Raw genomic sequence first — 144,179 nt, 5'->3', positions numbered from 1 at the left:
TGGCCATCATTAAGTCTACAAATAATAAATGCTGGAGAGGGTGTGGAGAAAAGGGATCTCTTTTATACACTGTTGGTGGGAATATAAATTGGTGTAGCCACAGTATGGAAGCTCCTTAAAAAACTAAACCTAGAATTACCGTATGATCCAGCAATCCCACTCCTGGGATTCAGAGAAAACTCTGATTTATTATTAAAAAAACTCTCATATATTCAGAGAAAACTCTAATTCAAAACGATATATGCACCCCAGTGTTCATAGCAGCACTGTTTACCACAGCCAAGAAATGGAAGCAGCCTAAATGTAAAAGAGCTGTGGTACATATATACTATAGAATATTACTCTGCCATAAAAAGAATGAAATGATGCCATTTGCAGCAACATGGATGAACCTAGAGACTATCATATTAAGTGAAGTAAGTCAGAGAAAAACAAATATCATATGATGTTACTTTTATATGAAGTCTTAAAAAATGATGCAAATGAGCTTATTTGCAAAACACAGACAGATAGACATAGAAAACAAACTTATGGTTACCAAAGAGCATACTGGGAGTGGGGTGATAAATTAGGTGTTTGAGATTTACATATACACCCTACTATACATAAAATAGATAACCAATGAAGATACCTTGTAATTTTCAATATCTTATAATAATCTATAATGGAAAAGAATCTGGAAAAGAATATACATATATATTTATAACTGAATCACTTTGCTATACTCCTGAAGCTAATACAACATTGTAAATTATACTTCAATTTTTAAAAAATTATTTGAAAAAAAAGAAAAAAGTTATAATTTTAAATTTAAAAAATACAAGTCTAGCACACAAGGTCTAAAGTTCAACAATTTCTGTGCCCTTTCAGTTTCTCTTTGGAAGGATTTAGAGAAGAGTGGTCTCTTGAATCTTATTCTTTGGCCAGTCTGTTCTCTACTCTATTTAAGGCAGTAAGGTAACCTTGGCCAGAGAAAAGAGGTACAGATGGGTGGTTAGCAGTGGTCTAGAGGAGGGGGAGAAAAATGATAAAACTAGTTTACTTTGGGGATGATAAAGAGCATTCAAGGGTATGACAAGCATTCATGGTTTACAAAGTGTTTTCCCAGGTCAGAGTCCTGGGAGCAGGATTGACCATGATAATAGCAACCAAACAGTATTTCTCTGGCTTAAATTCAGTCTGCAGCATTGCAGGACCCCTAACACTCACCCCCAGCCCCACAAGAACCTTCTGGTTCCAGCCAAGACCCAGGGCAACATACCCTTGCTGCAGATGGGTTCCTAATTGCTGCTCCCCAGCAGTGGACCCCATCTGCGCTCCCCAGCACATGGAACCTTCCTTCCCCCTCTGCTGATGTGCTGGCAGCCTCAGAGAAGCCTGGGACACTAGAGCCAAGTCCAGAGCCAGGCCACTGTCAGGCCCATGCACACCTAAACTCCTCCAGTCTCCACGTCTATCTGCTCTGGGTCTCAGGACTGGATTTATGCTTTTACTGCCACCACCCACATGCCAGTTCCGCAGGACTGTGTGGCTTTGTTTTCCACTGAAGTTCGCCACGCCTCACTATGGTCCCTTCCTCCACTTCCTCCCACCACACTGTGAGCAGCTCAAGGACACCTCTGGTCCTTGTTTACGTGCACGTCTATTGCAACAGCATTCCAGCAGATGGCAGTCTAGAGACTGGAGGAAGGGGTGCCTTTAGTAATTCACAAAAAGCTGCCCTAAAGACTAGCATTGAGGTTCAAGAGGGAGGGGACATATGTACACCTATGGCTAATTCATGTTGATATATGGCAGAAATCAAACCAATATTGTAAAGCAATCATCAGCCAATTAAAAAAAAAAATTTATATATATATATATATATATATATATATATATATATAAAAGACCAGCAGCAGCGTCCTTGCCATGGTGGGACTTTGAGACTTTAGTATCCCTCTCCTGGTACATGTGAGGTGGATTCAGCCCTGTGCTCTCAACTTCTGACACCATCCACAGCACAAAGGAAAAAGAGAGTAAGTGCTAGCCTCGATCAGCACAGAGACGCTCAGTATGACCCGCGCCCAGGCAAAAGCAGAGAAGTGCCCCTGTTGAGCTGCCTGGCGGGGGTGGAGAGATGGGGGGCTTGGGTAGTACCATCCCATCCCTCCTTTCGATCCCTGGCACCTTTCCTGGAGAAAGTCTCTCTCCCTGGAATGCAGGAAGGATGAAGACGCCCACTCTCCCTTTCTGCCCCACCCCCAGCTGCTAAAGGTACTACGCTTCAGAAGGTCCCAGGTTGGTTTCATTTTCCCAGGTAGTGGATGTTTCTCCTTTTCTGGCTCCATGACTCCTTGAGGCATTGCAAACAAGGGGGTGCCTATACCGTCCTTGATGAGTGACATACCAGTTTCCACTGGTGGCCTTGAACGCGCTCAAACTAGAACGGTAAGGCATGAGCAAGCTCAGGCTGCCTGTTCTTATAAAATGAGTCACATTGAGAAGAGAGTGTGAAATATTCAACAGCACAGCCTGGAACACTCTGAAGGTTTACATACAAATCCCTCCCTGCCCTGGGAAGCAGGGGATGTGCTGTATGGTATGGCTGGAAGTCACAGACCCTCGGGCATTGAGGGAAGGGCCAGAGTGTCGCCACAGAGAACAAGCTGTCAGTCACCTATTACATTAATTAGTGGCTTTCTGGATCAGTGGAAGGGGTGACACCAGAGAAAGAGATGATTTCTGTGAAGGACCAGTCTGTGTAGGGAATGAGCTAGTTAGTGACTGACAAAGAAGTTAATGGTGAAATTAGTGGTAAACGAATGAGGAACTGGCCATGAGCGGGAACTCCGCAGCATCAGCAAAGGGATCCTTGCAATGGGAAATCCTTCCAGACCTTCTTTGACCTTTCTTCCCAGGGCTGTAAGGAGATGACTTGTGCACTTGTGCACACACGGGCATGCATACACACACTCAGTGGAAGGGGGATCTTAGGAGATTCTTCAGTCTTAGGTCATGTACATCATTGTCAGAGAGCAGTTTCAGGAAGATGCCTGTATTCTCTATTTCTTAACTTTTTCTCTGAAATGGAGCAAGTCTCGGCTATCCCATTGCTTTCCAACCTCTGATTTCTGGAAAGATGAACAACTATAACAGTGTTATAGAGAAGAATCTGTTTGTCATTAAGTCACGTCCAACTCTTGCAACCCCATGGATGGTAGCCTGCCAGGCTCCTCTGTCCATGGGATTCTCCAGGCAAGAATACTGGAGTGAGCTGCCATTTCCTTCTTCAGGGGATCTTCCCAACCCAGAATCGAAGCCGGGTCTCCTGCGTTGCTGGCAGATACTTTACCAACTGAGATACGAGGGAAGCCCACAGGAGAGCTCTTTGCCATCACTTTCATTTGTTTTGAGTTTAAAGTAAGAAAGTCAGAGGATATTATTGTATCAATGATATAATTTATATAATAATTAATATATTAATATAAATCTATATTAATATATTATATAAATATATTGATACAATATATTATTATTAACATATAATATAATAAGTAATATATTTATATAAATATATAATTATTGATAATATATAATAATCAATGATATAATAATAACCTCTGACTTTCTGTACTTTAAACTCTTTCCTATACATTATCCCATCTGAAGCCATCAATACTAGGGTGCTGTGGAGAAAAACAAATGAAAGTGATGGCAAAGAGCTCTGTAAATAATTAAATACCAATCATTCATCCTGGCAGTGTGCTAAAGGAAAATAGCCTTGGGCGATTTTCAGGGCTTTCTCCATAAATAAGCCACTATAAAATCTGTTAACATCAGTCCTGTTTTTAAATTGTTGTTCTGTCTTTTAAAAATGTTGCTGTGCTAAACTGTAAGGAGCAGAGCCAAGGTTTCAAAACAAGTGGCTAGAGAGGGCTTAGAACAGTCTCCTTAGGCAGAAACAAAGAGTACAGCAATCACATTTAATTGCACCAACCCCTCACAAAGTCATTGTATGACACTGGCTTTTTCTCTGACCTTTTAGTCAGTATGCAGAGTCATGCTGCTCCCGGGGAGACCTTCCTCCCGCCCCCGCCGACCTCATGCCATCTCACACTCCCTGGCAGGAAACTTTACCCAAGAGATTTTTCCCCTATCCTTTTTAACAACAGGGATAATTAGCACATAATCTAAAACATAAAAAGGCACCTACATTTTGACTTGTTTTCCAAAAGAAAGAAGCTAGGTATAGTAGTTAATTTTGTTGCTTGCCTTCTGTCTATGAGCTAATAGTGCCTTACAAATTTGCAGGTTAGTGGTAGTAGATTGCACTTTTTGTCACTTTGATGTCTAGCTTATTTGATCATGTTTTAAAGAAAACAACTAATGGTTCTGTCTCCACTCCCAAGAAATGTCAATTCTTTTGATAGGAAATGGGCGAAGTCTTGAGTCTGAGCTGAAAGAAAAGGATTCCCTCTATGCCAACTCCAAAACCCATGGATCAGGGTGGAGGGATGAGTCCTCAAGACATCTGGGGATAAAGCCACCTTGGCTCTAAGGGGTGTCTTGGGGGAAATTACTTCCTTTCTGCATGCTTACACCCAAAGAGCTATGCCACCAAAGCGTTATAGTGCTGGCCCAGGACCCCCAGAGTGAGCCAAGGGACAGAGATTTCCTTCTTGGAATAACCCAGGACCCAAGGCATGATGGCAAACCAGTGATGGAGAGTATATCACTGACTTCAGGTCATCAAAGCCTCTTACTTGGGTGGCCAGAGGTCCTGTCAGATGGGTGAGGGGTGCTATAAAGAGAATTAAAGCAGGGGGTGGATACGGGGAAATGCCATCTTAAATAACAGGATCAGAGAAGGTCTCTCTAATGAGGCCATATATGAGCCAGGCCATGAAGGGAGAGAGAATTCTAAGCAGAAGGAGTGACCAGTGATGGTTCCTGGAACTGTTAGGAAACCACTTTGACTAGAGTGAAGTGAGTGGATTAAAGAGTTGTAGAAGGATAAAGTAGGAGAAATAACCAGGAGCCAGCAGGTAGGATCTAGACTGGCCATGGTAAGACATTTGGATGTCATTTTCAGTGAAATAGATGCCACTGAAGTGTTTTGAGCAGGGGAGCAACCTGATCTGATTAATTTTGTTAAAAGTTCCCTCTGCCAGCCACGGATTGTATGTGAAGAATGGATTATATGTGGAGTTGAGAGAGTCAATTCCTAGGCAAGTTGAAAAGAAGTCTGGGATCCTCAAGGAGGAGAAAGGGGTCTGGGGCTCTCGAAGCAGAGATAGGGGTCTGGAATTCTCAAGGAGCAGGAAAGGACAAATAACTTTTTTTTTTTTTCCTCTACATTCCTTAGTCTTAGTCACATAAAATGTTTTTTTCTCTAAGCTCGGAACTGATGATTACACAACAAGCAACTCAGTTTAAACTCTGTACTAAGGATTATATATCAGCAATGTATCTTGCTTAAGGACAGTTTCTCCTTCCTGAAAACCTTCTGGCTAATCCTATTATCTTAAAATGTAATTTATGGGAGTGGGTTTAGTAAGATCTTCACAACCTTGAGATATTCTTTTGATTCATTGTAATAACTAATTTAAAAAGTATATATCTCCCTTGCTTAGACTAGCGAGGGGGCACTCTCCACCCCCCTTCTGATGTCTATGTCAGAAACTTTCTGTCCCTTTTCATACTTTAATAAAATTCTGCTACACAAAAGCTCTTGAGCGATCAAGCATGGTCCCTGGTCCCTGGTCCTGAAGCTAAATCTTCTTCTTTGGAGATCACGAATCCGACACCATTCACCGTAAGCTATTGGTGTGCTGGGCAAGGTCAGAGTAGGGGGGCCAGTATCATCAATGAAATGGTAGTGATGTGAATTGTAGAAGTGTGATAGTGAAGATGGTGAGAAAGGATCTGTTCAAGATACATTTTGAAGGTAAAGCCAAAAGAAGTTGTTGGATTGGATTTGATGATGAAATCTGGGTGAGGAGAGTCTAGGATATTCTCTAGTATTTGGCTTGAGTGACTGGCCAACAAAGACACTATGGATGAAATGGGTAAGACTGGAGAAACAGGTTTTGGAGGGAAAGTAAAAGTTAGGTTGTTGGTATGTCAAGCTTGAGACACTTGTCAGATGATGAAGAGGAGGTGTCAAACAGGAGCTGGACAGGGAGGCTGGAGTTGAGGGGAGAGGTCAGGGAGTCGATGTTAATCTGAGAGTCATAGTGTAGAGATGGTATCCAAAGCCACAGGGCTGGAATGAGGTCACCAAGGGAGTGGGCATGACCAAAGAAGACGTCCAAACCCAGCCCTGGAGAATAATCCCGTGACAGACCATGGAGGTGAGGATTCAGCTGAGACCAAGAAGGAGAAGGCAGGGAGGTGGAAGGTAAGTCAGAAGAGAGCACCGAAACGAGAGGGTTTCAGCTGAACTAGGTTGAATCAACCATGGCAATGACAGTCAAGGTGGATGAAGACAGTGAATCAACTGGCCATTAAAACTGGTGACATGGAAAAAAGAATGTTTGTCAGGGGACAGGGTGGGAATAAAAGACTGATTAGAAAGAAAACAGGAGAAGTAGAGACAGTGAGTACAGTCAACTCATGAATTTTTCTGTGAATGGAAATAGAGAAATCAGGCAGAAACTGGAGGTGATGTGGGGTCCAAGGAGGATTTTTTTTAAATGGGAGCTATTGAAGCATGTTTATTTGCTAATGGCAATGGTTCAGTAGAAAAGAAAAGAAAAACTCACAGAGGTCCAAACTAATCCCCCCCAAAATAGTCCAGTTTCTCAAAGCTCTTATATTCCAGAATGTGTGCTCCCCATTCTTGCCCACCCGCTTCGCCAAAGTCTGTAATATAAATTGGTAAGGATCCCAGCTTTACAGCACGTAGATGACAACAGCAAGCAATATATGTACTCACATATCCCAGTTTCTCTTGTAAATTATTACCTTATTGTATCATGATGTTTTGCAACAGTATTTTACATTTAAGTTTTGTGTACGTTCTTCAACCCATTCATTAAAAAACGAAAACATGGCTAAAACAACAGGAAAATGACAAAGCCATGGGATCTCAAGAGTAGGACACAACTGAGTGACGAACTAGTCGGTGACTTGGATTTCAATAGCGACACCTAGTGGCGATAAGTAGCACTAGCCGAAAAGAATTTAATTCCTGACTGAGCCAATTTTCCATTTTTTCCTTCCTCAGGTGACAGCAGCTAGATTGAAATTTTCTATTGAATAAACATCCCTAAAAGGCCTTAGAGTCATCTGAGGGTGGAAGTTCCCAGAGAAGGCAAAAAGTCACTTTCCTGTTGGGCAGGATGGGGGCTCAGAGTCATAATTTAATTTTAGTAAAAAGGATAAATTATTTATTCATCCTCTGAGCATAAATCCTCTTTGGGTAATTTAGGGTGCTGGGTTCTCCTCTGACCTGAATTTTCTGAAGAGCAGCTTGAGCAGTTACAAACAATTCTCTTGCTTTATAAACTGGGAGGAGGACCAGAAGGAGCTCTGGCCAACAGAGGGTCTCACCTTATGACTTTGAACTATAGAATAAAGGCCATAGTAGGTGTTCACATCCAATGAATGTTGGTTAATTCTTAATGTGTAACTTCTCCCACGACCCCTAATGGAGCACAACACTCAATTTTAAATATATCTTTAAATTTCATCTTTTCTGCCAATAGCTGATACTACAAAAGCTCCTCAAGAATCTGCAATTCTCCAGATGGGACAACTCACACAGTCCCATCAATGTCACAATACATCATATTCTCAGTTCTTATTTTAAATAATGAAAAGAATAAACCGTGCAAATAGATGGAAACAAAATGATAAAGGGAGAAGGGCATGCAGCAGAAAAAAAATGTTTCTACGCTGAAGTATTAACCATAATAATATCATGAAAGGTCATCACACATATGGAAATATTACAGGGATTAGAAGACAACTAAAATTCATGGGTTGGGCTTGCTAATCAACATCCCAGTTGCATTCTGAGGCAAATAAAACACGAAGCACAGTGCTGGTAACCCTCTAAAGTTGCAGTACTTTGGTTTTCAAGTTCTTTGTGAAAACAGAATTCTTCCCATCTTATTCTAAGCTGGTACCTATTTTTGTATTACCTTTACTCTTGGCTTTGTTTAGTGTGTAGGGAAAATTTTACGCTTGGCTGGAAACTGCATTGTTTATACTCTAGAGGATGCCCCTCTGGGGGTTACCAGATTCTGATTCTATGGGAGTCGTTTTGTAACTTTGTAAATTGTAGGTTATTGATGGGAACGTAAGATAATTCTTGTCTGAAAGAAAGTGAAAGCATTAGTTGCTCAATCATGTTCCACTCTTTGCAACTCCATGGACTGTAACCTGCCAGGCTCCTCTGTCCATGGAATTCTCCAGGCAAGAATATTAGAGTGGGTAGCCATTCCTGTCTCCAGGGAATCTTCCCAACCAAGAGATAGAAACTGTCTCCTGCATTGCAGGTGTATTCTTTACCATCTGAGCCATCAGGGAAGCCCAATTATTGTCTATAGACATGTGAATTCTGTCCTGTCTGGTAGAGGTTTAACTGACCACCTTCTCCCTCCATGAAAGGGGCCAATTTTGCCTCTGTTTTGTACATTTCAACATTCCTGATCTAGAAATATATTTTCAACTTCTCCCTTAAACTGTCAGCTCCTTACCAGTTTCCTCATTAGTAAAATCTTTGGCACATTTTCACTTTTATTTTTGTATTTACATCATACTTTGATCATGACTCTTGCTCATGAATTATACTCCACAAATATATAGTAGGGATTGCAAGATCTATAAAGGCTATGTCATAGTATAGGAAAATGTTTATGAAAATGAAATAAGAGGATGGGTGCTTTTCTTTTCAAAATGTTCTTTCCCAGTTAAACCCCCCAAAAATGAGAAAAATTAAAATTTGCAACAAGGAAGTGAGTGCTTCATAACATCTTTTCAGCTTAAGTTCTTTAGAAGACTTCTTTTCTCTGTGAGATATTATATAGCAAAGAACAAACTTAAAAATTAAGGAGTATGCACTTACTCTATGCCCCACATTGTCCCTAGTGCTATGATGAATGCATAAGTATAAGATGGGGTCCTTGGCCCAAATAAGTTTAATATGGAAACCTATTAGCTCAAAGGTGGCTTCTGCAAGTTTGAGTAACAAGGAATGATTTCCATGTGGAGAAAAGGTGTCAGAAGTTCAGAGCCCCTATTTTGCCCATCTACTCCCTGATTCATGTTCCCCTACCAGAGATTCCCAGCTTCACCCCACACTGACTTGAGGAAGGGGACCTCCCTGATCTGTCTCTAATGCTCTGTCACAATCATGCATGTGACTTGTTCCTTAATTCCTGATAAGCCTAGTGAGATCTAGCTGTAACAAACACAGAAACAAATATACAACTAGATTGGACATAAAAGTGTAAAGTTAACAAAGAGTACACTGCTGTTATCTCTTATACCAATTGCAAGTTTGGGGGCTCCCAAGACTACCAGCAGTTCCACCAGGATTTATAGAACTCACCGAACACTGCGATAGTCACTGTGATAGTTGTTTGTTTGTTTAAATGAAAAAAGGATAGAGATTTAAATCAGCAAAGAAAAGAGACTGGAGGCAGAGTCCAGAAAAATTGTCCTCTCTCAGTGGAGCTATGGACAGTGCTAACTTTCCTGGCAACAATGTGTGACAGTATGCATGGACGGTTGACAATATGCCAACCAGGGACGCTCACGGAGCCTTGATGTCCACAGTTATTACTGGAACTCAGTCACATGAATGTACTTGACTGCCCAAGTGGCTGACCTTTAGTCTCCAGCCCCTCTGGAGGTGTAACAGACACTGCATGGCCTAGAGCCCTCACCAGAAATCACGGTGTTAGACTATCTGATGTGATCCAAGACTCTCAGGGAAACAGAAACCCTCTCAACAAGCAGCATATTCCCAGAACCTAGAAATCAGGAGCTAAGGGCAAAGGCCAGACCTCTGTGGGTCAGGTTAGTTCTCTTCATATACACAAGCAGAAGCTCATTGTCCTTCACTGAGCAAGAACTCCTCTGAGCTGTTAATAGGAAAATGAGTCCAGACAGAGACACAAATCCCCTTTTATCAGCACTAAAGCTTGACTTGTGATTCTAGGTAGGAGCCTAGAGTTCTACCTCTTCCCAAGAAGGCCCATCCCCTGTAGTGGAGACTTAATTCACTGCCTTGAATTCACTGCTCTAAGAATTCAGCAGGACCGTGCATATGACACTGCTCCCATGTTCAAGGAAAGAATTCACGCACATGAGAAGAAAGCACATTTTGTTCAGCATACGATGGGAACCGAGAATAACTGGGACTGTGGGTCCGTGACCGTGCCACCCCTACAGAAACCCTTCCTCTGCTTCTGCTCAGTCCACCTCATCGTAGCTCCCATCCCTCTCTTTGTTGGGCTTACAAATGTTCAGACTGTTGAACGGTATTTCCACAGATAATGAATGGCCTGAGCTGAGTCACTGCAGAGGACTCAGTGCCCAGGGTGACTCTGGCATGGAAAATACAGGCCAAGAAATGACCAGCGTTTTCTTTGGTGTGAGGCCTGAGGCCCTGCACTTGTGACCCCAAGAACTGCTGTAACCTTTCTGATGTTACCAGGATCTTAGAGAATCTGCCTACTATCTCTTTATTATTCATCACCTTTATCATGGGGGCCTTGCTTGTATAGCACATCAAGACTTAAATTTTTTTAATATTAAAAAAATTACTAGATAGTAATTATAATTAAAGGTAACTGCTAATTAATAATTTATAGTTAAATATAAAATTTTAAGGTTAAATTGATTATAAAAGGTAAGATTTGTTCATTTTAAGTGAAACAACCCAAATATATAAAAACATATATTAATCTCCAGTTTTTCTCCATTTTTACACCTGAGGTAATCAAAGGTAATAGTTGATATATAGCCTTATGAATATGTGCAAATATGTATAGGTTATTTTGTGGTTTATGTTTACAAATGTAGGCCCATAGCATACATGCTGCTCAGCAATTTGCTTTTTTCACATAATAATATATATCTCCAGATCAATGGATGTATTTGTTAGGATATAAGCTTGGCTGCTATATCAAAGATTTATAAAATACTGAAACTTAAGTGAGACAGAAGTTTCCATATCAGGGATGGTTATTTTTATGTTTCAGATTGACTGGGCTAAGGGATACCCAGATAGCTGGTAAAACATTATTTCTAGATATGTCTCTGAGAGTATTTCCAAGAAAGATGAGCACCACCAAAGGGTGAACTGAGTAAAACAGATGGCCATCCCCAGTGTGGGTGGGCATCACCCTGTCTGTTGGAGCCCAAGTACTCACAGTCCCCGCTCCTGCTGGACTGCCTTCCCTCTCCCAGCCTGCACCTACAGCCCCATGGGGAGTTCTCTAGGATAAATTGACAGGGAAGGAGAAAACTTAGGCCTGGCTTACAGCTCTCTGCATGATATGCAGGTACCACCCCAAAGTGAATGGCGTTTCTGGAGCGTCCCTGAGGGACAGTGATGAAGGAAAGTGCTCTCAGTGTGCAGAATTTCAGACAGGGCACCTAGCTGTTCACTTTGCTTAGAAGGAAAAATGGCCAGACGTGTGATCATACACCAATTTATGGGCTGTGGCCAACGGCTCGGCAGGATGGTCAGGGACTAGTCAACTTGAAGATACAGCAATTGGTATTATCTAGAGCAGAGGAAAAGGACTGAAAAAAAACACCCACACCCCAAAACAGAGACTCAGGAACCTGTGAGGCACCATCAAAAGGTTGGATCTACATTTCTCTTGGATTGGATTTCTCTTGGAAATCCAAGAGAAGAGGAGGAGAAAATGGCACAGAAAAAAAAAATTTGAAAAATAAATGGCTAAAAACTTCTTAGACTTGGTGAAAGACATAAATTTAGAGATTCATTCAATAAGCTTAGCCAACCCAAAACAGGATAAAAATTTTAAAGCTGCCTAAACACTTCATAATCAAATTTCCAAAAAGAGGAAGGAGAAAGTGAAGAAGAGGGAGGGGGCAGGGGATGAGAAGAGGAAGAAGGAGGAGGAGAAAGGGAGGGAAATAAAGAGAAATTTTTAAAGCAGTAATAGATAAATGGCGCATGACATTGTGGGAATCATCATGAAATTCTCGTTAGAAACCACAAAGATATTCTCATCAGAAAACATAGACAATGAAACAATATACTTAAAATGATGAAAGAAAAAAAAAAAAAACTGACAACCTAGAATTTTATATCCTGAAAAAAAGTCCAGAGTGAAAGTGAAATAAAAAACATTCTCAGAGGAAAAAAACTAATGGAATTTGTCTCCTGCAAGCCTGCTCTGAAAGAAATGTCAAAGGAAGTCCTTCAGGCTGAAGGGGAAATATACCAGAAGGAAATCTGTGTCTGTGAAGTGAAGGAAAAGCAATAGGTGGTAACTGTTAATATAAAATATATGTAAATATGAAATATTTTTCCCTCCAGAGTTCTTTAAAACACTAAATAAACTAATAAATCCATTTTAAATATGAATACATTCACAGGTTAAAAGCAAAGGATGGATGAAGATATACCATGAAAAGCACTGTAGATTTCAGAACAAGGAATACTACCAAGAATAGAAATGATATTACATAATGCTGAAAGGTTAATTGACAGAATCGTAATTGTGTATGTACCTAATAAAAGAGCTTCAAATTGTGTGAAGCAAAGACTGCTGGAATTGCAAGAAGAAAGAGACAAATCCACAACTATAATTGATTTCAACGCTTCTTTCAATAATTGTTAGAATAAGTAGACAGAAACTGATAAAAAAAATGGAAGACCTAAAAGACACTATCAACCAGCTGAACCTAATTTTCATTTGTAGAGCTCTACCCCAACCCTAGCAGTACACACGTTCTTTCCAAGTGCACTGAAACATTCACCAAGGTAAACACTTTCTGAGCCCTCAAACAAATATTAACACATTTAAAAGAACTGAAATCATACAAAGTGTGCTCCTGAACCATAATGGAACTAAACTAAAAAAATCAATAACAGAAAGCTAGGTTGAAATCCTAGCTTTCTGTTGATAGGTTGATTAAGCCAAAGCCTTTGACTATGTAGATCACAACAAACTGTGGAAAATTCTTCAAGAGGTGGGAATACCAGACCACCTGACCTGCCTCCTGAGAAATCTGTATTCAGGTCAAGAAGCAATAGTTAGAACCAGACATGGAACAACAGACTGGTTCCAAATCAGGAAAGGAGTTCGTCAAGGCTGTATATTGTCACCCTGCTTATTTAACTTATATGCAGAGTATACCATGTTAAATCCTGGGCTGGATGAAGCACAAGCTGGAATCAAGATTGCCAGGAGAACTAACAATAACCTCAGATATGCAGATGATACCACCCTTATGGCAGACAGTGAAGAAGAAATAAAGAGCCTTTTGTTGAAAGTGAAAGAGGAGAGTGAAAAAGTTGGCTTAAAGCTCAACATTCAGAAAACGAAGATCATGGCATCTGGTTCCATCACTTCATGGCAAATAGATGGGGAAACAGCAGAAACAGTGACAGACTTTATTTTGAGGGGCTCCAAAATCACTGCAGATGGTGACTGCAGCCATGAAATTAAAAGATGCTTACTCCTTGGAAGAAAAGCTATGACCAATCTGCTGCTGCTGCTAAGTCACTTCAGTCGTGTCCGACTCTGTGAGACCCCATAGATGGCAGCCCACCAGGCTTCCCTGTCCCTGGGATTCTCCAGGCAAGAACACTGGAGTGGGTTGCCATTTCCATCTCCAATGCATGAAAGTGAAAAGTGAAAGTGAAGTCGCTCAGTCGTGTCCAACTCTAGCGACCCCTAGACAGCATATTAAAAAGCAGAGACATTACTTTGCTAACAAAGGTCCATCTAGTCAAAGCTATGATTTTTCCAGTAGTCATGTGTGAGATGGACCATAAAGAAAGTTGAGTGCCAAAGAATTGATGCTTTTGAACTGTGGTGTTGGAGAAGACTCTTGAGAGTCCCTTGGACAGCAAGGAGATCCAACCAGTCCATCCTAAAGGAGATCAGTCCTGAATATTCATCGAAAGGACTGACGCTGAAGTTGAAACTCCAATACTTTGGCCACCTGAAGTGAAGAACTGACTCCTTGGAAAAGACCCTGATGCTGAGAAAGATTGAAGGCAGGAGGAGAAGGGGATGACAGAGGATGAGATGGTTGGATGGCATCATCGACTCAATGGACATGAGTTTGAGCAAGCTCCAGGAGCTGGTGATGAACAGGAAAGCCTGGCGTGCTGCAGTCCATGGAGTTGCAAAGAGTCAGACACAACTGAGTGACTAAACTGAACTGAAGTTGAAATCCAAATATTTGTTAATCCAAATTTAATAAATATTGCCTGAGTGTTTCCCAAAAGGTTTTAGCAAAGCAAAGTCCCATGTGTAAGAGTGTTTCCTGGAGACAACTTCTTTCTTCAGAGGGGGTCTGGAGGACAAATGAGATTCATGAATGATCTCTTTTGTACAAAGACCTTAGAAAGGCAGTATTAATATATATACACAATAGAAACAGCATGGGATTTGGAGCTAACCAGTTGTGTGACATTAAGGAAAACACTCACCCTCTGTAAGTTTCACTACCCCTTATCTGTAGCCAAGAGTCACTTTTAAAGTCTGTGGAGTCTGACTGTTGGGCTTCTAATCTAGCCACCATCACTGACTAATAGGTGATCTTGGGCAAATTAACTAACCTCCTTGTGCTTCAGTTTCATCACCTGTATAGTAATAGCAACAATGATTCCGGTCCTGGTTTTCCTGGGACAGCCCTAGCTCATGTTTGTTGTTCTGCTATAATTATTAACAGTGTCCTGGTTTGGGTGATAAATTAAGTGCCCACCCTGATAAATAGTGCTAATATCTTTGAAGGTTGTTGAGAGGATTAAGTCAGTTCGTATGTATAAAGTTCTAGAACAGAGCTAGGCAGTCAGGCTCATATCTATCCTTTCAGTACATCTGAGTGCTTGCTACAGTCCAGATGTTTTCCTAGGTGCTAGGGTCTCATAGGGAACAGAACAAAAACACACTCAGAGTCTGACATACTGGTTAAGAGCACGGGCTCCCATGCTAGACTCCTAGAACATGAACCCTGGCTCTCTTCTCTATTAGCTATGTGATCTTGAGCAAGCAATTTTAGTCCACACCTGTCAAATGAGTTGTTAGGAAGAGTGAATGGGTTAATGTTTGCAGAACACTGTAGACCAGTAGCATTCATAGTAAATGCTATATGAATATTTGTTAGATAAATAAAGACAACTTACATTCCAAATGTTAGGAAGGTTAAGTACTTTGGTATATGAGATATGTATATGCACTTATACTGGAACTTATCTTTTTGAACTAAAGTTGTTCATTCACTGGTTTTCCAAAAAAAAAAAAAAAAGCAAGACTCCTCCAAGGGTGAATCAATGGTTCCTTCATTTCTAGAGACAGAGACTTCCAGGAACTTTTAGGTTACAATTTTTTCCAACTTAAGAAAATACATATATAGTCCCATCACATTCTCACAACAATCACAGAAAGTAGATATTATTAATAGGATTTGTATAGGGAAACTGAGATTCAAAGACTTGCCAAGGACCCAAAGCTTTGTGTCTTTTTGATCAAGTCTCTAGCAAAGTTTTAAGGGGAATTTAAGTGTTTGCTCAAGGATAGTGAGCATGCTTCATTTGGCAGATCAGGCCAGAACCAGTTCAAATAACACATTGTCAAAGCCAATATTCCATTATCAGAGACGGAACAACTATAGTAGTAAAACCCTGATGTGAACACAGGCAGTTGAGCTCCAGAGACCAGTGACAGGAAGAGAAGAGACCCTGAAATCAGTGGATGTTGTGCCTACAACAGTCAGCTCTTACCTTCCCTGGGATGGGATGATGCACCCTCCTTAGGGCATCACCTGCAGCCTGGCTGTATCTAATCCTGTGTTTAAAGACCCTCCCACCCACAACTCCCAGGCTTCAACACATTTGATTTCACCCATCACTGTTTCCAATATTTGTAAACACAGCAGCTCTTTGTTTTCTATCAAGAGACTCCAAACATTTCCAACATGTGGGTCTAATCCAGGCTTTGCCAAACAAAACCGGATGATCATGACATTATATGGCATAATATAGTGCACTGATGCACTTCCCAGTGCTTCTTGCCTTGCCCTCAACCTCTTGGAGTGTGCAAAGTGTGCCTGTTAAAGATCATAATATGAGCGCCTTTTACTCTGAGTGCCTTTTTCCCTGGAGCCTTGAAAGTGCTCTCCACTAATGGCCTATATAAGGATCTTCTTGAGGCTGGAGATGGTCACTTGGGCTTTAAATCTAACGGCATCAGTTTTAAACATTTTTGTCCCTGTTTTAAACATCCCTAATATCTTCAGAAGGAGACCCTGAAAAGTATGGAAGCAGCACTGTGCAGGAAACCACCCTCAGTAGGAAACCCCTTTACTTGTTACCTTAGCAACTAAATTAACTAACTTGTAAACAAGGCACCGCCAGGCTCTTCTCATCTCCGGTCCAAGCACACCTTTCAGATCTTTTAATCACACAATGCCTTGCCTAACTTTTGGTTCTTTCCATAGATCAAAGAAGTAGAGATGAAGAATAAGTAACTAACAGATGACCAGACCTCTTCTCTCGCTTCCCCTTCAGTAATCTCATGAACAAACGGTGTGACCAAACTGTGAACAAGATAGAACGTAGAGCAAGGTCACAAAAAGCCGATGAGCCTGCATGCAGTGGAGGATGGCAGCGACACTGAGCCCCATTTCGATGATTAACTTGAGTTACTTCCCTTCCTCCCTTTAAAGCTTTCACGACCGAGAAGAATCTTAGAAGGAGGTTTTGGGGGAACATTGAGTGCCCCATCTCCCCAGATTGCCGGCATTCTGTTTAAAGGCACCTTTCCTTTCTGTCAACATCTGTGAATATTGATTTTGTAAGTGGTGAGTTGATTCATTCTATAGCAAGTGGACCACTTTTACCCTTTCTTATGTGCCCTAGGGAAGTCCTGATTTAGAAGATGCCCCTCTAACTCCGGCTTAAGCTGCAATTGTTGATGACATAACTGACTGTGGGCTGATGTTTAATATCCCTGAAGCAGGCCACAAGACTTTGACCCATCTCAGTCTCCTCTGGAAGAATGTGTTCTTTCACAGACCCAAGAGGAAAAGAGTAAAGAGAGGAGATTGAAGACCTCAGAATTGTAAAGGGGAGGAAGAATCATGGATTCTTTTCTCTTTAAACATTAGTCATTTAAAATGTGCAATTTTAAGGCTGCATTGATCTTCTTGACAGTCCTAGGAAAACTTTCTTTCCATTCTTAATTCTGTTTCTGGACTTCCTTCCAGCTATCAGCAAAAGCCAGAGCTGAAATCCCACTGAGAATTTTGTGCACTGCTAGAAATCTTATGTTTCACTCAGTGGACAGTTCTGAATTAATTGTTAATCTGCTGGTGGGTGTTACTTTTTTTTTTTTTTTTTTGAACAGATTGTGACTTTATAACTCTTGAGAAGCCAGGCAAAACCACTTATGAGAGAAGGAAAAGAATAAGAAAACAAAAAATCTTAGAAAATGTGATTTCTCCCTGGAAGCCTTTCTGTCTTTATGCCATGGAGAATAGTTGAACCATCAAAAAATCCATTTATAATTAGTGAAACCAGGAGCTTGGGGGAATAAACTGAACAAAGGCAAGAATGGCAAATCTTGATACATTTTGCAAAAGGTAAGACTCAGGATTTTTAAAAGTTTAAATACAACATGTCATTTATATGCTGCTGTACTTATACGGCTCTATCTAAGGTAATTTTTAAAACAAATATTATAAGGATAAAGTCCTTTAAAAAAAGAAATATAGTGCTCGCTTCGGCAGCACATATACTAAAAAAATAAAATAAAAAGAAATATATATATATATATTTGTAGGAACGCCCTTTTTCTCTGGAAATTGACTACATGTCACTAGTCTTTATCATGCTGATTAATGTGTGATCAGTCAGAGAAATTCAAGGGTGAGATATTCAGTGTTGTCAGTCAACTGACCACAGTAGTATTTTCCAGGAGATTCAGTTCTTACTGTCCCCTGCTGTTGCTGCCAAGGAGAAAATCCTACTATCTCTGTGCTTTGCCAGGGGCAGAGAGAGCCCACTAAGAGTATTAGCAGAGCAGAGACTGGAGTTATATGCATGCAAGGGGTTTGATGGAGAGGTAATAGCTCCTAACCTCACAGAAACCTCCTCTGACTAGAGTTGTCTTTCTCGTTTAGCTTCAGAGCACCCAGAGATGCAATTTGGTTTTCCCTTTTGCAGTGCTGCTGCTGCTGCTAAGTCACTTCAGTTGTGTCTGACTCTGTGTACCCCATAGACGGCAGCCCACCAGGCTGCCCCATCCCTGGGATTCTCCAGGCAAGAACACTGGAGTGGGTTGCCATTTCCTTCTCCAATGCAGGAAAGTGAAAAGTGAAAGGGAAGTCGCTCAGTCGTGTCTGACTCTTCGCGACCCCGTGGAGTGCAGCCTACCAGGCTCCTCCGTCCATGGGATTTGCCAGGCAAGAATACTGGAGTGGGGTGCCATCGCCTTTTCTGCTTTTGCAGTGAGACCCATCCAATTGGCCACAAGGTACTTATCCTGCCTTTACTGGTCAAATGCAGGGCAATTAGTCCATTTAGCGGTTCTAAAAATACTGTCATCTAAGGTTGTGTTAATAGAACATGTAAGAAAGCGAGATACATAGGACAGTGTAAGCTTCTAGGGCTTCTTGGCATTTAGGAGCAGAGGAATAAGTCAGGTAATCCTTAATGACCAGGTTTTCATTGTATCGCTCTGTACTGTTTACAACATTATTTGTGTGTGTGTGTGTGCTTGCTTGCTGTGGCAGTACATGTATGAAATAACTTACCAAAATCATATTAATTGGGAGGCAGGCTTGTCTGGTGGAGAAAACATAGCTTTGGAGTAAAGCAGTGCTGTATTTTAACTCTGGTGCTTCTACTCAGCAACTCTGGGATCTAGGGAGCTGAATGAACACTCTGCCCCTGTAACCCTCATCCTGGATTGGTAAGTAGGAATGATGATATCCAGCTATGAACAGTGAAAGAGATACCATATTCAAGTTCTTAATAGAATAGGTCATGTGAGGAACATACTTTGAGAACCAGAGACCTATTGACTATTACCATCTTTCTATAGTTATTCTTAATACAATCTTCTTTTGACATAAACTTTCCATGCATACTGATGTGTTTTGGTCTTATTTATCTATCTTTACTAGGATTTTAAAATCACTTCCTAGACAAAAATCTCCTGTCTTGAGTTATTAATGCTTTTTTTCTGAGTCTAATTTTTAGTCATTATAAAGTTAACTTGGTGTAGCAATGCAATTGATCTTTGTAGATTTCTCTTATATTCTGCAGTCAACTGGCAGATTACTTTTTTTTTTTTTTGGATTACTTTATTTTGCCATTTTATTTGTTGACTTTCCTGAATATATGAGTAATAGTGTAACAAGTACGTTAGCCAAAAAGCAAGTACAATCAGAATACAACTCTATTCTTCCCCCCACTACTTGAAAAAATTCCTTACCCCTGAACAAAATCTTATGGTATGTCTCATAACTTCTCTGGTCAGTCTTAGGTGGGTGTTTATTGAAAATCCTTAACAACTGTTCTGATTGGGCCCAAAACCGATCAGATCTCATTCTGACCCAATAACTGAAGCGGGCTCCTGGAAAAGACCTGCCGGGATAAGTGTTACCTCTTCCATTTCTGCTTCTTGGACCATAGAGCTCAGAAGTAGGGTCATGGCAGCTGAGTGTGTGTGTGTGTTTGTGTGTGAGAGAGAGAGATGGCTCAGGCTGGGGCATTTATCATCTGCTACAGAGAAGAAGGCGGTGCTAGTGGTAGAGAATGCCCCTGCCAATGCAGGAGACGTAAGAGATGAGGGTTTGATCCCTGGGTTGGGAAGATCCCCTGGAGGAGGGCATGGCAACCCACTTTAGTATTCTTGCCTGGAGAATCCCATGGCCAGAGGAATCTTGTGGGCTATAGTCCATGGCTCAGAGTAGGACATGACTTAAGCGACTTAGGATGCACCCACGCACAGAAGTAATACTCATGTATAGGACGCATCCACGCACAGAAGTAGTACTGTGTATTTGGATGATTGCACTGGCTCAGGATCAACCTTGTTCTTAGGCAAAAAAAAAAAAAAAAAATCTTGTCATGTCTAGTGCCAAGTCACTCATTAAAATTTTATGTCATATATTATTCAAAATGTTAAAGCTTATTTAATATTAACGTCTTTTCTCTACCCCAGACTGAGGAAGGAAGGCAGATCAGCTTCTCTTTGCTTGTCTGTACCTTCTGTCCCTCCCTCCCTGTCACCAGGATGGCCCTGGCAACTTCATAGTTCACAGGGTAGGGGGTCAGGGAGGTGACGATGAGAACCAGGATAGGTGGGACTTCACAGGCACAGATATAACCCGGAACAGGTATCTTTGATGGTGGCGGTATGTCATAAATGTAGACAGCTACTGCCTTACACTTTTAAGACTATGTTAATCAGCGTGTATGTTAACTGGGGCGCTGGTTGTAGGCTGGATCAAATGTCGATACTGTCACCACGTGGCCACAGAATGTAATGCAACTCTCGGGCAAGCTGGGTAATAGTCTCCTAAATTCTTTTTTTTTTTTTTTAAGCCCTTGAAAAAGATGGTTAAGGCAGCACACATACACCTTTTAAAAATAGTTTGGTTAAAAAAAATAAAGAGAGAAATAGGAGTAGCTAAAATGTGTGTGTGTATTTAAAATGATTTTCAATTATCAAACCACATCACCAAGAAATGTAAAGCATTATAGTAAAAAAGAAGAAAACAGAATCCCTCCACCCAAAAACAAATATGGTTAAAACATGGATTAAAAGTTTTCTTCTAGCCTTTCTCCCATAACAACCATAATAATCACTAGGTGCCATTTAGTTAGCTCATACGCCAAACTCTTTTCTAAATGCTTTAAAAAATTTTCTTTCAATAGATGAATGAATAAAGAAAATGTGGCATATACTACATGCAATGGAATATTATTCAGCCTCAACAAGGTAAGAAATTCTGACATGTGTGACAACTATATGAATTTTGAAAACATTGTGCTAGGTGAAATCAACCAGACAAAATAGTACAAATATTGAATGATTCCACTTACATGAGGTCCCTAGAACAGGCAAATTCACAGAAACAGAAAGTAGAACAGAGAGGCTGTTGCCAGGGGCCAGGAAAGGGGAGAATGGGGTATTATTGCTTAATAAGGTTTTTGTTTGGAATGATTTAAAACTTTAGGAAATGGATGGTAGTGATGACTACACAATATTGGGAATGTACATAAAGCCACTCATTTAAAAACGGTTAAAGTAGTACATTTTGTGTTATGTGTATTTTACCACAAGAACCTATTCTCATTCAAATCTGCTTTGATTCTGTAAGATGAGTTACACAAACAGTAGATGAATTTGAACCCAGGCAATCTGATTTTAGGACCTAAGTTCTTTGCCCATATTCTTAAAAAGAAAGAGAAATATATAATGAACTTTCACATTTGAACCCTGTTTCAACAGTTATCTGCTTATGGCCAACCTCATTTCATCTGTTCCCCCACCTCCTCCCTGCCCTAGGCTCAAGGATATTTTGATGCTACTCTTAGATATCATGTCATTTAATCTGTAAATACTTAAGTATATAGCTCTAAAGGGAAAGGAAGAGTAGTTCAGTTGTGTTCAACTCTTTGCGACCCCATACAGTCCATGGAATTCTCCAGGCCAAAATACTAGAGTGGGAAGCCTTTCCCTTCTCCAGGGGATCTTTCCAACCCACGGATCGAACCCAGGTCTCCCGCAGAGCTCTAAAAGGATAATTTTTAAAAATACTGTAACACTTAAAATAATCTAATGTTTTCTTAATATCATCAAGTATTCTGTTACTAATCACATTTCCCCAGTTGTCTTATAAATTATGTTTGTTTGAATTAGGACCCAAATAAAAAACCTACATGCTGCAAGTGGTTGATGTTTCTGTCTTCCAACAAAAAGCTCCCCCTCCATCTTTAGCTGTTGTTCTCAGAGGTTTTTTTGTTTTGTTTTATGATGTGTATCATATGTTCTGCAGACTTCTGCAAAGCTCAGATTTTGCTCATTGCCTCTTTTGGAATGTTTCTTTGTTCTGTGCATTTCCTATAGACTGGGGAACCCGGAGGCTTCACCAGTTTCAGGATCTGCTGTTTTGGTAAGAAGTCAAAGGTGGCGCTCTGTCCTCTCCTTAGGAGGCACAGATACCCAGATGTCTGTGGCATTTTCTGTGATGTTAACCATCATCGGTAATTCTTGATGGATCTCCCAGGTCCATTAATTCAGCAAGGATTGGGAAATGATGACACTCCCTCTTCATGTATTAGCTGGAATGTTTGTACAAAGAAAAGCTTGCCTTCAATTTTTTTTTTTTTTTTGGTTATCAAGGTACATACAGTGTATACAGGAAGGGCTGGATAGAATATTTGGTAATTTCTCTTTATTTACCATTTTTCAAAATACTGTGACATTTTCCTAATAGTGTGGCTTCCTTGGTGGCTCAGATGGTAAAGAATCTGCCTGCTATGTGGGAGGCCTGGGTTCAATCCCTGGGTTGGGAAGATCCCCTGGAGGAGGGCATGGCAACCCACACCAGTATTCTTGCCTGGAGAATTCCATGTTCAGAGGAACCTGGCTGGGTACAATCCATGGGGTCACAAAGAGTTGGACACGACTTTCATATTTCATATTTCCTTGCAGTGAGCATTGTTTGTCTTAATATCATTTTGAACTCATGATTTAAGCAAATTATTGTGTTTCAGGGAATTCCCTGGTGGTCCAGTGGCTGAGAATCCACTCTCCCGATGCAGGGGGCTGGGGTTCGATCCCTGGTCAGGGAACTAGATCCCACATGGGACAACTAAAGATCCCGCATGCTGCAACTAAGACTCAGCACAGCCAAATAAATAAACATTAAAAAAAAAAAAACATATTTGATATGTTCCAACTGTTCTAGTTACTGTAATAAGCAGAATAATGCTTCCCAAAGTTGCTCACGTCCTAATGCCAGGAATCTGTGAGTATTTTACATACATGGCAAAGAGGAATTAAGGTAGCAAATGGAATCAAGTTCACTAACCCATTGACCTTAAAATAGGGAGATATCCTGGATGACCTGGGTGGCCCCAAGTCCTCCCCTGGGTCCCTACAATGAGAAGAAGGAGGCAAAAAGAAGAGGTCAGAGTGATGAGATGTGAAAACTCTACCATTGCTGGATCTGAAGACAGAGGGAAAAGGTCATGAGCCCAGGAAGGCAGGCAGTCTCCAGAAACTGGAAAGGCAAGGAAACAGATTTTTCCTTAGAACTTCCAGAAAGGAATGCCGTCCTGCTGACATCTCGGTTTTGGCTCAGAGAGCCCAGTGTGGGTTTTTAACCTACATAACTGCATCTTTCATTGGTGCTAAGCTGCTCACTCGTGGTAATTTGTTACAGCAACAGCAGAGAGCTAACACAGTTCTTATCCTTATTGAAACCCATATTGATCCATCTGTGGCTGGTGTTATCCTTTGCAAACTGGCTTCCGACTCCTTGAATTTTCTTGCTTTCTGGTATGATAAGATGTCACAGGCCCCCCTACTGGTAAACTCGTAGAATTTGGCTTCTACCTCAACATCTCTTGTTCTCTTTACTGTAATTTGTGAGTGTAAATAGGAAAATCCAGCACTTAACATTTTTTTCTTCTCTGCACACTTTACTCCTTTCTCTTCAAAAATGCATTCCCTATGAGATACTACAGAATCCTGTTCCATTTCCCTCTGGAGTCTTCCTTCCTAACCCCCTAAAGCTGTCCTCGGGCCTCATTTCTTCTTTCTCCACAGTCCTCCACAGTATTCTACCTATGCAATAATTCCCCCATGCCAAGAGCTCCTAAAGATGTATTTCTCTCCCTTATATCTGCTGGTACCAGTACAGGACCGCATCTCTAATTGCTTGTTAACTTTTATTCCCACTGTCTCGAAACTCTTACTGATAATGACTATTTCTGTTAAATAGTCTACTCAGATTCAAACTCTGGGGGCTATTTAAAAATCTTCCCTGTCCTGTGACCCTCCTAAAATAAGAAATATAACCAATATTGTATTGGTGGCAGTATAATATTTTAACTTTTGTTTTGCTATAATAAATTTTTAAAGTCGGTTTTGCCCTTAAGTGTCCCTCCATGGACACAGAGCCCTGTGAGAAGCCAAGTAATCATCAGAGGTTACTTGTGAGCACAGAACTAGAGCTCGGGGGTAACATGATTTGAAGAGTTAATGTCCCCAGCTAAGATGCTGTGATGTATGGGCCTTCTCATGGGACTGCAATTCCTGAAGTCTTTGTTAAGGCTCCCTCTTCCCTGCGGTCCCTGCCAGCCTTATTTCTATGCCCTGTGCCTGACAACATTCTTTTGATTTCTTTAAAAATATTGCTATCTTCAAACTGATGGCAGATAATCTTAAAGGTACATAAGTCACAAAATTAAATGAGATGGGTATCTCTATCTATCTAGAGTTAGAGTTACCCAGGAGAGTAGCTATGTCTCTGCTTTAACATTTTGTATGAGTAATATTTAAGAAATTTTAAGAAATATTACTTGAGAACAACAATTTGTGTGTATGCTGTGATGCCGGATGTGGGCCTGAGAGGCCTGTGTGTCATTGCGGAGCTTAGCGCCCTCTTGTGTTCACAACAAAGCCAAGTATAGCTGGCTCTATGGTTTTTCAAGTTTATTTTTAACTGCATCTTGATGTCTGAATTTGGCTCCCAGTTTTAAAAAGGATCTGGCATCCTGAGAATCATATTACAGAGAGCCAGCTCTAGGAAAAACCAAGAACATAAAATTCTTTATATCCCTTACTTTCTTTTCATCTCTTTTATTTTCTCTTTCATTAGATTCCCTACTCTATCCAACACTTTCTTTTCCCCCATTTTTTTTCTCTCCAGAGCTCTTTGATCATATCTGAGACTATAGCTTACTATTAAATAATCTAAATTTAAATTTGTGTAATTTTTATGATTCCAAGAAATATTTCAATACATTAGACATCAAAATATGTTGCTTAGATGGATAGATGGAACCAAACAGAACTCGATTACACCAGAGAAATGAAAATCAAAACCACAATGAGGTATCACTTCACAGGAGTCCAAATGGCTATCAACAAAAAATATACAAAAAAAAAAAAAAATGCTGGAGAGGGTATGGAGAAAAGGGAAGAGTAAATTGGTGCAGCCACTATGGAAAACAATATGGGGACTCCTCAGAAAACTAAAAATAGAGTTGCCATATGATCCAGCAAGCCCACTCCTGTGTATATATTCACACAGGATTATAATCTGAAAAGATAGCAGCACTGTTTATAATAGCCAAGACATGGTTGTCCATTGACAGATGAATGGATAAAGAAGATGTATACACACACACACACAATGGAATATTACTCAGGCACAAGAAAACAAGGAAATAATGCTATTTGTAGCAACATGGATGGACCTAGAGATTATCATATTAACTAAAGTAACTGAAGACAGAGAAAAGACAAATATTACATTATAAGACTTATTAGTGGAATTTTAAAAAAGGATATGAATGAACTTATTTACAAAACAGAAATAGACTTACAGACATAGAAAATAATCTTACGGTTACCAAGGGAAAGAGGGAGAGGATAAATTTGGAGTTTGGCATTAAAAGATACACACTACTATGTATAAAATAGATAAACAAGTAATAGATAAAAAAAAAATAGACAAACGACAAACAACAATATATACACTATAGCACAAGTCAATATCTTGTAATAACCTCTAATGGAAAAGAATCTGAAAAAAGAGTATATTATATATATTACAGAATATATTATGCATGATCACATTGCTGTATACCTGAAACTAACACAACATTGTAAGTCAACTGTACTTCAATTAAAACATTCTTTTAAGGTGTCATAGCTCTAGACTTCACTGGGAAAAATGTTTTCCCTCAGAAATGAGTTAGGTTTTTAATAAGAGGCATGATACTGATTGTGAAGAGAGAGAGAGACTCAAACTCTTCCAGAATCTCAAAATGGCAATGACAGCTACAAATCAAAGAATAGGACATATATAGCCTAGCTCAATGTTAAGACCCTAACAGTTATCCAGGATACACTAAACAAGGTGATCATTTGTTAAGGCCCTTTACAGACATGCCAGTCACAGGGCCTGTCAGGCCAATTAACTATTTCCAAGGCAAAGTACCTTCCTGAGATACCCAAGCTGAATGAAATGGGCCATCCCTTGGTTGTTTTTGTACTAAGAGAAGGCCTCTGATTAGGACAGAGGTGGGCACCCGGAAATCTCTGAAGTGGCTTGGTTTACAAAGCTCTATCTGTCAGGGACAAGTAATAGAGCCAGTTGGATTTTCTCCCTCAGGTAGTTGAATGGGAAAGAGTCAGTTGGCTGATGACAGGTGTAGACAAGACATAAAAGAGAAGCAAAGTCCAAAAGAGGAGTTCTATGAATAGCAGCATATTAGCTAAAGGTCCATCAGCTTCTGCTGAAAAAGCAAATGTTAATCTGGTCCCTAAACTCCAGTACTTTGGCCACCTCATGCGAAGAGTTGACTCATTGGAAAAGACTCTGATGCTGGGAGGGATTGGGGGCAGGAGGAGAAGGGGACGACAGAGGATGAGATGGCTGGATGGCATCACTGACTCGATGGACGTGAGTCTGAGTGAACTCTGGGGCTTGGTGATGGACAGGGAGGCCTGGTGTGCTGTGATTCATGGGGACGCAAAGAGTCGGACACGACTGAGCGACTGAACTGAACTGAACTGAACTGAAAGTTGGTTTAGATTGTGAAAGGAGCTACTCTCGGAAGCGAAAGTAATACCAGCCTCCCTCTTTGCAATAAATTTTTTTCCAGTAAACCCCCATTATCTGATAGGGTATGAGATGTCTGGTTCACACAATACAAGGAAATTAGCAGCAGTGTGGGGAATAAGTTAAAGGAGAAAGTCTCTGCTATTGTAGAACCTGAATGGTAGTTGGGAAGATCATGTATATTAATACATAGACTATTGATTAGTTTTTTACTAATGTGCTCAGTCACTCAGTTGTGTCCGACTCTTTGCAAGCCCATGGACTCTAGCCTGCCAGGTTCCTCTGTCCATGGGATTTCCCAGGCAAGAATACTGGAGTGGGTTGCCATTTCCTATCTTACTGCTGAGTAGTGTAGTCAGGTACCAGGGATACAAAGATAAATAAAACATAGACCCTGTCCTCCAGGGGCTCAGAGACTCCAATGGGAAATGGACTGTGCAAAGGGGATGTCCAACATGCAAAGGGAAGGGGGAAGGAGTTGAAGATGCTTCTAAAGTCCAATTACTGCTTTCTATTAGAAAAGAATATTGTACAATGTTTCTGTTTATGTAGAGGGAGCTCAGTTAATATAACTCATGGCCTCTCTCCATTCCCTTACCCTTTCTTCTGGGTAAGTTTAATCTTAGGAAGAATTAAAATGGGCATGTGTGGGATAAATCTTCTCTTCTTCCCTTTGGGATCTAGAAGCCCCAAAACAGACACTCTAACTCTGCCTACAAGTGGTACTTACATGCCTAAATTTGAGGTTCAGTGAATAGGTCTACTTGGCTCTTGGTCTAAGCTTCCCAATTTCATTTTATCAGCAAATACAGTGATATTTGAGTTCCCATCCACCTTGTTCTTTTGTGTTTCATTTTGTTCAGTTCCTGTGTGGGGAAGAGAAATTATTATTTGAAGCCTCCTGGAGGCAACAATACTCCCATGGAGGTCTTTAGGACCGCATAAACTCCTGCAATCACTGTTACTTAGAGCATTGGTGGAACTAGACTGAGGTCAAAACTGGTCAGAAGTGTGACTGAAGGTCTGGAATGAAAAAATGAGCTGGGCCAATTGTATTATGTAATGAAAGCAAAAAAAAAAAAAAAAAAAAAATTCCAGGTGGTAGCAGGACAGAAGGACATGCGGAGGAGAGCTGAAGCCCAATATTGGTAGTACTTTAGCATCAAGAATCCCAAAGCTCAAACATCTTTTAGCTCAAGTCACAGTGAATCTCAGCCTCATTCTTAGACTTTTCTGAAATTCTTTGGGGATTTTGGAAGACAGTTCTCCATGGGTCTCTCATGTTTCTACTTATTCTGTGATCAGAAGCAATGTTCTAGGGGACAGACAGCCTTGGAAGATAGTGTGCCCCTCTGAAGCAAAGGGCAGGTTTGTTTACTGACCAGTAAAATAAAGACAGTATCTCCCAAGGGGGCAAAGGTTAGGCAGCTTTGGCTGATAATAAAAGATTTGGGTTCCCTATGTCCTGGCTCCTCCATGCAATGTAACCCACCGCAAGTGAAGGTATTATCCAACCGTCTTGCGGATGCCCTGTGGGAACTGGGGATTCCGCAACTGACACAGCAATGCTGACACTCCAGCTTCTGCTACTGCAATTAATGAACTATGTTTTGCCTCTACTCTGGAAGTCTAATGTCTTTTTCCAGTGTCCATGAAATAGCAGCAGGCTGACTTGTTAGCTTGCAAGTAGGGTAAAATCTCTGACTCTTCACTATTGACAGTATACCTTATAAAAAGAAAACAAGCCTTTGAAATTTCCCTTTTCTGATATATCTTGATCAAGTCTCCTTTCTTTGCCAGGAGCCCTGACTAGAACATGTTTAAAGCAAATCATTCTAGCAAACTGAATGGGAAAAATACTTTCAGTCATATCTCCGTAAGGAGCTAATATTCAAAATATATTAAAAAAAAAAAAACCCACACAACTCAATAGCTAAAAAATACACAATCCATATACAGTTGACCCTTGCATATTATGGATTTGAACTACAGGGATCCACTGATATGTATTTTTTAATAGCAAATACTACAGTACTACTTAATCCATAGTAGGTTGACTCCAGGATTGCAAAACTGTGGATACAGAAGAACTATGACTAAGAGAGCAAACTAGAAGCTACATGCAGATTTTGAGAAGCTTGGAGGATCAGCGCCCCTAACTGCTACTCTGTTCAAAGGTTAACTGTAGTTTTCTTTTTAGAGACCACAAGGTATGTAAGAGCCTCCAAGCTTCATTGGGTGTTCTCAGTCACTAACTAGTTCTCAGGTATAGTATTCTTATATTATCAGCCTCTAAAAATCTCTTGTGTGTCATTGCATTTTAACTGCTCAGTCAAGGTGATGGCCTATTCAGAACTGTCCACACTTTAACCAGGGGCCCACAGGTGCTTACAATGATTAGGTGGGATTGAGGTTAGAAATTGGAAAAAGACATACAGATGGCCAAGAGGCACAGGAAAAGATGGATGACTGAGTGAGTGAGAAAACCAAACAAGCAGTGAAGCTGCGTGAGAGTAAAGAAATCATAAGATAGATGGTGGAGAAAAGTCATGAATACTGTGATCACAATACCAGTCACAGAAATGAGGACTTGGTATCTTCATATAGTTTCTTCCTCTATGTGTCCTGTGTTTATTTGTATATTTGACTAATTTTCTTCTTTCATCTCCTTGCCGCCGCCCCCCCCCCACCCCGCCCCCGTTATATACTGGATGTGTTCATGATGACACATTTTTCACATTAGTCCACAGGTTACAGAATAACCAGGGAGGATTTTCACTTTCTAGGGAAGGAATAGGGTCCATCCAGGAATTCTGTCTTATAGATGGATGAGTTTTTTGACAACACTGGAGAAGTCAGTTAGTGTATTTGAGTTGTGCATTGTGGTAGAGAGCTTTTTAAAGGGGAGGAGTTGTTAAGGTTGGAAAATGGAAATATGTTTTTTAACCCACATCTGAGTATTCCCTCTCTGTTTGGGTATCCTTTTCCATCAGAGGCTAGAATGTCCTCAGCATTGCTTGCAGCAGAGGCACAGGCTTGTGACCAAGCTCTGTCATTTAGATGCTTTCGTGCCAGAATTTGGCACAAGGACCAGTGACAGCAGCGGGAGGAATCACCCTAAATAAGTGTGATAAGGCTGGTACTAGACGAAGTAGCAAGTCTAGTTTCTAGACTCAGTAGTGGCAACTGCCCAAGGAGTGTATGCAGCACACTTTACACTGCCCAGGCTCAGGAATGACTTCCGGGTGGTGTACTCATGGAACCAGGTCTGCAGAAAAATTTTTTACCATTTTGCATGACACTGGTCAACTCCCAGCCTGATTCTCAGAGACTTCGTAAGCTATTTTGCACCCCTTAATAAATGTATTTTCTGCTTAAAAAAAGAAAGAAAGAAAGAAACTTGTTTGTGGCATCAGACACTGAGAGTTACAGGTGAGGAGGTAGAGCTGTATTACAAACAGTAAGGGCTTTGGAGTCAGAGATCTGTTTTTGAATCTTAGTTCTATTGCTCACTGATGAGGAATTCAATGTCCCTCAACTTCTTTCCTAATAAACACAATGTAGTCAACAATTACCACCCTCCCCTCCAGCTGCCCATCCCCCACCCTCCCTTGCACAAGATTGTTGTGTTAATTAAATGAGATAAAAGACGCTTACTCCTTGGAAGGAAAGTTATGACCAATCTAGATAGCATATTCAAAAGCAGAGACGTTACTTTGCCAACAAAGGTCCGTCTAGTCAAGGCTATGGTTTTTCCAGTGGTCATGTATGGATGTGAGAGTTGGACTGTGAAGAAGGCTGAGCGCCGAAGAATTGATGCTTTTGAACTGTGGTGTTGGAGAAGACTCTTGAGAGTCCCTTGGACTGCAAGGAGATCCAACCAGTCCATTCTGAAGGAGATCAGCCCTGGGATTTCTTTGGAAGGAATGATGCTAAAGCTGAAACTCCAGTACTTTGGCCACCTCATGCGAAGAGTTGACCTATTGGAAAAGACTCTGATGCTGGGATGGATTGGGGGCAGGAGGAGAAGGGGAAGACAGAGAATGAGATGGCTGGATGGCATCACTGACTCGATGGACGTGAGTCTGAGTGAACTCCGGGAGTTGGTGATGGACAGGGAGGCCTGGCGTGCTGCGATTCATTGGGTCGCAAAGAGTCGGACACGACTGAGCGACTGAACTGAACTGAGGCATAGAAAATATGTGATCAGGCGTTTTTCCTGAGCTTTAGAGCTATAAAAACTTCAGAGCTATAAAAAGCTACCATTATTGTTTTTTTAATAAGGATCTTTGACCCTGCTTATCAAAATTGTCACAAAATAACTCATTTAAAATTCAGAGGAGAGAATACAACCTACAAGAGTGCTTTCCAGGCTTGTATTTGGGGGATAAATTGAAAAACAGAACACAATATACCTGGGAATGTAAAAATGAGCCTTCTTTCACGACTGACTTGGAGCTGACATAACACTTACTCCAGAATTATCAACAAGGAGAAAGGAGCTAGCCACAAAATAGAATCATAGAATTTAGAAAACTTTCAGAAAAACTAACTGACTTTCAGAAAAACTAAAAAAGGCCAAGTATTATTCACTCTGGCCTGGGATGCAGAATGAGGCTAGTTTGAGGGTTGGGACATAAACAGGACCAAGATGCTGTTTAGATTGTGAGGAAAGAAAGAAGGTCATCCCTCTAGTATTAAAGCAGAGCTCAGATACCAGGCAGGGCTTCCCAGGTGGCATTAGTGGTAAAAAATCTGCCTGCCCAGGCAGGAGGCATAAGAGATGTGTATTCAATCCCTGGGTCAGGAAGATCCCCTGAAAGAGGAAATGGCTATCCACCCTGGTATTCTTGCCTGTAGAATCCCAGAGGAGTCTGGCGGATTACAGTCCATAGGGTCACAAAGAGTCAGACATGACTGAAGCCACTTAGCATGCATGCAGACACCAAGCAAATGCTTTGCTTGCAGGTCCAGGGTAAAAAGGGTGAGGGGAGCAGTTCAGGAGCCCTGATATCCACCTGTCTCTTGGGTGGGGGCCTAAGATGAAGTTGCCTGCAACTCCTCTTGGAAGATAATGTAGAAGCAATTAGAAGTTGATAAGATAAAATCCTGGAGAAGAGGGAACTGCAGGGAGAGGTGACCAGAGGTGACCAGCTCTGTTAGCTGCACAGAGCTAACAGTGTGCAGCTGCGTTTCCCTTGGAGCAATTAACCACTCTGGGTGTGGGGCAAAAGCCTAAGAACCAAAAGGGCTCGGAGGACCTCGGCTAAAAGGCAGAGAAAAGTCTCAGGGAGGAAGAAGTGAAAAGTAGAAGCTTGAAAGGTGAAGGTCTCAGTTAGGAGGAAGGGGCAAAGTTTGTGCCCAACACCTAGCCCTTAAGGCATCTACCACGTTTTCAACAAGGCAGGAGTCTAGGAAAGCCAAGCAGAAAGACTCTGAAGAACAGACTCAAGTTTGCATTTGTCTTGCACTGCTGAGGAGACAAGGGTAGAAGTCGAGATTCACCTTGGGATGAATCCAGTCAACTCCCCAGGCACTGCTGAGAGGTATGATTTTACATATGTTAGGTTTGAAGGGCCTGTATTGGTTTCCCATTGCCATTGCCACAAACTTGATTGTCTTACAGTTCTGGGCCATCAGAAGTCTGAAATGGGTCTCAGTGGGCTAAAATCAAGGTGTTGGAAGGGCTAGTTCCTTCTAGAGATTCAAAAGGAGAATCCTATCCTTGTCTCTTCTATCTTCCAGAGGCTACCAGCAGTCTTGGTTGTGCCCACATCACTCCAATCTCTGCTTCTATTGCCACACTGCCTTCTTTGATTAATCAAGTCTACCTGAATAATCCAGGATAAACTCTCCATTTCAACATCCTTAACTTCATCATATTTTAAAACTCGCTTTTATTGTAAATATGAGGGATCGGCTCATGGACATGTTAGGTAGTTAGAATAGGGAAAAGGAGTCCAAAATGGCGGTGGCTAAAAGACAAGGAAGGGTCAAAGGAAGGTCCGAGGACGGGAGTGAGGACTTCAGGTAGAACAGCACTCCTGACTAAGCCCAGTTTGCATGGGGCAGGCCCAGGCGGGAAGAAAAAAACATATAAAAAGAGGAGCCAAAGGGCTCTCTCCCCCTCCCCCAACATCCCCCTACCCAATGCGCACTGGGGCGCTCTTCTCTTCTGGGGCACGTCTTTGGATCGACATGCTGTCACGCCTCGAAGATGGATTTTCCTGCTATCTTCTAAATAAAATAGAGCTGTAGCACTGATTTGTCTAAGAGCTATAACTCGGTCCGTTCGAGACCTGAGAGCTATAACACGGTCTGTCCAAGACCCGAGAGCTGTGACACGCCGAGGGGGCTTTAATGTCCATCATTCCAAATCTTTGTTGTGACGAGACAAAAACTGAGGAGCATACACTCGCCTGACATCTATGGTGCGGTGACTCAGATTTAACTTGGCTGAAACAACCTCGTGGGGCAGAGGCCAAGCACAGCAGGAGCCCAACTCAGCGAAGCTCTCTCGGTAGAAGCAGAACGCAAAGAAAATGCTCAGGGGAAGGCCCATCGTGCTGGAAACCGGGACAGCAACAAACGAACTCAGCAGAAAGCTCAGGCGGCTCAGCCTCAGTTTCCAGAAGACCTCCGGTTAAGGTAGGAGGTCCTCGCTCCTATGGCTGGAGGGACATGCCTAACAAAACCTTAATTTGTTTACAATCTCTCGTTTCTTGTTTCCTTGAACCACCCCACTGCGAACAGGCGGGTGGCAGTGGGCGCAATTGAGAGACTCTGGAGAGTCCCAAAGGAACTATCTGCTGGGCCCCAGTAGCTGTTACCCAAGCTGGTGGGGGTTCTTCTGTCCTTACTCTTCTCTGCCAAGAATCAGGCCAATGAAAACTATGAGCACAGGTCAGAAATTTAGCAGATTTTCTGGCAGGCTATGAAGGGGGTTCCTTGGCACGTTTTTCCCACTGCTTTTCTTCCTGTCCTTCCACTCTATCCCGGGCCTGGAGCCCAGCCAAAAAGTAAGAGGTGGATTTGTTAGGATTCAGAGAGAAACCAAGCTTCAGGGTGTGGGCCATTGCCAAGGGCAAGAGTTGGAGCCATGGAATTAGGCCTGGCTAGGCTTTGCCAGTGGGGAGAATTCATATGCTAGTGAGTGGGAGGACCATCCCAGCCATCGGGGAACCACCCACTACTGTCTCTTTTGACAGTGCCCTAGAGCTGCTGCCACCTCTGGGTGTGTCTGCTGGCTTTTAGATTGGGGATTAAGGTTTACTTGAATTTGACTTCTCATCCAGTTGATTTTAATTGGTTTACGTTATGCCCTTGTGCTGTGTCATTCTGTCAAAGGTTGTGCTCTGCCCCCTTCCCTCCTGTTTCATGCTCCTTTCCTCAGCCCCATCCTGGCCCACAATGTTGCCTCTACAATCTTCCTGAGAGACAACCAGAAAATAGCTGGCCTTGGGAGGGAAATACTGTATAATATCCAACCCCCTAATCCTACCCAGCACTGGTCATGCTGGAGATTTTGGGGATGCCCAACTCCAGTCCGGGGGTCCCAGGAGGTCATCACGCCTTGACCTGCCTAGGGATCTGGTCCTCGAAAGGTTGTCACGCCTCAACCTGCTAGGGGATCTGCTAGTCCCAGGGGTCCCAGGAGGTCGTCATGCCTTGACCTGCTCAGGGACCCAATTCTCGGGAGGCTGTCACGCCTCGACCTGCCCGGGGATTTGATCTCCAGAAGGCTGTCACGCCTCAGCCTGCCTGGGGATCTGCACCCTGACCCGGGGACGCCTGGCTCTAAGGTTGCAACAGGTCTGGGTAGGATAAGCTTCAGAAAGACTCACCCCTAAGGAAGTCCACCCATGGAAACATAAAGAAGCCTATTACTTGTGGGACTGTGCCCAGTCTCAACAATAACTCAGGAGCCCAATGAGAACCCCATTGCCTTTCTGGAAAGGCTAAAAGAGGCCCTCCAAAAGTTTACTAATCTGGACTTAGACTCTTAAGAGGGACAGGTGATTTTAAAGGACAAAGTCCTGTCCCAATGTGCATCAGCTATCAGAATTAAGTTACAACAGCTACAGCAGCAGGACTCTGCTGCCTCTTTATATGAGATGATCCAGATAGCCACCAATACCTTTTAAACAGAACAGGAGAAGGAGGTTAAGGCCCAGGAGAAGGAGAGAAGGAAAGAGACAAGGCATGCCCAGATGCTGGCCACCCTCCAGAGAAGCCCTATGGCAAACCCTGAGTCCTTGAAGGACAAGGCACGAGGCAAATGCCTAATCTGTAGACAGGCGGGGCATTGGGCCAAAGAGTGTCCAAACTGTGACAAGTCTCCTAGAACAGCTTGCCACAAATGTCATCAACTGGGACATTGGGCGGCACTCTGCCCTGGGGACTCAAGAGCCTCAAGGTCAAGCACCAAGCCTACCCTCATGATGGTTCAAGAGGACTGAAGCGGCCCGCTCCAGCCAGCCCGCCTGTCACAGATAACCATCATGGGGCTGGAGCCAAGGGTGCAACTGGATGTGGCAGGTAGGTCTGAGAATTTCTTGGTTGACACAAGGGCTACCTACTCTGTCTTGATCTCCTACTCCGGAGCCTTCTCCTCCCAAACCTGTACCATTTTGGGTGCTACAGGAAAAGCAACTACTAAAAGATTCACCCGAGCACTTACTTGTTGTTGGGATGGACAAATATTTTCCCACCAGTTTCTGGTGGTCCCTGAGTGTCCTACCCCCTTATTGGAAAGAGATATACTCACTAAATTGGGGACCACCCTTATGATAGGAAGTTTTTCAGCCCCTAGAGCTCTACAGCTCCTGATTAGTACTGAAGAACCCATTATACCTTCAATAGAGAGGGACCAAAAACTATGGGAAGACAAAATTAACAGGTGTGGGACCAGGGAATTCCTGGACGAGCCCACCAAGCTGAACCAGTCATCATTGTCCTCCAAGATCCTACTTGGTTTCCTAACCGGAAACAATATCCCCTCAAAAGAGAGGCTCAGGAGGTACTACAGCCTTTAATAAATAAATTCCTTGCTTGTGGGCTATTGGTCCACATCAATTCGCCATGTAACACCCCAAGCCTCTCAGTAAAGAAAAAGGATGGAACCTGGCGAATGGTTCAAGATCTCCGGATCCTAAATGAAGCTGTGATCCCCCTCTATCCCACAGTACCCAATCCCTATGTAATCTTGGGAGAAATCCCACCCAGTGCCAAGTGGTTTATAGTCTTGGATCTCAAAGATGCATTTTTTTACATACTATTGGCTAAAGAATCCCAATATCTTTTTGCCTTTGAGTGGGAGGCCCCAGGAGAAAAACAGATGACTTGAACAGTATTATCTCAGGGGTTCAGAGATAGCCCCCACTTGTTTGGACAGGACCTTAGCTGGGATCTCCTAGATCTGGACCTGGGACCTAATGGGAAAATATTACAATACGTAAAGTTATGACCAACCTAGATAGCATATTCAAAAGCAGAGACATTACTTTGCCAACAAAGGTCCGTCTAGTCAAGGCTATGGTTTTTCCTGTGGTCATGTATAGATGTGAGGGTTGGATTGTGAAGAAGGCTGAGTGCCGAAGAATTGATGCTTTTGAACTGTGTTGTTGGAGAAGACTCTTGAGAGTCCCTTGGACTGCAAGGAGATCCAACCAGTCCATTCTGAAGGAGATCAGCCCTGGGACTTCTTTGGAAGGACTAATGTTGGAGCTGAAACTCCAGTACTTTGGCCACCTCATGCGAAGAGTTGACTCATTGGAAAAGACTCTGATGCTGGGATGGATTGGGGGCGGGAGGAGAAGGGGACGACAGAGGATGAGATGGCTGGATGGCATCACTGATTCGATGGACGTGAGTCTGGGTGAACTCTGGGAGCTGGTGATGGACAGGGAGGCCTGGCGTGCTGCGATTCATGGGATCGCAAAGAGTCGGACATGACTGAGCGACTGAATTGAACTGAACTGAACTGAGATGACCTACTAATCTGCTCTCCAGATGAGGAAAATGCCCAACAATATGCAATTCAGGTTCTAAAATTTTTGGCAGAAAGAGGATATAAAGTCTCCCGTGCTAAGGCACAGGACAAAAGTCACTTACCTTGGAGTTCAGATTACACATGGGTCTAGGAGGTTGTTCTCTGATCGGTACAAGGAATCCTCCAGTTGCCCTCCCCCATGGTTTGAAAACAATTGCGAGCTTTCCTGGGGCTAACTGGGTATTGTAGAATCTGGATACCCAACTATGGTCTAATTGCCCAGCCCTTATATGAAAGCTTAAAGGGACGAGATGATTTAATCCCACTGATGTGGGGAACTCCTCAAAAGAAGGCAGTGGCTACACTAAAACAGGCCTTAACTCAGGCACCTGCCTTGGGTTGCCAGACCCAGAAAAAGCATTCCAACTTTATGTCCATGAAAGACAGGGAATAGCCTTGGGAGTGTTAACTCAAAGGCTGAGATCTGAGCCCCAACCTGTAGCTTACTTATCCAAGAGTACGATCCAACCACCCAAGGCTGGCCCCCCACATTTGAAATCTTGCAGCTATTGCAATCATGATAGAAGATGCTTTAAAACTCTCCTTTGGGGGCAAACTAACTATTTTTACCAGCCACCAAGTAAAACAACTCCTAAATGGGAGAGGCCATTTATGGATGTCTGATCAAAGAATCCTCAGATATCAAATAATGCTGATGGAAAATCCAGGCCTCACTATATTCCCCTGTGAGGTCTTAACCCAGCCACCCTCCTGCCTACCCCCAAGGGTGTTCACCATTTTCATTCTTGTCTAGAAACCTTGGACCACTGGACAAAACCTCGAGAGGGATTGTCAAAAGATCCTCTGACCAGTCCTGAGGAAATCTGGTACACTGATGGAAGCAGCATTGTCTTAGATGGAAAAAGAAGAACCAGGTATGCAGTAGTCTCCAATTTTGAGATCATAAAGGCTAAGCCTCTGCCACCAGGTACTTCAGCCCAATTAGCTGAGCTCATAGCCCTGACTCGAGCTTTGGAGATGGGAAAAGGAAAAAGAATAGCCATTTACATTGACTCCAAGTATGCCTTTCTGTTGCTACATGCGCATCCAGCTATTTGGAAAGAAAGGGGCCACTTGACCACCCAGGGGTCCCCAATCAAATATGGTGATCAAATTCTTAGACTCTTGGAGGCAGTCCATCTGCCTACTGAGGTTTCAGTCTCCCGCTGTAAAGGACACCAAAAAGGGAGCATGGAAGTGGCACGAGGGAACCAAGCAGCTGATCAGGCAGCTAAGACAGCATCATTACAGAACAATGACCTATGGGGTTGCCACCTTAGTTCCACAGACTAATTTGCCAGAAACTCCTTCATATACTGAAGGTGAGACTCTTAAAGCTAAGAGTGAGGGCTTTCAAGAAGATCATGTGGGGTGGTTCCAAAAGGAGGGACTCCTTTTTCTGCCTGGCAACCTCCAATGGAAGTTGGTTAACTCCTTATATGCCACCACTCATTTGGGGGAAAAGGCCCTCCAAAAATTACTAGAAAGGTCCTTCAGAGGAACAGGCCTCCAAACAACTATAAAGCAAGTGGTCTCCTCTTGTCCCACTTGCCAATTAAACAACCCCCAAGGAGCTTGAAGACCCCAGCTGGCCCAGCCTGTCCAATGACGTGGGACCTATCCAGGAGACGACTGGCAGATGGACTTCACCCAGATGCCAGTTTCTCAAGGGTATAAATACATATTAGTCATGATAGATACATTCACAGGATAGATTGAAGGCTTTCCCACCTGGAATGAGAAGGCTGAGGAGGTGGTAAAAAGCTGCTCCATGAAATCATTCCAAGATTTGGTCTGCCCAGGTCATTACAAAGTGACAATGGGACATCATTTACTTCTAAGGTCACCCAAGGGGTCTCGAAAGCATTGGGCATTACTTATTATCTCCATTGTGCCTTGAGGCCTCTATCTTCAGAAAAAGTAGAAAGAGCCAACTAATTCTTAAAATCAGCAATAAAAAAGATAATCCAGGAGACCTCCCTGGGATGGAAGGAGGCTTTACCAATAGCTCTCCTCCGCACCCATATTGCCTCTAAGGAACAGGTTGGTCTTGGTCCTTATGAGATGCTATATGGGAGACCTTTTGTTTATGTCAATGACCTCTTCCTAGATCCAGAGGTTCAGACCCTCCAGTCTTATGCCATGGCCATTGGGCACTTCTAACAGGATATACGCTTGTGGGTTATGAACCAGGACCCAAAAGATTCTAAGGAGTCACCACTATATGCTCCAGGGATTCAAGTCCTAATTAAAGTCTGGAAAGATGGGTCCCCAAAGGCTCAACTCCAGCCCACATGGAAGGGCCCCTCCCCTGTAATATTTTCTACCCCCACAGTAGTCAAGGTACCAGGACATGACTTCTGGATTCACTACTCATGAGTCAAGCCGTGGAAGAAAACAGAAGAGGACAGTCAATACACATGGGAGATCTTATATACCTATTCAGGACTACCAATGAGTGCCATTATAATGAACACCCCCAAAATCTGGTTTCTGGGGATAACATTTCTCAGGATAGCTCTAAAGAGCCAACAGCTTGGCAGAGATTGTACTCCAAAACAGACAGGAGATAGATACTCTGATCCCTGAACAAGGAGGAACTTGAGCCATCCTGGCAATGTGAATTTGGAATTGGCTAATGTCCCTACTAGTTCTTGTTATGCCACATTGATGCTGCTTATGATTGTTCCATGTATTATCAATTGTCTAACCTGTTTTGTCTCTGACCAGGTCAACAATTATAACATGCAGCACCAGTTCAACAAAGATATAAAACTACAGCCAACCACAGAAAATATCACTCACCTTTAGATAGACACCACTATAAGGACTCTGATGCTTGAGACTAGCAAGAGGGGGAGGCCCAATACCCCTCGCTGTCCCAGTTCAGCAGAAAGTAGCCAGAAAGACCTTGCGCCCATATTCCCAAAGAATTGGGCCTCCCATCTCTTGAGGGAGGAATGTTAGGTAGTTAGAATAGGGAAAAGGAGTCCAAAATAGCGGTGGCTAAAAGATAAGGAAGGGAAAAGCCCGCGAAAATAGAACAGAGGAAGGTCAAAGGAAGGTCCGAGGACTCGAGTGAGGACTTCAGGTAGAACAGCACTCATGACTAAGCCCGATTTGCATAGGGCAAGCCCAGGGGGAAGAAAAAAAAATAGGAACCAGAGGGCCACCACCCCCACCACCCCCCGCCCCGCATGCTGGGGCGCTCTTCTGTTCGTGTCCTCACGTGCCTTCATGCCTTGAAGATGGATTTTCCTGCTATCTTCTAAATAAAATAGAGCTGTAACACTGATTTGTCTAAGAGCTATAACATGGTCTGTCAGAGATTTGAGAGCTGTGACACACCAAGGGGGCTTTAATGTCCGTCACTCCAAATCTTTGTTGTGATGAGACAAAAACCGAGGAGCATACACTCGCATGACAGAAATATTTGGAGGAGGCCCTTATTCACGATGTTTGGGGGCAGAGGGACAGAACCCAAATAAAGATGTCTAAAAAGCAGTTGAGTATATGACTTTGAGCTCAAGAGGTATTTGGACTATAGTTATAGTTGTGAAGTCACTGGCATAATTGTGCTAAATTAAGTCACCTCCTATAGATACATCTGATATATGTGTCCCTATAGTAACAATTGCTCTAATTGTTTTTCAGGAACATGGAGCTGGTCATACCCAAATTAAACCAGTCAAGACCATGGATTGGGTGACTGTTCATAGATGACCATTTGACATCAGAGGGCCAAAAACTTCACCCTCAGATCATGTTAATGACACCATTTTCTGAACATACATCCCATGAAGAAGCATGTAACCCAGATACATCTGTGCAGAACCCCAATTACTTTAAGTTTTTCTTCAGTCATCTTTCCCCACACCTCAGACCACCCTGCTTCCTTATCCCATGAGTATCTTGAGGCCCTCACCTTCATGAAATTGGATTAAAGACTTGTTCTCTTGTCTCCGTGCTTGGCTGCCTTGTGTATAAAGCCTTTCTCTGCTGCATACCTTGGCGTCTCAGGATTTGGCTTGATGTGAGTCAGGCAAATGAACCTGGTATGGTTCATAATATAAGGGATGGAAATATCAGCTAGGATTAGAATCAGATGCATGTAACAGAAGCTGAAACAACAGTGGCTTAAATAAGAAGTTTGTTAAATTGTTCAAGAAGTCTGAATTAGTATGACAGCTTCAGCAGACCACCAGTACTCTAGTCCTTCCACCTGTCTTTCTGCTCTGCCATCCTCAGGTGCATGGCTCCATCCTCAGTGATGTAAGCCTGAGATGGCTGCCAGCAGTTTTGCAATCCCATCCAGGTTCCAGGCAGGAAGAAGGGACAAAAGGGAAGTCCTCCTAGCTGAGTCAGCTCTTCCCAGAAGTCCCACCCAACTCACTTTTACTTGACCATTGACCACACCCAGGCAAGTGGGACAGTGTAGCCTTTTATAGGTCCATTACCACTCTAAAAAATAAGGTTCTGCTACTAAATGTGAAGAGGAAAAGGTGTATCAAGTAGGCAAACAGTAGTTTCTTCCAGAGTGGACAAAAAGAAACCTACAAACGAAGTTAAGAAAGAATGGTCAGTGTAATAGGAGAGGAACCAAAAGTAGGGAGTCTGTGGCTGTGGCCTGACTCAATTTCATTACTGGTAATTGGTCTGTTCATATTTTCTATCAATATTTTCTCTTGACTCAGTCTTGGGAATTTGTATGTTTCTAGGAGTTTGTCCATTTTTTCTCCATTGTCCATTTTTTGGTGTATAGTTCACAGTAATTTCTTAACGATCCTTTGTATTTCTGTGCTGTCAGTTGAAAGAGGCTTCATCTTTCATTCTTGATGTTATTTGGGGCCTCTCTTTTGCTTGATGAGTCTGGCTACAGGTTTATTAAGTTTGTTTATCTTTTCAAAGGACCAACTCTTAGTTTCATTTCTTTCTTTTTAAAAAAATTTTGACTGCACTGGGTCTCGGTTGTTGCATGTGGGCTTTCTCTAGTTGCAGCCAGCCAGGCTGCTTTTTGTTGCAGCGCTTGGGCTTCTTATTGCAGTGACTTCTCTCATTGTGGCACACAGGCTTAGTTGCTCCGTCGCATGTGGAATCTTCTAGGACCAGGTAATCAAACCTGTGTCTCCTGCATTGGCAGGTGGATTCTTATCCACTGTACTACCAGGGAAGTCCTCTTTTCTTTCTTTTAGTCTCTATTTCATTATTTCTGCTCTGATCTTAGTATTCTTTCCTTCTATTAACTTTGTGTGTGCTTAGTCATGTCTCTTTGCAACTCTTTAGACTGTAGCCCGCGAGGCTCTTCTGTCCATGGGGTTTTTCAGGCAAGAATACTGCAGTGGGTTGCCATTTCCTTCTCCAGGGGATCTTCCCCACCCAGGGATTGAACCTGTGTCTCCTGCATTGCAGGCAGATTTTTTACCTGATGAGCCATGAGAGAAGCCCAATTTTGGGTCTTGTTTGTTCTCCTTTTTCTAGTTCCTTTTGGTGTAAATTTAGGTTATTTGTAAGCATTGGTTCTTTATTTTTCCTCCCTTAATGTTATTATGTGCATACGGAAAAATTTAGTTTCTTAACCTAGTCTGATTTAGAAAGTTAAAAATCTATCTCATAGATCCCTTCTCAGTCTCTAACCTGTGTACATAGCACAGTGTTTGACTAGCATGGTGATATTAAAATATATATATATTTATGTACTTTATTCATTTATTTTTGGCTACATTGGGTCTTTTTTGCCACACATGGACCTTTCTTTAGTTGTGCCGCTGGGGGCTACTCTGAAGTTGCTGGCTTAGTGCAGTGGTTTCTCTTGTTGCAGAGCAGGGCTCTAGGGTGCACAGGCTTCAGCAGTTATGTTATGTGGGCTCACTATTTGCAGAGCACAGGCTCAGCAGTTGTGATGCATGGGCCCAGCCGCCCCATGGCATGTGGAATCCTCATGGACCAGGGATCAAACCTGTGTCCTCTGCATTGGCAGATGGACTCTCAACTACTGGATCACCAGGGAAGTCCATGTTTTCTGATATCACACATGCTCCATCAAAGAATTATATGAGGTGCTGGTTTCCAGAACCGACATTCTCTAGCCATGTACCTACTGAATATTGCTCAAGACAAGTTGGCAACCATTGTGAGGCAAGAATCTTACAGATGGACCCTGCTGTCACCTGGATTAAATCTCCAGATAAATCTTTCTGGGACAGGGAACAGTGGTGGGCTGGTGCCAGCCTCCTACACATTTCCTACTCTAATGGCCTCTAATGCATACTATTTCCATATTGATTTGTCTCCTTTTTTGTTGAGATTACCCTCAAAGGTTCAGGAGAAGTTGGCGAGGGTTGGCATAATCCTTGTATTAACAACTGTCTTTGTTAGGTTACTGTAAAAGTTAGACATACTTAGACAATGAATGTATGAAAATTAGGTGCCCATTTAACCTTGTGACCAAATGTCTCACACCCCCTCAAAATAGCTCCCAAAGTAAATAGCTCTCCATTTACTTTGGGGTTGTACTTCATTGATTCTTGGTCCTGGTCACTAATAGAGAATGATACATCACCTAATGAGTGAGTTATTAGAATTATGGACCTGAATCACAGATATAAATCACTAATTCCCGGTACTTCTCTCCCACTAAATCACTTCAGTTAAAAGTCATCCCAATGTGTCCTAGCCCTTCTGTGCAATCTGCCCAACTGCTAATTTGACAAGTTGCCCTATCCAGCCAGTTCAAAATTAGCTAACTTTAAGGGTTTACTGAATGCACGGCAACACACCAACGTTCTCTTGTTTATTCCTCACAACAACCGTAAGGATTAAAATTATTCAGTTCACAGTGAGGATATTAAAGGCACAGAACAGTTAACGTGTCTAAGATTCTGTTAGGAAGCATTAGCAGAGAAATCAGAACTCTGGGCTGTCTTCTTCCACCATTCATCAATAAAATTAAGAAATTCTTGTCTGACAAAATGGTATGCCCCAACTTATACCATAGGCAGGTGACTTTAAAGAAAATTAATTTCCCCTGTCATCCCCAAACTGGAAAGACTTGTTATCTCTTGGTCCAGATTTATGACCCCTGTCCAATTCAGGTAGGGATAGCCACAATTTCATTAAACTTATAAACTGACTAAGAAAAGCCATAATTTCCAGAACTTGGGCAATATTTTTTCTGTTGGAGTGTGGCTCCCAATGCAAAGTTCCTGCACCTCAATGAAAATCAGTGTTTCTTTCACTTCCTATGGGAGAGGACAAAGGGGCTGGGAATGGGTGTAGATCGACCATGCTGGAGCATCTATAGTATCTGGAATTATGTTTTGATGTAATTGAACATTCCAAATCATAGCTGAATTAAGAACAACATTGTTGAAGACAGGGATGGGGGATGACCAAAACCTTCCTTGTATTCAAGTAAATCCCTATCTGAAATAGGAGGCAAGGTCATCTGCTGTGAGAGCAGGGAGCTGGGTGAGATAAGCCTGAGGAGCATGAGGACCTTCTAAATTAACAAGGAAGATGCAGAGAGAACAGATATAGGGTTTCTGATGGTTTAGTTGAATCAAAGATAAGTTTACAGGGGTATTGATCCATGGAAGTGTGTGATTATCTCAACCAGTACTCAGATGCATGTGGAAACTTGGGACAGTGTGGAAGAACAAGCAGACTCCACTTGTTGAGGACTGCAGAAGAAAGCTGTCTTTAATAACAAAAGGAAGTGTGGGAGTTCCATAGAGAGGCTGACAGAGATGACTATATGGTATTTTGGAAGGCACCATGAGAAGGCAAGGTCAGTGCATGTGATACTACCAAGGCAATGTACCTGGGTCTCTGACCTTTGGAAGTAACAACCTATTTACTTAGCTATAATATAGGGACTTCTCCCAATGAGTTAGTGAGGATGAATACACCTTAACCATAAAGCAATCTGGTGATAGCTGGACGAGCGTTTGGGCAATGTCATGCTGACGTGGGTTACTAACAGATGGTTACAGCTATATGAGCATAAAGGTTTTAGGATGCCTATTTGTTTAATGAATATGTGAAATTTGAATGAGGGAGGTAAAAAAAGAGCAGTCAAGGGTTATCAAATTCCTAGAGTTGTCAGGACCACTTGAGAACAGAAAGCTAGGAATGACAATTAGGTAATTACTAACCTTGGAAGCAGTAATTTTCCAATAGGTGACTTGAGGGAATTTGATGAAGATATAGTGTTTCAATGCTTACCAGTTAGAGTTTTCACAGATGCCACTCAGTGAATGCTTATAGCAAGGCATATGAAGTAGAGATTACTCCTATTCTCCAGATGGCAAAAGAATGCAGTTGTGCAAAGCTCTAAACCAGAGGCCAAGAACTTTCCTGTAAAGCACCAGTCAGAGGGCCATTCGGTCTCTCTTGCAACTACTCAACTCTGATGTTGTGGCACAAAAGCAGCCCTAGATAAGACAAGTGAATATAGTGGCCACGTGCCAATAGTTTTACTTACAAAAAGCTTTGGGACTGCTTACTAACCCCAACTCTGCTGAACACAATTTTTCCATTCCCCAAACCCACCATTCTTCATTACAACACAAATAAAATTAACTAGTCCAATGGTTGTTATTCAGAGGATGCTGTTCAAGCTACATACACATATTTAATGGCATCAATGTGGAACGCAGGCACAACTCTAATGAATAAAGAAAAAGCAAACTAGAAGCAGCTCATTTATATTTCTGGTAAAATGGAGTTAGACTAAGACCAAACTATGGTCAGAGTAGCTTGGTTGTGGTTTCAGCTGTCACTCATCTAGATTTTTTTTCCAGTGTAGACAATATTTACTGGCAGATGTTGAGTATAAGAAAAATGGTAGCAAATCCAGAGGGGCTGGAAAAGGAGGCAGGGTGTTCTCCCCTCCCCTAATTAGGAGGACTCTGTAATCAGATCAGTGGGGCAAGAGCATGTGATTTTGGCCACTCTGGGCCCAGCACCCCTCAAAGCTCCCAGGAAGGACAACTTTCAACATGTGGAAAGAAAGCAACACTCTGGAAATGGTATAGGCTGTGTCCCAGTCCAGATACTTGCCCCTGCCCACAGCATACCTCAAAAACCTTCACAGCTCAGTGTAGGGGTGTTAAAGAACTGGGCCAAGCCTACCCCGTCTCCAAACACAGGTATCTGCCATATGCCTCAGCTCCCTTCCTCTCAGTGACCTACAAGGTTGGACTACTAGGTCCTGCTAGGGGCCCAGCTCAACCAAGTGAGTAGTTTCCATAGTTCCCTGAGCCTAGTTAAGGTTAATCTCACCTCTCATCTGTTCAGTTGGAATCAAAGACTGAGATCTCTTCCAGTTCCAATACTGAGACCTCTAATATGACTAAAATAGCCAACTTAACCAAAGCTTGAGCAAGTCAATCTCTTGCTGTTTTGAAAAACTGTCAATGATGCATCACTTACCACACACTGGCCTTATCATTATGTATGTGTGGAAAGATATGCTACATACCAAGACTACTAGTCAAGTTTCTAAAAACCTAGACATGTTTACCCTTTGAGAAATAGAACGTACCTGTTTAGCTTTCTGAATGAACCAAGAAAGCCTGGGGTTATGACCAGTTTCCAAATAACTCAATCTCCAAATAAGACAACCTGGAATCCAAGTGTTACTAAACAAGTGGAAATCTAATTTCTTGTATTATACTTCTGAGTATGTGAACACCATGTCAATGGTCTGGGGAACAAAAAGAAATGCAGCCAAAGATCAGTGTGTACTTCTGCACTGAAAAGTGTTAGTTGCTCAGTCATGTCTGACTCTTGAGACCCTATGGACTGCCAGGCTCCTCTGTTCATGGAGTTCTTCAGCAAAAGTACAGCAATGGGCTACCATTTCCTTCTCCAGGGGATCTTCCTGACCCAGGGATTGAATCCGGATCTCCTGCATTGCAGGCAGATGCTTTACTGTCTGAGCCACCAGGGAAGCCCTGAATTAACTATAGGAACTTATAATTACTAGAGGCCCTTATTGAATATAACTGGCCTAGAACACAATTCTCTGCCAACACAGGCCTTAGTTGACTTAGGAAGCACAGAAATCAGTCAATTTCCTGGTCTCCATGTGTTCCCACACTGGTGCAGAACTCTCTTAGAAGCTAACTGCTACACTGACTTGGATACCACCTGAATTATAGCAGGCTTCTGCTTCCCCAAATTGTTTTTGCCCATGTTTTCAGACTATCTTCTTTGCTTTTTCACACTTCTCCAATGACTGAAAATAAGATTCACAAGTTACACAGTGCTCTATCAGGCCTTACAGACCTAAATAAACATCCCCATCACTTTTGACAAGGCCTTCTCCCAGTTCCCTTACTGTCACGGAAATGGCTCTCACCACTGGTACAGACTTATTTCCCACACTGAGAATTTCTCTCAGTATTCTTCATGGCAAGTTCAAGTTCACCATTCCATAAAATTTCTAGGGACTACACTAAACATGTATGGCACAAACTGTGTATGAATAATTTAGCACATAAACTATAACCATACGCTGTACATACTATAACACTATGATCAGAAAGTCTTCTTTCTACATTTGGCATAAATGTTGCAGTGCTCATTCTGGCCAGAGAAACGGAGTGGTTGACTGAGGTGTTGTTCTAGGGCAGGCTGTTCTAGAAGACCAAGTAAACACGATCTACTATTATGACTAGTAATAATGCTGCCTGTTTGGGCTACTGTATTTTTCAACCATTTGGTATGCCATTAAATCAAGTTAGAAAAATCATGATCTGTGACTTTGTTTTTTAATTCTGAAGCCTTATATCAGACAGTTTACAAATTTGAGCTAATGATATAGCCCCTCTAATCCTGCTGAGTTGGCAAAAGCATGATTACCAACCACCATATACAAGTAGTTCTACAGTTGCATTTCTGAATTCCTGTTTAAGACAACCTTGAATTATAACTTAGTTTGACTTTGTGAAGAATTAACAAGAAAAGTTTGTTAACATATCTTGTCACAGGGAATTTAAAAAGCATCTGATCTTAAAGATCATCTACAGAATGTGAGGTGCTAAATAAATACACTTTATTTGATGCTATACATAAACCACACTAAAATGCCTTTCATTAAAAGGCTAAATTTTAGATAGAGAATTTTAATTAAATTGGCATAGTTTATAAAACCAAAAAGATAAAGTGGACTTTGTCAGTGTATTTTCAATCCTTGCCTTAACAGGCTAATGAACACAACTTGAAACACATGTGACTCCTCCTCTGTTTATGAGACAGTGAAGGCACCTTCTCAGTATTTAAATATATTAATATAACCAGTTATAGAAATCTAAATATAAAACCAATCTCTTATAGGTTTTGAGGAGCAATGCACCATCTCCCTAAAAAGTTTAATATTCCTTATTCAAGTTCAATCATCTCTTTAGAATGGGAAAAATGATAGTACTTGTTGAACCGGAATTACTATCAAAATTAAAAAAGCTGACCATATTCGTTTAACCACAAACCAATCTTATTTAAATCAGGACTGTCCAAAAGAATTATTCCATCAGCCGTTCATGATCTGAATTCTAGTATATGAGTCAATTTAAATATGGTACACATAAAAAGTCATGAGACACTTCTGATTCATAATAAATAAGGCAGTGGCCAACTATTACTCATTGGTAGCTTTTTTGAGATAAGCTATCAAGTCTTCCCTCTCTCCCTTCTTCTTAATGCCAGCAAAGATCATCTTTGTTCCAGGGATGTACTTCTTGGGATTCTCCAAGTACTCCATCAGCGTCTCCTCTCCCCAGGTGATACCTAAACAAGGAAGGATATATTGTTAAGCGTGTCACACTCCTGAAACAGTGTTTACCATAGGTTACATTCATACAGTTTGTGCTTGTGTTAGTTAACAATTCCCGCTCTTACCTTTGTTCTTATTGGCATCTGTGTAAGAGAATCCAGGAGCCTGACCTGTCTTTCGTCCAAACAGACCATGGAGGTTTGGCCCAGTCTTGTGCTTGCCTCCCTTTTCCACAGTATGGCACTGGGCACACTTCTGAACAAAAATCTTCTTGCCCTTCTCAACATCACCCATTTTTAAATCTAAAAATGAAAGATTCAGATTAGTAATATTTTCTCCAAGTAGAGTAGATTCCAATCATCAACCCCAGTCACTGACACCAAACTTGAATAACAGGTTGAATTTTGTCTTACTTAGTTCACTTGCAACAGATTCTTTAATACCAAAAACACTATCTGGAAGAACTTCCTTGAAAAACACACCTCTGTGAATATCTCTGCATGCTCAGTCACTAAGTGTGTCTGATTCTTCATGACCCCATGGACTGTAGCCCACCAGGCTCCTCTGGCCATGGAATTTTCCAGGCAAGAATATTGGGTGGGCTTTTCCTCCTCCAGGGGAGCTTTCTGACCCAGGGATTGAACCCACATCTCTGGTGTCTCCTGCACTGGCAGCTGGATTCTTTACCACTGAACCACCTGGAAAGCCCCTCTGTGTGTATAAGTGCCAACTAAAACTTGGCACTTGCCATCAGCCTATACAAGGATTAAGGCACAAGTGGCTGCAGTCGCTGAACTTCAACACATTCTGAAAGGATTTCAGGGTGGAGCAGGAATGAGGCACTCTGGGCTCTGAGTAAACTGGCAAAACTGGCCTTCAGCTAGATCTTTCCAGGTGAAGATTTTATGAGCCCAATTCTTCCATCTCCTTATTATCTAGAAAAGCACTAAAATCCTTAACGGTGTTACCTGTTCCTGCTGACTAGCAGCAAACCTCTGGTAAAAGTGGGTTTGACTTGTATAGCACTCCCATTCATGAAAATCATACAATACTGACATCCCCCCCCCCCCCTTCAGAGCAGTTTCTCATCTTCTAGGACATACTCATCGTTTTGCCCCAAAGAAAACTTAACTCACAATTCTCATGTGCATTTTTTTCCCAGTTGACGTAAGTGACTAAAGGTTAGAGGTCAGGAAAGCAAAGTGGGAATCTAGTTCAAAGCCATGTCAAAAGATGACACCAAGGTCACGCAAAGTCACAAATGCAATTAGGTTGAACTGCGATATTAAATCCAAGCCATCAAAATTCCAACTTTTAAGGCCTCATTATTTGTTCATACAATTTAAAGCCACTGCTCTCTAAACAGAAGACAAAATACATTTTTACAAAAAGGGAAATCTTTCTTGATTCAGTCCGCTGAGGTCACTCTAAATTGCTTTGCTGTGGGTAGGAGGTCAGCAGCCGGCTTCGCGGTCACCCAGGGACCCCCATCATCCAGCTCTGGGATCCCCGGAAGTGACCACGAGGTCATCCATCCAGGCTTGTTTCAAGGAGACTGTGATGAAACCTACCCCCTCGGACGTTCCTCAGCAGGTTAAGGAGGAAAATGACAGGTGGCCAATAAATGACTTATTGGAGGAGCAATCGTTTCTGCTCCTTTGGAAGGAGGACGTGAAGCGCTGCGCTTCATCCCCGCACTCCCGCCCTCACCTCGGAGGAAGTCTTGTCTACCACTGCCCCAGATCAGCAGTCCCTATAACGGAGAACCGGCGTCTGCGTAAGAATCGCGACCAAGCCGCCTCCGAGTTTTCAGAACCTTGACAGACCCTACTACCTAGTTGGGGTCTCAAGCCGTAGCCCACCCGGTTCTGGCCCGGAGCAGTCTAGCTGGGCGCCACTCCCTGCCAGCTCCCTCGCCCCCGCGCGCGGGCCTCAGTCCACCCGCGCGGCCCCCATGCAGGCGCACGCATTCGTGGCTCAGTTTCCCGCCTGCTGCGGCCTCCGCGCCCGGCGCTCACCGTTCTTTCTCTGTGCGCGACCGAGAAGTTCCCGCTCACAAGCCGAACGTCCCGCTTTCTAAGCCCAAGGACACGCCGGTACGTGCCTAAGTACCGGTGTTGGTGCAACCAAACTGGCTCCGCCCTCCGGTCCCCTGACGGGCGTCCAGGCGACCGGATACGCAGTGACGAAACCGCGCCTCATTGGCTCGGGTCTCCAGGGCTGAGTGCAGACTCTGGGCGCGCGCATGCCGACTAGCATGCTTGGGGGCTACCGCGTTGAGTGCCCTTCCTTTCCGGCCTTTCCTTCCTGGCAATTACGACAGGCCATTAGAGGTGCGACACCGGGGTTGTGCCGGAAGGGGCTGTCAGAAGTCCTGGCCTTGGTGTGCGTGCGTGTGCCGTCCGGGAGGGTGGAGCGGAGCCGAGTGGTGGGTCGATAGCGTTATCTTCTTGTAAGGTAACCAGTCTCGTGCTGGTTGACGTAATGCTCTTTGAGCAGTAGGTTTTGTCTGCTCGGAGGGAAACGATCGACTTGGACATACCAGAGGTCTCTTGGCTGTCATCCCTTCAGCTGGAGACTTTTATCCAGACTCGGTCGTATTTCCGCCGCTGGCGCGAGCTGCACCCAACAGAAATAGCCCGCAACCAGGAAGAGTTGGACACGAGCTCCTGACCTTGTTCTTGTTTCGCCTGCCCGCTGTAATTTTAAGTTATCTTCCAAATCGTCCCTTGATGGAGCCCTGAAGACTAGGGCAGCTGCTGCAGTTGAGGCAGAGACTGGATTATAGTTCTGGCCCCTCGCCTGCTGGCTTCTTTTTTACCACGTGCTTTTCTACATGTGCTTCTCGCGTTTGTGTGCAAAAAGAGCAAGGGATGTGTGCAACCAGAATCCAGAAAGAAACATTTTTACATGCCTAGCGAATCTTTGGAACTCTATAGAGGATTTGCATTCCATCTAACCTAGGTGAAGCTCATGTTCAAGCAAGCTGGTGTGGTTGGAGTCGTTAGAAATGCAAGGGACTTCTGGCGGTCCAGAAGTTAAGACTCCACGCTTCCAACGCCGGGAATGCGGTTGGATCCCTATTGGGAGGACTAAAATCCTACATGCCTGCACGGCAAGGCCAAAACCAACCAACCAACCAACCAAACAAACAAAAAACAGGTTTGATCACTACAGCTTCCAATAATCATACTTTTCCTCCACCACAAGCTCTCATTCAAGATATGCCCAGTTTTGTCACCGGGAAATTTCTCGACTCCTGTCCTTCAAATTCAGCCCCCGAGTTTGAATTTTTCCTCCTTTCCCATATTCTGTCAGACGGTGCTGTATTCATTTAGTCAAGTATTTATTGAATACATACTATTTGCCAGGCACTGTCTAGGACGGTGGAGTAAATCAGTGAGGACTTTTTCTCTGGCGGAGCTAATGTTCTAGCATCCTTCCTCCTCCCTCCAGTTAAGCCATAGATTGTTGTTTAGTTGCTCAGGTACGTGGGGCTCTTTTGGGACCACATGGACTGTAGCCTGCCAGGCATCTCTGTCCATGGGATTTCTCAGGCAAGAATACTGGAGTGGGTTGCCATTTCCTCCTCCAGGGTATCTTCCCTACCCATTCATTGAACCCCTCCTTCTTGGCAGGCAGATTCTCTACCACTGAGCTATCTGGGAAGCCCCAAGCAATAGATAGTAGTAGGTTAACCTAGATTATTACCTCAGACCCCTCTTAAACCACTGGTCCTGTAATTTCTTCTCCAGATCATCTATCTCCTTATATGAATAGATTATTTTTTTCTGTGTCCTGATTTCCCATTTTCCTGTCTTTAATCTCACACACTGCTGCCACAGAAGTGTGTGTAAAACAGAGAAGAAATCACAACACTTGAATATTCAAGACCTTTTGTGGCTTTTGGAGTGGACCAAGATAGTGTTTTAACTGTAATACTGAAGTAGGCTCATTTGACTAGCTACCCAAGTTTTTGAAAAACCGAGCTCAGTTAACACCTTGCAAATTCAGGCCATACGTTTGAGGCCAAGTCCTAATGTTGCCACCCATATCTCTTCAAGGAATACTTGGGCCTTAAATAGGTATTTGCCCTAATTCAAATCTTATGTGTTTGTGGTATCAGAAGTTACTAGTCTTTGTTCAGTTGACTGATGGGGAGTAGCAACAATGTGCTGGTACTGCAGGCCGTGCAGAATTAGCAATACATCAAGTGGCGTAGTGAATTGATTGACATTTCAAATTTATTTCCATGAGGGGCAGAATAGAAAATCAGAAGTCCTTAACACCTTTACCTAAGGAAATTGGGGATAAAGACTCTTGTCATTGAAAGTAGTAGGAAAATGAGAAAGCAAACGAGCAAAAATGAACACTTGGCACATTCCTGTAGTAGATACTATAACATTTGTGCTTAATATGCATGTATTCAGATTCTAAAGAGATTCATAGTGCTTATCATGTATTCAAGATACCAGAGAGAATTAGTTGAGAACAGTACTATTCTACAAGTTGCCCAGTTCCATATATGTATATCTATCTTTTCCTATTGTAGTGGCTGGTAAGGGGTGTAACTGCTGCTGCTGCTGCTAAGTCGCTTCAGTCGTGTCCGACTCTGTGCGACCCCAGAGATGGCAGCCCACCAGGCTCCTCCGTCCCTGGGGTTCTCCAGGCAAGAACACTGGAGTGGGTTGCCATTGCCTTCTCCCAAGGGGTATAACTATTATAAAACAAATGCCTTAGAATTCTCCTTCCAGCAGCACAATGGGTGATATATTTTTTTAAATGTTCATGATAAGAAAAAAATCTAGTAAAATACCACCCCCTCAATGGCACCCCACTCCAGTACTCTTGCCTGGAAAATCCCATGGACGGAGGAGCCTGGTCGGCTGCAGTCCATGGGATCGCTAGGAGTCGGACGTGACTGAGCGATTTCACTTTCACTTTTCACTTTCATGCATTGGAGAAGTTGACTCTAGAGACACCTTGTGGAAGCTTGCTGAAGTGAAAGAGCCTTAGGCTTTAAGAGCATCTCTGCTGGCTCAGCATCTGCTGGCTCCTTCAATGGAGAAGTTGTGGGTTTCCTGGGTTGGGAAGATCCTCTGGAGAAGGAAATGGCAACCCACTCCAGTATTCTTGCCTGGGAAATCCCATGGACAGAGGACCCTGGCAGGCTACAGTCTGGGTTGTAAAAGATTTGGACATGACGTAGCCACTAAACAACTGCAGAATGGAAGTAAAGCTTATACAAAAGATGAGTAGTGGAGTAGGGAGGGGTCTCAGTTGGCTGAGACCCCTGCATAATGCTGAAGCACTTCAATCTAAAGGATAAAATAGTCTGCTCATTAGCAAAGGGAAGAACCAAATTAGTCTTATCTGGCTTGGTCTTGGGTACTGGATGGGAGGAAAAAGTATCCTCTGATAATTCATAACCACAGGTCTGCCCACATGGAGGTTTAAGGTTTGATTTATTTTATTACCTGCATGGTCTAAGGAACCTCTAGCAGAAAAATGAACAAAGTAGTTGTAGATAGGTGATGTGTTCTGGTGTCTGGCAAAAACAAACTCAGATCTCCAGAGAAATATCTCAATCAACCCAGGTTCCATATTTAAGAAATGCTGTGCATGAGATAATAATGAAAACCAACAAAGAGCAAAATTACAGCCACAAAGGGCCACAGGTGTTGGAATTATTAGATACTGTTGGAGAAGTAAAAACCTTACTGAAAAAGAGAGACCTCACATCACTATGGAAAGAAAGCAAACACATTTCTTACTGAATAAGCACAATATAAAATAGCTGTATATAGGTAATCTAGAAGAAACTACCAAATCAAAGTAAGACCTCACACAATTTATACAGCTAAACTAATTATAATGCTTTTATCTCATGCTGCTTTTAGCTAGCATATAAGATGAGGCTTTAGGGTCAGTAGTGCCCTGTTTTCCATTTGGCAGCACCATTGTCACGTTATTTGGATTAACGGTCACCTGTTTTCCACAGGAGGACTTGACATCACCGTTTGTGGCCAGATCCTTCTTAGTTAAGTTTTTATTTTTTCACATTATTTCGCCCTAAGTTCACTTGGGAATTTGTGGTAGCCATTTGTTTAATGAGTTGTCCTCATCCAAAAGAAAAATAAAACTTACTTTCCTGAGAAGCAAATGGTTACACCTGCATTAAGCTCCCAAGGTGAAGCTCTATCTACCGAGGTGTTTACATTGAGAGACCTATTTACATTCCAAATGGTTAGTGTGAGGATTTAGGTGGTTTAGATTTTCTTCCTTCCTCTTAGAAGATGGGAGAGAGGGGAAAGGTCTCTTTTTCCATTATGTGTTAGTCACTTCAGTCGTGTCCGATTCTCGGGACCCTGGACTGTAGCCTGCCAGGCACAGTCCATGGAATTCTCCAGGCAAGAATACAGAAGTGGGTTGCCATTTCCTTCTCCACTTTTTCCTTTGTAAACAGAGAAAATATATTTTATTTACCTTTACAATGTATAATGTGAAATGATATTTGAAAACATTTAGATAAAGAAGGAAACAAAAACATGTGCAACAAACAAGGGATTATCAGAAATAATGTGGCAGATTTTAAAAAGACAAAAATAATTTCTGTAAATAAAAGTTAAAGTCACTGAAATAAACTTCATATATAGGGTGAGCTTTATACAAAATTCAAGGACAAGAAAGACTAAGCCATAGCTATAACTAAAGGAAAGGATAATGCCTACTGTGATTCTGAGAGGACAGGCTGGGAAATGGAATGAGGAGGAACATAGCATGTGAGTTCTTGATATTTTAGTGACTGGATTATAGATTAATTGATTTTTAAAAATATATAAAATAAGTATATGGGCTTCCCCAGTGCCTCAGTGGTAAAGAATCCGTCTGCAATGCAGGAGATGCAGGAGACTTGGGTTTGATCCTTGGGTCTGGAAGATCCCCTGGAGGAGGGCATAGCAACCCATTCCAGTATTTGTGCTTGAAAAATCCCACGGACAGCCTGGCAGGCTTCAGTCCATGGGGTTGCAAAGAGTCAGACATGACTGAAGCGACTAAGCGCGCACACACACACATACACACACACACAATAAGTAAATATGGCCAATCGTTCTGCATTAAAGACTCAAAAGATGGGCCACAAAGCACATTTTAAAAGCAGGTTTAAAGAAAAGGTACAAATGAGAGAATTAATGAAATGGAAGGTAAATACAAAGTAATTACTAAATGTAATTTAGAGAACAAATGGTAGAATATATAAAAGAGAAATTAGAGAAGTTAAGACATAAGAAAAAAAAAAAGACATAAGAAAGATAGTATAAGGAGGTCTATTTAGAGTTTCAGAAGACTAAAATAGAGAAAATTAGGGAGAGGCCTGTGTTTGAAAATATAAATCTGGGAATTTTCCAAAACTGATGTAAGACATGAGTCTCAGATTCAGAAAGCACATGAATGCAAACAGGATAAACAAAATCAGCATTAAGACCTGGTGATGGAACATCAGAACTTTCTAGACAAAAAGAAGTATTTAAAATAGATGTAAAAGAGAGATTATCTACTTAAGAAAATTACAAATAGATATATATCACATCTCTCAATAGCAACAGTGGAAACCAGAAGTCAGAAGAGTAACTGAAGAGCAAACTCTTAGAGTCACTGTCCAATCCCGCCCACCCCACCCCCCCTTACACCCCAACTTCTTTGCCTTGTTGTTCAGTTGCTAAGTCATGTCTGACTCTTCATGATCCCATGGACTGTATAGCCCACCAGGCTCCTCAGTCCATGAGATTTAGCAGGCAAGAATACTGGAGTGGGGTCCCCTTTCCTTCTCCAGGGGCTCTTCCCGGATTAGGGATCAAACCTGCATTGGCAAATGGATTCTTTGTCACTGAGCCACCAGGGAAGCCCATCCCCCTCACCTTAGGCATACCCCAATATGTTTACATGTCAGAAGATATGGAGAATCTTGTGATTAAGTCATGTGATTGACTTTCTTGCCCCCAGTTTTCCCCAACGTTATTTTACCATGTGACTTTTTGCTTCCCACAATACCTAATTTAATGAATATAACTAGTGCTACAGAATAAAATTTGGAAAAAATTCCATTCCATAATTTTAGCCCAGAATAGTTTTAAAGAGGGTGTAACCAAATGACATATTGGTCATGAAACAAAAACAAATATTAAATCTCAAAAATACACTCAGAAATTCCTCATGAACTTTCCATGGTAAACTGTCTAAAACATAGCTCTTGGCATATTATCAATAAATGAGTTTATTCCATTTAGCAGTCATATAAACTCTTGGTAGACACCTTCTAAAAATCATATTTGGCTTTAGAATAATAGATATCAAGCCATCTGCTGTGGTCTGAATGTTTGTATCCCCCTCCCTGAAAATTTATATATTGAAATCCTAACCCCCAAGATTATTAGGAGGTGGGAGTCTTTGGCATGTGATTAGTTTCTGCCTGCAATACAGGAGACCCCAGTTCGACTCCTGGGTTGGAAAGATCCAATTGAGAAGGGATAGGCTACCCACTCCAGTAGTTTTGGTCTTCCCTGGTGGCTCAGTTGGTAAAGAATCTGCCTGCAATGCAGGAGACCTGGGTTCGATCCCTGGGTTGGGAAGATCCCCTGGAGAAGGGAAAGGCTACCCATTCCAGTTCTGGCCTGGAGAATTCCACAGACTGTATAGACCACGGGGTCGCAAAGAGTCGGATAGGACTCAGCGACTTTCACTTTAGTTCATGAAGGCAGAACCTTCATGAATGGGGTTAGTGCCCTCAAAAGAAGCCCAGAGAGATAGATCCCTTGCTGCTTTTATCAAGTGAGGTTGTGGTGAGAAGATGGCGGTCAGTGAGGAAGCAGAGCCTCACCGGACACCAAACCTGCCAGCGCTGTGACCTGGACTTCCCCGCCTCCAGAACCGTGAGAATGATGTTTGTTGTTTACATAAGCTACCGAGTTTGTGGTATGTTGTCATAGCAGTCCAAACAGACTAAGACACCATCCTTTCTTGCCATAGAGTTCATCAGTTACTAATTAAAACCATTTCTAGATCTTTGCAATAAAATCATTTTTTCTTCATAAAAGAAATGGTTATGTTTCTCTATCAGAAGGTGAAAGGAAAAGAAACATCCAACTTAGAATGTGTGCGCATGCAGAGCATTTTGAGTTTTGTCTTTTCCACTAACTTATTTTGTCCACGTGTTTACACAAAGGAACAGGGCCCACGTATTTATTAAGGTAATGTAGTTTGTAGAGCTGTCAGTCCCTCAGTTAACTGGGCTTTTGAATTTTGTCTTTGTACCTAGTGTTATTTTATACAAACATTTACCTACACAGGGACAGTGTCCATATATTTATTTTATTAAGGTACTACTGTAGTTTGTATAGACGTTTGTCGATTATCGGGAATTTGAGTTTTTTTCAAATATTTTTTGTAAAATTTTGTCATACACATTGTTTATTATGATTTTGGAAATATTCCTTGGCATATAATTTGAAAATGAGATTAAAGACTATAAATTTTTCTGGTTCTATTTTATTGTCAAATTGTTAAACTTTTGAAGAAGTCAGAACATCACCTTTTCTGGGTTCTTCTGATCAGACCCTAACTTAAATACCTGAAAACATAAACCTCATTAACAAGCTCATTATGCCTTCTCCAAAAAACAGAATCCAGCAATGAGGAAGAAATTCTGTTATATTTTTTCTTTTCTTGCTAGAAGCTGGGTTTTGAAGGGAAGGATGAATAGCTCAATTATAGAAATAATAGGAATTATGGCCATAGAATTGGTGTTTCTTCCCCGAGTGCTCTTTATCCCTGAGGTCTTTATAGTCTTCTAGAACTGATTTATGGAAACGTTTTTGTGCACCAGTTTTTGAAAAAGCGTTCTTAAGCTCCAGCAGGTCCGTTTGAGGTTTGGCCACTCCAGCTCTAGGAATCCAACCCAGGATAGGTTTTGTTTCTTCATCATCCTCCATATTCAAGGTCAACTGTTCTGGCTTACTTAAAAAGTGTTCAAAATCAAAAGTTTTCAGGTCTGGTTTACTTTGTAAAATACCAGGCTTACTAAGGCTAACAGGATTTTGGTACACATTATACTGATTTAAATGTTCATAGGGAATGTAATGATCTGGGTTACAGTAAGGTATAAGTTGGGGTTTTAATGACAGCTGTCTCCAGTACAAATCTTCTGTCTTTTTAGTATCTGTGATTTTTGGAAATGGTTTTATGTCGTAAGTATTAGCCAGATCTTTTGTTGGGTAACAGGATGGGAGTGCATAGGTAGATAGCAAGCTTTGTTCTTCCTTAATCTTTTCTTCAATCTCCTGGTTTTTATGTGTCACATCTGCAGGTATGTTATCACTCAGAGCCATCATTTCTGTAGAACTGGGCACAAAGGTATGAAAAGTACACAGAACTCTAGGGGTACAGTCTGGGCAGGAAGATGGTCTTTGCTCAAGAATAGCCTCCAGAGGACGTTGGTTCTGAATCAGTCGGGCAATTCGTCCTTCCAAGGGTCTGGTGGGCTTTAAGGCAGGATGGAATTTTTCTTGCTGTGGTGGTAGGATAAAAAAGAGAAAATGAACTAATTAATAGATCTAGCATTGTCAGGATATTGCCACAAATGGCAGGTCAAAACCCACACCCATTTTCACTATCTGAGCAAACACAGGATGGGTTGGAGTAAACACTGCAATGTTTACTGATATTTATTTAAAGACATTGAAATTTGGGTCCTAATAAACACGTTTTTATAAGGAAAGGGCACATTTTTACTTGGCTATAGAGAAATTTTTCCATGTAGGAACTCTTTGCTTTCAGACTTTCCAAGATATAAAAGAACTTATTGGAATGAAACAGGTCATATTTTATAATGATGTCTGTCACCAACACAGATGATGTTAATTAAAATTTACGTGCAATTATTTAAATCTCAGCCAAAGCCTTCTTTATTAGACTCAGGCAAGGGTTTTTAAACCTTGGTTGGTTGACTCAGAATCAGCTTTTGAATTAGCAGAAAATAAGATTCCCAAGCTTGGTCCTCTGAGATTGTGATGCAGAGGGTCTGCAGTAGGGCTTAGGAATCTGTTCTCTTAAAAACCATCTCGAGTGATGCTAAGGCCAGTGATATCCTATGCTTGGAGAAACACTGGTCTGACAGGGGTTTGTCATAGCTGTGCTTCTTTTTTGAGATGTTTGACAGATATTGTGAACTTAATCATGTCTGGAAACTGCAAAAGCAATGAGTATGTTGAAGGGGTTATTAATAGATATATGACTGGGGAGAGGGATGAGGAAGAGGGAGGAGTTGACTTGGAAGGGGCATGAAGGGACTTTCTGGGAGGATGGTAATGTTGAATATATTGATAGAGGTTTGGGTTACAAAGGTGTATGCATTTGTCAAAACTTATGGACTGTACACTTAAGGTTTGTGTAATTGTAATGAATGTATGTGAAGTGAAGTGAAAGTCACTGAGTTATGTCCGACCCTTTGCTGTGGGGAGCGAGCTCCGCCCCTGGCAAAGGTCATGAGGAAGGTGGCTTGGCATACGCAAAGGCGGGATCAAGCCTCAGGAGTCTCCCTGGAAATTCTTGAGCAATCTACCCCCAAAACCAGAGTCTGCCTACTTTCTGCTTTGTGCTTTCACCTACACCTCTGACTTTATGGGGGGCTGTCCCCCACTACCTCTCTCTGAAAAAAGAGTTAGCTTATAGCTCCAGTTAATAATTCCTGGGTGTGACAGTGTTTAACCTACAAACTCCTTTGGAAATCCTCTAGCCTGCCTGAATAGGTTTTTCCGGCCACATGTGATTGTTCAGAGCCTCCCAACTGTGAGAGGCAGGAGATGTTCTAAACTGTTTAAACACAGATTCTTTTGAGTAGTTAAAAGATTGATTAGAAATTGTATTGGTGAAGGGATTTTCACTTGTTGGGCCAATGTTTGCTGCTAAGTTTCCATATCCCTTACCTGCTGTGTCCCTGGCAGTGTATTGATTAATATAATTGGTGTAAGTAGTAGCTTTAATGTTTGTAACCTGTTAATTCTTTTTCTTGTTATAGCCCACCACACCTTTGCTCTGTAGGAATGCAACTTTATCTAATGCTTTTGGAGGGTGGCTCCTGACCAATCACCTTTAGAGAAAAATAAGTTTTCTGAAGAAAGGGTCTTAAAATGTTAACAGGCCTCCGGGCCAGAAGATGATGCAAATCACCTAAGCTTTTGCATATGATAAGTTTGCAGGAAGAAAGCCTGGCTTGCTGCCTGACTCTACCCCTTCCCCCATTATCCTCTATGCATAACTTAAGGTATAAAAACTACTTTGGAAAATAAAGTGCGGGCCTTGTTCACCGAAACTTGGTCTCACCATGTTGTTCTTTCTCTTACCTTCTGGCTGAATTATTCAGCCTCTTTTCTCCACTGAATTTCCTCACTGAGCTATCCTCATTCTATTACTCTTTATATCCTTAATTAACATTTAATTAAGCAGTTGTTTCCTGATCTTCGCCTACGCCGTCTCTCCTTCGAATACCCTGGATCAGCTGGGGCTGGACCCCGGCACTTTGCGACCCCATGGACTGTACAGTCCATGGAATTCTCCAGGCCAGAATACTGGAGTGGGTAGCCTATCCCTTCTCCATTGGATCTTCCCAACCCAGGAGTTGAACTGGGGTCTCCTGCCTTGCAGGAGGATTCTTTACCAACTGAGCTATCACCTTAAAAGAAAAAATTAATTTAAGTCCAATTAATGGTATGCATTTTTGAGGTTTCCTATTGGCTCAGCGGTAAAGAATCTGCCTACAATGCAGGAGGAGACTCGGGTTTGATCTTTGGGTCAAGAAGATCCCCTGGAGAAGGGCATGGTGACCCACTCCAGTGCTCTTGCCTGGAAAAATCCCATGGACAGAGGAGTCTGGCAGGCTACAGTCCATGGGGTCCCAAAAAGTCGACTGAGCACACATGCACACACACACACACACACATGCTGAATGTTTAGGATTAAGTGTAAATCTGTGATTTACATGGAAATGCAGAAAAAATAAAGTGAATTTATCGATGTTTGGAGTGATGGCAAGATAGATGTGTGATAAAATAAGTATAGTAAAATGCTACGGTAAAATCTAGACCATGGGTATACAGGTCTTAACTGTAAAATTATTTAGACTTTTCTGTATGTTAACATTGAACATTTGAACATTTTTATAATCTGTTTAAGAAAGAAAACTAAAAACAAATGAATGTGTGACAATGATGGAATTGATAGCAAAGATAAAAATAAGAATGGTGAAAATATAACTCTAGTTTGGAATTAGAAAAAAAAAAGGACTTGGGAACAGCTTTTTGAAACCTAATCTGTTCATAGTTGGAAGAGTTTCCATACTGTTATCAACAAATTTGTTATTTCCTTTAACTAATCAGGCTTGAGTAGATACTATGAAAACAAGAAAAAAATTCCTTTGAAATACACTGTTAAATTTATCATAAACAAAAAAGTATATATCTTACTTTGATGGTATCCTTATATGTGAGAAGCAGCCTTTATACCTTTACTGTATTCTACAACAAAATATTTCATACACATATTTATCACCAGTAAAACATGCTTTCTCAGACTCTATTATTTATATTTTAATTAGAAACCAGCAAGAGTCACTTAAACTTTCTTTTAAACTTCCAACTATTTAAGACATATTTTATCTTGTTATTAATAAAAAATTTAGGTGTTATTTACTTGTATGATAATTTTGCATATACTTGACAAACATCCTTTGTATAACTGTATATGTATTTCCTTGTAAAAATGATAAAGCTGCTTCCTGAGGGACTGGACTCTATGGGCTTAAATCTGGAAATCTGGACGGCTGTTGAACACACCTGACAACGTCACAGTATATGTATAGTCTTCTCTAGCCTTAGAGAATGTTTGTTACAGGTAAAACATAGAGAAAATTAAAAACCTTTTAGTGAATTATAAGGCACAGTCTGTGGGACTACTTCTAGTGTTATGATTTATTATATCACCCTGAGAAATACTGAAGGTATATAAAATAAATTTGATCATTCAGTCTAAAAAGAGTTCATGTTGAAATACCTTAACATTGTTTCTTAGGTGTCTTTCCAGAACCTACATCTTTGGAAATATTAATCTTGTTTAAAAAACTGAGTTTTAGAGGATAAAATTTAGGTCCAAATAAAACATAAATGTATCCTATTAGGTCATTTTATTTCACTTGCATAATTAAGCTAAGAAATTATAACTTCTATCACTAAAGGGCTTGGTCATTTCTTTTAGGACATTTCACATAATTAAGAAATCTCTTGTTATTTGCAGAGAATTTATTGGCTTTTGTTTGTAATTCAGCCAACTCTCAATGATTGTGGATATCAGGAGGAAGCCTTTATCTCTTCAGCAGCAGTGAAAATGTACAAGATATAAAATATGCAGATTCACAGAATTTATTAAGAACCACATTTATTACTAGGTAAATGTTCATAAACCAATTCCTTTGTAAATTTTAGCAACAGTAGCATAGTAGAAAATCTGTAAAACAAAATAAAACAAAAATAACCCAGTACTGTGATGAAGAAAGGACTTGCCAGCTAGTGCTAGTGGTAAAGAACCTGCCTGTCAGTGCAGGAGACATAATTAGACATGGGTTTGATCCCTGGGTCTGGAAGTCCCCTGAAAGAGGGCACGGCAACCCATTCCAGTATTCCTGCCTGGAGAATCCCATAGACAGAGGAGCCTGGCAGGCTGCAGTCCACAGGGCCGCAAAAAGTCCGACACAAATGAAGTGATGTAGCATGCACCCATGTGATGAAGATAAGAAAACCTGCTTGTTCTTCAAAACAGTGGACAGGTTCGAATCAATTCAGAATTAACTTCTGAACTGAGTTAAATTTTCCCTTTGCTGGCTTGGTCACTAATATTCAGGAAGCAAATAAAAAGTGAGTAAAGCAAGGAGCCCAGAACCTAGATGTGTGCGTGCATGTGTACTCAGACACACCAGGTGCGTCTGACTCTTTGGGACCCTGTGGACTGTAGCCTGTCAGGCTCCTTTTTTAATGGGATCCTCCAGGCAAGAATACTGGAGTGGGTTGCCATGACCTCCTCCAGGGGACCTTCCTAACACAGTGATTGCACCCGCGTCTCCTGCATTGCAGGTGGATTCTTTACCCCCTGAGCCACCTGGGAAGCCCCCAAATATAGACACTTTCCCCCTAAATAACTGAGAGTTGACTGCAATTACTTACAGGCTCTGGGTCAAATCCTATCTGTCCAGTTAACTCTGCTACCTCCTTTTCATGGTAATCATCCAGTTCAAGGGGATTCATGGGCCCCAGACCTTAATGGAAACATCACATCTTATTATTTTGTTAAAGTAAATGGAGAATGCTATGTAAATTTAGACCTTTTCATAGAAACACTTACCTGTTCCCCTTAGTAATATAATTAGAAATAATAAAAAATGAAAACAAACTTAACTTTCCAATTACCCTCTAAGAGGAACTTACCACCCACCTTATTCCTATTGCTACTTAGATTAAGAAAACGGGGAAATATTAGAAGATAAAGCTGTAATAGCACTTGTTAAATATTCTAAGTTTGTTCTTTTTACTCATTAAAGTGAACTCATACCTGTAAAATCATGATTATATGAAGTGATCCAGTGGGACTTCTCGAGATTTCTTTGTATGTTGACTTCTTTTAGAGAAGTAATAGGGTCCCATGAATTTAAAGAAGTGTTAGGAGCGAAGGTTTTAGGTGGTTTTGGGTAGAACACTGGCTTGTTTTTCTCAACACATTTAGGAAGCTAGAATATGAGTATAAAAGGTCATTGCTGTTAGAAAAGATCATAATACTTTTCCTTCATTAATTACTAAAATTCTGCAACTGTAACCTAAACTGTATTTAGAGTTAAACACAGTATTTTTATCAAAGGAGGTCTTTTTGAAAATTCCTTTACTTTAGCAGGGCGTCTGAAAGTATACTTTGGAGAAATGCAATGAAATTTTATTAGAGAAATAAAGGACTCTGAGGTACAGCCAAAATTGTGTGCCTCCTACTTCTCCTTCCCTGCCTAAAATGACACCATATGATATCATTTATGAATTTCTGATGAAGGCTAACTCACTGAAATTCAAATAAAAATTTCATTCTGTAGATATAACTGCTTTACAAATAGAGTTTTATATTTTCAAAAGGAGGAATGCACATAAAAGTGAATGAATGGGTTTCACTGTAGTCTTTTTGTTTACTTAGAAATTCACATTTTCTCAGATTGATGATTCTCAATACATATTTACAGAGCACCTACATGTGTAAGGTAGTGGCAGACACACAGGTGGATCAGAAACAAATCTTGTCATCGAGGAGTACACTGGCTAGAAGGGGAGATAAGGCGTGAACATAAATGACTATAAGATGGACACTAACTCTTTGCTACAGGAGAAGTCAAGACAAAATGATTTGGAAGTTCAGAGGAGGGAGAAATTGATTCCAGCCGAGTAGGGAAGTGGTGCTGGAAGCACAGGGTGGGAGGCGACAAGAGACCATGTTAGGTGACACCACAGAAAGTAGGGCTTGAGTGGCATGCAGAGGCGGAGAGGCTAAAGGAACTGCAAGGGCAGAGACGGGGTGGTGCGGGGAAGTATGGAATAAATACTTCTTGAACCTTGCGAACTTGTCCTTACGGCCAGGCCCACCCTTAACACTTGCAGGTCCTGGGATTTTAGTACAACGAGAGTCCACATTCCATTAGTCTAAATAGTTCAATTTGTAAATCAAGCAAATAAACAGGCAAGTAAGTATGTTTCACTCTCCTACCTTGATAAGATACTTTCATAACAACCTGGAAGACCAGGTTCAAATTTAGACTTCTTAGACTATTCCAAGTCTTCTTAGGCTGTCCCAAGTATTGCACTGGGACATGGTGGTTCAGAAAGAGCCAACTGCTAGCCCCTGGCCCGACTGCTTTCGTACCTCACCTTCTTACCCCCACTTCCATCCCAAACTATGAGGTGCCTTTTATATGAGGGTACCTATCCCTTAAGTTCAAGTTCAATATACCTATTACCGCCCCTTCCAGCACACAGCCACCTCTTGGCCACCCGTCTGGCCTAGAGGGATATACTAGCTTGGTAGCACTGTCAACCCCTGGGAGGATGGACCTGGGGAAGAGACCCCATAAAGGGCCTGAAACTGGGTTCAAAGCCACTTGTCAGGGAATGTACAGTCCAGCATCAATCTGGGGCAAGAGACTGGGGAGCACAGGTTCAGATGGACACACCCTCTTGTTCTCATAAACTTTCTGCCCCACAAGGAGGGGCACAGTTAGCCAGAGCTGGGCCTTATAAAGCACAGGCATTCTAAAGTTCCTGGGCCTAAGGGCTGCTGCTCACCACAACCCTGTGAGGTTGGAGGGAACCCCATTTCCATACCTAAAGTAGTCATGATAAAAGTCACTTGGTAAAAATCTGTCTCAAGAAGTATTAAATAACCAGCTCTATAAACCTTTCATGATTATGTGGCCTGCTTATCCAGGGCTAAATAAAGCCCTCTTTATTTCTTTATCATGATTTTCAAAGTTCAAATATTGTTCTGAGGGGCAAGATTAATTCTGTGTTTTAATCTGGCCCAAAGAATTGATGCTTTTGAATTGTGGTGCTGGAGAAGACTCTTGAGAGTCCCTTGGATTGCAAGGAGATCAAACCAATCAATCCTAAAGGATATCAACCCCAAATACTAACTGGAAGAACTGATGCTGAAGCTGAAGCTTCAATACTTTGGCCACCTGATGCGAAGAGCCAACTCTTTGGAAAAGACTCTGATGCTGGGAAAGATTGATGGCAGGAGGAGAAGGGGACAACAGAGGATGAGATAGTTGGATGGCATCACCGACTCAATGGACATGAGTTTGAGCAAGCTCCAGGAGAGAGTGAAGGACAAGGAAGTCTTCAGTTCATGGGGAGCTGCAGTTCATGGGGTCGCAAAGAGTTGGACATGACTTAGTGACTGAAGAACAACAATTTGGTCTATCTAACAGCAGGGATCTACTGAAATGCCATCACAGGCACAGAGGAAGAAAATAGGGAATGCAAAATTTTATTGTAGCCTGAGTTATCTTGGGAGGAGTTTAAAGGGTCAGGAAACTTTTGAGAGTGGAGAGTTAGCCAGTTTTTAGTGTGTTAGGTAATGTAATACTGCCAGGACAGTGAGAGAGGGATTGCTGGGGATCATTCACTCAATAGGTTTTCATTGGTTGAATATGGGGGCTTCCCGGTGGCTTAGATGGTAAAGACTCTGCCTGCATTGCAGGCAGATCAACCTGCCTGCATTGCAGGCAGATCAACCTGCAGACCCGGGTTCAATCCCTGGGTCAAGAAGATCCCATGGAGAAGGGAATGGCTACCCACACCAGTATTCTTGCCTGGAGAATTCCATGGACAAAGGAACCTGGTGGGCTGGCACAGAATTGGATGCTACTGAGTGACTGTCATTTTCACTTTAGGTTGAATATACTATTCACAGGTGAAAGTTAGGATCTAATATGGAAGGTAAGTACAGAATAGAAAGGAATTCCAACTTCTGAGATGTTAACATCTCAGTACAACAGAGTATGTTAGTTGTTTCAGTTCAGTTCAGTCACTCAGTCGTGTCCGACTCTTTGCGATCCCATGAACCGCAGCATGCCAGGCCTCCCTGTCCATCACCAACTGCCGGAGTCTATCCAAACCCATGTCCATTGAGTCGGTGATGCCATTCAACCATCTCACCCTCTGTCGTCCCCTTCTCCTCCTGCTCTCAATCTTTCCCAGGATCAGGGTCTTTTCAGATGAGTCAGCATCAGGTGGCCAAAGTATTGGAGTTTCAGCTTCAACGTCAGTCCTTCCAATGAACACCCAGGACTGATCTCCTTTAGGATGGACTGGTTGTATCTCCTTGCAGTCCAAGGGACTCTCAAGAGTCTTCTCCAACACCACACTTCAAAAGCATCAATTCCTCAGCACTCAGCTTTCTTTATAGTCCAACTCTCACATCCATACATGACTTCTGGAAAAACCATAGCCTTGTTGTTTAGAATTTGGAATACATTCTCAGAGGAGGAGTGCTATATAAATGGTTGTTACATTCCCAGCAGAGCTTATAAAAATCTATGAAACTTGTAAATTATTTAATAAACATTTACTGAATACCTGATACAAGCAAAACTATGTGCCAGCTTTTAAGTGCCCTGGGCGAGGCACCAAAAACTCCATAAATTGCCATAAAATAACAGGAATTAATACAGTCATAACATGTTAAAACAGAGCACTAAATATAATGTGTTGTTTTAGTCTTGAGTGGTGGGGCTTACTAAGGTTTAATGGAGAGAAGAGGTCTATTATGGAGACCACTTTGCTCTTTGGAGAGACATTAACATTGGGGACACACTGGATCTTTATTGGATCATATTTCATGTCATTGTGTCAGCACTGTTTTTACATTAAGAAGCCATGATTAGGAACTTTGTCATTGGCATATGAAATAAATAGAGGAGGGAGAGCAAATAAGAGAGTGGCAGAGATACGTTTCTTTGATATCTAGTTAGGACTTTGGAACAGAGAAAGTTGGAGGCATAAGAGGTTGCATGGTAGAAGGAAGGCTGCCTGGGACAGAATGGAGGAAAAGCAAAGGCGGCAAGACGGTGAACAGAGAGCATGCCCATGAGACGACACATGGCAGATACAGCAGGAACTAGAACACAGTTTTCCTAATTTGGTTTACTCTCTGCTACGCAACAGAAACAATGAGGGTTGAGCTGAGCCTTGAAGAAAGAGCAAGTCTGAGATGAGAGAAGAGAGCATTTCAGGAAGAGGAAGTGGCCATGAACCCGCTCAGGGACCAGCGAACAGAGCCAGGCTGTGAGAAGGAAGAGAGGCGGGAAGGCCAGAACCAAAGGGTCATTGTAGCTCATTTAAAGCACTGGAATTCACACTTAGGTAAAGGGGTGCTAATCAAGATTGCCAAGGGGGGTGACACGAGTTACAGCAGTCTTTTAATCAGCAGGTAGAAATGAGAGGAATTGAAAGAAGAACCTCTCATATTTCTAGGTTACTTTGATATAGATTTTGCTTGAAAGAATAAAAGTCATCTAGTCAGACAGACGATTATTTAAGGATTTTTCCTGACATATAACTTTACAAAAAACAAACAGATGCTTCATAGATGACTGTATGACACTGCAATGACCACACTCTGGCCTGCCACAGTAGTCTTTCCCAGAGAAATTCAAATGTTTCTAGGTTTCCATCATTATTTCTTGCCTCCTTCACAGACTATTAGATGCAAGGACATAATATATGGAAAACACTTGGTATTGCCTCTCACAAACTAACTGGCCAGTGAATGTCAGCTATTATTATTTTCAAATATATATTTTCCTTCAGGATTTAAAAGTGTTCTCTTTTTACTATGTGGAGTCATGGTAGAGAGGTTAAGAACAGAGACTAGAGTCTCATGAGCCTGAGTTCTATGATTGTGAGATAGCTACCAACTCCCTGAGCCTCAGTGTCCTCATTTATAAAATGGGAATGATCATACTAACCTTTTGAGTGTATTGTGAGGGCCAAATGACACTCTATATATAAAGAAGTTAGGGTGTAGCAATTTCTTAATATATGGTGGCTACTGTTTTATTTTATTTTTGATTCTGCACAAAGGTACTACTGTAATTGGCACATTAAATTGCAAATCTTTCTGTAAACCTCCCATTTACTCTAGTATATTCGAAGTTACTTGATATGTTATGAATCATAAGAACAGAGTTGTAGAGACAGTGAATGATCCACAGTCCTCGTTTACTTCATTTTGTGGGGAACTTTTTGTAAATATGGAAATGTTACATAAAATCAGTTAAGAAAACAAACAATAAATATGAATCATGGCCAAAATCTCAATGTTTCTATCTGTATAGAAGATAAAAGTAATCTATCTTTTGGATTTTTATAAACACAGAATGCAAAAGCATCTTTTACTTTGTTTTAAACAAACTTTTAAATTTTTAAACACACTTTTAAAAAGATACTTACGTCAAAATACACACGCTGACCCGGCCAAACCAATGCTTTCTTCTTGGAATCCATTGGAAAATCAAGCAGTTCATATCTGTAAGGGTTACCTGAAATTTTCCAGAAAAGCAGCCTTTTAATTAATAGGATTTTGGGTGCCATAAATACAAACAAGATAATAGGAGGTAGAGAGGAATTCAGGCACACATTTGAGCTGTATAGTTATAGCTCTGTTTGAACTCTTGCCCTTAGTAAACAGCATGTGGGCCACACAGAGCAAGAATGAGTCTCTAAGCCTGGTGCCTTCAGCAGATTGAGGGGGCAGCAGTACTGCTCCGTTCTTGTTTTTTTAAAAAAAGGTGATTTAAGCAAATCATAAGTAAAGGGATTCTTAGGTAAATCATAAATCTCTTTCTAGATACTCTTTTTGGTCTCTGAAGGCTCAGCAAATACATTTCTCTACCACCTGTTTTAGGTTTTCTCTGTTTAAATATCAAGAAACGGAGTTAGGATGTGCTTACCAAAAGAAGTATTTAAACAGAACATTTAAAGAATACAGCTTTTTAGGTATTGGTGGTAGCTGGAGAAGCTTTACCAAATACAGCCTGGCTTCCTCTGGTCCTATGATAAACTCCACATTAAAGCATGATCTGAATACCCATCACTATATGTAATAAGAACAAAGCCTGGCATTTATTGAACATTTATTAAAATGTTAGTATTATACTGCTAGTATTGTACTGAGTGCTATGAGGGAGGTACTATTATTTCTACTTTAACAAATGAGGAAATTGAGGCACAAGGAAAATAAGCAATTTTCCCAAGGTCACACAATGAATAAGTGCAATAATTCAAATTTAGGCAATCTGGTTCTAGAGCCTTTCTCTTAACCTAGATTCTACTTATTTCTAGAAAAGAAGAGTTAAAATAAGTGGAAGAGTAGAAAACCCAATGTAGTACTAGTTCCTGGAAAGGTTTCATTTATTAGGGTTATTAGAATATATTCATCTTTTAAAATCCCCTAAAGATGACTAACTGGTCAAGGACAGGTAGATGCTTGAGACAGAAGATTAACGTGGTAACGTATTTCTTCAATCCCTGGTCTACAACTGCACGGAAAAGTGTTTTTATAAATTCAACACATATTTGTGTGATTTCTTCCTAATTGTATGCACTTTATGTAATTTCAGAATTAAGTAATTTCAGTTCAGTTCAGTCGCTCAGTCGTGTCCAACTCTTTGTGACCCCATGAACCGCAGCATGCCAGGTCTCCCTGTCCATCACCAACTCCTGGAGTTTACCCAAACTCATGTCCATCAAGTCGGTGATGACATCCAACCATCTTATCCTCTGTTGTCCCCTTCTCCTCCTGCCTTAAATCCCTCCCAGAATCAGGGTCTTTTCCAATGAGTCAGCTCTTTGCATTAGGTGGCCAAAGTATTGGATTTTCAGCTTCAACATCAGTCCTTCCGATGAACACCCAGGACTGATCTCCTTTAGGATGGACTGGCTGGATCTCCTTGCAGTCCAAGGGGCTCTCAAGAGTCTTCTCCAACACCACAGTTCAAAAGCATCAATTCTTTGGTGCTCAGCTTTCTTTATAGTCCAACTCTCACATTCATACATGACCACTGGAAAAACCATAGCCTTGACTAGACGGACCTTTGTTGACAAAGTAATGTCTCTGCTTTTTAATATGCTGTCTAGGTTAGTCATAACCTTCCTTCCAAGGAGTAAGCGTCTTTTAATTTCATGGCTGCAGTCACCATCTGCAGTGATTTTGGAGCCCCCCAAAATAAAGTCAGCTAATGTTTCCACTGTTGCTCTATCTATTTGTCATGAAGTGATGGGACCAGATGCCATGATCTTACTTTTCTGAGTGTTGAGCTTTAAGCCAACTCTTTCACTCTCCTCTTTCACTTTCATCAAGAGGCTCTTTAGTTCTTCTTCACTTTCTGCCATAAAGGTGGTGTCATCTGCATATCTGAGGTTATTGATATTTCTCCCAGCAATCTTGATTCCAGCTTGTGCTTCTTCCAGCCCAGCGTTTCTCATGATGTACTCTGCATATAAGTTAAATAAACATGGTGACAATATACAGCCTTGATGTACTCCTTTTCCTATTTGGAACCACTCTGTTGTTCCATGTCTAGTTCTAACTGTTGCTTCCTGACCTGTATACAGGTTTCTCAAGAGGCAGGTCAGGTGGTCTGGTATTCCCATCTCTTTCAGAATTTTCCACAGTTTATTGTGATCCATACAGTCAAAGGCTTTGGCATAGTCAGTAAAGCAGAAAGAGATGTTTTTCTGGAACTCTCTTGCTTTTCCATGATCCAGCGGATGTTGGCAATTTGATCTCTGGTTCCTTTGCCTTTTCTAAAACCAGCTTGAATCTGGAAGTTCACGGTCCACGTGTTGTTGAAGCCTGGCTTGGAGAATTTTGAGCATTACTTTGCTAGCGTGTGAGATGAGTGCAATTGTGCGGTAGTTTGAGCATTCTTTGGCATTGCCTTTCTTAGGGATTGGAATGAAAACTGACCTTTTCCAGTCCTGTGGCCACTGCTGAGTTTTCCAAATTTGCTGGCACTTTCACAGCATCATCATTTAGGATTTGGAATAGCTCAACTAGAATTCCATCACCTCCACTAGCTTTGTTCGTAGTGATGCTTCCTAAGGCCCACTTGACTTCACATTTTAGGATGTCTGGCTCTACGTGAATGATCACACCATCATGATTATCTGGGTCATGAAGATCTTTTTTGTACAGTTCTTCTGTGTATTCTTGCCACCTCTTCTTAGTATCTTCTGCTTCTGTTAGGTCCATGGCATTTCTGTCCTGTATTGAGCCCATCTTCGCATGAAATGTAGGGATTGAAAAAATTAATTTACTTTGATAATTTACCTAATGAGATCATAAAAATTTCAACTGCTTAGATATCCTATACATATATACATACATGTATATATATATATGTATATAGATATATATCTATATATATTTGATATAGCTTTCACTACCTTTTATGGAATGATTCAGCATGCTATACACATACTAAAATCATTATATATAGCAAAGTATGTAATAAAAATAGTAGCTGTTAACACAATCTCTTTTATCTATGAAGTAGGCTTGAATATTCCATTTTACAGATTGGGAAGTGGAGGCAGAGAAGTTAAGGAACTTTGCCATGGTCTGTGGTGAGTAAATGGCAGAGCCAGAATGCTACCCATGCAGCTGGACTCCCTAATCCATGCTCTTAAACACTCCACCATATCTTTCAAAATTTACTGCCTCCTAATACGATGCTGAGGTTGATATTGATCATGGCAGTATTCTCTTCTTATATAGGGTCCAAATATTCATGTAGAGGAACTGCATTATAGTGTAGTTCTTGGGTCTTACCAAAGTTCATTTAACAAATATTTACCTCTGTCTGCCATGTACCTCTTTTGTCATCTTCAGTTACTGGCCCTCTAGTATCTTGTCTTTCTCCATAGATTTATTCTCTGTTTTGAGGTGTCTAGTATGGGATAGAATTGATGGCTAGTGTACGAGCTTACTATCCTCTTTAGTGAAACATATCTGGGAAGACCCTAAACTTTGCATCTGCGAAAAGACACTCCAGAGTGTTCAAAGGAATTGATTAAATTGATCTTATTATTTCCTGAGTCTTATTTCAGTGATGATCTTTTCAGTTTTATCACAACAGCTACACGCATGTCTAGACTGAGCCTCTGAGCCAAATGTTGTCCTTTGTGCTGATCACTTGAGGTAGAATGAAACTTGTCAAAGCTAAACCATAGAGAGAATGGGAAGGAAATAAACATTGAAAACACAAGTAGAATACAAGCATCTAATTTTATATTTGGTTTCTGGTTATATCATAGGAAGCTCTGTAAAGAAAAGTAAAGAGCATCTGCAGAGAATTTGATTTAGTCTGTAATGGGCTCCTTTGTTTAATTTTATTATTGAATAAACTTCAAATATAAAAAGAATGAATACTGTTCTGATTTGAAATCACGTTACCTCTTGTCTTCAAAACTGTTGTATCATAAGGCTTTGTTGGCACCGTGGGAGGGAATGGCTGTTGGGTTCGGGCTTTAATGCCAGTGTAGAGATCCTTGGGTGATGTAAAAGTCGGGAACATGGCTCCACGGGAGATGTGTGTATGGTAGGGGTGTTCAATTGGATACGGGGAGCAGATTTCCCTGAGATTTAGTTGAGAAAACAAAACAGAATAGAAAGAAGTGCAATGGAAAACACTTAATCATCCAATATTTATTGGGACTCCCTCCTTGTGGCAAGTACTGTTCTAATCCCTGGTGTATGACAGTGAGCCAAAGGCCCTATCCTCATGGAGTTAGCATTCTGGTGGAATAGATATCACAAAACATATGAAATTTTCTTAATTTTGCTAAATGAATAAAAAATATTATTTTAAGAATTAATCTCAAAAATATACAAGCAACTCTTGCAGCTCAATTCCAGAAAAATAAACAACCCAATCAAAAAATGGGCCAAAGAACTAAATAGACATTTCTCCAAAGAAGACATACAGATGGCTAACAAACACATGAAAAGATGCTCAACATCACTTATTATCAGAGAAATGCAAATCAAAACCACTATGAGGTACCATTTCATGCCAGTCAGATGGCTGCTATCCAAAAGTCTACAAGTAATAAATGCTGGAGAGGGTGTGGAGAAAAGGGAACCCTCTTACACTGTTGGTGGGAATGCAAACTAGTACAGCCACTATGGAGAACAGTGTAGAGAATACTTAAAAAACTGGAAATAGAACTGCCATACAACCCAGCAATCCCACTGCTGGGCATACACACTGAGGAAACCAGAATTGAAAGAGACACGTGTACCCCAATGTTCATTGCAGCACTGTTTATAATAGCCAGAACATGGAAGCAACCTAGATGTCCATCAGCAGACAAATGGACAAGAAAGCTGTGGTACATATACACAATGAAACATTCAGTTTAGTTCAGTTCAGTCACTCAGTCGTGTCCGACTCTGTGACCCCATGAATTGCAGCACGCCAGGCCTCCCTGTCCATCACCAACTCCCGGAGTTTACTCATACTCGTGTCCATCGAGTTGGTGATGCCATCCAGTAATCTCATCCTCTGTTGTCCCCTTCTCCTCCTGCCCCCAATCCCTCCCAGCATCAGAGTCTTTTCCAATGAGTCAACTCTTCGCATGAGGTGGCCAAAGTATTGGAGTTACTCAGCCATTAAAAAGAATACATTTGAATCAGTTCTAATGGGATGGATGAAACTGGAGCCTATTATACAGAGGGAAGCAAGCCAGAAAGAAAAACACCAATACAGTATACTAACACATATATATGGAATTTAGAAAGATGGTAATGATAACCCTGTATGTGAGACAGCAAAAGAGACACAGATGTATAGAACAGTCTTTTGGACTCTGTGGGAGAGGGAGAGGGTGGGATGATTTGGGAGAATGGCATTGAAACATGTATATTATCATATGTGAAACAAATCGCCAGTCCAGGTTCGATGCATGAGATAGGGTGCTCAGGGCTGGTGCACTGGGATGACCCAGAGGGATGTGATGACCCAGAGGGATGGGGAGGGAGGTGGGAGGGGGGTTCAGGATGGGGAACACATGTGCACCCGTGGCAGATTCATGTCAGTGTATGGCAAAACCACTGCAATGTTGTAAAGGATTAGCCTCCAATTAAAATAAATAAATTTATATTAAAAAAATAAATCGTAGTGAATTCTTTATCAGTGCATATATTTTGCTACTGATATAAAAATATGAAAGTGGAAGATATATGAATTTTGTAGTTTTTGGAACACTACAGGAAGAATTTCTAGTTGCTTTCCATTTCTGCATCTTATTTTTAGAGAATCCCCGTACTTCATTTTATGGAATCCTTTTAGGCATTCAATTTCAACGGGCAAAATGATCCCTTACCATCTTGGACTCAACCAGGCCATCTGTTTCTTTAAGCAATCAATCAACAAAATATACTGCCTGTTTATATACACAGCGTACACAGTACTGTTTAGAGATCAAAAAGCCAAAAATAGCTAGTATACTGAATGAAAAAAAAAAACCCAACAATTTAAAAAGACAACAGGGATACAATTTTCTTCTCATTTGAAGAATAAGCAGAGTTCTTAAAAAGAACTAGCAGAGGTTTAAAAAAACCTGTGTGAGAGTTATCTAAATTAGAGGAGAATCAAAATTAGGAAGTCCAAGGAACAAAGAAGTGTTATATATAAGTAGAAAATACAGTTTTAAAACAGGCTGAAATCTTCATCTCGAATTTCTAGTCTTCAGAACCATGAGACCATAAATTTGTTTGTTTTTTTCCCAGCAAATATAACCAGATAATTCAGACCTCCAATAGAGCATATGCAAACTAAATAGAAAACACGCTCCAGGAGTACAGGCGCTCTGGGCTTTTATGGGAGAAGAGCTAGGGAAAGGGTTTGAAAGTTGAACTGCATTTCTAGTGCTCACAGTGAGAACTCACAGAAATTATGGGAAAGCTGTGTGATGTCTGTATTTACCAGGCTGAAATAAATGTATAGGTTATGCCACAAATGTTTATGTGATAGTCTTGTTACTGAGATTTTTCTATCACTATTTTCCATCTAAGTACTGGAAGGATTTATATAATAGCTTTTGCAAGTTACTATGGATGGTGTGACTATGAAAGAATGAGAATAATTTCTATAAGAAACATTTTAAAATGTCTCATTGCTTTTGCATCATAGAACATTTTTCAGTAGCAGTCGTTTTTGGTTAGTTTGGCCATCTGTTCTCATCACCCTGATGCAAACCTGTACTGAATTCAGCAGCCCTGGCATCTTGGTGGGCTCTCTGAAATACCTCATAGCTTCAGATTCTTAACAAGTTCCTGGTCTCTTACGGACACCACAAGAAGTTAAGATTGATTTGTAAGAGAAAAAGCCTGGACTTCAGGCATAAATCATTTCTGAGGCCAGTCATCTATTTTTGTTTTTGTGTAAAGTGATCTGGTTTTCTTGCCCTTGTGGCAGGCTCTCCCATTTGAACACACTTTTGAATTTGGTATAGCATTATTTTATTGCTAGCCACTAAACACTTTTCCAGTTTATAAGTGCCACATCATCTACTGGACAGCTTGGAACAAGGTATAACGTCATCAACTATATGACGACATGAGAACACAGAATCAGGACATTCCTGGATTCCAGCTAACTGATGTCCCTGGGAATCATGAAGACATTGAAGTAGTGACTGGTCTTTCACTGTAGCAATACTGGTTGTACTTCATTTTACATGCTATGCAATGATTTTCATTTCTTCTAGATAAATATTTCCAGTGTCTGCTTCAATGGTTCTATAGTGAACTGTGTCCCCTTTGTAAGAGGAATTAATTTCTTACCATTATGCTTGAAAATAAGTGAGCATTTAACGTTTGAGCAAATAAAGCAGGAACAAACATGTTTGTGCTCATGGAGAGTGTCCAGTCTACCTGAGTCAGGAAAGGCTGGAGTTTCCTGTAGGCTAGTAAAACCTAGGTTCTAAGGGAGGGTTTTGTTCAAGGCACATGCAAAGCCTTGAGGGCTTGGCTCATTCACCTTCAGGTAGATCACTCAGGAAGCAGGGGACCTGGATGAGAAACAAAGAGATCCTAGGGACAGTGAGGAATGAATGAGAAAGGCTGGGCTTCTAATATTGTCCAATAGCCAGGGGACCTGAGTCATAAAACATACAGAGAAGAATGGTTAATGGAGTAAATTGAATGCAGTAATTGTCTTAGTGCTAATTGACTTTTAATGTATGCAACTTTTCTGGGTAGAAAATTCATTTTGATTCTCCTGGGTTCTTTCCAGGATGTGCCAGATTGAGCTGAGGTGTAAGAACCAGTGGGAATGTGGAATCAGTGGGATTAAATTTGGAACTTCTTTTTTTTTTGGAACTTCTGTTACCATTTCCCATGGACTTGATGTGGTTTAAGGAAATGTGGTTATGAATATTTCCAAAAATGGTCCTATCTGCTCCCTGTTCCTAGAAAATATCCCAGTAGGCAATCTTGGAAGATCCTCAGACATTGAAACTGCTACATGAGTAGGAATTACACTCAGAGAACTTTGCCTTTAAATGCTAACTACAATGATAATAAAACACATGCCAGGCCCTCTGCTAACTGCTTTATCTACATTCTTTCTGAGAGAATAATCTGCTGATAAGTATTTAGCTCCAGGTCAAAGGCCAGGGCAAGGCGACCCCATGTCTTACTAATTTGATATTGGTAAGAACTTCCTGAACAAAAGTCATTACATTTCTTTTCATTATATCTTGTTTTTGTCACAGAGACACCAGAAAGCAGAGATTAATTTGTTAATTTAGAAAATAAATTCCAAAGGCCAAGAGTTTGTTGTTGTGCTGTGTGTGTGTATTCAGTTGTATCCGATTCTTTGCATCCCTATAGACTATAAATCACAAAAAAGAATCACAAGAATTCGATAAGCTTTTTCTTTCTGAGATTGATCCTCTTAATAGAAAGTAAAATTGCAAAATGTGTATCTGTAGTTCTTAGGATCTTCTGGTTTTGGGTGTGGCCTGGATTTTGGCTTTGTGTAGAAGGGGTAAAAGTAGGACTAGGAAGGCAGCAAGTGGCCCCCATTAATTTTCATCACTTAGGATTAAGGCAAAACTTTTTTCCCTTCAGATTCTAGTAATATATATTCCTAGCAAACAGTATTAAGTTATATCTGGTAATGATTTAGGAAAATGTTTTTTACTTTTAAGACCTGAAAGCTATGGACTCTGTGTTTCTTGAGTTGAGGTATATTATGGAATTTCGTTTAATATCTTGTTATATATATTATTTTTGTTAGTTAAAAAATTGCAAATTATACCCTCAACTAAATTTTCAAGTTGTAACCCATTCAGGTTTTGAGTACCAATGACCAGAATGTATTTTTATTCCTTTAAACTAAGACTATGTAGAAAATAATTATATTCCTGTTATAATTATATTAAATGATTTATAAATATTATTTTTCATTTTGTGTCCATAAATAGAGAAGAAATAATAGGAAAAGGCGGAATATAAAACACTCGCTTAACTACATACACATTTAAATAAAGGAATTCAGTTTCTCTTTGAATAATTCAGTTAGAGGCATGAGCTGTCTCTGGACTCAGTCTGCTCTATTGAGCAGGTCTACCAAGATTTTTATCAAAACACTACACAGCTCTTCCAAGGGTATGTTTGAGGAGTTGAGGTCAAAGGGAAAAGAGACTTTGGAACTTAACAGGCTATAAGGTCATCTGAGGAAAAAAATAAAACCAACAAAAAAGGACTTTACTTTTTGTTTTTCATGTTGCCACAAAGAGAATTTGAAAAGTCCAAAACAGAGGTCTTCATATAGTTTTTTTTTAAAAAATAAAACCCCAAAGAACCTAGACTTTACTTTTAATAGCCTTTTGAGTAGATCTTTGCTTTAACTGGAATACAATTCTTAAATGCCAGCTTAGCATTTCCAGTTAAGATTGATAGGAACTCTAACGGCATCAGGGACACCGAGCACTCCGATAGTGGATTCTAATACCATTCTCCAGGGGAAGGAGCTGGGCTCCTTGGAGAAATGGCTGGTTCTAGAGCTGGGGCAGGACATAAACAGGATGGAGCATCTTGTACTCCAGAAGCATCTTGTACTGCCAGAAAGTAAGGAAATGCTAAAAGAAAAAGCCCCACAGTGATAAGTGATGAACTACTCAAAAACAAAGAAAAGAACAGAAAAATAAACCAAAAACCCTCATACACAGTGCCCCCAACCATAGGGGTATGGGTATAGAAGCCAACTGAAAGAGCTCTTGTGGCCAATTTGAATGACAAAATACAGTAGTACAGTACTGCTACTAAAGCATCGAGTACAAAATAAAATCCATGAGTCTATACTGGTTAAGTAAGTGATTAAACAAATGAGGAGGAATAGACACATTTCCCTTACAAAACAATACCAAATAATTTATGCAGATACCCTGCCTTCAAGGACGTGGAGTATAATTCCAGACTTTTAAGTGTGGGCTGTACATAGTGATTTTCTTCTAAAGAGGATAGGATGGGAAAAGGAGAAAAAAAGGTTAACCGCACACTAGGGGAACCTCATAAATACTATATCAGCTAGGTAATCAAGGTTACCATCAACAGTGATAAGTTATGCATTGGATAGGATATGATGAAAATGGCAGTTTACCTCTGTGGTCCTCCTCCCTAAGACATACTACTGCAATCTAATCATGAGGAAAACACCAGACAAATCCTGATTGGGGGACATTCTACAAAATACCTGACAGATAATCATCAAAACTACTGAGGTCATTTAAAGTATTTATTTTTATTTATTTGGCTGTGGCAGGTCTTAGTTGCAACACATGGGATCTAGTTTTCCTGATCAGGGATCGAACCCTTTGCATTGGGGGCACTGAGTCTTAGCCACTGGACCACTAAGAAAGTCCCCTGAGCTAATTAAAAAAAAAAGGGAAGTCTGAGGAACTGTCAAAGCCAAAAGGAGCCTAAGGAGACATGACTACTAAAGGTACTGTGGTGTCCTGGATAGGATCTAGGAATAGCAGAAGGACATTAGGGGAAAACTGAGGAAATCTAAATAATACTAATGCACCACTATTGGCTCATTAATAGGACAAAGGTACCATACTAATATAAGATGTTAATAATAGGGGAAACTGGCTCTGAGGTAAATAGGAAATCTCTGTACTATTTTCCCAATAATTTTGTAAATATAAAATAGTACTAAATTTAAAGGTTTACTTTAAAAAATAAGTCGGGAATATAATTGGGGGAAATCAGTAATGCTGTTATTTTGGACTTGTATCAGCCTCTTCTCTTGCCTGATTAAGAAAAAAAAAAAGAAAAAAAACTATGAAAAGTATAACTTGTCCTTACACTGTCTAAGACATATAGATGGCCAGTATTTTTTTCTTGATTATAACAGGGAAGGAAAATATAGTTGTCTACTTACCCTACTGTTGAATTAGGTGGTTTGGGCAGCCTAGAATAAAAACAGGAAACAAACCCTAATTTATATTAAGGACTTTTAAAAGCTCACATTTCTATTAGCAACTTGCTTAAGAATAAAGAAGTATCCCGTTTGCAAACTACAGAGTTGTTATGATACTGACTGACTTTCCGGAACACTGAGTATTAACCAGACAGATATGATATTCTCATATCTCAGTTGTCTGTTGGTCAATTTTTTCCATTACGCTTATTCTAACTTCAGCCCCACTCACCACTCGTTCTGCATTTCTAACTTATTCTAATGATAATAGAGCTTTAGTTTTTACTGACTTCACGCTCATAGGCAGAGCACCGAAGTGCTCAGAGGTAGCCTGACACCATGCGTGTGGTGCAATTACATGACCTAAAGTGACCTGAATGTGGCCTGGTTGGAGAAAACATATAAGTACAGTGTGTGCTTTGCCCTTTGCCCAGAACTGCTCACCTCTCACGAGAGTAGATGTTGCCCAGTTGCAGAGAGGCTAGAACAAAACTGAACGAGTTCTCAGAGGCATGCCTTTTCTGAATCACTTCACTATTAGAAGGTTGTGTATTTACTAATTGCTCTGAGCTCTATGTGCCAAGAAATAACACTGCAGCCCAGGGACAAAGTCCACACTAGAGAAGGACTGTCATCAACTTTCATTGGATTTCACAATTAGTTTCAGCCTATACAAATATTTCTGAAATAGTTCAGTTATGAAAAATGAACAGAATGCTATCAATCAATAGTAGAGGCAGTAAAATTGAATATACTGTTTGCTTTTTTATATGTTCTTCTATTTAGAAAGTGGTACATAAGCCATATAATTTTATCAGTCTATAATGTATTGTAAACACACAATCCACATGCACTTTAAAAGGTTTATATCTTTATTTGGACTCTAAGTTTGTTGGAACTAAAAAGAAAAAGCATGCCTTCCAGTTAAATTTCTGGTTGAGTAGGGGATAGAAAGCAATGAATGTAAGAATCTATGAGATCGAGAGCTACCAGATTGACTATTATATATGAAACATTAAATCAGCATTTAAGGCTTTTCTCATTTAGCTGATTTTGACAAGTACTTACCTAAAATTAATTTGATTCAACATGGAAAAAACTGTGTGTGTGTGTGTGTGTGTGTGTGTGTATAACTGAAATCACTTTGCTATACACTTGAAACTAATACAATATGGTAAATGAACTATATTTCAATTAAAAAAACAAAATGGAAAAATAAGAATAAAAATTTAAAAAAGCTTTTTTAAAAATTCAAAGTTTGAAAGGATAAAATGAAAATAAAAAATGCTCAGAGACACGAATTCCTTGACCTGAACCTATCCATGATTTTACTGCCACTCTCTGCTTTTCAGTTTATTAATCCCAAAGGGAAAAAGGCCTAGCAACCACAAATTTCATAACTTTTTGGCTCCCTCTTGTGGCTGAACTCTATATTAATTTATCACCTATAAACAGAACTAATAGTATTTTCATTTTTACGTCAGTGCTGTCAGTATTTTATCTGAAAATTACAAAGTGAGCCTTTGTAATATCTACAACAAACTATTTCAATGAGCAAAAAATAATATACTAGAAAATAATTCCTCTAAGCAGAGAGTAAATTAAGTATTCTTTATCCAAAAGAGAAACTTACAGAGTAACTTTATCAAGAGTTATTTGTAGATTGTCATAACAAACCACTTTCATAAAATTCTGATTAAAATTTTTATTGAGGGCACTGGGGCTTTTTCTATGACCCTCTTAAAAAATGTAACAGATTTTTATTAGATTGAATAACAAAGTCAAAGACAGGGAAATGGGTCAAGAGGACCTGTATGAATCTTTTTGAACATTACTATTCCATCTTTCCAATTTTTTTGTTGTTTAAATGCAACAAACTATTAGTAGGTGTTAGTCTATTTATTTTATTCTTGTTCTATTGGTCTTGGTTTCTATAGTCAATGATCTATTTAAAAAAAGGAAGACTTTTGTTTAGAAGTTCATTAGACTTGAGGAAAATTTGGGGACTATTAAAATTTTGCATATAACTTATTTCCACTTAAAAATGTTATTTGATTTCACATAAGGAAAAGAAACCTCAAACTTACAAAGAATCATTTCCGTAGATGTCACTTTTTTTGTTCTGTGACAAGTAATAAAATTGTTCAATAGGAAGCTTTCTGAAAAGAAAGAACAGATTAAATTGAACATCTTTTTAATAGCAGTGTAATGGTGAGATAGTAAAAGATAAATAGACGAATACAACCATGTATACGTGGTAATTCAGTATATGAAAAGATGGCATTTTAAATCAGTGGGAAAAGGCTTATTTTTTAATAAACAATGCAGGAAAAATTCACTAGCCATTTGGAAAAAAGGATTTCAACTTCATACTATTCAAAGAGATAATTTCAGATGGATTAAAAATCTAAGGAATTGGTGAAAAGCATAAAAATATTAAAAAAAATATAGGAATATGTTTTTTTCTTGGTGGTAGGGAAAACATTTTAAATAAGATTTTTAAAAACTCAAAAATCAAAAGGAAATTTGATAACATCAAATGAAAAATTTTTGAAAAGGACTTCCCTGGTGGCTCAGTGGTAAAGAATCTGTCTGTCAATGCAGGTGACATGGGTTCGAGTCCTGATCTGGGAAGATCCCATATACTGAGGAGCAACTAAGCCCATGCACCCCAACATACTGAGCCTGTGCTCTGGAGCCTAGGAGTTGCAGCTACTGAGCCCACATGCTGCAACTACGGAAGCCTGCGTGCCCTAGAGCCTGTGTTCCACAACAAGAGTGTGTATGTGTTAGTCGCTCAGTTGTGTCCAACTCTTTGCGACCCCATGGACTGTAGCACACCAGGCTCCTTTGTCCATGGAATTCTTTGCAACAAGAGAAGACACGGCAAGAAGCCCACACACCACAGCTAGAAAGTAGTTCCCACTTGCCAAAACTAGAAAAACGCCTGTGCAGCACAGCCAGCACAGCCAAAAATAAATAATAGAAAAAATTAAAAAAAAAGATACAGAGAATTTATAAAAAAATTAAGACAAGACAGCAAAAAAAGCTCAAATAAAACAAAGATTAGAAAAAATATTTATAATAGATACATATAGGGTTAATATCCAGAACATCAAGAACCAGTAAGAATCTATAGCTAAAAGACAAGCAATAAAAATGAGCAAAGAATAAGAACAGAAAGGAAATATAAATAGTCAAAAATAAGAAAACAAATGTAAGAAAAAAGTACTCAGTCTAATCAGAGAAATGCATTCTGATAATCAAGATAAACTTTTTATTCTTTAGATAGGCAAAAATTATACAGTTTGATAATGTTAGTACAGTTGGCTAAGAATATGGCAAAATGGATACTTTTAGATACTACTCTGGGAATATAAAGCATTTGGGGGATAAAATTAAAAATAATTCATATATTATGATCCATAACTTCTACTTAGAATTTTCCCTGGAGAAACATTTGTGTACTGAGTTCAAGGAAGCCTGTATAAAGATATTCATACATTTAGTTAATACAAAAGAAGAAAAAGAAAATACAAGAATGGCTAAATAATTTAATACATCCATACTGTGGAACACTATGAGAAATTTAAAGAATCAGATATATCCATATTTACAATCTTTAGATTGCAGTTTTAGGTTCATGGCAAGGTTGAGAGATTTGAATGTAGAGAGATTATCAAACACTCTTTAACTCACACATGCTTCAGTTCAGTTCAGTTCAGTCAGTCGCTCAGTCGTGTCCGACTCTTTGTGACCCCATGAATCGCAGCACGCCAGACTTCCTTGTCCATCACCAACTCCCGGAATTTACTCAAACTCATGTCCATCAAGTCAGTGATGCCATCCAGCCATCTTATCCTCTGTCGTCCCCTTCTCCTCCTGCCCCCAATCCCTCCCAGCATCAGGGTCTTAGTTCCTCCTTGTCATATGAGATCTTCCCTGATCAAGGATCAAACTCGTGTCTCCTGCACTGGCAGGCAGATTCTTTACTACTGAGCCACCAGGGAAGCCCCAAGGGATGCTTAGAAATCTTTCAGGGACAAAATTTGGAGTTGCCCCACCAGGTAAAGGCTTCCCTCGTGGCTCAGACAGTGAAAGAATCTGTCTGTAATACAGGAGACCTGGGTTCGATCCCTGCGTCAGGAAGATCCCCTGGAAAGGGAATGGCAACTCACTCCAGTATTCTGGCCTGGAGAATTCCATGGACAGAGGAGCCTGGTGGGCTATAGTCCACGGGATCACAAAGAGTCAGACACGGTTGAGCGACTTAACACACACACACACACACACACACCAGGTAATAAATTCCTACGGGCTGAGGGCAAGGGAACTTGAAATATTTTTAAGAGATAAATATGATAATGATAACATTTAAATGATAAAAATGGTAACGTTTAACACAAAAGGGTGTGACAAGAACCGAATATATTAACCTGCATTTCTGAGTCAGGAGTGATTGACATTCTAATTGGAACAAATATTTCCTTTCCTAAGTATCCTAGGGCTGCATTCTGTAAGACACTAAGACTTCTTTCTTATAAGAAGCTAGTCTTTTGCTTTCTTTTTACACACTATTATTCTGAATATACTTCTAAGTCTTTTAGGATATTGTACATTTTTTTTAATACACAAATTCTGGGGACCAGAACTATAAACTCCATGAAGAGCTATACCTTAATCTCAACAATGCTTGCTATATTCAAATGACTGAATAAATGAATAGCTGGAATGAGTGAATGAATGAACAGATGAAAAGAACGTTAGCCAACTGTACTAACATTATCAAACTGTATAATTCAGATCCCCATTCTGAAACTTCACATTGTCTGACCCTCTTGTGTCAGAAGGAAAGGTACTAAACCTCTTGGGTCTCTATTGTAAAACCAGGATAACAATTTCCATTTTACAAAGATATTAAAAATCTATATTATATTAGAAAGTAAGTTCCACAAGAGTGGGGGCTTAAACAAATCTGTTGAATGAATTAATGAACTTGAGGTCCTATCTTCAATGTGTCAATATTTGCATCTTTCCAATTGGACTTTTCATTTGTCTGCTTTTTATTACTTTACTGAGGCTTTCATAAGGCTACCACATGTCCCTACTGGTATTGTTTTCCTCTTTAGCTGTAGCCTATTTATTTATTTTAACTGCTTTAGAATAAAAAACTAGTTAGCTAGATTGTCAGTAAGCTAGGTAGCCAGGATTGTTAGATAAAACAGGAGTAAGCGGGCTTTGTGTGGAGAAGCTTCAATGGATTTTGTTTTGAGTAAATTTCATACTTAATAGTTAATGTGACATTTAATTTACTGCTCAGATTTTGTGTGTGTGTGTGCTTTATCTTCAGTTTTAACTGGCCTTTGAATACATTTGCTGAGAGGGTAACTTTAAGACATAAATGATGATTGAAATATTTTAATACTTGAAAACAATGCCCATTAGATTCTAATGACTTATAGATGGTTTTAAAAAAATAGAATTCAAAAGTCAACATTTGTAGAAATTAGGCCATCTATTTGCTCAAGCCAAAAATTAATCTCTCTCAGGAATGTTGCTTAGTTTTAGATAAAATATGATTAGCAAGGGAATTAGATTAATCAAAAATTTTGATCACATAAACATCTCTAAGGAGAGCAAAGATATTTATAACATATTTTTTACTGACTTCACAATTAGAAATTATATTATTAGTGTTCCCATCTGTTTCTTTTCATAAATAATAAAAGTTCAGAAGTAGATTTAAGTTAACAAAGGACTCACAATAGAAATACAGAAAATTGAATAACAATGACCTCTATGTGAGAGACTGAAAGTTCATTTACCTTGGCCAGATTTCTCCACCAAATCCATAATGCTGATGTCCTTTGCCCATGACTCTAGGAGGTTCACATTTCGGCCTGTGTTCCTCAGGGAGCGAAATGGGTATCATCCCTCCATATTCCCTTTCAGCACCCCATGGAAGCCTACATCGTTGGAGTGACTGTCTGAATTTCTGATACCTGCATACAAAGAGAGATTTTTGAAATATTAATGGGTTCAGAGTGGAATGCTATGGTCTGAATGTTTGTATCCCTCCTGCCCCCAAATTTATGTATTCAAATCCTAATGTCCAATGTGATGATATAAAAAGGTGGGATCTTCAGGAAGTGACTAGGTCAGGAGGTGCAGTCATGAATGGGACTAATGCTCTTGGTAAGAGAGATTCCAGAGAGCTTGTTAGCACTTCTACAATGCGGAAGTGAGCAAGAGAAGGACCTTGTTAGAAATACAAATTCTCAGGCTCCATCCCAGATCCAGGAATCAGAATTAGGGGGTGCAGTGAGGTGTTGAGCCCTATAATCTGTTTTTCTTTATTTTTTAATTGGAGGAAAATTGCTTTACCATGCTGCATTGATTTTTGCCATACAATGGTGTGAATCAGTCACAATGTTATCTATATATATATCCCCTGCCTCCTGAGCCTCCCTCTCCTCTCCCCATCCCACCCCTTTAAGATGTAATCTGTTTTAAACAAGCCCTCCAGATGATTCCTTTGCATGCTAAACTTTAGAAGTACTGCCCTATTCAACAAACTACCTTCCATAGAAAATAATTCTCCAATTGTTCCACCTTTTACAACTATACCATTCAGTAGGTTGAAGACATTGGAATTTCCTAAATTGGCTGGTAGGGCTAGTCTCATCTTAAAAACTGGTTCAGATGACTTTCTCTGCTCTTTCTCAACAAGGGAGTGAAGGGCAAGGACACATATTCACTGTTGTAAAAATGCTTCACAGGAAGTACTCAGTGGATGTCTGTGAAATGAATTGCATGCCTGAGTGAATGAAAAAGGCCAAAGAGACTGATTTGTTTCCTGGACTGCTACTTATGACACAATATGAAAACTGTAGGCTAGGGAGAAGTCCTCACAAAGCTATTAATCTGGCTAAAGACCTGCGTCCTAATTAGGAAGGATTTCATGTCTTCCAGTTTCCACTAATGGCAGTCAATTATTTAGACTAACCATCCCACTAAAAATACATTAAAATGCTGGAAAAAGAGCTTTGGGGTTGGTGACCATGTGGAGGTGGCGGTGGGGCCCTCAGACTTCATTGAAGTTTCAGTGCCCCAATCCACATACCTTGCCCTATGCACCTCTTCCACCTGGCTGTTCTTAAGTTACATCCTCGTATAATAAAGCAGTAATCTGTCACCAAGAAATGAACAGCACAACGTTCTAGAGAACAAAGAACAATGATTCATCACAGTTTCCCCAGCACAACAAAGAGGACAGGTCATTGCAGACAAAAGACTCTGGCACACTCACCATGGAATCCCCAGTATATGGCACTGTGCCTTGCAAATATATGCTCAATAAATAGTTACTGCAAGGTGGTTTTCCTTGAGAGCAGACAATGACATGATAATTTTAGAAAGGGGACCCACTGAACTTTGGGTCAAATTTTCTTGGAGAAGTTGAATTCTATTTTTATTTGACTGCTTCGATTTTCCTTGAGCAAAAAACATAAAACGTTGAAAAGAAAAGCATCTTCTTAAAAGCAACTCATTGTTAACAAGACAGAAAGAGACACCAGGGTTCCATAAGAGGGGAAATAGGAATCCAGAAAGGTAAATAAGCACTGCTGCTGCTGCTGCTGCTAAGTCACTTCAGTCATGTCCGACTCTGTGCAACCCCATAGGCGGCAGCCCACCAGGCTCCCCCGTCCCTGGGATTCTCCAGGCAAGAACACTGGAGTGGGTTGCCATTTCCTTCTCCAATGCAGGAAAGTGAAAAGTGAAAAGTGAAAGTGAAGTCGCTCAGTCGTGTCCGACTCTTAGTGGCCCCATGGACTGCAGCCCACCAGGCTCCTCAGTCCATGCGATTTTCCAGGCAAGAGTACTGGAGTGGGGTGCCAAACAAGCACAGAAGCCACTTTTGCCCTTAAGGCAGTGCTAATTCTGGCAGATTTCATTTTTGCTTTAAGGACATTGCAGGGGGAGAAGTACAGAAATCAGCCAGGTGAGGAATCTAAAGGAAGCCATCCCTACCGTAAACTGGGACCCTAAAAGACTGCCCTCTCATGTTAAAGGTGAGTCAGGAAAAACCAGCTCTCATTTTCTCCCCAAATTTGCACTTGCCCATGACTTGAACTTGAATTTAAGTGGTCAGAGATAGATAGCATACCCCCTATTTGTACATATGCAAGACCAACAGGATCCCCTTCTGGAGGAAGGATTCTTGGGTGAATCACTGTCTAGGATGAGTTCTAAAGGATGAGTAGGACTTTTCTGGGTGCAAGAGAGGGAGGACTCTAAGCAGGGGCAATATCATGGAAGAAAGTTGAAAGGTTAAGGAACTGAAAATTCCTGACAGTGTTGGCTCCAGAATCCTTCTTGGGGAAGATTGGCTTGTTTGATCAAGTATTTTGTTAGGCCACTTGGAGAAGAGACAGAGACTCTGCAAGTACAGTTGTTGATAAGGACTCAAGCAACCCAAGATTTATTAAGCTGCTCAGCAATGGAAGGGATCTGGTGTTTCACTCTTGAGAGAGGAAGATGAAGGGAAAGGGAATTAGAAGGAGAGGAAGAAAAGAGACTAGCAGGATGCTAAGGGATCACAGTGAGTGAAAAGCCATTGGGGGAACTCTGATGGTAGCCGGGATAAAGAACTTTTAAATACAGAAGCTATGGCTTATAAGGGACTCTTAGTTATATATTATATGGTATGATGGGATTCTTCCTTCAGACCCTTACCTGATCAGTGAAATTTACCAGGCTCACAAACGCTCTGTTTGGATGAGGTCTTTGGAGGAAACTAAAAAATGACTGTTTCACATCTGGGTCAAAATGTTGTTGAACAGAAGCAGAATATGTGGAGCCGGTACCCAAAGTCAGTTACGGCCATCCCCATCCCATCCTGGGAATTTCGGTACATTTTGAGGAAGGCTTTGGGTTACCAGAATGTATAGAATAAAGATTTGAGTGGAACTTAGCTGAATCTTAAGGACGAAAAGACAGCTGAATTTTGGGCTACATCAGAGGAGCTGACACAGAATATTGAAATTTGAGGCACAGTAGAGAAGAGCTGCTTGAGAGGGGAAGCAAGTGAGGAAGACAAGGGTAACACCCTGCATGATCTCACGGGCCCTTTGGATGATACCTTCTGAGCAATGTGGACCCAGTCAGAAACACGGGAAGGGAATCAGAGATACAGATGTGGACAGTGGAGCCGCTTTCTTCTCTGCACCCATGCACTGGTTTAGTGTCAACCTCCTGCACAAATCTGCTGAAAGAAGAACTAACACTTGGGACTGTCATACATGGAATGTATCGTCTCAAAGTTACTACAAAGGGGTTGGCAAACTATGACCCACAGGCCAAATCCAATCTACTGCTGTTTTTGTAAGTAAAATTTTATTGGAATACAGCCATGACCGTTCATTTGTATACTGGCTATTGTCTATGGCTGTTTTTCTGCTACAACAGCAGAGCTGAGTAGTTTGACAGAGACTGAAAGTGAAAAAGGTGAAAGTGTTAGTTGCTCAGTCGTGTCTGACTCTTTGCAACCCCACGGACTGTAGCCTGCCAGGCTCCTCTGTCCGTGGAATTCTCTAGGCAAGCCAGGGTCTCCTGCATTGTAGGCAGATTCCTTACCATATGAGCCACTAGAGAAGCCCTTGACAGAGACTATAGAGCCTTAAGTATTTACTATCTGGTCCTTTAAGGAAGAAGTCTGCCACCCCCTGCACCAGCTAGTCAAGGAGAATCTGGTGTCCGCTGATTTGGGGTACTGGAGAAGGGATGCAGGTATTCCGTTCTCAGACCTCTGAGCTATGATCTATGACTATAATCAATAGACACAGTGTGTGGGCATGACAAGTGAAAAATATTTAAATACATTTGATTAATGGCAACCTAAGCTTTAATATCTAAGTTTTTAAAAGTTACATTTAAATTAGATGAGTCAATTTCTCAGCATCTGACCCTCATATATTACACTAGCCTAGGAAGATGAGCCAGTAGAATATGTTAATCAATCATTTGAGTTGTCATTCATCTAAAACCAGTAAGTTGCAGGAAACCATTTAAAATAAAAGGCAAAGCATAAAGAAGTCATATTTCTCTTTCACTGTAGGGTCTCATATCCTTACCCCTTAGCTTTAATATTAACAGAATTTATAGAAGGAACTAATTAAATGAAATATTAAAATTTCAGTATTAAATAATTTTATAGCTTAAATAATACATGTCTCCTAAGCAAATAACAATAAATTATTAGTGTTGAAATCTGTAGCCACATAAAATTAATGTTTACTTGTTTAAGAGAAAGATGTGTTCCCTGTAGATAAACCAGTATCTTTCTTTGGAGTCACTTTATAGGATTTTGATTTGGGGGACTGAATTTAGCCAATAACGATTCGAGGCATGATTAAAGGAAAGGCTAGAACAAACATATGCTTATTTTTTGACAGGAAGCTAACAGTTAAAAACAAACAACAAACAAACCCCCAAACCTCAGGAATCAGAAAGCAATGGCATGAGCACAGAAATAAAATGGAACTTGTAATTAAATCTTAAGCAATTCTCAAGACACTTCCTTAATTGATATTTATCTTCCTAATGGACTAGGAAAGAGATGTCAGCTGAATGGAAAAAGGAGGTAGGCATCTGTGATTTTGAGAATCTGTACCTGCCACTGTTACATTTTCAATGGAAAAAATACAAAAGAATGCCACTTACTTATTAATATTTTTTAAGGAGATCAAGTGATTATACATAATAGTGACTAGTATAATTGTCCCAAAACATACCAGTGAAGAAAGTAACTGATGTACAAAGATTAACTTGCCCTTGGTCACTGGGTAAGCCAGAGCACAATCCTGGTTTTCATGTTGTGTTTCAGTGCTTTCTGCTAGCCCAGTGATTCTCAAAACAAGTTGAAAACTACTAAAAATGCAGATCCCCTAGATCCAACCCAGACCCAGTGAGTCAGAGTCTCTCCAGATAGAGCTTGAGTGCAGGCTAAGACACTTTAGTGGCATCCGACTCCTTGCGACCCATTGGACTGTAGCTTGCTGGGCTCCTCTGTCCATGAGATTCTCTGGACAAGACTACCGGAGTGGGTTGCTGGGTTGCAACCCTGGAGGTAATTTCCTTCTCCAGGGGATCTTCCTGACTCAGGGATCAAACCCTTGTCTACTGCACCTCCTGCATTGCAGGTGGATTCTCTACCGCTGAGCCACTGGGGAAGCCCAAAGTCAGAGCTTGGGAATCTGTATTTTCAGAACACTTGTCATGTTATTTTCATGTGCCCAGTTACCAGACTGGTGGTGGGTAACAACTTAGTTTCACTGTGCTGCCTATTCTGGAAAGAAAAAAAAAACAGGTGGATGAGAGGAAACAATTTTTCATCTTTGTTTAAATTGCCAAGTTAGTTCAAAACACATTATAATATTTAAAAAGCCACCCCCTTAAGTACAGCCACACTTAGAAAATTAAGCTGCTGAGAGCTAATACATTATGACTTGTATTCATCCTTACCATTATGAAGGTAATGTTCTTCATTGTTCTGTTTTGTTTTTGAGATACCTTGAGGTTTGAGTTAGGAGCCATATACCCTGAACCTGGTTTGGAAGAAGTAAGCCTCTGTGTGGATAGGGTAGAGTTACCAATGTTGCCCTGATGATACATTCTAGAAAAGTTGAGGAATACTACTGAGAGAAAAGAGAACTTCTATTTCTGTAAGCTTCCCAGCTACTATTTAAAAGGGTGTTAAATGGGAGGGGGAGGTTCTGAGAATATAGGATCATCCTGGTTTTCCCATTTGGGGACTAGGAAAGGAAAAACTTCGCATGGAATAAAGTGAAAAGCAAATTTTATTTATTAGGCACTAGGAACATGGTTGTACCTAGATACTGCTTCAAATAATACCTTATTATATTTATAGGTAATTGAGTATACGCTGTGTTTAATTTTGTGGTCAGTTAAAGAAACAAAAAAATATTAATGACCCAGATAACCAAGATGGTGTGATTGCTCACCTAAAGCCAGACATCCTGGAGTGTGAAGTCAAGTAGGCCTTAGGAAGCATCACTACGAACAAAGCTAGTGGAGGTGATGGAATTCCAGCTGAGCTATTTCAAATCCTAAAAGATGATGCTGTGAAAGTGCTGCACTCAATATGCCAGCAAATTTGGAAAACAGCCATGGCCACAGTACTGGAAAAGGTCAGTTTTCATTCCAATCCCAAAGAAGGGCATTGTGAAAGAATGTTCAAACTACCACACTACTGCACGTATTTCACATGCTAGGAAGGTAATGCTCAAAATTCTCCAAGTTAAGCTTCAATAGTACATAAACTGAGAACTCCCAGATGTTCAAGCTGGATTTAGAAAACTCAGAAGAACCAGAGATCACATTGCCAACATCCACTGGATCATAGAAAAATCAAGAGAATTCTAGAAAAACATGTACTTTTGCTTCATTGACTATGCTAAAGCCTTTGACCATGTGGATCACAACAAACTGTGGAAAATTCTTAAAAAGATGGCAAAAGAAGACCACCTTAGCAGCCTCCTGTGAAACCAGTATGCAGGTCAAGAAGCAGTTAGAATCAGACATGGAACAATGGACTGGTTCCAAACTGAGAAAGGAGTACATCAAGGCTGGTATATTTTCACCTTGTTACATACAGAGTACATCATGAGAAATGCCAGGTTGGATGAAGCACAAGCTGGAATCAAGATTGCTGGGAGAAATATCAATAACCTCAGATATGCAGAAGACACCACCCTTGTGGCAGAAAGTGAAGAGGAACTAAAGAGCCTCTTGATAACGGTGAAAGAGGAAAATGAAAAAGCTGGCTTAAAATTCAATGTTCAGAAAACTAAGGTCATGGCATCTGGCCCCATCACTTCATGGCAAACAGATGGGGAAACAATGGAAACAGTGACAGACTTTATTTTCTTGGGCTCCAAAATCACTGCAGATGGTGACTGCAGCCATGAAGTTAAAAGACACTTACTCCTTGGAAGAAAAGTTATGACCAATCTAGACAGCATATTAAAAAGCAGAGACATTACTTTGCCAACAAAGGTCCATCTAGTCAAAGCTGTGGTTTTTCCAGTAGTCATGTATGGATGTAAGCGTTGGACCATCAGAAGGCTGAACACTGAATAACTGATGCTTTTGAACTATGGTGTTGGAGAAGACTCTAGAGTCCCGTGGACTGCAAGATCAAACCAGTTAATCCTAAAGGAAATCACCCTGAATATTCATTGGAAGGACTGATGCTGAAGCTGAAGCTCCAATACTTTGGTTACCAGATGCAAAGAGCCTAGTCATAGGAAAAAACCCTGATGCTAGCAAAGACTGAAGGCAGGAGGAGAAGGGGACGACAGAGGATGAGATGGTCGGTTGGCATCACCGACTCTATGGATATGAGTCTGAGCAAGCTCCAGGAGATTGTGAAGGACAGGGAAGCCTGGTGTGCTTCCATGGGGGTCTCAGAGTCAGACACGAATAAGTGACTGGAAAACAGCAATGAAAAGCAGTATTTTCGCTGACTTCTCTCTTAGATTTCAAGTCTGTTTAAGGGTTTTGGAGCCAATTACTAACCAAACCATAGGACCATTTAGGTAGAGGGTATCAACGTTTCAGTTAAATGCCTCTGTGAGTGCTTTTGCGAGCACAGTGAATTCCATCAGATACGGCAGCGTTAAATTCCTACTCAGATCCCTTTTGGCCAAATATAAAACCTCACACTTCTGCTTTTGATCCAGGGACCACTGCCTATCCCCATATCACACACGATCTGCTAAGGATTTCCTCTGGCTCCAGGAAAGCCCTGTCTGATCTTATGGTCCTTGGAGCTGAGCAGGAATTTAGGGCTCACAGCCACTTTTGGGAATCAGATAACAAAGCAGGTACACCAAGGAATGGGTCTGTAGATGTGAACTGAACACACTTTCCCACAAATATGAACATATTTCTTTGCATTAAGTGAAAAACAGTAGTTTACAAAAAATATGTTGAATGGAATCTTCAAATTTAAAAAATGGAGGACACATATTGAAATATTAACAATGGTTACTGTTTCTGGATAAAGGAAGTACAGAAGGTTTTCTTCCTGTGCTTTAATTTCATTTTTTCTTCCATTGGAAAAATGGAAAATTTATTTTATTTTTGGATTTTCATGATTTCCAAGTTATTCATACAGAAATATCAGGGTTTTTTTTTTTCAGTTAAAATTTTTTTCTTTATATCTTTTTTTCTTTTTTCTTCTGTGTTAGTTTTTAATTGGGAGAAAAAGCTTTCTTTTTATTTTTTCATATAAAGAGTATGGTTACAAATTGGAATAGATCCATGGAAGTTTGATCAAGACAGTGAAAGTCTCGACACAGGAAGAGAGAAGAGTAAAGTCTGTTAAAAATGAGTGTTCATCTGGTAAAAAGAACTCAGACAGTCAAAAGAATCTTCAAACTCTTGAGGGGTTGCTATCATAAAGATAACGTGTGTGCATGCTCAGTCATTTCTGTCATGTCTAACTCTTTTGACTACTTTCTTAAATGAGAGATTTGACAATGTGAAATTATAAAACAAACAAGCAAAAGCAAGAAAACAATTACACAGGTTATTTTTCACCCATGATTTTGAGTTTTTTTTTTCTTTCCTAAAAATGATTCAAATAAATATTGATACAATACAGTAAAGCTGGCACTAATATCTCAGAAAACTACCTGTTTGTACCCTGTTCCTTCATACATAAAATGGGGATAATAATAATACTTATCTCATAGGGCTGTTGTAGGGATTAAAAGAATCACATTAGTAAAACATTTGGTACAGTGCCAACACATAGTAATCACTCATATATGTTAGATGACATTTTAAACATATCTGCAATGCATTACAGAGAATTTGGTAGAGCATAAATAAAGTCTGAATAACAGATTCTGGGAGTATTTTTGAGCAGATGGTGTTAGAGAATTATAAGGAACCACTATGCTACTCTTTGGGCTTCTCTGGTGGCTCAGATGGTAAAGAATCTGCCTGCAGTGCAGGAGACCTGGGTTCAATCCCTAGGTCAGGAAGATGCCCTGGAGAAGGTAATGGCAATCACTCCAGTATTCTTGCCTGGAGAATTCCATGGACAGAGGAGCCTGGCGAGCTACAGTCCATGGGGTTGCAAAGAGCTGGACATGAAGAAACACAAGCTGGAATCAAGACTGCCGGGAGAAATATCAATAACCTTGGATATGCAGATGACACCACCCTTATGGCAGAAAGTGAAGAGGAACTAAAAAGCCTCTTGATGAAAGTGAAAGTGGAGAGTTAAAAAGTTGGCTTAAAGCTCAACATTCAGAAAATGAAGATCATGGCATCCGGTCCGATCACTTCATGGGAAATAGATGGGGAGACAGTGGAAACAGTGTCAGACTTCATTTTTCTGGGCTCCAAAATCACTGCAGATGGTGACTGCAGCCACGAAATTAAAAGACGCTTACTCCTTGGAAGTAAAGTTATGACCAACCTAGATAGCATATTCAAAAGCAGAGACATTACTTGGCCAACAAAGGTCCGTCTAGTCAAGGCTATGGTTTTTCCTGTGGTCATGTATGGATGTGAGAGCTGGACTGTGAAGAAGGCTGAGCACCAAAGAATTGATGCTTTTGAACTGTGGTGTTGGAGAAGACTCTTGAGAGTCCCCTGGACTGCAAGGAGATCCAACCAGTCCATTCTGAAGGAGATCAGCCCTGGGATTTCTTTGGAAGGAATGATGCTAAAGCTAAAACTCCAGTACTTTGGCCACCTCATGCGAAGAGTTGACTCATTGAAAAAGACTCTGATGCTTGGGAGGAATTGGGGGCAAGAGGAGAAGGGGAAGACAGAGGATGAGATGGCTGGATGGCATCACTGACTTGATGGATGTGAGTCTGAGTGAACTCCGGGAGTTGGTGATGGACAGGGAGGCCTGGCTTGCTGCGATTCATGGGGTCACAAAGAGTCGGACATGACTGAGCGACTGAACTGAGCAACTAACACACATACTACTCTTCATAAAGTTCAATTAAAACATTAATTCACAGGGCTTCCTTGGTGGTTCAGTGGTAAAGCATCCGCCTGCCAATTCAGGAGACACAGGTTTAATCTCTGGTCCAGGAAGATCCCACATGCTGAGAAGCAACTAAGCCTGTTCGCCACAACTACTGAGCCTGTACTCTTTAGAGTCTAAGAGCCACAACTGCTGAGCCCTCACGCCCTAGAGCCTGTGCTCTGCAACAAAAGAGGCCACTGCAATGAGAAGCCTCAGCATCGCAACTAGAGAGTAGCCCCCATTCTCCACAATTAGAGAAAAGCCCACACATAATGAAGCCTCAGCACAGCCAAAGAAACAAAATTAATTCAAAATGAAGGAACAGATCATTCTAGAGTTCTAGAATGCAGTAGATGAATTTGATGTTTGCCTTTTAAAAATATACACTAACTTTTTACTTCTTGCCAAGTTACTAATAGATGTGGACACTTCAAAGTTTAGTTCATTGTCATATTATGCCTTCCCAGTGATGTGATACACAGAAGAGGTCCATAACCTTAAATACTTTTTCTCACAGAACAAAAATACAGTAATATATTAAAACCTTTTATAACTGTTTGCATTATCCAGTCTTTGTTTTACCTGTCCTCTGAGGCAGTTGGGCGAGTAGCCATTTCTAGTGGAGTGTGCAATTCATTAGAGTAAAAGGTGTCTGACAATATGTCAGCTCCTTCAAGCTCCCTACAGCAGTAGGGCTGGCCATGAATTACCTCCATGCTTCTTGGCTAAAAGGGCACAACCTGCAAAAAGAAAAGGAGGGCACACTTGGTTAAAGAATCACTGAGTTAGCTGCTGGCACACTGACCCTCCCTTAGGGCAGGCAGGAAACTTGCTTTGTACTGCTCAGTAGTTCAACCCAAGTCTGCTTAGAAATCATGGGCTCCTATCTTTGGGGTGAGCTCTATCTGTGGGCCCTCGGGTGTCCTTTCAGTAACAGACAGCAACTTAAGTTCTATGGAAACGAATTTCAACTGAAACAAATCCACAAAGTGGAAGAGGTTCCAAAGTAGAGTATGAATGCTAAGTGAATGACTCGTGGACTCATTTAAGGCTTCGATTCTTGCCTCAATTTTAACCGTAATTATTCAAGAAAACTCAGCTGATTCCCCCTGCCCTGGTCTTTTTTTTTTTTTTTTTAAGCAGGGAGACTCAGCATCCAACAGAATTAACACCTGTGCTTCTAAAGTCTTCAGGGATTCTAGTCGAGAGGTTCTTTGAAGAGAGGTGGAGAATCAGCGGTGCAGCACAAGCGAGACCCCAAAGTGAGAATTCCACCCCTCCTTAGGACTTGATGAGGGAAGCAAAAGATGCGCTTTGGCCAGGACGGGCCTAAGCCTTGCCTCCAGGGCCATCGACGCCCTGCCGATCTGTGCCTCGGGGTTCCGACGCACCTTGGGACATCAGCCTGGACGCCTTAGGCGGCAGAGCCTCCCTTTCCCCTCCCTAGAGCTGGAGGGCCTCTGCGGGGCGTGGAATTCCGCCGTCGTCCGCACCTGCGGCCCAGGGGAGCTTGCGTGCAGGTGCGGGTGAAGGAGAGAGAGGGCCGGCGGGCAGGCCAGGGGTGGGGTTGAGGGTGCCTGTGACGGCGACCGTGACCGTGGCAATAGGTAATGCATGCCTGCGGGGCGGCGGGCTTCGGGGAGGAGAGCAAGGGCGGCGGTGGGCTCTTAGAAGTTTCGGAAGAAGCCAGCCCGCGAACTCTTGGAACTCGTAAGAACTGGAAGCCGGAAGGAAGGTGGGGAACGAGGGCTAGACTCCCAGTCGACTCGCGAAAATTCTTCCGGCACTCCAGTCCCTCGGCCCCGCCCCTTTATTCGCCCCTCCCTTCGCCCCTGGCCCCGCCCCCTGGCGCCCTCGGCAGGACGTATCTCATGCTCCTTCGAGGGCTGCTTGGTCCAGGCGGCTCCTGGCCCTGGGGCCCGCGCGTTCTCTGCTGTGCCCTGGGTGGTGGAGGAGTGCGGTGCCAGGGAGACTCTGATGAGGAGGGAGCCTCCAACACATCCATGTTCCTTACCCTCAGTGGGGAACAGTGCGGCCTTATCGAGGGTGGCTTCCGCAGGACTCAGCACGTGCAGCCCCTACATTATGCCAGGCCGAGGCTCTTCCTCTTCTAGGTGGGTGTGGACAGGGCAAACAGGCAGTGTGCCTGCGGTGGTCTACCCGATCAGCAAAGACCTCGCCCTGCTTCGATTACCTTTGTTACCACCCCCCACTTCCCCGCCCCCAATCCTCCCGAAGAAACCAATGTGAACCACAATTCTGCACCTACGGGACCACGAGTTTCTGTGATGGCTGAGGAAAGAACCGCTGAGAAGGACCCTGGTGTGGGAAGGTTGGTTACTTTTGCGGGGAGAGGCTGGAACTGAGCCCGCAGGAACACAAGGGAAGGTGAGGGCAAGAACGACCACCTCTCAGAAGGGAGGTGTAACAGGGCTGTTCTCTGCCTGGTTCCCAACTTCATTTTCACTTTTCATTTTCCTGCATTGGAGAAGAAAATGGCAACCCACTCCAGTGTTCTTGCCTGGAGAACCCCAGGTTCGGGGGAGCCTGGTGGGCTGCCGTCTATGGTGTCGCACAGAGTTGGACACGACTGAAGTGACTTAGCAGCAGCAGTGGGTATTCATTTTGTGCTGTGCTTTCCAGGTGAGTGTTAGCTGATGTGAGGGAAAGAAAGCTGCGTTAGAGTAGACCAGGTGTTAATTTTGTATTCCTGGTCTGTTTCTTTGTCCCTGCACCTTTCTCAGAGTCCAGTAGTTACCAGCCACTAAACCAGGAAGCATAGGTTTTTCAGGACGCAGAGTTGTGAATTAGGTGAAGTTTGACTTTCTTTTTGACCCCGTTAACATTTTCTTTACCCAAAAAATTTCTCATAGAAGTTCACCTCAGCCTTTTCGCTGCTTTGTGTGCGCAGGATACCCATGACATTATCTTGTCAGCCCAGCCTATTTTATGTGCCTGGCCTCCCAGGACTTTACATATGTCACCTTTTCCCATGCTTGACCTTTGTCCAAATTTCCTCATGGCTTGATTCTTCCTGGGAGGTAATAACTGAGTGTCATAGGTTTAATCAGTGACATCTAATGAGCTGTGTCACTAGCCACAGGTTAGTATGTAATGGGTGTTTGTGATACCAGGAAAGTTGAGGAAACTGTAAGTTGATTGACCAGGATATGTGGTGATAGCTTCCTGGTGTGTTTGAAATTTTATTTTGGTCAAATGACTGTTGTTGTTTAGTTGCTCAGTTGTGTTGAACTCTTTGCGACCCCACAGACTGTAGCCTGCCAGGCTCCTCTGTCCAGGGATTGTCCAGGAATATTGGAGTGGGTTACCATGCCCTCCTCCAGGGCATCTTCCCAACCCTGGGACCTAACTCATGTCTCCTAATGTCTCCTTCATTGGCAAGTAGGTTCTTTACTACTAGCGCCACCTGGGAAGCCAGAGTGTAAAGGTTAGGAAAATTTAATTATTTTTGCCTCTGTTATTTTCAAGTAAAATTTACAGGCAAGAAAAAGTTTTTTGCCAGATCTTTTAAAAAACAGTTGTTGTCTTCGGAAATGTTTTTACATCTGCAAGATTCTAAAGGATATCAGGATTGGGTCTATTATTTGACCAACACTCCTTAATCTAGGCTTTTATGATTTAATTCACACCATCTCAGCCATCTGGTGATATGTATGTGACCCCCAACGACACTTGTCATAGTTGTTGTTTAGTCGCCAAGTCTTGACCGACTCTTGCAACCGCATGGACTGTAGCCCACCAGGATCCTCTGTTCATGGAATCTCCTGGGCCAAGGCTACTGCAATGGGTTGCCGTTTCCTTCTCCAGGGGATCTTCCCAACCCAGAGATTGAACCTAGGTCTCCTGCATTGCAGGCAGATTCTTTACCATCTGAGCCACGAGGGAAGCTCCTTTACTGCCCTAGAGTGGGTCAAAGATATTTATTACCATAAGGAAAAAAGCCCCGGACCAAATTCTGTGTGGATTTTCCCTATAGACTGTGTGGAAATCCCTACAGACTGGAGTGGGTTGCCATTTCCTTCTCCAGGAGACCTTCCTGACCCCAGATCGAACCTGCATCCCCTGCATTGCAAGCAGGTTCTTTACTGCTGAGCCAGCAGTCGCCTCCTGTCTAGATGTGTGCAGCATGATTGAGCAAATCCCTTTTTGACCTGCCATATTGACTTCTCTTTCACTACCTCATTTCCCTTAATGTATTTTGTTTACCTTTTGTATCACTTGTAATTCTTCCAGCAGGGAAGGTGAAATTTGAAATGAAAGAAAAAAATGTATGCATAGAATATTGCATCTGAGTTGACGAAAATTCCAAACTACTAAAACTAGACCTTTAACTGTCAAGAAAAGAATATGCAGGAAATATATAACAATGTAAAGCATGGATTATATTCTATAATATTTTTGAAGGATGTTATAGAGACTTTTAACCCAGTGGCATTTGATAATGAATAAAACTTTAAGAGACTTAGTACTCCTTGGCAGATATGAATATTTTTATTTTGATCTTTTTTCCAGTTTTATTAATATAATTGACATACAGCACTATATAAATTGAGGTTTCCTTGATGGTTCACATGGTAAAGAATCTGTCTGCAATGCAGGAGATGTGGGCTCAATCCCTGTATCAGGAAGATCCTTTGGAGAAGGGAACGGCAACCCACTTCAAAATTCTTGCCTGGGAAATCCCATGGACAGAGGAGCCTGGTAGGCTACAGTCCATGGGGTTACAAAGAGTTGGACATGACTGAGCAACTAATACTAACTGTATAAATTGGGAATTCCTGGTGGCTCAGTGGTAAAGAATCTGCCCACCAATGCAGGAGACTTGGGTTCAATTATGGGTTGGGAAGACCCTGTAGAGAAGGAAATGGCAACCTATTCCATTATTTTTGCCTGGGAAATCCTGGCAAAAAGGATTCAGGAGAGGAGCCTGGTGGGCTACAGTCCATAGAGTCACAAGAGTTGGATACAACTTAACGATTAAACCACTACCACCACGACTGTATAAATTTAAGGTGTACAGCATAAAGACATGATATGTTTTATGAAAATGAGGGACTTCCCTGGTGGTGCAGAGGCTAAGACATCGAGCTTCCAGTGCAGGGCACCTGGGTTTGATCCCTGGTTTGGGAACTAGATCTTGCATGCAGCAACTAAGACCAGCACAGCCAAATATTCAATTAATAATAGATAATAGATAAATACTTTAAAAAAGAAGATGAATAAAGGAAAGCCTCATTCAAAATGGAGTTGGGAAGACCTAAGGGGGAGCTTTCATACACATACCACTCATCACAGTTTACACATTCCAGCCAGAAGAAGCTTAATTTACAGCAGGAAGAAGAAAGATTTTCTTTTTGCCTGGAAATAATCCAGCCAATGAGAAACTGTTACAACCCTGAAATCTCCTCCAGTGAACTTTTAAACAAATAGCCCCTCCCACCTTCCACTTTTCCACTATTCTTCTATAAAAGAATACTCCTTCTTTTGGTCTCCAAACTATGGGATTCACTGGTGGCTTAGACGGTAAAGAGTGCCTGTAATGGGTCAGAAAGATGCCTTGGAGAAGGAAATGGCAAGCCACTCCAGTATTCTTGCCTGGAAAATCCCATGGACAGAGAAGCCTGGTGGGCTACAGTCCATGGGGTCACAGAGTTGAACACGACTGAGCAATTTCACCTTTCACCTTTGGTCTCCAGACTGTAGTTTGCCATAGTTTCCATGGCCCAAAGGGCAGTTCATGTGGTATTCCCAAATAAATTGGATTTTGCTGGCTAAACTGTTACCATTTTCTTTTAAAGGTTCACATTACTTGGTGTCAAAAGGGGTATTTGAAGGAGTTGAATCCCTAAAGAACTAATGATCCTGGGAATCATGCCTGGTACCCACTTGATCCCCTTGTGTTCTCCACTCTTTTGGTCTGGTAAGTCTCCTCTCAGATTCAAGCTCATTCCTTTTGATTGAGCTCTCCAGCTTTTTAGGGGGATCTGTTTTTGTTTTCTTGACACTATTGCCCTCTGTGTGAGCACTCATTTGTTTTCTGAACCTCTGGTTTTGACATATAGGATCTCGATTCTCTAAATTATCTCAGGAGAGTCCTCTTCTGGGACCACGGCTTACTTTGTGTTCAAAAACTTTTGCATATTTTCAACTAAATGGACCAACTTAATAAAAAATAGTTTAGAACTCCAGTGGTCACTATGGGGAACTTTCAAGCTCTTCATTACTGATAACTGTACATGTATTAAACCACTGGTCTGTGGATAAAATAATAATGTTTATGAATCAATACTGGTGAGGAAATATTAATAAGGCCTCATGAAGTGCCTACTTTGCTTGTTCCACCTGTTCTAAATGTACTCCTGGGCAACTGTCTGCACTGCCCCTGAATACTTTATTTAAAAAAAATTAAAACATTTTAAATTTTATATTGGCGTATAGTTGATTTACAGTATTGTGTTTCAGGTGTACAGCAAAGTGATTCAGATATACATGTATCTATTCAAATTCTTTTTTCTGAACATATATGAAATGATATTTATTATATGAAATTGGCTTAAGCAATATGGTGGCTAGTAAGTGCAAATCTGCTGCCCTTTGTGAACAAGCCTGATAAGCAGTCTCCAGCCACCCCTCAATCACTTAAAATTGCTCAACTGACCATTCAAATTTTTGGCAAATAAATTTTATACAACTCCCCTGTCTCATGGATATATAATAAATATATTTTGTCAGACATTTATAATGTCTATTTTTGTTATATTTTATATTGGACTCTTAATTCAGTGATACAATAAAGGAAGGGTATGAGGAAATAGACTCTTCTATTTTTTTCGAGGGAGTACAAATTGGTATGATAGAAAAGGAAGGCAATTTACCAGCATCTGTTAAAACTATAACTGTAGCACGGACACAACTGAAGCGACTGAGCATGCCTGCATGGCATTTTGGCCTAGGAACCCCTCTTCTAGGAGTTTTCCTACATGTATGCACACATAGGGTTTGAAAACATGCATAACAGGTCTCTAATGCACACAGAGACTATTCAGTGTAACACTGTGCATAATAGGAAAAGATTTGACATAATTGTTCACCACATAAATTGTTATTTCCATGCAATGGGATACCAGGCAGCTATTAAAAAGAATGATGACATGTTTTATATATTGTCTAGTAACAACCTCTGAGATATATTTTAATGGAAAAAAGTCAAAGTACTGAAGAGTTGTGGAGTATGTGCTATTTGTGTAGCAAATGAAATTACATGTTTTCTTATAAATTATGTGTATACATGTGTGTGTATATGTATGTATTTATATAATCATTTCTTATATATGCATACTATTCCTAGAAATACGCACAAGAACCTGGCCACATTAGTTGCCTTTGAGAAGGGGAACTGATAACTGGACCTCAGTGGTGGGAGGGAGATATTTGACCATATTCCTTTTTGCACTTTTTGAATTTGAACCATAGTACCTATTTGTTGCAGATTGCATTTTCTGGAAGCAGATGCTGAGATGGAGTTTGGGGTCTAAGCTATTAAAAGTCAACACCTGTGGAAGGAAGAAAAGGAAGCAAGATTGGGTGAAGGGACAGGTCCATCAGTGAAATGAGTCTGACAAAACCTTGGCTAACCTTCCGTGGAGCTCTGGAGCACTGATGGCATCTCAGAGCAGCCCTAGGTTGGGTGGGAAAAATTGTTTTCACCTCTGACTCAGTCAGGCATTGACTGCTTCTGATTTGGGAGGGGTATTATGGTGGGGCCAGATAGCTAGCTCTCTGCAGCTGAGTCAGCCCCCGTCAGGGTTGACAGCTTGAGCGGCAGGTCTTATTCTGAAGGGAGGTCTAGGTAGTGTGTCTCAGCAATGGCATTACATTTCCTACCCCTATGCTTTGTGAAAATTTGAATGGATATAAAATCCCACCATGTAAAGGGGGAAGTAATTTTCAGATGAATAAGTCTTCAAACAGTATACCTTTGAGGAACCTCTTTCTACCTGTTTAAGTCAATGATTTCCCACCCCCCGCCCCCCCCAGCCTTTGCATTCGAAGGCACTTTTAACTGATGCAAGTAGTATTCTCATGTTTTGTTTGTTTAGAAATTTGAATCCATACAGAAAATTTTCTAAACATATTGAAATTAATTGCTTCTGGGGAATAGAAATTGGGGGTGGATGTGGTTGGGGCTTGGGACATTAGTTTTTCATCCAGCTGGGACAGTTTGGTGAGTAAAAGGGAGGGATATTAATACTTACACTGGGGTAACATGCGTAAATCTGGACTGTCTCTGGGAAACTGGAAGTTTTTGCAGTCACCCTAACTAGAAGCCTTGCAGAAGTCTTTCGACTTTTTAAACTTGTGCAGGTATCTCTTTGCTAAACATAAATCTTAAGATTGAAGATGTATAGAACAGTCTTTTGGACTCTGTGGGAGAGGGAGAGGGTGGGATGATTTGGGAGAATGGCATTGAAACATGTGTAATATCATATAAGAAACGAATCTCCAGTCCAGGTTCAATGCAGGATACAGGATGCTTGGGGCTGGTGCACTGGGATGACCCAGAGGGATGGTATGGGGAGGGAGGTGGGAGGGGGGTTCAGGATGGGGAACACGTGTACACCTGTGGCGGATTCATGTTGATGTATGGCAAAACCAATACAATATTGTAAAGTAATTAGCCTCCAATTAAAATAAATTTAAATTAAAAAATAAAAAAAGATTGATAAGGTTTTGGAAGTTAATTAGTACAACTTCACACAAGCAGAAGTGACATCTGTGATATTCCTTTTTGATATCCCTATTTGATGTATAACCATCCAGTCTCTGCTTAAACACCTTTCCATGACTCATGTGAGTCAGACCTATTACTATCGTTGTTAGAACCTTTTGTAACTTTATACCAATAGTCATAGCACAGAGGCCGTTCCCTCTGACTAGCCCTGGTTTTACATATGCATCGCTTTCGTTAGCCCAAGAGAAGTGACGCCTCTCGCTGTCCCTCCTTAGCTTTTCTACACCACTGTGCTGTGTTTATTGGTATTAAACAGTGCCCGCAGACTTGAAAAGTGGGGACAGCAGGTTTGCTTAGGCTAAGAAACAAGACTGCAGAAATGATTTAGTGTCTTGGGTAAGGTCAGCAATAACCCTACGAAGTAAAAGCCTTGTCAGGTTTGATTGGCAAGTGAAAGGCTCACGCATCAGAGAAGTCGCTGACTCCAGTGATATAAGCCCTGGCTTCATTCCTGTTCTCTTCCTCTGTCAGGCTGCCACCATTGCCCTCTCTCTGTCCTGTGATGTAGAACATGACCAGGATTGACAGAGAGAGAAGGCAGAGGGGGCAGTTGTTAAAATGTTACTCAGACAGATTGAAATCCAAATGCCTTAATTCACCATGATATGTTTTGATTAATGAGAGTGAGAAAGTGAAGAGGTTGTGATTTCTAATCAAAGAAAGTAATGCTTTAGTTACTGAAATGCAAATGCCTTAATTGGGAGGGACAAAAATTAATAGAAATAATTAACAAAAATTAATGAGGTCAAAAAGATACATTAAGAGGAAACTTAAAGCATCTTTGTCACAATTAGAAATACATTTGGTTTGTGGTAAAAGAAAGTATGTAAAGAAATTAAAGAGTCAAATATAAATATTTTAGCATTTGATCAATTTATGACTTCAGTTACTATTTTAATTTTATGATAAACAACCTTTCCATTCCATTGTAGATGTTTTAATGTAGAAAGAATCTTGCTGATTCTTAATGGGTACTGCCTGTTTTGTTAAGTATTCTGACTTTCCTTAAAGATGTGCTGATTCCTTAATACTAATAATCCTTAACTCACAGCTAGACTCAGGCTGTAAAAATGTTTACTTTTGTCTACTATAAACTGTTGAATTGACGTGATTGTGCATTAGTTTAAAATTTTAGTTGTTAAGTGAGACTTTAGTGCGCAGTATGTTGTACAATATAAAGCAAGAGGATCTTAAAAGACTTTCTGTTGTGGTGGGGTGGTGATTATTGTTTTTGGTTTAAGATTTTAAAATCAGTTAGCTGAGTGCCAAAGAATTGATGCTTTGGAACTGCGGTGTTGGAGAAGACTCTTGAGAGTCCCTTGGACTGCAAGGAGATCCAACCAGTCCATTCTGAAGGGGATCAGCCCTGGGATTTCTTTGGAAGGAATGATGCTAATGTGACGACTTGACTCATTGGAAAAGACTCTGATGCTGGGAGGGATTGGGGGCAGGAGGAGAAGGGGACGACAGAGGATGAGATGGCTGGATGGCATCACTGACTCGATGGACGTGAGTCTGAGTGAACTCCGGGAGTTGGTGATGGACAGGGAGGCCTGGCGTGCTGCAATTCATGGGGTCGCAAAGAGTCGGACACGACTGAACGACTGAACTGAACTGAACTGGGTACAAATGTGGAACGTTTTCTGCCCTCTAGTGGTTAAAAGTAACTTTGCAATATCAGTTACAATTCAGTGCTTTAAATTACAAGGGAAAAGCTGTGTGACATTTTAAAAGCAGGTTGAAAATTATGTAGGTATATTGCCATAGCTAATTAGTATTGCTACATATTTTAAGAAAGTGAAACAACAGTTTTATGTTTTATTAATAACAATATACTAATGCCTGGAAACCGGCAAGAGGTAAAATAAATTTTGAGATAATTTTTCTTCAGGATTAAAATAATATTTCTCTATCTTTACAAAGAGACTGTTAATTCCACATTAATCTTAGTAAAGTATTACTCCAGTCCTCATTCTAATAGTGATTTTCCAGTTCAACTCCTTTCATACTTTAGTTCCCACATTTACGAAGAGAATAACGGGGAATAATACTTCTCATTTCCTAACCTACACATAGGATAGTACACATTGCCTTTGTGTTATGTTCTAAGAGGAAAATTTCATGATGTAGGGAAAACAAAAATGGGCTATTAGAAAGAATGTGATAGCGCCCTGAAGTTCAAAGAGAAGTGCTGTGACATAGTATGCGTATGACTATTGCCCGTTATCCCTTTCCCAGGGAAATTAAACTAATCAAATGCTTCATCTTCATTACTGTTCTGAAATAAATGTGTTCTCACATCTGACTGATAACAGAAGCTTTTGCCGTTCTAGATATTTCTAAAGAAGCACTAACTTCTGCCCCAGGTGAATACAAAGCCATATAAACTAGTGAGATGATAAAATAGTTTGGGAGAAAAAAAGATTAGCAGCAATTGCTTCCTTGCAAAATAAGCTTCCAGGGAATATAGGAAAAATTTAATGTTCTGGTGAAAAATCTAATATTCCTAAATAAGCTTGTTAGAATCAGAGCATCTCTAAAAAGCGTCAACTTTATTGTTGTCAGAGGCATTTTTTTCTTGTAGGCAACATAATGTTAAAGCTTGGAGTATGGTTATTTAAATATTAATAGTGTGAGTATAATTAGAGAATGGTACTAGACCTTGTAAAAAGGCAAGTGAAATGGACTTAATGCCACTGAACTGTACACTTAAAAACAGTTAGAATGGTAAATATTATGTGTATTTTACCACAGCAAAATAGAATACATAAAAAAGGCAAATGAAATCTCTCTGGTTGTTTTCATACTTCTAACAGCAAATAAAATGTACAACATCTAATAAATGTTTTAGAAACTCAAGGCCACTTAATAACTAGTAAGTTAAAATAAACATTGGGTATTATGTTCACCAGATAATATTTTCCTAATTCAATTTGACTCCAAGCAGCAATGTGATATTTTCCGCAGGGTGTTTAGTAACAAACATCAACTGCGAAAGGCAGGGAAAGGCTGCAGTAGTCCAGCACTCCCGCAATTCATGTTGGTGGGCTGGGACAGGCTTACTTCGATTTACTTTAATTCCTTTATTGCTTTGTCCCACTTCATTAATGGGGTTGGTAAGAGACTGCAGATAACCCAGGGAGTGAGAGACGTATCCAGGCAGAGGCGTACTTACTGATACCTTTCCCAGCTCCACTGGCCAGTGACTGCATGTTTCAAAGCCTCTCTTGACCAGTTCGGTTCTCCCACTGAAGCAGAAACATAGTTGATGAAATTGATAATTGATGATAGTTGAGTTTCATCACCAACTATAGCACTTTCTTTGCTATAGAAAAAAAAATCATTAGTTGCTTCTTTAGAGTCTAAGTTAAAAATGGTAGAGCATTTCTTCTGTGATGTTTTAAATCTTTATGGTCATTCATTACTAAGGTGGACACTTCCTTACTTACTCTTAAGGTAAATACCTTAACAAATGGCTAGGTTAAAGCTTTCCAGGCATCTAGGTCTTTTAAATTTTTTTTCTCTTTCTTCCTTCTTTCTTCCTTCCTTCCTTCTTTCTAAATATCTGTATATGATGTTTAAAGCATTGAGGCTTTCTTCCTGGACTCCAGTGTGCTCATGTTTTCTTTTGAGAGCTTCATTCAACAACTGTTTCCTGACTACTCACTACGTTTGGGGGCTGGATGGGAGGTGATTGACGGGGTGGTGGACAGGACAGTGGATGAAGGAGGAAAAGCACAAACTTTGAAATGAAACAGACCTTGGTCGAGTCCATCTGTTAGTTCTCATTTCTTCTGAATGTTCTTTGTGAGCTCAGTTCTTATGTGTAAAAATGAACATAACAAGAATGCTTAAAACAGTATTAAATTTAAAACAGACAGAGTTATCATAGCAATCAATAGTCACTATTATTATTAAGCTGGGGATGGGATACAAAGAAGAACAAGCTAGTGCAGTGGTTCCTAATTAAGGATGATTTTGCCTCCGAGGGAACATTTGGCACACTCTGGAGACATTTTTAGTTGTCTTATTTATCAGGTGGTGCTACTGGCATCTAGTGGGTAGAGGCTACTGGTGTTGATAAACATCCTATGATGTGCAGGGCAGACTCCATAGCAAAAAATTATCCAGCCCACAATGTCAATAGTGTTGACCTTGGTTGAGTAAAGGAAGAACATTAAAATGTGCTATATGTTTCATGTAATAGAAATAATATATTTATGTAATATATATTTCGTGTATATTTCAAGGAAGTGAGCTTGAGGAGAGGCTGGGCAGACCTGTCTGATTGCCTGTCCAATATCCATGCTTTTTTTTCCTGTCCTAATGTCATTAATGCAGTGTGCCCAAAGGATAAACTACATTTCCCAGCTTCCTTTGCAGATTGGACCAACCAATGACATGAAAGAGAAAGTTGTTGGATGGGGTCCTTTAGAAAAAGAGCATCCCTATGCTTTGCCCCTTTTTTTAGCAATGAAATGGCCTCATGGGAGTTGAGATGGCCTGGTGGGAGTCATGTGATTGGAATGATGGGTCCTTGATGACCCTGGAATTCCCACACCAGCCTAGAGCTGCTTCCTTCCAGACATTGTTATAAATGTGGGGGGGGGGGGGAGTCTCTCTTGGTTAAATGTATGTTGTTTAGGTTTTCTTTTATATACAGTTGCATCCAAATTTGACCAGGATTGGGCCTTGAAGGATTTTGATAAGTATTAAAGGGGCCTTTGAGCTGAAGGAATTAGTACAAATGAAGGCACAGGAATGTGCATATTTTTGTGAACATGTATATTTCTAGGGAATAACATGTAGTTTGGTATGGTTATTAAATAACATGATAAGTTACATTGGAAGAGTATAGAGTAATGTTTGCAGGAGGGTCTTTAGAGAAAACAAAATGAAAGAGAAAAGACTCACATGAAGAAAGTAGAGGCTGGCACTCTCCCCTTTCTTGGCTGTTTCATTTTGTTGATCACACCTAGATGAACACTGACCTTTCATTTTCCTCACAAGAAATTGGCCCCAGAGTCAGTACTTTATTTCTCAAGGTCATTGTCCTAGTATGATGTATGAAATGTGGACCTGAGATCTCATGGAAGTTGCCTTCCCTGAAAATCATTGACATATAGCACGCGTCATCCCAAACTTTCCCCGAAAACCCCACACTCCCCTTGTCTTTACAAGCTGGCTAAGGTTTATGTTAGGGCGAATCCAAATGGAATTTCTTTGAGGAAGTGAAGTGTAGGAAGAGAGGAGGCGGGGTAGAGAATGGAATATTTGAGGGCATGTGCCTGGTAAAGCACACAAGAGCTGAGGAGGTGAGCACACTTAACCACCTTGCTTCTATTGTCTGCTATTCTAAAAAAATATTATTTGGAGGAAGATCAGGCTAAACCACTTGAGTGATTCTGATTGGGTGTTATGTTCTCAGTGCTTAAGTAACCAATCAGATAATAATACTCCTTAATAAACTGACTTAGATATTAATTTAAAATAATTCTAGAAATAAAAATCTTCTGTGGCAGTAAATCTTAAACTTTATGGCATCACAAGGTCTACTGAGAATTTACCTAAGAACTCTGAAGTCTCTCCCCAGAAAAATGCACATATATACGTAATGATGCAGAGACAATGTCATTTTTAACAGCTGTGAGCATACCTTACAAGTAGAACTCCATCTTTGTTGCAAAAGTGAAGTTTTAATCAAAATGCCAAAATCTGATAGATTGGAAAATTACAAAGCCAGATCACTATGTGCAGACTTTATGAAGGAAGTGCTTGTTAAGTGGTTCTACTAAGTCCTCAATTTTCTCACCCACTTGGAGACAATAAAAGGGTAAGATTTGGATTTGTGAAGAGATTTCTTTGGAGAGCATTGTTACCCTGCTGTGAATGCCCCCTACCGATGCCCATGTGCTAGGGATTACTGAGCCCATTACTCTTCAGCAGAGAGAGGCTTCCATATGATGAGGAAATGTGCTCCATGTGGTTGAGAGAAATGAAAAATTGGTGCTCAACTCCAGGCCCCACAGCTGAAGAGTCTGGGGGCAGCAAGATAGAAGAGGTGTGTTGGGATCACAGCCAGCGTGGAGAGTGAGCTGTGGGTAACCAGATATGAGCTGCAGGAAAGAGAGATTTGTGGAAGTGGCTTTGAGCCCTACTAAAGAGGACCCCTCGAAGAGAAATGGGCATGAACAGAGTGGGTGCCCATGTCCCTCGGCAAGGGCTGAGCCCAGCTATGGTGGACGGGCCATCCTCTGGGTCCTGGGAGTGAATCCATTCACCCTGGCAAGAACTGTCCTGTGTTCCTTGCCTCTCTTCTCAAATTCTCTTTCATCTTAGAAGAGTCCAACAAAGCCAGAGAGTGAGGAAGCAATTGAGGCTGGAAAAGAAAGCAGAAGTCAGTCTCCTTCCTGTCACCCAGCTCAGATCTCACATGGGAAGAGTTGAACATGAATGAATGAATGCAGATTGAAATGTTGATTACAATAGAATTGAGACTGTGCATTTTTGACTTAGGCCAAAGAACCACTTAAGAGCAACAGTGAAGTTCATGGCATCTGCCCAAGTTTCTATCCAGGGCCAGTGAAAGATTTCTGCACAGCCTGTTCCCCATCCTTTACATTTTAAAGGGGGTGGTGGGTCACACACAAAAAATTTTGCATTTTGACGTTTCATGAGTCATGCAGTTATATTTTTTACCTACTGTGGGGTATAAACAGATTTCTCAGGCCTGTGTGATAAGCTGGCCCTTGAGTTTCATGTAGAAAACAAAAGTGAAAGTGAAAGCCACTCAGTCATATCCGGTTCTTTGCCACACCACGGACTATATAGTCCATGGAATTCTCCAGGTCAAAATATTGTAGTGGGTAGCCTTTCCCTTCTCCAGGGGATCTTCCCAAACCAGGGATGGAACCCAGGCCTCTTGCATTGCAGGCGGATTCTTTACCAGCTGAACCAACAGGGAAGCTGAAGAATACTGGAGTAGGTAGCCTATCCCTTCTTGATCAGATCTTCCAGACCCAGGAATCAAACTGGAGTCTCCTGCCTTCTAGGCAGGTTCTTTACCACCTGAGCTATCAGGGAAGCCCAGAAAACAAAAGCTGTTCTCATAAATAAAGAGGGGAAGGGACTTCCCTGATGGTCCAGTGGCTAAGACTCTGCACACCCAGTGCAGGGGGGAACTGGGTCCTACATACCACAACTAAAGTTCCTGTATGTCACAGCTAAGACTGGGACAGTCAGATAAACATCAGACAAAACAGGGAGGCATTGGACATCGTGAGAAAAGGCAGAGGTACCAACAGGGCTGAAATAGGAGGAGCAGGACAGGCTACATAGTTTGCAGGGCCCACTGCAAAATAAAAAGTGCAGAACTCCTTGTTCAAATGTATTGAGAATTTCAGGACAGTGACAATAAAGCATTTAACCAAATGTGGGGCCCTGTGTACCTGCAAGGGTCACATGGCCATAAAGCTACCCTGGTGAATGTCAGAGGTCAAAAGAGGAGGAGACCCTGCTAGGGTTCCAGTTAAAGAGAGACTTGGAACAAGAGGCTTGTCTATTCAAGACTTTTCTCAGTGAAATCACGTGCAGTGTGACCTCCTCCTTGAGATCCCTCAAGTCCTCAGAGAGGTTGCAGACTTCCTTATGTGAATGGATTTCTTGTAGAAGCTGGTGAAGTGGGTACCAAGGGGCTGAAACAGAGTAAGCTCTGTGGGTTAGGGGGCAGCTGACAGTTGGTTATTCACTTAATATTTATTTTCAATAAATTTCAAGGGTTTAGGTAAAGAACCCATGTTCTAGGACAATAAATTTTCTTGTGTCATGTAGTATCGAGGGACCGAGTGGCTTTCTGTTTATTAATTTATTAGTACAGCAGAATGTTTCATACTTTCACTTTGCTCAGGATGAGCAATTGGGACCAAATCTGGAAGTCCAGAGGTGCTGAATACTTTTATAATGCAAGTCATGAATGGCGGGGGGCCAGACACCCCTTCAGGGTTTATGAAGTGATGGCAGAGTCTCATCAGCCCCTGCCTTGCCCGATCCCTGTCTCCGCATCCCCCAGTCTCCTGGTGGTGGGCGAGAGGTTGACTGGGAGGGCTGCTACAGCTGTCCCTCACCCTGAAACCAAACGAGAGGTTTCTAGAAAGACAGAGTGGGAGTCACAAAGCAGGTACTGGCCATGCATTTCTGGTAGGTAGCGTGTATAGGCAGTAGGCTTGCTGGCCTGCCTCTGCCCCACCTAACCCACCTAAGTGGGGCAGAGGGGCTTGGAGACAAATGGGGGCAGTGGCGGGGCATCCCAGAAGCAGCTTAAGTCCTGTCTTGGCATGACGAGGACCTCTGCCTTTTCTGTAAATCAAGTGGACACTGAGAAGGTAGCTGCCTTGAGTGTTTCTTTCTGGCAGTAAGAGTACAGATGAGATGAGGATGACTGGAAGAGATCAGGAAGCATCCAGGTGTCTTAGGTCACTGACCTGGGCAGTGTGACATTCCCTGAGTGCTTCCCAAAGTATTCAAAAAGTAGAAGAAGTAACATTATAACGAGAAGACCAGACAGGGACTTTCGATTCTCCACCCCCACTCAAAAATACCCATCCCCCTCCCTCACCCACCCAACTTGGAGAAATCAGAAGAGAAGACTGTTTTGCAGAGGCCTACCATTTTTCCCTCCCACCACCCTACCTCGGGGGTGAGAAAGGGGAGGAAAGAGGAAGAGAGAAGGAGCAGCCTTGCCTCTTTCTGGCTTCACGTCCTCCCAGCCCCCAGCCCCCAGCCACGGGGGAGGGGAAACTTTGATTTGGCTATGAGTCGGCCATCTTCAGCTGGAGTTGACTGAGTTTTTTAATATCAAGCAGTGATGAGGAAGTTGAAGAGTGTGTCTGGGGTATTATTAAGAGATCTCTGCCCAGCAGGGAAAGGGGATTCAACACAGCCCAGCTGGGGACAGGATAGGAGACAATTACTGCCACTCCTGGTTCGTACCTTAAGGAATTAAGATTGCTTAATAAATCTGATTAAGGACTTCTTATTCTATGACTAAAGTTGAATCACTGTACATCCGGGTGGTGGTATATTGTGTTCATAAATTGTTAGTTTTAAGAGTAATTAGGTTTTGTCTACAAATCAAAAACTTGAAATAGTAAATGAGGAGGAAAAAACATACCAGAAGGCAAATTTTCAGTTATGGATAGAAGAGACACTTAAAGAGGTGTGTAATAATTGCTTTTTTCTTTTATCTGTTTTTTAAAAAGATTTTCAATCTATCATGTATTTACTAACAGCTGATACAATGAAAAAGTAGGTGTATAAAAATATTGGGAAATGGTTTATTATTCATGTTCATTTAATTGTCAAACATGTTATTATGTTAAATAATTTAATATTCATTGTAAAATTTGCCAGGCTGCTCCTCTGTTTAAATTTTTACTTAAGGGTAACTGTATTCATAAGATGGTGTGGCTTAAGTCCATCTCTCCTCTTCTCTTCTCCCCATTACCAAAGGCTTCTTAAGTGTATGCAATGCTCTTTTTATTTAGACAAAATTATTTCATCTTTACATTACAGTATTTTTTACATTTTTTAACTTTTCACGATATTAGCTGTACTAAGAAGGAAAACTTGCTGTGAATGATAATTTATTACAAGAGAACAGTGACTTCATTCTTTGTCTTCACCATAGATTTCTTTGCAGATTACAGGCTACAGCTTTAAGTCGTCTTTAGGGACAGGCTCCAGATTTCTTATTTTTCTTGTTTCAATTCTGCATCATCTATTTTCTGGAATCCCCGTCTCCTAAAATGTAAGCAGCGCAAAATGTTCTCATCCATCACAACAATAGCATGTGAAAACATACAAATGCAGGCCATGATCCCAATTGCCTAATTATACCTGAGTTGAATTGTGCAGCACTTGAAATGAGTGAGACATTGATGGGATCCTGAATTTGTAATGAGCACTTAGAATGACAATCTTAACCATGGACTCATCTCTCTCCCTCGTTGCCACCCAACTCCTGACATCTGATTCATTGCCAAACTCTACCAGTAGAGTCATGTTGTTTTATATAAAACATTTTTTTTAACATTTGCTCTACTAGAAAATAATATGTAGGTAGCTTATTAAAATTTTGAACTTCTTATAGTAGTTTATGCTAGGATTTGTACTAGTAGATATTCAATAAATACATATCAATACAAAGAATAATTATAATAACAGGAATTATTTATAACATGAGATTCTGGAAAAAGAAATTTTGATTTAAAGTTGAGGAAGAAGATCTGAATTTGAAACCTGGGTTTTTGAAATAGTGTCCTTTGTACTTGCAGACAATTCCCTCATGGGGAGCTTTCATGTTAGAGAAGTCAAATGTTGGACGATACCTCATAGGCATGAATTCCTTATTCTATCACTGCCTGTTACTGCTTAGAGTGTGGCTGTAGAGAAATGTGAGGGATACCCATATGTGGTTTAGGGGAAGCTAACTCATGACTTAATATCAGTGTGTGTATGTGTTAGTCACTTTGTCGTGTCCAACTCTTTGTGACCCCATGGACTGTAGCCCGCCAGGCTCCCCTGTCCATGGGATTCTCCAGGCAAGAATACTGGAGTGGGTTGCCATTTCCTTCTCCTGAGGGTCTTCCTGACCCAGGGATTGAACCCCGGTTTCCTGCATTGCAGGCAGATTCTTTACCATCTGAGCCATAGGAAATGACCCTCTCAATTTATAGGTGTTCATTTCCCTGTGCCTTTTCCTTCTTACAAACTTAGCTTTTTTCTTTTCTCTCTCTTTAAAAAGTTTTTTTAAGCTGTGCTGGGTCTTTATTGCAGCATGCAGGCTTTCTCTAGTTGCAGCTCAAGGCAGGGGGAGCACGGGATCTAGAGCAGGCAGGCTCAGTAGTTGTGGTGCATGGGCTTACTTGCCCTCCGGCACGTGGGATCTTAGTGAAGATGGGATGGAACCTTCATCCCCTGCATTGGAAGGTGGATTCTTAACCACTGGACTACCAAGGAAGTCCTAAGAAACGTAAAAACTCTCTTAGAAACTTCTTTTGAAAAAATGTAAGCGTTTTAAAAGTTTCTAGACTAGCTCTGCTAACTGCATGTGCATTTAATTGGCATTCAAGTATTTACCTTAGGTTCTTTTGACCAGGATTCTGGATTTCTTGGGGCTGGCAGGTCATGGAGTAAAGTAGCCCATTGGTAGATGGTGAATGCATGGACTGCTGGAGCAAATTACTCAGGGTCTTGGTAATGCTTTTGGCTGTTGTTGTTCTTCCAAACCTCTGGGGCAGATTTGGGACCCATCTGGAGAGGCTGTCCTCTCTATTTTTTCCGAGTCTCAGAGGCAGGTGGGCCATCGCCCTAGTGCTCCTTTCTTCTTCCATGTTCCTCCCAAATCTCAGTGGCAGGTTGGCTGCAGAGGGTGGCATTTTGTTGACTACGGGTTTATTCATCTTAATTTTTGGAGCCCAATCTTTTACTTCTTCAAAAGTAAGACTTCTTTCTTTCTCCCAGCCTAGATCTCCTCTAGGCTATAATTAGAAATAACCATTAAATAATTTATTAGTAAATTATAGTAAATTATTTAATTTACTAATAAATTTAAACTATTGTAAGCAATAGTTTAAATTATTACATTATGTTAAATCCAGACTTTAATTGGTAGAAATGTTAAAGCTGTGAACAAAGTTTGTGCTTTCATGTACAGAATTTTTAAAATTTTTTAAATAGATAATTTATATTAAGCTTCTTAAAGCAATCTAGTTTCTCCATCCCTGGAATATTATAAGACAACTATAAAATATTAATATATATAGTGAGTGCAGCAATGTATTCGAGGAGCAGGAACATAATGAAATATTGAAGTGAAATTTTATTTTACTGTGGTTATTTTTTTTTAACTTTATTTTCTATTGGAGTATAGTTGATTAACAATGTTGTGACAGTTTCAGGTGTACAGCAAAGTGGTTCAGTTATACATATACATGTATCTATTCTTTTTCAAATTCTTTTCCCATTTAGATTGTTATATAATATTGAGCCGAGTTCCCTATGCTATACAGTGGGTCCTTGTTGTTATCCGTTTTAGAGATAGCAGTGTGTACTTGTCAATCCCAAACTCCCTAACTATCCCTCCTTCAGTTTTTGCTTCATTTTGTTTATAAAATATTTCATATGTTTTTATATATTGCTTTTAGAGACATTTTCCACTGCCTCTCCATGTCTCTTGTTTCCCTCATCTTTAAAAGTCAAAGTGGTGGGCCCATGCTAGCCAAGTTCTGGGGTACAATTGGCAGAGACTTCTTTTTTACCTAAAAACATGTTTCAAGAAACTGATTATATTTTATTAGTATGTAAATTACATTAGTAAAACACTGATTGGTTTGTGGGTTACTACAGCATGACCATACCAACTTTAAAGGAACCATTTAAAATACAGCAAATATTTAATTAGATTTAGTTTGGCCATGAAAGTTTGTCCATATGAAGATTTTAAAGTAACTTTTCTTATTGTAGAAAATAATACCTACTTATTTTAGCAAATGTGGGAATTTACATGAAGGCATAGAGAAGAAAATAAAAAAAAGTGGAATTCCACCATTTAGGAGTAAACATTTTTCTTAGATATAGAAATATAATTTAAATGTTCAGCTGAAATATAACCAGTACTTATTTCTGCAATTCTTTACTTCAACTGTGCACTTCTGAGTCAATTGACAATTATTAATGCACCTTATCCTTGCTAAGTATCATACTCTGCACTAAAACGGTCATGAGACCAGGCTGTGTGCAGTTTTGCTACAAAATACAAGTTACATCAATACACTGCCCTGGATGGGCTGAAGTGTGACAAAAAGCAAACCACAAACTTATTCCTTACTCTTTACAAAAGCACTAGACTCAGAACAAATATTCAATGGTGAATGCTAGTCATGTTAGACAGAGTTAAAAAACTTACCTCGGAATATTTGTCATAATTCTTTTTGCTGTAAAGATTGGGCATCCTTGATTCGTCTGTGCAGAAGATGTTTGATGTTAACAAGCTTGAAGTGGCTAACATCGATAAAATGAATCGTTTTAATGAAATAATTTCCATTTTGTCCAAAATCTAGAATTAAGTTTATATGTGCAGCCTGATGTCTATACAAAAGGAAATTGTGGTCTTTTTATACTGTCTGAAAACAAAGTTTGCTTTCATTGGGAAATCAATCCCACGTGTTTTAAACACCAACATTAATTAGTGTTTAACTGAAATATGTATGTGAGGAATGTGAGTAATTCATTCTAGGAAGACAGCAACATTTCTGCTTGCAAATTCATTAACTTTGAAAATAATTTCCTTCATCATGAAGGAGTATTTAATTAGATAAGTTTGGGGCCATCATCATTAAGATTCCAAACAAACTGAATGCTTCATTTCTCTGAGCTCAAAAAAGAACTATTTTGTCTTTGGTGTTTGCGTCAATTCTTGGGAGAAAGGAAAAGTGTTCAATATGTGTTAGCTATGTTTGAAAAAAATTTTTTATTCACACAAAAGAGTTAGGCATAGTATTTTCAAAATGTCAGACAAAATTAAGAGTGTGAAAAGAATTCCAAATCACATAAGACTGAAATAAAATGCCATTAATTAACTTTTTGTAAAATGCTGCTTTGTTATTAAAAAGCTTCAGGAGTAAATGTCAGCTGTAACCTGAAGGGTGTGCATAAGACCAAGCCATAGGCATTTTGACAAACTGGCTGTCTCGGGAGAGGCTGGAGGCAGTTCAAGGCCTTTTGCATCTGCCCTGAGGGCCTTATTTGGCAAAACTGTGTAAATCATCAGGATTTTATTTCTATGATGATGCCACATCCTACCTTCCACCTCAAACCCCTTAAAGAATGCTGGCAGAGGACTGGTAAATCACACACATGCTAATTTTGTTGTTCCCTGACCTATGCTGTTTAGGTAATCTTGCCCTGCCACAGGCTCACTGACATCATGGCATAAGAAAAGAATTTACAGAAATAAATGCTTATTTACTGAAATGCCAAAGCAAGTCTCTTTCAGAACAGCTGACTGGTATTCTTAAAGGTCTGCCTTATCACTGGACTGCCTATATTCCTGCCTAGATTCTAGAGAAATCATTACCTGTTTCCCCTGTCCATTTAGCCCTCTTAGGAGAAAAAGACCTTAAGGGTGATCTATTTCTAACACTCCAGCTACTTCTAGATACAGGCACTTAGAGGTGAATTCCCAAAAAAGCAAGTCATAAAAATCCACCTTTTATGTCAAGAATTGTACTATCTTGGGACTTCCCTGGTGGCACAGTGAATGGGAGTCCACCTGCCAATGCAGGGAACGTGGGTTCAATCCCTGTTCTGGGAGGATGCCACATGCTGGGGGTGGGGGGCGGGCAGGGGAAGCAGGGGGCAAATACGCCTTTGTGCCACAACTACTGAGGCCGTGTGCTGCAACTCCTGACCCCGCACACCTAGAGCCTACGTTCCTCGACAAGAGAAGCCATCATGATGAGAAGCCTGTGCAACGTAATGAAGAGTAGCCCCCACTCTTCAGAGAAGACCCAGTGCAACCAAAAAAAAAATACCCCTAGCTTCTCTCGCTCATCTACCATAATCTGAGGTATGAGTTGGGCAGAGGTGAAGACCTTTCTCCATATTAAAGATCACCAGGATAAATCAGAAAGTTGAAAGACAATTGTGTGACGAACTCTTGGTTACCCCAAGATTATACTTTCCTCTGGTCTCTCTTATGGCAGTTGACATCGTTGGTCTCATTTGTTTCAGACTCTGGGTAGCCAAGAATCCCCACAGTAGGAGGCAATTAATTCAATTCATAGTCTAATGTTAATTTTGTAATGCTGTTATTGGATTATTGGGTTTAATTTCCCTGAGGATTTTATACATTTCTCTTCCAAATTGTTCCTTTGTAAACTGCTGATGGAACTTCCTTTTTTTTTTTTTTGTGGTCAGTAGCTCCAAACTTTTAAGTGGGTGAAGCAAGGAACAAGTTTTGTCGGCTGAGCTCTGACCCTGGAAAAGGCAGAATGAACCAGCCTGGGTCTCTTTCAAAACATGCTTGTCTGTAGTTGTTTCAGCCTTGAGCAGTTGACCAGTTTTCAGTGCTGCTCTTTGGGGTTTTGGCACATCCACTGATTTTTCTGGCTGAAGTCAGTATCCAGAGTAGCTGATATGATTAATTACCCACTAGCCTCAACCATATTTTAAACTTCCAAGTTTGGAGTGTAATTAGAGTTCTAATCTTATTAATATAGGGCTTGGCTCTTTTCAACTACATCTTCTGTTAGCTTGGAAAATGTTAACAGATATAAAACAACATTGCCTAACATACGCAGTACAAAATGACTATAAATCTTTTGATGAAATGTGCTGCCATATACCTAGCACAGTTAGGGATTCTTAATGAGACACACAAGCATACAAAATAAAATCTGTCTCCCTGACATGTGACATTTACACACATGCTTCATTTACTAAGATTTTAGAGACCTTAAGGCTACTCCCTTCTAAGCATCTCTCTTCATCCTGGATACTTGTTCTAAGCTTTGGAAACCCCGGATACTCAGCTTCCTACCAGACAGTGCTGTTGGGATTCCCACAAGCATCTCAAGTCCAGTATGTCCAAAATGGAATTTATCTGTTCAATAACCTGTCTCTCCTCCTGTTTTCCATTTCATTGAATAGTTACAGTATTGGTCAGGGTCCGATCAGAAGGTAGAAAGCACACAGTGATTTGAATAGGAAATGGTTCATATAAGGAATTATTAATTGTACTAGGAGATTAACTAAAGGGGTAAGGAATACATGAGGGCCAAGGGAGAAAATCCAAGGAGAGGACAAACTGAAATTCAGGCTGTACTGGGAGAAGGTGTCGATGGTGAAGAAGTGTCTGCTGGGTCACCGCGGGCCAGCGGCTGTCCATCACAGGTGTGAGACACTCTTCTGTGGTGCAGATGGGCCAGTGCTGGGAAGGCAACTTGTGGGACATTTCTGAGACTCACATAGAATCTGCTTCTGCAGTTTGATGGGGGTGAATGCTAATGGATGTCTGTTGCACGGATTTCTGGCACAGTCCATGTGTAGGACCTCAAAGAAGCAAACCGGAACCAGGAAGAGAAATCCTTCCTCCTGCAGTATCTCTCGAGTGCCTTCCACTGGGAAAGCACTGTGCCAGCTGCCAAGGGGAAATGCTGACTGGGTTCATCTCCATTATTAGTGAAGGAACAAAGGGTGGATCAGGACCTGAGAGACAGTAAATAGATAACGGGTACAGTCATCCACCGATTTATCCAAGTCAAAATCCTTTGTGAGATCCTTGGCTACTTCCTCCTCTTTTCTTCAGCATCATATTCTATTGTTAATGAACAATTGCATTGTTTCTAGTTTTGAGCTATTGCACTCAATAATAATGGTCTATATCTTTGGCCACTTACTAGTCATGTGCCAGGAACTGTCCTATTAAAGTACAGCACTTTGTGAATTAGTTTGTTTATCCTTCATAGTAACTCCACGAGCAGGGACCATCATTGTTCATCCTCTATGAAAGGGAAGCTAAGCTGCAGAAAGAGTAAGTAACTTGCCCTATAAGTGGAATATCCAGGATTTGAACCCAAGCTGCCTGAACACTTACTCCCTATGCTGGTCTGCCCAGTCAAGTCTGTTTTCCTCTGACTTCTAAATAGCTCTTACCTCTGTTCACTTCTCTCCGTCTGTATTGCTTGTAACTCAGTTCATTTTCTTTTGTCTAGACCTTTGTCTTGATCCTCTCCAGTCCTTGCTCCACCATACACTCAGAAAAATTTTTATAAAATGCAATATATTTATGATATCTTCCTTAATACCGTTCAGTGGAATCCCTAGGGATTCCCTTGGAATCCCTAAGTCCATTTTTTAGGATCTGTTTCCTGCTTATTTCTCCAGCACTATCTCTCATTAAGTTCCTAGTAACTCTGTCTTATGACAGACTTCTTTCTATTCTTCCAAAGAGATGAGCTTTCTCTTGCCTCTAGGCCTCTGCCCATGGTTTTCCTGTGCATGGGTTATGCACCCACTTCCCTCTCCTTACACTGATTCATTGTCTGGGTTCCAGCTGAGGCATCCTGTGTCATGAGAAGTCTCTTCTGACTTCACACTCCAATCAATGGCCTTTGTTCTTCCATCATGGCTCTTCTCATTGACGCGTCCTCTTCCCTTGTTTCCTCTTCCGCTCCTCTGTCAGTTGTGTGAGGGCAGGACCTTGCTTGTGCAGATCACAGGGGTATTTTTGTTTATCTCACAGATGCTCAGGAAATTTTATTTCTAAATAAATGAGTAAATGTTTCATTAGTATTGGAAATAGGAGTTAAAACTGAAGTTGCTTGGTAATTATTTTTTCCTGTTTTGCCCACCGACCAGAATTTTCTCTTTACTAAGACTTACACATTTTTAGACCTTAAATTTGTGCTTATTCTGAAATCATAACATCTTCACCTTGTCTTGTTGAGGATTTACATCGAAGACTTTCGCAGACTGAGACCTTTACGTGGATAGTCAGGCATGGGTAGGTTGAATGTGAGTTTAGGTTTATTCTGTTGTAGTGGAGCATTTAGTTTGGTAAGTTAAATATATCCTGATGGATCCTGGCACATTGATGGGCACCAACACTAGGAAGGGTAGGAAAGGGGAGTACACTGCCCCGAGGAGAACTTCCTGACGATGTTTCTCGCCAGGGAGACTTCTTAGGCCCATTGGCTGAGCACAGGAAAGAGTATTCTGATTGCACAGTATTTGTCTGTACCCACTAGCTGCATCCTAACCTCTGGTAGGCAGTTCGTGCATGCGTGCTGGGGTAGGTTGCCATTCTCTTCTCCAGGGGATCTTCCAGACACAGAGATTGAAACTGCATCTGTCTCCTGCATTTCAGGCAGATTCTTTACAACTGGGCTGTCAGGAAAGCCCCTCTGTCAGGCAGCTAAATGGAGGACAAACCATTTCCGCCAATCAGGAACTGAGCCAACTTGACTGGGTTTAGGACTTTGTAAGGCTCTGGTTTATCTGAACCCCAAGTAAAACATTTTAAGTAAGAGGCTGTTTTTGTGCCATGGGCTGTATGTTTTTATTTAAATCTTTATATAGAAGGTCTCCCTGAGGCCATGGCAAGATCTATCAAAGAGGTGATGAATTTTAATATCCAGAGGAACCTCATTACAGAGCCCTTCTCCTTACCCTCAACCCAGCCATTTACTTCCCAGACACTTGCCTTTTTCCAGTTTATTCCTTCCTTTCTCTCTAAGCATAATCCAGTTGTTATGTTGTGCAGAAGAATTGATGGCCATTATAGTCTTATTTTGCATTTTATGTTTACAGAGTATTTTGCAACCATTTGTTAACCAATTTCTGGCCCTCTTTAGAGGTAGGTAGTGGTATTTCTGAATAATTTATTTCAGTATTATGTGTGCAAAGAGAAAGAAATACCTGCCTTGGTTCCAAACAAAAATATCCCTATGCAAATTACATAAAATTATTATTTTTTTAAATATGTGCTGGTGCCTTTGTTTCAAGATTTATGAGTGGCTGCTTATAATGAGCTTGTCATATTTTGGTAGCAGGGTTGTATTTACTTCTGTGCTTTTTACTATGACAGATTACAAAGTCAGGGCCTTGGAAGGTGCCAATGTGAATGTGAGATGAAGATTATTCCTTTATGTAGCAAAAGCAGTTGAAATTCAATTCTGGTTGAAATAACTTAAAGAGTCAATTTGTACAGTATAAGAATAGACATTAAATATTTATAAAAATTAATTCATATGATTTATTCTAGAAAGTGATTAAATGGCAAGGTCCCTTTATCTGAAGGACATTTTTTAGAACAATATATTGAATAAACTTGAAGTATTAGTATTAGATCTTTCAAATGATATGGTGTGGTACTGTTTAAAAAAGAAGTTAAGGCAATTGTGCAAGGCTGATTAGGAAGCAGAATCTCCACAGCAAGGCTTTCCAAGTCGAGCTTTTATGTTTTTTAATGTTTCATTTTTATTGACATTTTTTCCCTTGCAGGAAAAATGTGTGATTTTTACTAGCCTGGCAGGGGTTTGTGGTACCTCTTGCCAAAATGTCAAGAAAACTCAGAATTCTCTACATGAGGGACAAAGACCAGATGTTTGGTTAAAACAACACATAGCTTTTATACAAATATAGGTAATGTAATGGAAACCAAGACTTTTATGGGGATTTTTTTCTCTGTTTTTGGCCAATCTTGTCTTTTGATATTTTTAAAATAAGTAATCAGCCATCTTGTCTTTCCAACCTGAGCAGAAGAATTTAGGTTCTTACAAGATGTGTGCTTCTTCAATATCTTGGGTGTGTTTGTTTTATCTTTGTTTTGAAGGATTCTACTCCAAAATGTGGACTGTGTTCTTCAAATAATCATTTGCTTTAATAAAAAGAAAGCATAAGACAGCTTAGGAAGAGCTGAGCCTGATCCTTAGGCTAACTTTTTCCACTATCCTGGCCACACCTTCACTGGGGAGGAAATCTGTTGCTTAAACCTACACTGTTGTGGGTTTTGGAGGGTGTTTAAAACACTACTTCTCATCTTAAACAGAGGAATATAAGGATAAAGGGGTAACCAATAAAAATTAGCCTTATTGTTCAAATGGACCCTCTTAGATGCTCTTTTATCTCTAATGGAAAAAAATGAAAAGGAGGTGAATTGAAATATGCATATAAATGGGTGGTTTTGTTCATTTGTTTTTTTTTACTTTCTGATTGGGGATCACTTGGTTTCTGTGCTCCTGAGGTCTGTTGAGGGCTCCCACAGATCTACAGCAGTCATGCCTTGGTTCCGAGCAGAAGCTAGCCTGGCTCTGACCACACTTATATTAACACAGGGGCACTTGGACTTTATTCTTTTCTGTTTCCAGTGCTTTGGCTTTGGCCATACTTCCTGCCTCTCAGCTCTAGATCTGAGCTCATGTGTGTACTTCATAGCAGTGGGTCTTTGGTTTACACTGGCTGGACTTCATCACTGATGGGAGGGTTACACTTCTCTTCAACACTGGTTTTATTGGACCCCCAAAGGGGTGTGTCCATGACATAGCCAAGAATGACAGCATGGCATCTGGCTAAACTCAATCAAGTCAATGACATAAAGCTCAACCAGTTCTGAGCAAGCAAACCGAAAAGCCCTCAGCCAAATAGTTGTATTTGGAGAGGCACTTAAAAACATACCTTTAAACCTACAGTGATTTGGGTATAAATTTAATTAAAGGAGAAGATTTTTCTGGTAATCTCCTGATTGTAAAAGGTAGGATCTAGACAGAAAATTCTGTACTAATGGAGGTTAAGTGAACTGAGTGTTAATGTAATCCTGTTAAATATCTACTGGATTTAATTCTGTACTGGGTTTTGTGCCAAGTGAACTTAACAAATCAGGTATTTCCTCTTTGAGTACCTACAGTAAAGAAAATAGACAAAGCTAGTAAACATTTCAGAACATATTTAGGTGCATAAGCTGGCAGACCTCCTCTAGAAACAATATGCAGGCTGTGCTTAGTCGCTCAATCATGTCTGGTTCTTTGTGACCGCATGAACTGTAGCCCATCAGGCTACTCTGTCCGTGGGGATTCTCCAGGCAAGAATACTAGAGTGGGTTGCCATGCCCTCCTCCAGGGTATCTTCCCAACCCAAGGATCAAACCCAGGTCTCCTTCATTGCAGGTGGATTCTTTACCATCTGAGCCACAAGGAAAGCTCAAAAATTCTGGAGTGGGTAGCCTATCCATTCTCCAGGGGCTCTTCCAGATCCAGGAATCGAACTGGGGTCTCCTGCACTATAGGTGGATTCTTTACCATCTGAGCTACCAGGAAAGCCATAGCTGGTTATAAACACAGTCTTGAATGATCTAGAGAAGTCTAAGAATAGTGGTATTTGACTGATGAGCCCTGGTGGAGCCCCATCTGATTTAATGATAGCAGTAGGCAATGATCCATGACCTAGAGGCATCAGACCAGGAGATCAGTGTGGATCTTCCAGTAAATACCACATCTATCTGCACCCTATTCCCCAACCTTTAGGTCAAGAGCAGAGAAATGGCTCTTCCTATGTTTTGATACACCTTAGGCTGCTTTGTTTGTTTAAATTTACCACTTTAAAACTTTTCTTCATGTATATCTTAACTTGGTCTCATTTGGATTAAAATATCCAGGAAGAAGGAATCCTAGAATCTTAGACAGTTCTGATACCCAGGCTAAGCAGGGTATGGTGAGAGATGGAAGAGAGAAAAATTCCATGTGGGTTCACTTTGGACCTCCCTGCCTCTTGAGCAGTTTCTTGTTTGTGTAAATGTTTTGTGCTTGAGGATTTCATTATTGGCACAGCTGTTAAACTAGGCTCTCCTTTACCTGATAGAGTACTCAAGTCCGTGATTGTACATTACTGAAATTTCTAATGTGTTTAAACAAAAGGAGGAATTTAATAGAAGGAGACTGGGATGTCTTATGGATGAGACCGGGACCTATGAAACACCTAGAGCCTGGTACTCTAATCACCAGTGGGACTTTCTCCTGCATTTTCATTTCTTCTCTCTGTGCATCAGCTTCATTATTCCCTCCTACTGCTGTCTTGATCTCTCTGCTTCTCTGTTTGCCAATAACTTTTGGGTTTTGTTGTTGCTGTTCAGTTGCTAAATTGTGTCTTTTTGTGACCCCATGAATTGCAGTACACCAGGCTTCCCTATTCTTCACTGTCTCCGAGTTTGCTCAAACTCATGCCCATTTAGTTGGTGATGCCATCCAACCATCTCATCCTCTGTTGCCCCCTTCTCCTCCTGTCCTCAGTCTTTCCCAGCATCAGGGTCTTTTCCAGTGAGTCAACTCTGCATCAGGTGGCCAAAGTACTAGAGCTTCAGCTTCAGCATCAGTCCTTCCAGTGAATATTCAGGGTTGATTTCCTTCAGGATTGACTGATTTGACCTCTTTGCAATTTCAGCCACCCTGTGAAAAACTGCCTTATCTCAGTTTCAGATTCAGTGTGCAGGGATGGACTCTGATTGGCCCAGTCTAGTTAAGGTGCCCCATCCTGAACCTGTAGCCAGGGTGCGTCACATTGCAGTAACATAGAAGATCCAGTTGCAAACCTGTGAAGGGTTGGGGGCGGGTGGTGCTACTGGGAAGATAGTACTATAGTTATTCAAAACAGTAAGAAAGACAGTGTTAGAGAGAACCTGAATTCTTCTCTCCCTGAATCCAATTCACTGTGCAGAGGAAAACTACTTGCTAAGCTGGTGAAAAACTAAGTTCTAATGTGCAGTCAAAGGGCATCTGAACCATCCTGTGTTGGTGTGGCTATTTCTCCATTCTCTCCAAAGGTGCTCAGGAGGTCTCTATCCTGCCCCGGTGATGCCAGCAGACAAGTGCTTTCATTGGTGCCATCTGGGTCTTTGTTTTTGCAAGCAGGTGTTCTTGTGTGATATTTTTGTGGCTCATGTGGGGCTTTGATGATAAAAACAAAACAAAATAAACTGTAGATCTCCCTTCCCCAGGGGCAGCCAAGGGCACAGTTCCCAGATATTTCTCCATATATCCATCAAAAGCGATGCCAACTTTGAGAGCCTGTAAGATTCCCTTTTTCCCGTGGCAGGTGAGAGCCCTGGCTCAGGTGCTCCTCTCTGGCATTTGGAGGTGTTCCCGTTTCTAGCATTATGCTTAGCACCAGATATGAAGGTCTGTCCTGAGAATTTCAAGACCAGGTGGTTTGGTCCCTAACGGTCCTACGCTCTTCTCAACTTGAGCCTCTTTCCTAAATGTTTCACACACTCTATATAGCTGTGGTGATACTGGCTTGCCTCATTTCTTTGCACTGAGTTTACTAAGATCAGGTGAGTTCTGTGATCCAGAGTAGAATGGTTCATGGCCTTTTGAGCAAGAAAGTTTATTTTTCTAGTAAATTGGCAGATTTACCATTGTTTGCCTGATACTTGGGTAGTCTTCCTTGGAAACACTCCCAAATTCCCTCTATGTAATGAACTGTATACAGATGAGTAAGGAGTGTTTATTTTGGAGATAGTAAAAATAAGACTCTTGTGTATAATTCCAAATATAGATATATATTCTTCTGGTAATTAGCTTCACCACTCTCTGTCATTGTTTTTGACAGTATTTACACTAAACTAGAGGTAGTAATAATGGGACATTCTAGTTCAATCCTACAACCATATCTGCCTACAATAAAATATTTGCTTTTAGTGACAGAAAGTATTTCAGAAGTGTTCATTAAAACAATATGATAACTGTGTATCCATTATTAATAACCCAAGATGGGGAATTACATGTTACATGACTCATGTAACCAATAGGGAAGCTGCCATTTCCATAATTATAAAGAATTCATATCACATCCATTTTACTATTCTGTATCATTTGACCCATTTATGGCTTCTTTTGAAAGAGTAAGATTTAAAAATTTATTAAGTTTTTCAAATGAAAAATCTGCCAGGTAATTTCTCCCTTCCATTGCTGGCAGTAGATGCTCTCCATCTAAGAGGCCAAGTGTTGGGTCCCACAGCCCTTTCCTCTGACTACAAACAGTCAGAGTTCAGGATGCTCTGAGTTATGCTGACCCCAAGCGAGAGCCTGGGCAGAGGATGCACGCCCTCCTCTGGGACACCTTCCGAGGGGTAAATTGTGAGAAGGGAGTTTGGGAGGGTGATGTTGGTTTGGCTACATCTGGAAAAAGTTAAGCTGTGGGGTAAAGGGTATCCACTCAGTGTCCTCTTCTCTCTGTTCACTGCTCCAGTCAAAGGTTCTGACCAGCCCACTTGGAGAAAAAGTTGAGCAAATGCTCTGCAGGGCTGGCTGAGTCATCTGTCCTGCAAGTTCCCTCAAAAGTTGCTGTAATCACTGCTGCTATGATTCTTATTATACTGTCTTCTAGAGTTCACTGTAGGCTTGAGGAAGAGGTGGTGGGATGCAGGCTGGGAGATAGGCGAGCAGAAATGGAAGGCTGAGAGAAGATGGACTTTTATCTTCCAAGTTTTCTTTCTGGTCCAGAAGAAGGAATCAGTAGATGATTTTTGGCCTGTTATTCTTTTCTTTCACCCCTACTCCAAATCTCATCTGCGGTTCAGTTTGGAGTATCTTATACTTAGGGTCAAGGAGATCCCCAGGTTACTATTACACCCGAGAACCTGGGGCAGCATTTCTCCTAATACACTGCAAATTAGTATCAAGAGACCAGCTCCATTCCCACATGATCCAATTGTGTCACCCTCTCTCTCTTTTTGGACGGACATGTGAACAGCAGTTGCTGAAGTGATTTTGATGAAATGTGACATTTGCAGGCTGTGGCCACCAACCAAAGAATCTGAGCCACTATATCCAACATTTTACAGGCTACAAAATATAAGCTGGCCAGCATTTACTGCTTGTACTAATAGCTTGTGCCAAGTTTCCTAAGCCTATGGAGCAGACCTCTTACTGCTGCTAATTTTACTATCAGCAGACAAAAGGGAAATAGGAAACAGTATGGAATGGCTCAATGAGAGCATTTGTGACAGACATATGAACTTGGATTATCTGAAGACAGGGTGACTTTTTTCTAAGACTAAAATGGACTCAATGTGTACAGAAATAAAATGGGAAAAAATGTAATGTAGAAAAAGTTATATGCAAAGAGTCTTCTCTGGCCTCTCAGAATGGCATTGATTTACATATTGAGGCAGTCACCAGGGAAATGTTAAAAACCCTCTGGGGGAAATTTCCAATGTGATGGATAGAACTTTAATATTAATATAGGATTCATCATGATAATGTAAGTCATAGATCTAAATCTCCCTTCATCAATTGCATAGTCCCTTTCCAGCCTATTATACAGGTAGCAAATGCTTTAAATAGTGTCATATAAGAGGCTTGAAGTCTGTCTTTATCTGTAGTTTCTGAAGTTCTATTCACAGGAATAGTGACCCACTGAGTCATCCATCTTTCACTATGTTATCTAGGCCATTTGCATTTCCCTCCTTTTTATTAATATTTAGTGTTCCTTAAAATATACTTACATTGTACTTTTTTCACAAATAGAAAAAGCATAATTCAACACATTATTTCATATACATGCAGTGAGCAGGAAGGGAAGATCTGATTCTTAATCTGTTGGTGGATAATTATACAAAGAAGAAAAGTGATTTCTGGGTTTCTATTTGACTTAGTTATTAGTGCATTATTACCAACCATATGCATGTATATTATTCATCTTACTCCGGGTTTCCTAGTTCTATAGCACTGACACCAAACAAACTGGTGGCAGGGCCTCTCCAGAATCCTGTAAGACGATGGTCTTTTTGGAATGAGAACTATTGCAGTGTTGATAGCAGTATAATAAATGCCAGTAATAATAAATGTTAAGATTCATCTGCAGCTTTTTTCAGCAGAGATTCAAATATTCATTAGTGGAACGTATAAACACCTTTTCTTATCTTAGTCCAAAATGCAAATGAAAATAAATCCATGAGAACAGACTGCAAATAAGACAAAATGTTTACACAGGCAAGTAGACCCTCAAGTTCTACAAGGAAGAGGGGTTTTCCTTAAGCCTGGAATCACTGCATTATGCCCTTGTCTTTTGTGCATTGATTCCCTCTACTCCAGTTCTCTGCTCTTAGAGTAACCGGCGTTGACACTTGGGGTGTCATTTCATGTATTTGGTTGGTATATATTTTGTTGTACAAAGGTTCTAAGAAGTCCTGCTGTAAAGAAAATTACTTAATGGGTTCAGTTCAGCTCAGTTCAGTCGCTCAGTCATGTCCGACTCTCTGCGACCTCATGAATCGCAGCACGCCAGGCCTCCCTGTCCATCACCATCTTCTGAAGTTCACTCAGACTCATGTCCATTGAGTCGGTGATGCTATCCAGCCATCTCATCCTCTGTTGTCCCCTTCTCCTCCTGCCCCCAATCCCTCCCAGCATCAGAGTCTTTTCCAATGAGTCAACTCTTCGCATGAGCATTCCTAACTTTCTTTTGACCCTGAAAACCTATTTTTTCAGATAAGATCTAGGAACATAGTGGGAAATACTAACCTAATGGAGGTATTCGTAAACTGGGGCTCCTTGATTTTTAAGCCTTGGTTTTCATTGGGAACTTTGAGATGAACTTCAATTTATCCTTTAAGTCTGACTTAGATGTCACTTCCTCTGTGAAGATTTCTCAACTTGCCCTAGGGTGGATATGTAGTTCTTTTTTTCTCAAGTCCATATCAGTGTTTAGATCATGAGCTAGTTTATTTATTTTTTATTTTTCTCTAATCTACAATTTTCTTTATTTTAAGGAGTGTGTTTTTATTCTCAGTGTCCTACAGAGCACCCGGCTCATTGTAAGAGTTCAACAAATAACTGCTGAAGGAGTGAATGAAAGCTTGGGAACTTAAGCAGAAGAATTACCTCTCTGGGCTGTTGATATATGATTAATGAATGAACCCTTCGGAGTTAAGTACTTTTTTCCATTATAGTGACTAATTCCCAGACGGATGATTAGATTGAGATTGACTCTGATGTGAAATGGTTAATCATTTGGCCTGCCAAAAATACAAGATTGACTGGTATTTAGTCTGTTTTTTCCCCTTGTATAGACATGAATCATATACTGTATATGAAAAATTCTAGCACCCGTTCATAGCAGAGATATTTTTCTTATCTATACTCACTAACAGTCCATAACTCAGAATTTTCCTTTCTTTAACTGCTAAAAGAATAAAAAAGACATTTATAGACCCTTTTACTTTTCACCAAAACCTAGCATTATAAAGAACTGCAAACTAGCCTGTATTATACTTTTAGCCCTTTTATTTACAATATTTAAAACATTTTTCTGATATACTTCTAATTTCAAGCATACAAATTTTATTGTGGCTTAGGCATATTTTCTTCCCTTCCTTCCTTCCTGCCTTTGTTCTTGCTTTATTTATTTTTTCTATCTTTGAAAAGATGGGCTAAAATGAATTAATAATCTCCCTCCTGGACTGTACCCTACTCTTGTTTTTCAGTCCCTCAGTTGTGTCTGACTCCTTATGACCCCATGGACTGTAGCCCACGAGGCTCGTCTGTTCATAGGATTTCTCAGGCAAGAATACTGGAGTGGGTTGCCATTCCCTTCTCCAGGGGATCCTCCTGATCCAGAAATTGAATCCTCATCTCCGGATGCTTTGCCACTGAGCCACCTGGGAAGCCCTCTACCCTACTCTAGTTCCATGCCGATGTTAATCCTTTGGTGTATCACTTAATGTATTTGTGCTGCATGCTAAGTCACTTCAGTCATATCTGACTCTTTGTGATCCTATGGATTGTAGCCCTCCAGGCTCCTCTGTCCATGGGATTCTCCAGGCAACACTACTGGAGTGGGTTGCCATGCCCTCCTCCAGGGGATCCTCCCAACCCAGGGATCAAACCTGTGTCTCATTATGTTTCCTGTCGTGGCGGGTGGGTTCTTTACCATTAGCACCACCTGGGAAGTCTTTTAGGTACTCAGTTCAGTTCAGTTCAGTCACTCAGTCGTGTCCGACTCTGCGACCCCATGAATCGCAGCACGCCAGGCCTCCCTGTCCATCACCAACTCCCGGAGTTCACCCAAACCCATGTCCGTCAAGTAGGTGATGCCATCCAGCCATCTCATCCTCTGTCGTCCCCTTCTCCTCCTGCCCCCAATCCCTCCCAGCATCAGGGTATTTTCCAATGAGTCAACTCTTCGCATGAAGTGGCCAAAGTATTGGAGTTTCAGCTTCAACATCAGTCCTTCCAATGAACACCCAGTACTGATCTCCTTTAGGATGGACTGGTTGGATCTTCTTGCAGTACAAAGGACTCTCAAGAGTCTTCTCCAACACCACAGTTCAAAAGCATCAATTCTTTGGTGCTCAGCCTTCTTCACAGTCCAACTCTCACATCCATACATGACCACAGGAAAAACCATAGCCTTGACTAGACGGACTTTTGTTGGCAAAGTAATGTCTCTGCTTTTGAATATGCTTTCTAGGTTAGTTATAACTTTCTTTCCAAGGAGTAAGCGTCTTTTAATTTCATGGCTGCAGTCACCATCTGCAGTGATTTTGGATCCCCCAAAAATAAAGTCTGCCACTGTTTCCACTGTTTCCCCATCTATTTGCCATGAAGTGATGGGACCAGATGCCATGATCTTAGTTTTCTGAATGTTGAGCTTTAAGCCAACTTTTTCACTCTCCTCCTTCACTTTCATCAAGAGGCTTTTTAGTTCCTCTTCACTTTCTGCCGTAAGGGTGGTGTCATCTGCATATCTGAGGTTATTGATATTTCTCCTGGAAATCTTGATTCCAGCTTATGCTTATTAGGTTGCCATAAATTTTGGAGGATGTAAGGACCCAAAAGGCTACATTTAAAACACTCTTTTCCACATTACCCTGTCCTCTTTTGAAGCTGTTTCACAAAGCCCTAACCTTACTAAGGACATTAAAAGGAATTAATATGCCAGGAAACTTAATTATGTTTCTGTCATAGAGAATAGGCTGGCAAATTAGCTGGGGTTAAGCTGCTCATTGTGAAGTGTTGTCAGAATGTAAAAAAGAGGCAGCATACCTGATTGGAAGAGGAAGAGGAAAAATACAGTTAAGCCAGAAAGGTTGTTAGACCAGGGTCAGGCATACCTGCTCTCTCCCCACCTCCCCACGTACTGTTTTGAGCAACGAAGGCTCCTTTGCAGCTAAGTGACATTCATTGGTACTGTTGGCACCATGAGGAAGCCTAAAACAAAAAGAGAAGGGATGACAGCAGTTGGGGAGGGGAGGGAGGAGGGAGAAAGGGACAGAGGAAGAGAGGAGGGAGACCATATGATGTAATGGGAAAAGCAGTCAGTTTAGCAAACTCGTTTCCAGTTTCCATGTAGCCTTGGGCAAGTTGGCTAGTTCAGAGTTTCTTCTTCAGGTGAAAAGTTTGTGGATTGCCAATGATCTCAAAGGGCTCTCTACCTCTAAAAGTAGGCAGCAAGTCTACGTTGATGACATGAGATAAAGAATTTAAGAGAGCTGGAGAGAAGAAAAAGGTATGTGTACATGGGGTTGTTACAGTCACCCAATTCAGGTGCCCCTGAATTTGCTCAGGAGCAATTCCTGCTGTCTCACATCTGGGGGGACAACTGATTAGACCTAGAAGTTTCTGTTCATTAGGTAGAGTGGAGATGAATATCTGGCTAATAAAGAAAAGAGCTGTTTTATATATAACCTCGACCAGGAAGCCAAAAGATGGTGGGCTATAGATAGAGTCCTAGTTTACCAGTTAAAAGCTGGCACCTGCTTTTTTATCCCAGGAAACCAAGCATGGAAATGGTGATTGGATCTTCAAATGCTCCTCTTTAGATGGGGTGCTTTCAACGGGCACAGACTCCTTGGCTAAGGACCAAGGGTTCCTGGGAACCAGTCTTCTGTAGCAGGGTTTACACTCAAGACTGCTTGAAAGCCAAACAAAGAGAATGAGTTTCACATTCTCACACAAATGCTCTGATGTCTGAATTCCAAAGGCAGTTCAGAAACAGAGCTCAGACTTGGACCCTTGACCATCAGAGTTCTCCCTGTAGTCCATTTCAGGGTAAGCCTGGGGACAGTCAGCTGTGGAATGTGAGAGGAGTAGAGTAAATTTCCAGGGCTGTAGGCTGTTAGTTGATTCCCCAGAAAGCACTCCTGTGAAGCCATTCTTATTTTTACATATGGCATATCTGAAAAAGGGATTATTCGGCTATTGCAGCATTTTTTGTTTTATGTGCCTCCGAAGGCAAGATATGTTTTGTCCTCCATCAAGTCTTAAAAAATATTTATCCTGGCATCTTCCCATTTTTCTCTCCACATGGAAACTCTTGATATTTTAAGACTAGTTGTGAAATCATTCCTAGGTATGCACATTACATTGAGATCTTAGAAAAACTTTGAAAGAAAATGAATAAAAAAAAGAAAGATATTTCTTGTATGTAGCAGACATTACAAACTATTCTTTTGTTGGGCTTTCCTTGATTAGCAAGATGTAATAAAATGACGTATATTCTCACTCTGTGGCAGGTATGCTTTATCTAGTGGAACAGAATATTGAAACAGCATGGAAGATAAGAAAAAAAAATGAGAATTTGAAAAAATATCCTCATGATAGCATCATGAAAGCAGTGCTATCTTCTGGTTAAATAAGGCATGAATAATAATTTTGGGTTAGGTATGTTCTTCAATTATGCATTTGATTTTGGTAATAAAAGACTCATGTTTTTCAATAATGTTTGGAATTTAAATATACTGTTCCTTTTTCCTAGTCTTCAGGAGAGCACTTACCAATGCAAAAGTTACCTCTTACCCATTCTTGTCCATTAAAAATTAAATGCTTTTACAGTAAATTATTAAAAGTGCTAGGTTGGCTGCAAATCATCAAAGGTACCATAAACCATTATGCAAGCAAGCAAGCGAGAAGTCTGATTAAATCTAAGGGATCAGAAGGCATATACATCCCTCGATATCCATCGCAAATTCTAAACTACAAAAGCAACCATAAAATGCTACATTAAATTACTTTAAAAAACTCTTCCAGGATTTTCAATATTCAACAGCAACGTGCTTTTCAATAAAGTATGAACTAGGAACTTCTACTGCAAAGTGCAGATAGACCACTATTTAAAGGTTATTTCCTCTTTCTTTAAACCTGCAGCAAAATTAGCCTCATTTTTCCAACTGATATCACTCACTTAATGGAATTGAGGCATTCTAGCAGAGTTTGCTGAAAAGCTAGTTATCAGTTAGGTACTGTTTTCCCACAAAGTATCTTTACTATCATTTAATTACACTGAAAAAGGAAATGATGGGCCCTGAATGTTGCAAAATCATGTTGAAAATGTTAGAAGTATTTAAGATATGTTTAAAGAAAAAAAATAATTCATGGCTTTTGTTTAAATTAGGTGAAAGTGAAAGTCAGTCGTGTCCAACTCTTTGCTACCCCATGGACTATATACAGTCCATGGAATTCTCCAGGCCAGAATACTGGAGTGGGTAGCTGTTCCCTTCTCCAGGAGATCTTCCCAATCCAGGGATCGAACCCAGGTCTCCTGCATTGCAGGTGGATTCTTTACCAACTGAGCCACCAGGGAAGCCCAAGAATACTGGAGTGGGTAGCCTATCCCTTCACCAGTGATCTTCCTGACCCAGGAGTCGAACTGGGGTCTCCTGCACTGTAGGCAGATTCTTTACCAGCTGAGCTACAGGGAAGCCCAATTTTAGGTAATATGCATCATATATGAAATAGCCAGCATAGTGCTTGGCACCTAGGAGATACTCAATAAATGGAGACTTTTCTTGTTGTTAACCCCATTTTTTATTAGAAAAATTCAGGCTTCACCAAGGCTAACTTGTCCAGTGTCACCCAGATGGGGTGAGCCGTTTGATTCAGGACACTGTGCTCTTCAATCTATGTCCCACCAAGTGCTAAAACCTGCCATGCAGACAGTCACTTAGCTACCTATAGATGCACAAAATGTCTACTGAACCAATTCCCTGACAAATAAAAAGAGAATATATAAAAGAAAGAAAAATATAAACATGGAGGTAAATTTTTGTCAAATTGCAATAATTGTGGGCAAGAGCAAAAGCAGCCCAAGCAGCCTATATCAGGTTATAGAAAGGGTCTACTCTAAAAAGAGTAGACCCTCTTTACTCCAGTATTCTTGGGCTTTCCTGGTGGCTCAGACAGTAAAGAAGCTTCTGCAACGTGGGAGACCTAGGTTCAATCCCTGGGTTGGGAGGATCCCCTGGAGACGGTAATAGCAACCCACTCCAGTATCCTGGCCTGGAGAATTCCATGGACAGAGCTGTCTGGTGGGCTACAATCCATGGGGTTGAAAAAAGTTGGACACGACTAAGCGACTTTCACTTCACTTCACTTCGCTACTGTTCACATCTGCCAAATGGGGTGAGGATAGACATTTCTGCAGCTTAGCTGGGCTGGGTTTGGGTGGCTAACAAATAGGAATGAATAAGTGAAAAGCAGACACTTGATGGTCAAACAAGTGTCAACTGATTTCATCTCTTTAAAGTGGTTCTCCAATTTTAATGTGAACCAGAATAACCTAGAAGGATTTTTAACCAATGCAGCTCAGCAGCTTCAGAGTTTCTGCTTCAGAAAATGGGGTAGGGCCCAAGATTGTGCATTTCTAAGCAGCTAGTGGCAGATGCTGCTGGAGCTGCTCGTCCAGGAACCCCACTTTGAGAACTACCAATTTAGGTTGTCTGATTTAACTATCACCACAGCCTTGTAATGTAGGTGTTATTGGCCCCATTTTATAGATGAAATAATGGATGAGTTTGGGAAGCATGTCAGAAGAATGGTTTGGATCCTGGTTAAAGGGAAGTTGAGAAACTGCCTTCAAAGAAAATTCAGAATTTCTGAATCACTCTACTGGTGACAGAAAGGCAAGACTACCACTGTTCATCTCTATCCTCCCACCACCCTCCAGACACAAAGATGTTACTAGAATGAGATAAAAACCCACTGATACATACTCAGCACTGCATGGCCCCAGAGACAACAATGAAAACTGAAACCATTCTTTCAGGAGATCCTTGAACATTCTAGATGGAGAAACTGAGTCACAGAAAGGTTTAATGACTTGTTTGCTTTGACAGGGTATGAATGGGCTTCTGTGCTGGCTCAGATGGTAAAGAATGTGCCTGCAATGTGGGAGACCTGGGTTCGATCCCTGAGTTGGGAAGATCCCCTGGAGGAGGGCATGGCAACCCACTCCAGTATTCTTGCCTGGAGAATCCTCATGGACAGAGGAACCTGGAGAGTTACAGTCCATGGGCTCGCAAAGAGTCTGACACGACTGAGCAATAAAGCACATGGTGTATGAGTGGCAGCACTGAGATATCAGATGTCCTGACACCCAATCAAGGTTTAATTATAAGAGGAAAAATGTGGAGCTTCTATTTGCCATCTTGATTGCCATTTGCATGAGCACCATTCAAAGAAGTGACTGAATGCAGAGGCAGCCTCTGAGGTGAGATAGGTACTAGAACAGAAAGCAGAATTAATTTACTTATTGTGTATTTATTGAGTATCCTTTACATACTAAGCACTACTCTGGGTGCTGGGGATAAAATGGTAAATTGTGTGGACAAAATCCTTGTTTTTGCCTTCTAAAAGCAGTAAGATAATCAACAAAGTGAATAAAGGCAGAAGAAAATTCAAACCAGATAATGTTGGAGAAATGACCACAGACTTAGAAATTTATAAATTTGGTTTGATGGTTTACTAAAGATTCAGAAAGAAATGCAAGGGCTTGACTATCAGCCAGAGATTGGAACTTTCACACCCGATTTCTCAACATTTCAAATTTATGGGTTCTTTTAAATCTGTGATTTAAAAATACCCCTGCTAGACTTCTCCAGAAATTATTTCAGGATCCTAAGAGGAGGGATGCTCTTGTACTACATGTAAATAAACTATAAAAAGTTAATGATATACTCTTGAAAAGTTATGCAGGAATACATTTGAAAGTAGGGAAAATAATAGTCTGTGAAAGCATGTGTAGAACTAAACAAAGTTTCAAATAATAAGAATAAAAGATTCAAATAGGCATTTCAAAGTCAAGGGCAACAATCACAGTAATAATTGATTCAAGTTAGAGTCACCAATGGGCAGTTCAGCAAGTGGTGGTTCCTCTCTTCCCAACTTTGACGTGAATGTCATAATAGTAGCTTGAAGTCAGCCATGTTATCGTTTTGTTGCTAAGTTATGTCCGACTCTTTGCGACTATATGGACTGTACCCCTCCAGGCTCCTCTGTCAGTGGGATTCTCCAGGCAAGAATACTGGAGTGGGTTGCCATTTCCTTCTCTAGAAGTCAGCCATGGTGGGAGTATTTAAACCAGGAAATTAGTAAATGAATGCTACAATGCAGACCTTTATAATTATTACTTTTCTCCAGAGGGAAAATGCCTCCATAGGCCTGTCCTGCCTCTCTACACATCTTGCTGAATATTCCAAGAACGTAATGTTCTGACCTCTCTTAACCTAGGCTATTTCTTAGAGTTGTATCTGCAGTGAACAGCTTTGAAGGATGAGGTAATATCTCCCTCTGGGACAAAAGAGTAAGCTTGCTTGCCACTTGCTGTAAAATTGGTTAATTCTTAAAGATAAGTATTTCTCTCCCATAATGCAACTTTCTTCATTATTTGGACACTATTTGAAGTGGGGAAGCAAAGCTAAAGTGGCCTAGTGGGTGGGGCTCCTGGGTCAGTCCAGTGAATTGTTGCCGTGGTTTCCACTGCTGGATGCCTCCTGGGTAATGATGCTTCATATACATGAATTGTGACTTCATATGGGATCCTATCTGGGGCCTTCACGTTGCTTTCATAGGACTTGGGGGCAGTAGGAACCAATGTAAGCATGCTAATACTCGTCATGCTTGCTGTGCTGTGAGTAATCAAGTCTGTGGTCTCACCTAAATTTACCAAGTTCTCTGATGCTTCAGCGAAGTTGGAAGTTGATGGTGTCCACTAGGTGGCAGCAGTCATCCAACCCCAAAGAGTTCTTGAAGACCAACTTCTGCACAATGGACTAAATCACCTTTGCCTTGGACAACACTCTTAAGGACCCCTACTGACTCTAGGGTGGTTTACCAATGGCTTGCCAGTTTGTCTGCCACTTGGAAGACTAAGACTGGTAGATTAAAGATATTCCTCTTTGTGTCATGAACTGGGTAAACATATCATGTCTGCCCGTCAGACTTCACTTGAGCTACATAAAGGTAAAGGTCCGTTTTCTGCTCAGAAGAACTAGAATTAGGCTATGATCAAGACTGCCACCATTCCATCTGGTTCCATCATTGTGCTGGGCGTGGCAGCACATCCACCAGCACAGGCTGGGCACACTGAAGGATGCTTCTTGTGGATGCAGAGTCTTTCACTGCATCCCAGACGTGTGACTCCTGCTAAAATTTGGCCTATTTGTTCAGTGGTGAAGGAGGCCACATTACATGCAACATTACCTCTTGTTTCTGGCAGATTGACTCCACTGAATTTTCATCCCGTTTAGGGACTACTGATATTGCCTCTCTGCTTTCACAGTTTGTCAGGGTATGGTACTACTATTCCAGTCCAAATAGCCAACTCTAGCCACATCACTGTGGCCTTTACAGCTAAACTGTGTCATCTGTTAGGCTTTCTGGATCTTTTGCAAAGACCATCTAACAATGGCCTAATAGTCAAATAATTTAATGGACATTCCATATTCTCTGTCATCTGCAGTATTGTTGAGTGCTGGAATGGCAATCTTAAAAATCAACTAAGAAAAGTTTATGATTCTTTGTCCCTTACCTTTTCTTGGTCCACACACTTTAGTAAGGCAATTTGGTCACTTAACGTGGCTGTTTCAAGAAGGATTTATTCCTCTTGGTCACTCCTGGTTAGTGATCGGGACAAAAGGCGTAGAGAGTTATATAGAGCTATTTTGAAAATATGGGATTCCATCCTGGCTTTTCCTGGGTATGTTATGTCTTTGTTTTCTCTAACAGAGAAAAGAATAGTAACCACTGTGGCAAAATCTAGCCCCTTTAACCAAGTAATCAAAATTAACATAATCAGAAATGGGATAAATGGAAATTGTGTGTTACCGGAAAAGATGCAATGAGAAGAACACAGTATCTGTGAGATTCCTGTCAAATAGATATAGCTTGATTCTAATCTTGAGAAAATATAAGACCAACCTGAATTTAGAGACTTACTGCATAAGATCACTGACCTATATTCTTCCAGATGTCAAGGTCAGGAAAAACAAAGATAGACTGAAGAATTCTTCCAGACTAAAGGAGATTAAAGGAGATTTATGATCTCAGGTTGGATCCTTGAGTAGTACAAATTCTTTTTTGCCTTTTGCTATAAAATGTTAGGACAATTGATGAAAATTAAACGATATTTGTAGGATGCATGAGATCTGGGTATCAATGTTACTTTTATAGATTTTAATAACTATACTGTGGTTATGAGAGAGCATGTTCTTGATTTTTTGATGGAAATACGTATGTATTTATTAACTTTCCCACACAGTGTTCATGGGGAAACATATATTTACATACACAGCATAATAAATACATGTTGAAAAGCATTAACATTTCATGGAAAACGTTTTTAAAAAAATGAGGAATCATTTCAGACAAGATAAAATATCCACTGAAAAAAGATTTAGACACAATTTAAGAAGAAAGGAGGGAGGTCACAGTCTTCCTGGTCATCCTTCAGGGGAGTAGGACTTCAAGGGGGCAAAACATTAAGGATATTTTTATTCATTGGTTTTTAACTTTTAGAATATTAGATATATGTTTGTTTTCATTACGAATAGGCTGATTTTGTCATCAGCTGTGGAAAGGAGGTTGTTAAAAGTTTTAATTGGGATGATCAAGCAAAGTCTCTTTGGCCAAAGCTGTGAAGGATAAAGAGATAGCCCTGCAAAGATCTGGGGGCAGTGGGGAACTAAGACAGCCAAGGGCCCTGCTGAGCAAGATCTTAGTATGCTCAAGACTCTATAAGAAGACCACTGCCATTGGGAGACCTACATGCTATTCCTAATTCTAATAGCTTGACTTTGAGCGAGTCTTCTTACCCAATTGTGATGTCACATTCCACGTCTCTTGTGCAGTCCCAGTTGTCAGCATATTATAGCGCCTGATAAATATATATTGACTCAATGAGTGGATGAAGAAATTGATCTGAAAGATGAGAGCAAGACTGGATAATCTCTAAAGACTTTTATGGGTTTAAAGTTATATGACTCATTTAGTATTTATTGAATGTTTGCAGAATGCATGCCAGGGTGTGAAATGTTTTAAGCTGGAGGAGGATGGCATGAATGAGGCTTGGGGTTTCTGCTTTTGCCACATTTAAAATCCAGTGAAACAGGCTTCCAGGAAAAAGTGATGCAAAATCTGGCACTAAAATAAATTTAACGTAGAGTCAGATCTCTTCTCCTCTGCTTTTATTAACTATATTTGCTCTCTTGGTATAAGTTATTTTGGTCCACAATACTAGATTTGAAGAGGGGTACAGGAAGATTCAAAGCAAAATGTGCTTCTGTCTTGGTGAGGAAATAAAATTCTCCATTTTTTTAGCACAGGCAAATTCCAGTAGCAGGCTTAGTGAGTGCAGGAAAAGATGATCTTTGCAGTGGGAGAGTATTTAGTTCTTTTCTCACAGGGTCTGCAAAATGCTAATAATAATAATCACCTATAGAAGGCTATTGTGTTCCCTGACACTGGGCTTGGCTTATGTCTATTATAATTCCTCAACCATGTTGCAAGACAGATACTCCTTTCCTCCTCCTCTGTTTTATTATTATTTAGAAATTTTCTTTAAAAATTAAAGGCCTTAGGATTCTTGCCCAAGGATCATAGGCAGTGAGAAGCAGATCTAGGATTCAAATCCAAATTTTTCTGATGCCGCTACTGAGACCCTTTCCACCACACAGTGCTTTCTAGGTCATTTCAAATATTGCTTCTGGTTCTGGCCCCTTAACACTCAATGCATCTGTTGTTTTTAGAATAGGGCTTCTGTAGTTGGCCTTCATAAGCAATTATGAGCCTGTGCTAGGTGCTGGAAAGTGGGTTGACTCAAAGTGTGATGTAATCTCAGATGAATTGTTTACTCCCATTACAGACAGCACTTCAGTCCTACGAGTACAGAGCACAGAGTTGTATTGCTTAGAGTGAAAGCTAAGCTGTCCTAAGAAAGTGAAGTGAAAGTTGCTCAGTTGTGTCCAACTCTTTGCGACCCCATGGACTAAATAGTCCATGGAATACTCCAGCCCAGAATACTGGAGTGGGTAGCCATTCTCTTCTCCAGGGGATCTTCCCAACCCAGGGATTGAACCCTGGTCTCCTGGATTGCGGGTGGATTCTTTACCGGCTGAGCCACAAGGGAAGCCCGTCTTCAGAAAGAGGCCCTACTAAACAGTGGCTTATGGAACAAAGATTTTTTGATGTGGGTGATTTTTAGTCTTTTTAAATTTGTTACAATATTGTTTCTGTTTTGTGTTTTGGTTTTTTGGCCCCACAGCATGTGGGATCTTAATTCCTCAATCAGAGATCAGATCTACACTTCCTGCTTTGGAGGACAAAGTCTTAACCACTTAAGGGAAGTCCCAAGATTTTTTCTTTCCTCATTCACAAACCAGTCCAGGATGGATGAGTGGGTCCATTTGCTTTGTGCAGTCATTCAGGCTTCCTCCTATCTTGTTTCTCCCCACCCCTTAGGGCACTGTTTCGTTCTACATAGCTG

At 40.9% G+C, this 144,179-nt stretch overlaps 3 protein-coding genes and 2 long non-coding RNA genes across 9 annotated transcripts; 2 read left to right on the top strand and 3 right to left on the bottom strand.

Annotated features, from left to right (window-relative positions):
• The first annotated feature begins 33,414 nt into the window (after positions 1-33,414).
• Positions 33,415-41,039, top strand: LOC133246243 (uncharacterized). Its single transcript, XR_009735974.1, has 3 exons — positions 33,415-33,669; positions 37,827-37,947; positions 40,727-41,039. It is a non-coding gene; the product is annotated as an uncharacterized LOC133246243 (long non-coding RNA).
• A 7,508-nt stretch (positions 41,040-48,547) lies between these two features.
• On the bottom strand, positions 48,548-50,999 carry LOC133246242 (cytochrome c). Its single transcript, XM_061414322.1, has 3 exons — positions 50,867-50,999; positions 48,974-49,150; positions 48,548-48,862 (listed from the first exon to the last, which is right to left on the bottom strand). Exons 2-3 carry the CDS (start codon positions 49,140-49,142, stop codon positions 48,714-48,716), a joined length of 318 nt encoding a protein of 105 aa, XP_061270306.1. The 5' UTR covers positions 49,143-49,150; positions 50,867-50,999; the 3' UTR covers positions 48,548-48,713.
• A 7,539-nt stretch (positions 51,000-58,538) lies between these two features.
• On the bottom strand, positions 58,539-98,608 carry SPMIP4 (sperm microtubule inner protein 4). 4 transcript variants are annotated; one of them, XM_061414318.1, is made up of 10 exons: positions 98,449-98,608; positions 97,640-97,797; positions 86,805-86,981; positions 83,067-83,138; positions 80,941-80,970; positions 73,938-74,119; positions 69,932-70,020; positions 64,500-64,674; positions 64,115-64,206; positions 58,539-59,413 (listed from the first exon to the last, which is right to left on the bottom strand). In XM_061414318.1, the coding sequence occupies exons 2-10, from the start codon at positions 97,771-97,773 to the stop codon at positions 58,610-58,612; spliced, it is 1,755 nt and encodes a 584-aa protein (XP_061270302.1). In that variant the 5' UTR covers positions 97,774-97,797; positions 98,449-98,608; the 3' UTR covers positions 58,539-58,609. The 4 variants fall into 4 exon arrangements, with proteins under 4 accessions (XP_061270302.1, XP_061270303.1, XP_061270304.1 ...); XM_061414319.1 differs by lacking the exon at positions 98,449-98,608 and adding an exon at positions 98,230-98,372; XM_061414320.1 differs by lacking the exon at positions 83,067-83,138.
• A 4-nt stretch (positions 98,609-98,612) lies between these two features.
• On the top strand, positions 98,613-133,163 carry LOC133246244 (uncharacterized). 2 transcript variants are annotated; one of them, XR_009735976.1, is made up of 4 exons: positions 98,613-99,389; positions 102,877-102,998; positions 104,568-104,662; positions 132,213-133,163. It is a non-coding gene; the product is annotated as an uncharacterized LOC133246244 (long non-coding RNA). The 2 variants fall into 2 exon arrangements; XR_009735975.1 differs by lacking the exon at positions 132,213-133,163 and having other exon boundaries at positions 98,614-99,389; positions 104,568-105,752.
• Positions 115,151-119,958, bottom strand: NPVF (neuropeptide VF precursor). Its single transcript, XM_061414317.1, has 3 exons — positions 118,834-119,958; positions 117,006-117,406; positions 115,151-115,667 (listed from the first exon to the last, which is right to left on the bottom strand). Exons 1-3 carry the CDS (start codon positions 118,969-118,971, stop codon positions 115,616-115,618), a joined length of 591 nt encoding a protein of 196 aa, XP_061270301.1. The 5' UTR covers positions 118,972-119,958; the 3' UTR covers positions 115,151-115,615.
• Positions 133,164-144,179: the final 11,016 nt, after the last annotated feature.

Source organism: Bos javanicus, chromosome 4 (assembly GCF_032452875.1).
Source record: "Bos javanicus breed banteng chromosome 4, ARS-OSU_banteng_1.0, whole genome shotgun sequence".
NCBI classification, from domain to species: Eukaryota; Metazoa; Chordata; class Mammalia; order Artiodactyla; family Bovidae; genus Bos; species Bos javanicus.
Note: the sequence above shows the minus strand (reverse complement) of the source record. Positions and strands in the feature narration are given on the sequence as shown.

Coding starts and splice junctions, on each gene's coding strand:
- LOC133246242 (XM_061414322.1), bottom strand. CDS start 49,142: ATGGGTGATGTTGAGAAGGGCAAGAAGATTTTTGTTCAGAAGTGTGCC. Junction 48,863..48,973: donor AGATGCCAATAAGAACAAAG/GTAAGAGCGGGA, acceptor TTCCTTGTTTAG/GTATCACCTGGGGAGAGGAG.
- SPMIP4 (XM_061414318.1), bottom strand. CDS start 97,773: ATGGAGGTAATTCATGGCCAGCCCTACTGCTGTAGGGAGCTTGAAGGA. Junction 83,139..86,804: donor GGTGGAGAAATCTGGCCAAG/GTAAATGAACTT, acceptor CTTTCTTTTCAG/AAAGCTTCCTATTGAACAAT. Junction 70,021..73,937: donor AACAGTTTTGAAGACAAGAG/GTAACGTGATTT, acceptor GGAAAATTTCAG/GTAACCCTTACAGATATGAA.
- NPVF (XM_061414317.1), bottom strand. CDS start 118,971: ATGGAAATTATTTCATTAAAACGATTCATTTTATCGATGTTAGCCACT. Junction 117,407..118,833: donor ATTATGACAAATATTCCGAG/GTAAGTTTTTTA, acceptor TTCTAATTATAG/CCTAGAGGAGATCTAGGCTG. Junction 115,668..117,005: donor CCTGGTCAAAAGAACCTAAG/GTAAATACTTGA, acceptor CTTACATTTTAG/GAGACGGGGATTCCAGAAAA.